At 43.0% G+C, this 144,179-nt stretch overlaps 1 protein-coding gene across 6 annotated transcripts; it reads left to right on the forward strand.

The window, feature by feature from the left end:
- The first annotated feature begins 497 nt into the window (after positions 1–497).
- Positions 498–65,341, forward strand: PAPOLA (poly(A) polymerase alpha). 6 transcript variants are annotated; one of them, XM_024231395.3, is made up of 22 exons: positions 498–915; positions 18,197–18,370; positions 19,146–19,212; positions 23,459–23,540; positions 25,597–25,706; positions 26,125–26,178; positions 29,658–29,769; positions 30,508–30,597; positions 30,688–30,826; positions 32,670–32,742; positions 34,059–34,179; positions 35,153–35,237; positions 40,420–40,473; positions 40,951–41,070; positions 42,326–42,435; positions 45,962–46,083; positions 50,687–50,829; positions 54,113–54,213; positions 54,437–54,675; positions 58,871–58,933; positions 61,056–61,130; positions 63,184–65,341. In XM_024231395.3, exons 1-22 carry the CDS (start codon positions 908–910, stop codon positions 63,277–63,279), a joined length of 2,238 nt encoding a protein of 745 aa, XP_024087163.1. In that variant the 5' UTR covers positions 498–907; the 3' UTR covers positions 63,280–65,341. The 6 variants fall into 6 exon arrangements, with proteins under 6 accessions (XP_024087163.1, XP_054386469.1, XP_054386470.1 ...); XM_054530494.2 differs by having other exon boundaries at positions 54,116–54,213; XM_054530495.2 differs by lacking the exon at positions 58,871–58,933.
- Positions 65,342–144,179: the final 78,838 nt, after the last annotated feature.

Here is a 144,179-nt window from a genome sequence, read left to right on the forward strand (position 1 = left end):
CTACACATTTATTCGTTCAACAAATATTTCAGCGCCTGGGTCAGGCATCAGGAATACACTGGTGGTTAAAACAGACGGAAAGCTCCATCTGGTGGGACGCAGTCTGGAAGGGAAAGGGAGTCCTGGGGACATGTTTTCGTCGGCTCTGGGCTAAACACCTCTCGCCGTATCACACGGGGCCGGCACCGCTGCCCGGCGAAATACTTGTTATTTGCAGTCCAGTACGAAGCGGCGGAGTAACGGGTTCCAACCCCAGGGCAGCGACTCATGCGAGTCGTTCTAAGCGCCGCGCTGTGGGGTACACACGGTGCACGCGTGGGTGCCTCAGCCCCCTGGCAGCGCCTCCAGGGACGCGCTCCGGGAAAGAGCAGCTGCCGCGACCTCAGGCGGCGGGAAAGGTGGGACCTCACAATGCGCCGGAAGCGGCGCCTCGTGGCTTGGGATCTCTCCGGGTTCTTCCTTGCGCCGTCCACGCCGCACTGCCCACGAGAGCGTCCCCGCCCGAGGGACAACTCACCGCCCGGAGCCTCCCTGACCGTTCCCTTCCACCATCTCCACTGCTAAGTGTGAGAAGACCCGGGTGGTAATTGCCGGGCCGCAGGCAGCCTTATGAACTCCCCTTCCCGTGAGGCTTCGCGGCGGACGGCGCTGGTGCGCAGGCGCACGCACGACGTGCGTGGTGGCGTCAGCAGTTCTAGAACGTTGCTGTGGTAGCGCTCGGGCGCCATGTTAGGACGAAGGGGAAGGAGGAGAAGCGCTTAAAGCGGCGGGAGCGGTGCGGGAGAGGGGTTGGACCCAGGGCTGAGGCAGGCCCCCCCCTCCCTCCCGCCTCAGTGGATCATGCCCAGGGCGGCAGCGGCGGCGGTTGCGGGGGGGAAGTGACTGGGCGGTGCCGGCGCCGGAGACGATGCCGTTGTAAGTAATTTGTATTCTGTTTTCTTTCGCTCGCCGGCTGGGCCTCGGGGGGCGTCCGGGAAGGGGAAGAGGTAGGCGGAGAGGGTGGCACGAGAGCCCGACCCTCCCCCCTGGTAGGAGGCAGGCAGGACTGGGGACCTTCCTGTTTCCTCGCCCGCTCGCCGCCGCACTTCCCCCGTGTGCTGGGTTCCCGCGTCCCCCGACCCTTCCTGGCTGGGTCAGCTGCCGTCGGGCCGGGGGCCTTCCCCTTCCGGAAGAGCTAGTGGAACCTCTAACTAGCCCGGCCACTCCAGCTTCTCCGCCCCGTCCACAAAGAAAACCAAAACAACCCCAAAACAAAACATTGCCCGGCGGTGGGGAACCAAGACCTTGCTCCACGCGGGATCAGCACTTGGGGTTCGGGCTCGCTCTTGGCGCCCCTCGGGCCCATTCGATGTTGCTTTTCTGTTCCTGGTCTGCCTCAGCTTGCTCACTCTCTTCCTCCCGTTGCCAGATGCCTGTTTTGTGCGCCCAAGTTAGCCCCTTTCCACTGACCTTGTCTGAATGTAAGAGCACGAGTTAAAAGCCCAGCTTTGAGCGCTGAGTCCGCCTGCCTCCGCCTCCGCCTCCCTAGCATTCACAGTCGGTCGGAGAAGGGGGCACTTCCCAGGGTGCCCTCCTCCAAAACGACTTATGTATTGCTTTCCCTGTTTTGTTTTGATGGGGTAACCGGGTTTCATTCTGTTTCCTTCTTTCTCTATCTCTGGTGATACTTTTTTTTTTTTTCCTGGTTGTAAGGCTTAAAGCTGGTGTCTTTATGCTTTCTAATGCCACTGCGCGTTTTTCTTTTCTTAGAGGGTTTTTAAAAAGTTTTTTTCTCCCCTCCCCCTTTCTGATAATGAGATATAATTTGGCAGCTCATTGCCAGTAGATTACGGAATTTTTTTTTTCCTGCAAATATACAGCATTGTAGAGGCCTAAATAGTGAGACTGCATTTCTTCCATTTTTGAATATTGAAGCGTAAGAGTGCCTCTTTGAGACCAGGGACCGAGTTTTCTTCATCTTAGTAGCCTCAAAACGCAACATGTAATTGACACTCAAAGTTTTGGTTAAATTCAGGATAAAGATTTTTGTGGTTTCTAGACATCGAATGTGGTAACTCAGGTCTTTTTTTTTTTTAAGTAAGGATAATTTCTTTAGCACATAATCACCGATTGTAGTTTTACAATTATATATGTGTGTGAATGTGTTTCTTTACAGGTGAGACTCTAACTTTGGCACAGACCTTAATGACTTCTATCGAAATTTATGTATTTTAAAAGGATTTTCCATGGCTCCCACCCACCCCCTTATGTTATTAAGAAGTCTATCACATTACTTCTGTGATGAAAACGTTTGTTAGACTTAATTAACTGTACATGTCTAAAATCTTGGAATCTGCATGGTTTCTGTTTATTGATTTTTCCCTTTCATAGAATGATAAGAGACCTTAGGATAACTGAGTCTAAGCAAGATTTTTGTGGTGTTTCTCAGTTCAGTAGGAGATAAATGTTTGCAGTGATGTCATGGGATGACTGCGTTATTAACGTTTTGCTGTCTTTGAAAAGGGACTTCTTTTTCTGATAATCATACCAGCATTAAAAATGATAGATGTACACCTTAAAAGGCTTCAGTGAAGAAATAACATTAAGTAATTTGTGTCTTATTTCTAGGAATTAAAAGTACTTTTATACCTACTTTCCCCCAATATTCTTTGAAGAGGGAAGGTATGCGTTTCTATGAAAGACCTTAGGTATTTCAAATTCTTCGCGAGTTAGTTCAAGTGTGTAAAATGGAAGACGGGGCCAGGCGCGGTGGTTCACGCCTGTAATCCCAGCAGTTTGGGAGGCCCAGGCAGGTAAATGGCTTGAGGCCAGGAGTTTGAGATCAGCCTGGGCAACATGGCGAAACTTCATCTCTACAAAAAACACAAGTTAGGTGGGCGTGGTGGCTCATGCCTGTAATCCCAGCTACTTGGGAGGTTGAGGTGGGAGGATTGCTTGAGCCCAGGAGGCTGAGGCTGCAGTGAGCCTTGATCATGCCACTACATTCCAGCCTGGGCGACAGAGTGAGACTCAAAAACTAAGTATACCATAATTACTATAGTAAACAGTAGAGAGACCAAAGAATGCCTAGTTAAAGAAAAATAGGGCTTCTTCCTCATTAAGTTGCTTTGTTTTTCATATACTGCTGTCACACTGTCATAAATTTTGTTTTTTTGATGTGTTGGATTGTGATTTCCCAGCTATATTGTGTTTGACTTTCATTTTTGGTATACCTGTCCTAATGTTAAGTTTGGATGGGTGAGTGGCATTGGGGCATGGACCCTAGGTGAGTTGTCAGAATGAATTTAAATCAAAATTATCGAAATTTAGGATATTACGGAACATTTTGATCAAGTGTCCATATTTTGTCTAAATTTCATATGTAGCTACAAAACATACTTTTGGAAAGATTGTAGTCTGATTTAAGAGCCATGGTGGTGAAGCTTCTGAAAGTTTTGATAGTCTTTGGATCCATTAAACAGAGTTTCTCACCTAGTCATTATTGACATTTATGCCAGATTCATTCCTTGCAGGTGCCTGTCCTGTGTCTTGTAGTTTAACAGCATCCTTAGCTTCCACCTACTGGATTCCAGGAGCTCCACCCTTCCATTTCCCCAGTCATGACAATCAAAAATGTTTCCAGATATTGCCAGATGTGCCCTGGGGTGCAAAATCTGGTCGAGAACCACGGCGTTAACGAAAAGTGTGATGCCCTTATGGAAACTAGATGTATTTCTGCCCTACTCTGTGTTGGTCAGATATTTTTGGCATCAGCTCAGTTCTGAGCATCACACGTATGATAAAAACGTGTAAAGTAGAGTAACCAATATCAGTAGCATTTATGCCACATGCATAGAATGTTGTCGAAGTTACCAAAAAGAGTTACTGCAAGGCTTAGGCGAGACAATAGCAAAAATGTTTGCGGGGGCTGCACAAAAAAGAGGGAATTGTAGTTTTACATCGCCATAACAAGCAGAACTGGTACCTGCTGGTGGATGGTCTGTGCTTCCCAGAACGTGATCTGTGGATGCTTGGGGAGGAGGACCACTGAGATCTTTCAGAGAGTACATAATGTTCAAACTATTTTCATGTTATTGAGATGTTTTGTCTTTCAACATTTGTACTTATGGTGCAAAAGCAGTGGTGGGAAATGCTGTATCCATCATAGGAACAATCAAGGCAGAGAACCGGTATTGTATACAGTCATTTCCTTCCTTCCTTCCTTGCTTCCTTCCTTCCTTCCTTCCTTCCTTGCTTCCTTCCGTTCTTGACGGAGTCTTGCTCTGTCGTCAGGCTGGAATGCAGTGGAGCGATCTCGGCTCACTGCAACCTCCGTCTCCCGGGTTCAAGCGATTCTCCTGCCTCAGCCTTCCAAGTATCTGGGACTACAGGTGTACGCCACCACGCTCAGCTAATTTTTGTATTTTTAGTAGAAACGAGGTTTCACCATGTTGGCCAGGATGGTCTCGATTTCCTGACCTCGTGATCCCCCACCTCGGCCTCCCAAAGTGCTGGGATTACAGGCGTGAGCCACCGCGCCCGGGTGTCATTTTATTTCTTGAAGACTGCATGCACACTCACAGTTTAAAAAGCTTTTGATGAAACAGTAAAAAGAGGTTAATTTTATTAAATCTTGACACTTTGTCTTTTTAATGTACTGTGACCACGGAAAGTACTTGTGAAGCTGTATCCTGGGGAGTAAAATGGTGGTTTTGAGGAGCACTTGTATGTTGATTTGTGAGCTAAACTAGTGTTTTCATGGAGCTCCATTTTTATCTGAAAGAACAAGTGATGAACTGTGGATATTCATATTTGAGTATTTAGGAGACTTACATGAGAAGAAAGCAAGTCTGTCACTTCAAGGTAAACAACTGACTGTATTCCTGGCCAGTGAAAAATTTGAGCTTTCAAGCAAAATATAGAATTTTAGAAAGCTTGCTTTTCCATCATGAGCTTGACACTTTTTCCCAATACTTAAAAGATGTTTCTGCTGACATTGGTGGTAATATTAATGCATATAGTTTTAATGCTGTATAATGTGTGCTTAAAAAAAACAATGTTTTTTAATATTTGGTAGACCTGTATAATTCAGTGAACCCATATTTTCCACATGACCATTTGTGATGTAATAATATCATATGTGCATTCAAGGGTACATTCAGAGTGCGAGGTAAACCAGATTTTAATGCAACAGAGTACCGAGGGTTTATTAATAGGGTTTTAACTTTCATATTGTAACTAATCTTTTCAAAACTGCCACTTGTGGAGTTCTGGTGTAGTATCAAAGAAGACTACTCATAATTAATTGAAAAGACTAAATACTCCTCTTTTCGAATTATAATGTTGCTCCCAGCACTATGGGAGGCCGAGGTGGGAGGATTATTTGAGCTTATAAGTTCAAGACCAGCCTGGGTGACATAGCCATCTCCACAAACAAAAAGAAACAGTTATAATGTTGGTTTGATGCCAGGTTTTCTTCATATGCTTCAACTAGAGCAATTTATTGCAACAGATTGAATGCAGAAGCAGCTATGAGAATCCAGCCGTCTTTGGTTTAGCCAGAAGTAAAGAGATTTGCAGAAATGCAAAAGCATGCCATTCTTACTAAATTTTTTGTTTTGGAAAATAGTTTTTTTAAAGCTATGTTAACATGTAGTGAGTTTCTTGTTATTTAAATGAATAAATACTTTAAAAGTTCTTCAGTTATAATTTCCAATGCAGTGGATATTGGAAAGCATAATGCATGTAAGTAAGAGCTCTTTGGAGTGCTCAATACATTTTAAGAGTTGTAAAGGGGTCCTGAGACCAAAATGTTTGAAAACTTGAGAAATCGTGCTTGAGAACAGCTGCCCCAAGATGAAATAGACTTTTCAGTGGTGGTATGAGCTGCCCATGCAGCACCTCTGGTGTTTTTTTGTTTTTCGTTTTTTTTGAGACAGAGTCTTGCTCTGTTGCCCAGGCTGGAGTGTAGTGGTGCTAGCTCGGCTCACTGCAACCCCCGCATCCCAGGTTCAAGTGATTCTCCTGACTCAGCCTACTGAGTAGCTGGGATTATAGGCCTGTGCCACCACATCCGGCTAATTTTTGTATTTTTAGTAGACAGAGTTTCCCTGTATTGGCCAGGTTGGTCTCGAACTCCTAACCTCAGGTGATCTGCCTGCCTTGGCCTCCCAAAGTGCTGGGATTACAGGCCCACCACGCCCGGCCTCTGGTGGTTTTCTGAACACTGCACTTCACCCAACCCCAACTGTCTGTGATTTAAATAAAATTTTTTTGTTGTTGTCAGTGAAAAACAATTTAGTAGATAACCTTTAGGAAAGATAACAGAACTGTGGGAGATTTTGATTCTCAGATTTTAAAATTTGGAGTTTTTGTAGTGAATTGCTGCTCAGTAAATGTTGATTATGGTTTTGAGATGTGGTGTTTTACCTTAAACATGTTTTCAGTCCATATTTTTTGGTAGAGAAGTTGGAAGGCAAGGTATTGGAATTGAGTAAATTTATGAGCCTACTCAGTTCCTATCCCTGATTGTTTTCCTCACCTTCTTAAGGCAGAAGCCAGTTCTGGCTTGATAACAACTTTAAAAATGTTTTGGCTCATCAGAACATTCTATTCCTGGGTAACTAAGTCAACTTTAGGTTAACATTACAATTAAATTTCATCTTCAATTTTATCTGGGCAAGTTTATAAACCTAGCTTCTTTCAGGTAAAATGAGACCATTTGGCTTCTTAGCTAGTTCTCATTTTAGGAGGGTGTGTGTGTCTCTTTTGTTCTGTATGTTCAGGGTTCTAATTACCTAGCAGCTTTTAAATAATTGGACAATGCCAGTTTATGATTTACAAAGCAGCAACATTATAGGAGGTAATTGGTTCCCCTAAAAGTTGGTTAAAGTTGAGGCTCAAAAGAATACCTGACCAAGGTCATAAAGGTACTAAATTGTAGATTGGGGCTTAAATCAACTCTGGATTCCGTGTTCCATTCTCATTCCAGTACACTATACCATCTCCTGTGGACACTGTAGGGAACCATGTGTGGTTAGCTCAGTTGGAGTCTTTATTTATTTTTGAGACAGGATCTCACTGTTGCCCAGGCTGGAATGCAGTGGTGCGATCATGGGTCACTGCAGGCTTGACCTCCCAGGCTCAAGGGATCCTCCCACCTCAGCCTCCCGAGTATCTCGGACTACAGGCACGCACCACCATACGTGGCCAATTTTTGTGTTTTTTATTGTGACAGGGTTTTGCCACATTGCCCAGGCTGCTCTCAAACTCCTGGGCTCAAGCAGTCCCACCTTGGCCTCCCAAAATGCTGAGATTACAGGTGGCTCATGCCACCATGCCGGGCCAGTTGGAATCTCTGTGTAGTTTCAAGTAGAATTAATTTTCAAGCTCAATTTTTTTGTGTGTGTAACATTTAAATCTCAAAGTATTTACATAATAAAAAATATATACAAAAGTATATAAACAAAAGTAACATATAGTGTACACTTGTAGTATACACAGAATGTAACATACTATAGAACCTGAGATCTTGTGCATTGCTTAATGATTGAATATATTCTGAAAAAATGTGTTAGGTGATTTTATTGTGGGAACAGTATACTTAACACAAACCTAAATGGTATAGCCTGCTATGCACCTAGGCTGTATGATATGGCCTATTGCTCCTAGGCTATAAACCTGTGCAGCATGTTACTGTACTGAATACTGTAGGCAGTTGTAACACATTAGGAAGCATTTGTGTATCTAAATGTATGTAAACACAAAAGGAATAGTAAAAATACGGTATTGTGCTGTTATGGGACTACTGTTCTATGTTTGGTCTGTTATTGACTGAAAAATGCTGTTATGTGGCACACGACTACTTTTAATGGCTTTATTTGTGTATATATTCTTATTTAAAGCCATGCACAGATTTGCCACTTAGACGTTGCTTTGTGGCCAGTACCTTTTGTGGGAGTTGCCTTTTTTTGTTTTTTGTTTTTTAAATCTTTGGAAATTGTATGTAGGCCTTCTGAACTGTATAGCAATCTCATTTGTGGAAACTTAAGGATTTGGGAAAGAAAAAATAAAGGCATTCTGTTAGATTTCTTTCTTCCTTTTTTGGTACAGAATTATTTTTCAAATTTGTATTCCCTCTATATTTTGTCCAGAAATTGGCTTCTTGGATTTTACGGCAGTTTTTATAATTTTGAGGTTGATCAAGAATAGTGTTTCTGTCATTTTGATCATTAGAAACATTTAAATTGCATTTCCTGAAATTACTGTCTGTAATACTGACTTACTATAATTTTGACTATTTTCTGACACATTTTCACACTCTTTTGTACTTTTTCAGGTCCTGTTTCATACTTCATTAAATTTACATTTCTTTAATTTTCAAGTTGTACTTGGCAAGTTGATGTAGGAGTGCACAATTTGGCTTTTTTTTTTTTTTTTTTTAAGTTTCTCCTAGCCATATGAGAGAGAGGGACACACACACACACAAATACATGCGCTTGTGTGCAAAGGGGCAGTTGGAAGTACCCTTAGGAAGTGAGGAAAAATAACTTGTCCATTATAGTAATTGCATAGCAAGTACCCTTTCTGTGCATAAGCAACCTTGAATTTTCAGTTTGGCCTTGGGCTTTATCATACATACTTTATTCCCCTTGAGCATAAACAAACTATTACATCATCTTTGAGCCTCTGCTGCTGCTTTACTAAATATTGGCTGGATGGCCCACCTGCAGTACGTTTTTAAGAATATAGTGGGATCTAAATATTTTTAGTACCACTTACACAGAACACCTTACGGTGGGCCAGTTAACCATCGTTTTAATTTCTTAGCAAATACATTATTTTGGCGATATTCTTGCCTCTAAGCTACTATCATATGCTGTATACCTTGTGAAAAAGGAGACTGTATTATTTTGGCGATATTCTTGCCTCTAAGCTACTATCATATGCTGTATACCTTGTGAAAAAGGAGATTGTATTATTTTGGCTAAGAATTAATATTTAATGCACATTGAGATACTTTAGAGAGATCCCTTGTATCTTTTCTGTTCATGTCCTTTGAATGAGCACATTAAGGTTAAGACCTTTAAACAGCAAATTCTACTGTGGTGAATTGTTACTTTAAATAAGTTACTGTAGTTTATCTGATTGGTTCCAAAGAAGAATATTTAGCAAGTTTGGCTTTCAGTTTTAACTCTATCATGCAAATAATAAAGCGTTTTCTGTTAAGTAGTAGCTATAAATTGGGGCAGTTGACTCTGTTAATATCATGGGCCACAACTTGTTCCAAATGCCTAATATCACTAGGTGGGGATTAATCAGTAGTGCCTGATGAGTTTTGTATAAATTGAGACACAGGCGGGCTGTGGTGGCTCATGCCCGTAATCCCAGCACTTTGGGAAGTCAAGGTGGGAGGATTGCTTGAGCCCAGGCGTTGGACACCAGCCTGGGCAACATAGTGAGATCCTGACTCTATTAAAAAAAATTAAATTGAGATGCAAAGTACTTAAACATTAACTATTTAAGGAAAACACCAATGGAAATATGATGTTCTGTCCTTTTGTGTGTTAGTAGTCATCTGCCTAAATTACGCCTCTCCCTTCCTATCATTTACTGTGTACACTTTAACCTTCTGGCATAGTCATGATTTTATCTTTGTTTCTTTAATGGTTTTTTTCCCAAGCTTCTACTTTGCACTTGTTGTTTAAGGATCTGAATCCCAGACTAAATTTGAGATTGTCATTGAAAACAGAGACTACCTTAAGCATCTTTGTATTTCTGATTTTATTTAGCATTGTCTTTTATGCATATTTAGGAATTTGGTACATTTCAACCTAATAAATACTGTACTTTCTGACAAAAGGTAGATGAGAAAAAAGTGCTTTTAGGAAAATTGAGTTGATGTTTAATAACCTTGGCTGCCCTAGCAGCTTCCTGGAGCAATAAATAAAGCAATATTTGCTTTGGATTTACAATTTGTAGCCACAGAGTATTGCACTAAAAAGCTATTTTAAAAATCTTGGTTTATTTCACAAAATAGTGTTTTAATTAGCATAAACTGAGTTTTTAGCTAATAACCAAAAGCTAATTATTGTTTTAATTTGAGGATTTGTTTGGTGTCCCTTGCTGCCATTTTAGGGGGTTATTTTAGCCTCCTTGCTATAACTATTCTAATTTAATGGCGAACGGTAGAATTAGTTGACTTTTAACTTTTGCAAGATTATTAATATCTACTTTAAATAATTTAACATGTTGAAATAAGTTTATAAAATATAAGGTAAAATTTTACGGTCTCAATTCTGCTTGGTCGTGTTTCTATGAATGTGTTACGGACATAATATACAAATAGTTAAAAAAATGGGTGTCATGGTGTATGCCTGTAATCTGAGCTATGAGGGAGGATCGCCTGAACTCAAGAGTTTAGATCAGCCTGGGCAACAGAACAAGACCCCATCTCTAAAATTAAAAAAAAAAAAAAATCTTTATCTATATGACTACATATTGTAAATGATGTGCAGAGGTGCCTCAGTATAGGGATGATTATTATAGGCTATGAAATCCGCTATCTGGGTTCATATTCTGGTCCAGTAAACTTAGTCAAGGCTTCTTTCTTAGTTTAATAGTAAGAGTTGTTAGAAAAAATTGGGAATAATTTAAAGTGCTTGACTTAATATGTGAGTTATGTTGAAATTTCAGTAGATGGCAGCTATGATCATAATTATATTCTGCCACTTTTTTTTCTCCTGATACACATGCTGCTACACGTACTATCTCATTGCTTTATTTGGGCATAGTTTTCAGTTGTAAGCATGTACTGTAATTAACCAGTTCTTTACTGATGGATATTTAGGTGGTTTCCAGTTTTACTTCATTGCATACTCTGCTCAGTGAACAACCTTGAATACCTCTGTGTGTTAGTTCTATGAGAAAGGTTCAAATTCCAGAACCTATGAGATCAAGAGAGTTAATTTACAAATGAATGAACTAAGTACCAAAGAAGCTCCCTTTTTAGGGGATAGCCCTGGGATAGACACTGCTCATTTCAAGCTTATTTTTGTTATGCCGGAATTCGGGTCCCTATTTTGGTCTGTCTTCCAGTCTTTGCACCCATACTCTAACAGTGGCTGGAAATGTATATATTTTTTATTGTTTGCTTTTTGCTTTTTTTGGGGATGGAGTCTCGCTTGTTGCTCAGGCTGGATTGCAGTGGTGTGATCACAGATCACTACAGCCTCAGCTTCCTGGGCTCAAGAGATCCTCTTGCCTCAGCCTTCTAAGTAGCTGGGACTACAGGTGCATGCCACTACAGCTGGCTAATTTTTAAACTTTTTGTACAGATGGGGTCTTTCTGTGTTGCCCAGGCTGGTCTCAAACTCCTGGGCTCAAGGGATCCTCCTACCTCAGCCTCCCAAAGTGACGGGATTACAGGTCTGAGCCACTGCACCAGGCCTGGGGATTTAGCTTTTTATGTAATATTTTATATTTTAAAAATGTGTGATTAAAGAGGATGTGTCTTCCAACTTCATGGCTTTCAGTTTGAACCTTCTGTCCTAGTATTTCTGTAATAAATAGATCCCTGGAGATAAAGTTGCTAGACAAACTCTTAAAATTGGTATGTGCATTTTTAATTTTGGTAAATATCAGATTGCTTTTTAAAATGATGTAACAAGTTTGCTTTCATCGTGATGAATAAGGGCTCGTTTTTTTTACACCATGGCCAACATTGGAGGTTTTTTGTCTTTCATTCTTACCACATATATTAAATTTTGTTTTTCATTAATCTGGTTGTCTTAATTTGCTTCCCTGATATGCAGTGAAACTTTTTAAAAAATTAATTGAAGAATTCTTTATGTATTCAGACTGTTGCTGTTTTGGCATAAATTGCATGTATTTTCTCCTTTTATCATTTGCTTTAACTTTCCTTATGTGCTATATTGTTATTATATAAAAGTTGGAATATTTTGATATAAGTAAACCTGTTTTTATGGCTTTTGCATTCAGAGCTTGACTAAGGCTCTGAAAATGTTTTTTATTTTCTTTTAGTGCCTTTATGCTTTTTAAATATTTTTGAAATAGCATCTGGGTTTTAGATTTTACTATGGACAGTCAAAGCCATTTGAGTATTTCATAGTTGTCTTCACTGACTTAAAATGCTTATCAGTATATGTCCAAAGATGATCATGCTTTGCCTATTTGAACGTATGATCGTTAAACTCCAGTTAACAAATCATAGGAACTTGCACTATTTGCATTAGATATCTTTTTTTTTGAGACTGAGTCCCCCTCTGTCGCCTAGGCTGGATCTCGGCTCACTGCAAGCTCCACCTCCCAGGTTCACGCCATTCTCCTGCCTCAGCCTCACAAGTAGCTATGACTACAGGCGACTGCCACCACGCCCGGCTAATTTTTTTTTTTTTTTTTTTTGGTGTGTTTAGTAGAGACGGGGTTTCACTGTGTCAGCCAGGATGGTCTCGATCTCCTGACCTCGTGTTCCGCCCGCTTTGGCCTCCCAAAGTGCTGGGATTACAGGCGTGAGCCACTGCGCCCAGCCTATTTGCATTAGATTTCTAACTACTGTACCAAGGTGGTTCTCGATGGTTGAGATTGTATATATTAGTTAAGTTGAATGTCTAACCTTTTGAAACAAATATCCTGCCAAAATAAACAGCCAACAGTCAACAAAAATGCCACTATTCTTTCTAAGTTCCTAAATATTTATCCTAATTAGAGTCATCTTGACAGCCCTGCACGGGGAAAGGAAAGACCTGTTTCTCAGCTTTGGTCTAAAAACTTTCGTATTTGGAAACTGCTCTTTAGTGTTTGTGTTGTAGTTGTAAAATTCCTAGTTTGTTATCCAAAGTAATGAAGAGATACAATAAATTCTAAGGTAAATCCACAGAGATGCAACTTACGAAGAATAATATAACTAGTGGCAGAAATGAAACCAGAGTAATACGACGAGTAGCAGAAGTGAAATCAGGCCTGCTTTCTCCCTTTTTTATCAGATTGTTTTTGAGTTGAGACCAGACTTTGTCGTCTGTCTTGAATGCCGTTACCAGAAGTTACAGTTTTTTAGTACACAGTTATATTTTAGGAAGACATACTTAGTAGTAGTATGCATGGTGGAACCATGTGACAAAGGAGTAGAAGTAAAGGAGTTGGGACCAAGATTGCCAAAAATCAGAACTAGAATAGTTGAAAAGGAATTGTTATATAGAATGTTAAAATTAAAATAATTAAAAGGCATGTGTTCTATGTGAACTTTGCCTTGATGAAAATAATTTAAATATTATAAAGAAAACTCCTCGTATTCTAAGGAGAGAAGAGTTCTGAAAATTCTTTATACATTGCCTTGAACCTGTAAGAAAAGGTGTGTTTGTAGGGGAGGAGTGTTTGGCTGTCTTTTGTGGTTTTGAGAGGGGGCAGAATTCATATATGTACTATTGTATGTATTTATGTGTAACTCTGATCCAGAAAGGATGAAGACTTTTAAGAAGACTTTTAAGAAAAGATGAAGAACTTTTAAGGCTTTAGTCATAATATTAAAAACTGGCAAGATGTTTGCATTAGATGTGGATGAAAAGGAAGAATAAGGATAGATACACAATGGAGCAAAAAATTAGGTTACTAAAAATAGTTCTTAAGGAAATACAGTAATTTTTGTATTTTTATAGAGTAGAGAGCTTGCTAGATGGCTGCCAGTTGCACTCTAAGAATTCAGGCAGTACCCTGAAGGTAAATTAATATTTACCTTCAGGTAAATATTCAGGTAAATAAATATTAATTTTGTTGGTGAGATGAAAATGGACCAGTTGCTCAAGCAAAGCACAGTGTTCTTGATATTAAAAACCGGGAAGACATTTTAAGGAATCACAAATACTGCAGCTATATGTCTGGTTTGTATTTTTCCTTTTTGTGTTACGTAAATTGTAGAAGTTTATTTTTCAAAGTAGAATAGTGTCTGAAGAAAATGAAATACTGGTAAAAATGTTTCTAGAATGGGCAGATGTCTAGTGCGTTCAAGAATGGGAGGAGGAACTTTGCATTCTTGGGATTGGTAGCTGTCTGGTGTATGGTTCCAGGAGAGTGTCAGTGCATATGTAAGGCAGAAGAATCCTTAATCTTTGGAGGTTTATGTTCCAAGTTGCCCAGTATTGGAGTATATAGTTTTGTTTTGTTAGAAGGAGAACAGCAACAAAAAGATTCCTTAAATTGTCTTACCACTCTACTTAATTTCTAATGTTAAATGGAAAATCTTCACTTCCATTTACAGTGTTACAATGTTTAATGTTTCTACTTTGGACGTTTTGGACGTTTGAAATATCTGGGAGCCTGGAATTCTTAGTCTAGCTCCTTAAGCTCATGCTGAGCCATTTTTATTGGAGACACAAGTATCTTGTAAATTTCAGAATATGCATTTGTTTCTTTTTATTTGGTAGGTCTATGTTAACATAGTTTTTCTTTTTCTTTCTTTCTTTCCTTCCCTTTCCTTCCCCTCCCTCCCTCATTCTCTACTTCTCTTTCTTCCTTCCTCCCTCCCTCCCTCCCTCCCTCCTGGGCTCCTCCTATCTCAAACTCCTGGGCTCAAGCCATCCTCCTCCCTCAGCCTCCTGAGTAGCTAGGACTACGGGCATGTGCCACCAAGCCCAGCTAATTTTTATTTTTCATAGAGATGGGTGTCTAGCTGTGTTGCCCAAGCTGGTCTCAAATTCCTGACCTCAAGTGATTTTCCCCTGCTATGCCTCCCTAAGCATTGGGATTATATGCATCAGCCATGGTGCCTGGCCCATATATGTTCTTTCTTGAATTAGATGGAACACATGTAGTTTTATCTTGACACAAAGTAATACTGAGGCTAGATGATGTGCCTACATTTGGAATAAAGTAAATAAAAATTTCCAGCTTGTATCTGATTTATTTCCCCATCAAAATGTTAGTGTAATCAATATTTTTTCAAATTAGGCTGAACAAGTCTTGTGCACATTTAGAAATCAGGGCCTGTATTCTAATGTTCTAGTGAGAAAGTTAAAGTAGACAGGAGCTTTCCAAGCATTGTTTATTGTGACAATGGAAGTCTAAAGATTTGAGTAAGAAAAAATGGAAAGATTTAGGAATCTTACAGTGGATACTCTTTGTTTTTTTAATGATCCAAATTGAACTGGTAATGAATTTAATTCCTTGAGAATGGAAAAGAATGCAGAGAAACATATTACTCACACAAAACAAAAATAGAGGTTTATTGCTTGAAGCTACAAAAGTATAATTTCAGCTTATACTTGACTTAAAAGCTCTCCTTGCTTGAACCAGATCTAGCCTAGACAAAATAAAGTTTTTACATTTTTTCCGGCTTTACTCGTGTTAAAATCATTTATAAAAGCATTCATAATCCCAGGATAATTGTGAAGGACTGTAGTTTATTCAGAAAAACTCATGAAGCAATGAATAACACAAGATAATACAATTACGTTAGGATATGTGGTAAGCATACTTCGTATTGTGCACTTGAAAATTTAAGAGTAGATCTCAAGTTGCGTGCTCTTATGGCAGAAAACCAGAGGGGTACACAGGGAAACTTTTGGAGGTAATGGATGTGTATATTACCTTGATTATGCTAATGGAACTACAAGTGTATGCATATGTCCAAACTCACCAAATTATATACATTAATTACGTTCAGTATTTTTGGTATGTCAATGATATCTCAATAAAACTGGGGGAAAAAAAACCTGTGTGTAATGAACAAGACATTATGAATTCAGTTACATTTCATGTGTATATTTTAACCATAGGAGATGCTACATACAATTGGAAAATAGAACATTTTTATTTCGTCTTCAGCAAATGCTTTTTTTTTTTTTTTTTTTTTTTTTTGAGATGGAGTTTTGCTCTGTTGCCCAGGCTGGAGTGCAGTGGCACGATCTTGGCTCACCGCAACTTCCACTTCCTGGGTTAGGGCAATGCTCCTACCTCAGCCTCCTGAGTAGCTGAGATTACAGCATGCCACCACACCTGGCTAATTTTTGTATTTTTATTAGAAATGGGTTTTTGCCTTGTTGGCTGGGCTGGTCTTTGAACTCCTGGCCTCAAATCATCTGCCCTTCTTGGCCTCCCAAAATTTGCTGGGATTACAAGTGTGAGACACCATGCTTGGGCCAGTCTTCAGCAAATGCTTAATGCTAATGGGGATTAACATTATAGCTTTGAGTAGCTATGCAACTTAGATTAAAGGGGCAGGAGGAAATGATCTAATGTGAATTAATTTCTGCAAGGATAAGTCTGATTCATATTTATTCAGTAAATGTTATTATAAAATCTGAATTAAAATTAAGACGGTATGTAACTAGACCAGGCAACAGTAAATAGATGACACGCAGTCCAGCAGCTAATTAGTAACACACAGTATGGGCTTCCTGGCATTCTTAGATCTTTGTTGATATCACAAGACAAATCACAGAACAGTCTAGTAGTCGCAGTATAGACCAGAACCCAGTGGATTTGTTCAGTAAATGTATCATAAGCCTTATTTGCATAGCATTCTTAGATTTAGCACTTTATTGCTTTTTGCTTTTTTTTTTTTTTTTTTTTTTTTTTTGAGACCGAGTCTCACTGTGTCACCCAGGCTGGAGTGCAGTAGCGCGATCTCGGCTCACTGCAAGCTCCGCCTCCTGGGTTCACGCCGTTCTCCTGCCTCAGCCTCTCCGAGTAGCTGGGACTACAGGCGCCTGCCACCACGCCCAGCTAATTTTTTGTATTTTGAGTAGAGACGGGGTTTCGCCGTGGTCTCCATCTCCTGACCTTGTGATCCGCCGGCCTCGGCCTCCCAAAGTGCTGGGATTACAAGCGTGAGCCACCGCACCTGGCCTTTATTGATTATGTAGATTATCACACTTTAAAGTAGAAATTGTATTTAGAACTTGGTAAAAAAGTAGCTGCGGTTGGGTGTGGTGGCCCATGCCTGTAATCCCAGCGCTTTGGGAGGCCAAAGGGAGCAGATCACTTGAGCTTAGAAGTTCGAGAGCAGCCTGGCCAACATGGTGAAACCCTGTCTCTACTAAAAATATAAAAATTAGCCAGGCATGGTGGCATGCATCTGTAGTCCCAGCTACTCAGGAGGCTGAGGCAGGAGAATCGGTGGAACCTGGAAGGCAGAGGTTGCAGTGAGCTGAGATCGCACCACTATACTCCAGCCTGGGTGACAGAGTGAGACTCCATCTCAAAAAATAAAAAGTAGCTGTGTGTGTGTGTGTGTGTAAAATACGCTTTTTTTTTTTTTTTTTTTTTTTTTTTGGTAGAGACCGGGTTTCAGCATGTTATCCAGGCTGGCCTCAACTCCTGGGCTCAAGCCATTCTCCCACTTCAGCCTCCTGAAGTGCTGGGATTACAGGGGTGAGCCACCACACCTGGCCTATAAACACTTAATTTCTTAAGGAATGGAATTTGGGAGAAATAACTGATCCAGATTTTGGGTCTTTCCTTATCGTGTACTTGGTTTTGTATGTTATTCAACTGTTAGTTTAAAATTATTGTGTTGACTTCTTAAAGTTAATTTAATGAAAAAATATTTATGAAAAAAGATTGAGTCAGATTTATTTCCTAAGCATTTAAAGCATGCTATGCCTTTTTACAAATTTGGAACTTATCTTAAAATGGATAAAATAGCTGTGTGTGTAAAATAAACCTTTTAGACTAGCATCATTATCGAAGTGTAAATCTCTTAAAAAGATCATTAACAAGCTTAGGGTGAATATAGTTCTTTCCCTTCAAATTTTTTAAGTTTATGCTGTTTGCTTCATTATCTATGAACTTCATTCATTGTGAGCCAGATGCCAGGTTTCATTTGGGGAATGTCTTATATTGGTAAAGTAGCATTTTTGTAGTGTGTTTATCAATGTTTAAGAAACAGATTTTGGCTTCCTTTCAAGAGGTGAAATTTCTCAGAAGTTTACTATATTCTGAATAGTGTTTTCTGTAGCAATGTATTTGGTCTGGATTCTAACTTAGGTGTTTAAGTAGTGACAGAGTTAAAATCCTTGGGGCAGGATTTTCTCTTTTTGGTCATTTGCTTTTGGTCACTTTTTGTCATAAAAATTTTGGGGGTATTGCAGGGAACCAATCATGTTTAGAAATGTGTGTTACTAAATTACTTTTTCTGGTCATACTGATTTGTTTCAAATTGTAGAATTCTTTTGGCAGTAATTTTATCCAATTTTATTTATAGTCCAGTTACAACACAGGGATCACAACAAACACAACCGCCACAGAAGCACTATGGCATTACTTCTCCTATCAGCTTAGCAGCCCCCAAGGAGACTGACTGCGTACTTACACAGAAACTAATTGAGACATTGAAACCCTTTGGGGTTTTTGAAGAGGAAGAGGAACTGCAGCGCAGGTAAATAGATATTCTATATTTTTTTAACTTGGAAACTTTTATTAATGTTGACATAAACTAATTTTGAGGCATTCTCTACTTACTTAGAAGGCCAGGGTTATTTGTCCAGATCTATATATCTGTTTTGGAGAAGAGGGATACTTAAGAGAGAAAACTTTTTTTTTTTTGAGACGGAGTCTTCCTCTTGTTACCCAGGCTGAAGTGCAATGGTGCGATCTTGGCTCACCACAGCCTCCGCCTCCTGGGTTCAAGCGATTCTCCTCCCTCAGCATCTCGAGTAGCTGGGATTATAGGCACCCGCCACCATGCCTGGCTAATTTTTTGTATTTTTGGTAGAGATGGGGTTTCACCATGTTGGTCAGGCTGGTCTTGAACTCCTGACCTCCGGTGATCTGCCCGCCTTGGCCTCCAAAGTGTTGGGATTACAGGCGTGAGCCACCGTACCTGGCTGAAAACTTTTATTTTCTACATAGAGTTCTCTTCCCTTAATTTTGATGTTATTTATTTATTTTTTTCTGAAGAATTAGTTTTGATTTTTTAATGCTTTTGGTTATTATAGTACTGAATTGTCTGGAGAAAGAGGAATGCCTTACTCAGTGTAACAGTGCCTATATATATATATAGAGAGAGAGAGCGCGAGCGTGCACTAACTACAATATACTGTGCTTCTGATCGCTTAAAAACTCATAATTTAGGAAGAACGCCTATTTAAAACTTTAAGAAATTTAATCAGTAAGGATCTGGAATACTTGATTGATAATTGTTTTATCAACAGGATTTTAATTTTGGGAAAACTAAATAACCTGGTAAAAGAGTGGATACGAGAAATCAGTGAAAGCAAGGTAAGGCAACTTTTTCGTATATGAAATAATTGGTCGTATATAGCCAACTGAACACAGCAAGTGTCTTATATAACCTGTTCTTATTTGAGTGGATTTGGAGTCTTTAATGTGGAGTCAATTTTAGACTATTGATAACAAATTTTACATTATTTTTCTAGTTAATTTGGAAGCAGGAAAAACTGAACTGAGTTAAGTGATTTTTAAAAATAATGTATAGTACTCTTTGTTTGGAACATTTGAAAACTGAAACTCAGTAATTGTAAACTACTTACACTCTTCACAGAAATAATGGATGTTTCTCTAAAAAGGTGCTTTAAACATATTTGAGAATCTTCTTACCTGTTAAGAAATTCTGCCACAGTTTTTAAAAAAGATTTTCAGGTATTATTCAAACTGAATATTTATTTAGTTTTTTTTTTTTTTTTTTTTTTTTTTGAGACAGGGTCTCGCTCTGTTATTCAAGCGAAGTGTAGTGACACCATTATAGTGCACTGTAACCTGAAATTCCTGAGTTCAAGCAATCCTCCTAGCTTCAGTCTCCCAAGTAGCTAGGACTATAGGCATGTCCCTTCACACCTGGCTAATGGTATATGTGGGGTCTTGCTGTGTTGCCCAGACTGATCTCAAACTCCTGGCCTCAAGCAGTCCTCTCACCTTGGCCTCCCAAAGTGCTAGCGTTCCAGGCATGAGCTGCTGCCTGCCTATTTAGTTTTCTATAATAACATTCTTTGGGTTTCATTTTTTCTTTCTTTATTGAGACAGAGTCTCACTCTGTCACCCAGGCTAGAGTGCAGTGGTGCCGCTGCAACCACCACCTCCCCGGTTCAAGTGATTCTCATGCCTCAGCCTCCTGAGTAGCTGGAATTACAGGTGGGCGCCACCATGCCCAACTATTGTTTTTATTTTTAGTAGAGACAGGGTTTCTCCATGTTGACCACGCTGGTCTTGAGCTCCTGACCTCAAGTGATCCACCTTCCTTGGCCTCCCAAAGTACTTGGGATTACAGGCGTGAGCCACTGCATCTAGCCTCTTTCTTTCTTTTTCTTTTTTTTTTTTGAGACAGTCTCGCTCAGTTGCCCAGGCTGAAGTGCAGTGGCACGATCTTGGCTCGCTGCAACCTGTGCCTCCTGCGGCCAACTGATTCTCCTGCCTCAGCCCCTCAAGTAGCTGGGATTACAGGTATGCGCCACCATACCCAGCTAATTTTGTATTTTAGTAGAGATGGGCTTTTGCCATGTTGACCAGCTGGTCTCAAACTTTTGGTCTCAAGTGATCTGCCCACCTCGGCCTTTCAGAGTGCTGGGATTACAGGCGTGAGGTACTCTTCCTGTCCTCTTTTTTTTTTTTTTTTTTTTTTTTTTTGAGACAGGGTCTCCCTCTTGCCCAGACTGGAGTGCAGTGGCATGATCTTAGCTAACTGTATCCTCTGCCTCCCGGGCTCAGGTGATCCTCCCACCCCAGCCTCCTGAGTAGCTGGGACTATAGGTGGGCACCACCAAGCCTGGCTAATTTTTTGTAGCAATGGCTTTTCACCATGTTGCCTAGGCTAGTCTCGAACTCCTGGGCTTAAGATATCTGCCTGCCTTGGCTTCCCAAAGTGCCAGGATTACAGGGGTGAGCCACTGCCCCAGCCCCTTTGAGTTTCTAACACTTCATTATGAATACTCATACATACAACTCATAAATACATGGCTGGGCTTCTTCTGGTAGAGAAAATGTATTTGTAGAGTTGTGTGTGGAGTTCATTTGACCCATTTAAAAAATAACATAAATAGTGGTAATTTTTCCAGGGTAGTACAAAATCCATGTTTCATCTATAATATAACTGAAAGGTTGAAAAGAGAACCAAGGGTAAAGGAAAAATTTCTTAGAGCAGGGAGAGAGGGTGTCAACTTAAAAGAAAAGTTGTAGTCTTTTGATTTTAATCAAATTTATATTACTGTTTACTTAAAGCAATGTATATGTATGTTTCAAAATAAAATTAAACTTCAGCAAATGTAGTATTCTAAATTGTGGACTTTACGTACCATGTGTTTCTTATTGATTTTAGTTTCTGATAGAAAATAAGATTTTTTTTTGGTTTGTTTGACATCTAATAGTCTTGACTTAAAAATGAAAAAAATTTTGCAAGTGAAAATGTTTTTCCATGATCTGAATTAAGAAATCTTAATTTCTGGGTTACAATCATGATAATAGGTATAAACATACTACTATCTAAAAATGTAGTTTATAATATACTAGTCACCAGCCAGGTATTTAAATAGAAATTAAAATTAATCAAAATTAAACATTCAGATTCTTGACTACACTAGCAACATTTCAAGTGCTCAACAGTGATGAGTAACAGTGACAGAATGTTTACATCCTTGCAGAAAGTACCATTGGAGAGTATTCTTCAAAAGATTGTTATGTCTTAATAGAGAAGTCTGTGGACCAGTGTTTTAAGATAGTTTCTCCTTCACCTCCTTTGTAGGCTACTTCTGCACATGTCTTGCTGGCTAATTTTAAATAACCAGGTCAGCGTTGCCATTGAGGTTTTAAAATATCTAAACATAGGAAGACAAAGGCTTTGCTTAACTTCTAAGAAATACATTACAGCCGGGCACAGTGGCTCACACCTGTAATCCAACACTTTGGGAGGCAGAGGTGGGCTTATCACAAGGTCAGGAGTTCGAGACAAGCCTGACTAACATGGTGAAACCCTGTCTCTACTAAAAATACAAAAATTAGCCGGGCGTGGCAGTGCGCGCCTGTAATCCCAGCTACTCAGGAGGCTGAGGCAGGATAATGGCTTGAACCCAGGAGGCAGAGGTTGCAGTGAGCCGAGATTGCGCCGTTGCACTCCAGCCTGGGTGACAGAGCGAGACTCCGTCTCAGAAAAAAAAAAAAAAAAAAATTACACGCATAACTTGTCTATTTTCTATAGTGATGGTTAAATATGCTCTTAAAAAACAGGAGTCTCTGACTCTTTAGAACTTGTCTTTAGGGTTTTTTTGGAGTATCAAATAACACTTCATTTTATGTCGTTTTTATTTTTTTTGAGAGGAAGGGTGGTGGTCTTTTACATGTTTTGGTACTGAATAGATATTTTATTATACTGAGGAGTTAGGTAAAAGGAAATATTGACTAAACAATAAAATTGTTTTTGTTTGGACAGACCTTGTCATTCTTATGAGCAGGGCCACCGAATACTAAACTGTAAAGCTTGGGACTTTACACTAGTGCCAGGGCCAGGAAGGCAGTTTTTGAATGCTTTCTCCCTCTTCCTGATGACTCTACTCTTTCTGAGTAAGAAAAGTAAAGTTAGTCGTTTCTAAATTACTTCACTAAAGCCTTTTGGAAATCTAAAAAACTAAGCAATTATTTACCAATATTGGCTTTCTCTTCTCTGCTCTGCTGTCCCTTTCCCCTTCCTGTTCCCCTTCCGCTTCCCCTTCCCTTCTTCCCCTCTTCCCCTTCCCCTTCTCTTTTTTTGAGACAGGGTCTGACTCTGTCGCCCAGGCTAGAGTGCAGTGGCGTGATCATGGCTTATGTAGCCTCGACCTGTAGGGCTCAAGCAATCCTCCCACCTTAGCCACCTGATTAGCTGGGACTATATGCACACGCCACCATGCCCAGCTAATTTTTAAAACATTTTTTGTAGAGACGGGGTTTCACATGTTGCCGAAGCTGGTCTCAATCTGGGCTCAAGCAATTGGCCCGTCTCAGCCTCCCAAAGTGTTGGGATTATAGGCGTGAGCCACCATGCGTAGCTACTATTGGCTTTCAAGTCACTTTTGATATGATTAAAAAAAAATACTCTAATATGCTGTGGGATATTTGGTAAAAATTGTTGAATATAATCTTTTTCTTTAAAGCAATCACAATATGTTTTTATTATACTCTAAGTTGGTGATTCATTTTATATACAGCATCTTTGTCATGAATAAAGTCCCTGATTCTAATGTGCTCCTGTGGGATTACGTGATCTTCTCAATCACAGTCTTCTTTATAGCAGTTTCTAGAAATAGGGCAAGAATCTAACAATAAAGAGTAAACTTCTTTAAAAGTTGAAAATTGTTTGAATTTCAAATATAATTGATCTGAGGGGCTGGTATTTTTTGAGAGCTTTTATAGACTTTGAATACCCTTTATATAAATTTACACTGTGATCTTTCTTGGATCCACTCCCCGACCCCAGTATAGTATCATTTGAATAGTTTCCCTTGTGCTCCACTGGCAAAATAACCATTTTTTGTTTCAACAGAATCTTCCACAATCTGTAATTGAAAATGTTGGAGGAAAAATTTTTACATTTGGATCTTACAGATTAGGAGTGCATACAAAAGGTAAGTATTATTTCATTTTTCTTAGATAGGGACCCTTTAGTTCTTAAAAATTATGACATACCCGTCTCAGTTACTTGTGTATCATATAGCTTAGGCTTGCGTGGAAGAGAGAGTGCTTTGAGGAGTCTAAATTTTTCAGTAAGAAAGATGTAAAATAATGCTGACTTCTATATCACCACTGTCCAAAAGTATTATTAAGATTAGATAAAATTAGCTTAGTGTGGTGACTCATATCTGTAATCCTAGAAGTTTGGGAGGCCGAGGCAGGTGGATTGCTTGAGCCCAGGGAGGTCAAGGCTGCAGTGAGCTGTGATTGCATTGCTACACTTCAGCCTGGGTGACAGAACAAGACCCCGTCTCAAGAAAAAAACAAATAAATAAATTAAAAACTCAGAGTTTCAGTAGAGGTAGCCACATTTTATATGTTCAGTAGCCACATATGGCTGGTGGTTACTGCATTGGAAAGTACAGATACAGAGTAGTTTTTCCGTTGGAGAGCTCTTTTGTACAGTGCTGCTATCTACATATATATCATTTTCCCTCACCAGAAGAATATCACTCTGGAAATAGAACAAAAATGAATTTTAGCTTTTAAGAAAAGCATGTGGATGCCCCCCGCTAATACCTTTATAGACAAATTATAAAATATAGCTAAGCAAAAGCAAACCCCAAAAATGTGTATTCATAGCCAATGATAATCAGTTAATAGTTTATACTTGTAGTTATTTCCTCTATGCAAATAAATACACAATAAAAATGTCACCACAGCAAAGAACATTTATTGAGCTTCTTTTCTTTCACCAAGTACTGAGATCTTCATTATCTTATTTAGTTCTTCCAGTACTGTTATTCTCACATAACAAACAGGAGCCTGAGACTAAAAGAGGCAGTAAAGCTTGAACAGTTTTTCTCAGCCTTCTACTGGCAGAGTAGGTACAGCTCAGGCATCCGGAGGCTGTACTGTCTTTGGGTCTTGCTGTGTTGCACAGGCTGGATGCAGTAGCACAGTCTTGGCTTACTGCACCTTCTACCTCCTGGGCTCAAGTGATTTTCAGGCCTCAGCCACCTGAGTAGCTGGGACTACAGGCACACGCCACCATGCCTGGCTAATTATTTTATTTTATTTTGGTAGAGACAGGGTTTTCCCGTGTTGTCCAGCTGGTCTCGAACTCCTGGCCTCAAGCCATCCACTTGCCTCAGCCTCCCAGAGTGCTGGGATTACGGGCATGAGCCACCACACCCAGCTGAGGCTGTATTCTTTAACCATGAACTGTATCTGCCAGATAGTGTTGTCTGTTTTCTAGTATCCTTCCCTCTCTCCATCTCCCATCACTCTGTCCCATTAGTACATTACTTTTGATATATCCTGTGTGCTGTACACCCTTCTTCGTGTTCTTGAATATTCTGTTATAATAAATAGTTTTCAGAGTCATACCTCAGCATCTTGTCTTTTAGGAAAATGACTGTTGACCTGATTCCACATTAATCTCTCCATTTTATGACCCCAATTGATTTTAATTCTCCTTTTTAAAATTCTGCCTGTGTACTCAGTGCTGGCCTCTTATCAAGCACTGAATTAATGACAAATATTTTACCATTGTCTACTTCTTTGGATTCTTCTGCTTGAAGTTTATTTTGTAGGTCCCATTTAGGGGCCTGGTAGAGAACCTATAAGCACCAAACACGTAGTACATAGAGGAAAACTATTTTTTTGTTTAACCAATGAACGTGGCTATGACTAATGACATCAAGATGTTGGGTGTATGTTTGAATAATTCCCTCTCCACCATGAAAGTACTTGCTGAGCCGTCTTTCTTTGGGCTCCCAGTTTACTTGGGCCACTATAAATAGAGGATGCTGCAGGATCAAAATATACCTCATCAATTAAAATCATGTTTGTCCTCCATTGACTGGTAATTTTTAGTAAGGGATGGAACATTTTTAGAAGCTCACCAGTATGTTAAACAGATTCTCAACATCAAATACTACCATGATAGGATGCAAAATAATTTTCTTGTAATATTAATTAGTGGTTGATGGGCTTAATTTTTTTTAGGTGCTGATATTGATGCGTTGTGTGTTGCACCAAGACATGTTGATCGAAGTGACTTTTTCACCTCATTCTATGATAAGTTGAAATTACAGGAAGAAGTAAAAGATTTAAGAGTGCGTAAATGTTCGGGGTGAAATGGGATGAGTTATGAACATTCATTTAGTCAGTTGAGTGAATTTTATGATATAGCCATCATTTATTGAGTTCTTGCAATTTGCCAAACCCTTCTAAGCACTTGGCATATGTGTTTGTGTTTTATTCTTTACAGCAAGCCTAAAATTATAAACTCATTTACAGATTAGGAAATTGAGGCAAACAAAATAAATATGAAATAATCTGGCCACAGTCATACATCTGATGAGTGGGTGAAATCAAATATTTGAACCTTGATTTCTGATCTGATTTGTCTGATTAAACAACCCAGTCTTAAAGCTAGCTATTTTTGTGTCAGGTGTTTTGCTAAAGTACTAAAACTAGTAGAGGCTTAAAATGTAGTTTCAGAGACCCTAAACTTGTTTACTTTCCTTATAGGCTGTTGAAGAGGCATTCGTACCAGTTATTAAACTCTGTTTTGATGGGATAGAGGTAAGGTATAGTTCAAATTGACAGTTCTTGCTATGTGCTGTCACTAAGTTTGATTGATATAGGTTAAAAACTTGGTTTAAAGTTTATAATTAGTGAGTTGGTTGTGATATTAATAACAATTAAGGCTTTTAAATGGAAGTGACTGCCTGTTCTTTGTAGAATACACTATTTTAAGTCTTTTAAAAAATACCAAGTGAAATTTGGAGCTAAAACAGAAGTAATGAAACCTTAAGATTGAAATGCTATTACAAAAAAGTTTTTTTGGTAGCTTTTCATATGCCAGTTTTGTGTGCTTTTAGTCTCATTAAGGCAGTAGCATAATGTGTTTTTGCAAGTAACGCTTTGCTTTGACTTCATTTAAAAATTGGGAGAAAAGTGTGAGTGCTTAAATATTGTCCGATAGGGGAGGGTTTATGGACTCAAATTCTTGAGATGATGTTCATTTCTCCTTGCTGCTTTCGGTGTGCGTAATTAAAGTGATGAGAATAAAGTTGACAGTGAAGCAACTTTAGTAATTCATTATTTTTGCTGTACAGAATGGTACTGGAAAGTCACAGATAATAAAGTGAAGATTGTAACATTTTGGAAACTGTAAGAGAAATAATTTATTGAAGCTGGGCACAGTGATGTGCAGCTATCAGGAAGCTGCTACAGGAGGATCTCTTGAGCCCAGGAGCTTAAATCTAGCCTGGGCAACATAGCGAGACTTAATCTCTTTAAAACATAAAAAAGATAATTCACTGTTGTGCTATTTTGCAAAAAAAATGGCTGCATCTAAGGTTGCTGCATAAGACGCCCAACTCTGTATTTTATGAAAAGTCAAGTGACCTTAATAAGTAGACATAAAATGTTAAATTTGGTAAGGGATTATCAAGTTCATGTAATTTTGATTTACTGTCAGTGTTTTAAGTAAATGTGGAAATAATCTGTAATATAAAGTATAAGTTGATGCTTCATTTTCCTAAAAAGAATATTACTGACAAAGAGGACATTTTTTTGGAAGGAGACCTGACCTAACTTTGTAAACTTTACAGGATCAAGATGGAAAGTTAGATGGCTGCTTAAAGCATTTAATGTGTTAGTTTTCTATTATACATGCTATATTAAAAAATAATATTTTAGGAACATAATATTTTAGGAAATTTAGTAATCATTTTCACATTTCAATATTTTTTGAAGTAATTCCATCCTTTAAAAAATGTGTCAGTATTATTACTGAGTTGCTTTTTCAGTTACCTAGTTTTATGAGCCTATAATCTTTATTTCCGTCCAAACTGGGGGAGACTTTGAAATCTGTTCTTTTTCATTGAACAGTTTATCCTAGACCACAAGTACTTATTTGTGTAACAGTACAATTTTTTTTCTGTAGGTGTGTTTAAATATTTTTAAATGTGCTCCTAAAATACTGCTTTTTAAAAAGTGATCTAATAGCCAGGCACGGTGGCTCATGCCTGTAATCCCAGCACTTTGGGAGGCCGAGGTAGGTGGATCCACGAGGTCGGGAGATCAAGACCGTCCTGGCCAACACGGTGAAACCCCATCTGTACTACAAATAGAAGAAATTAGCCGGGCATGGTGGCGTATGCCTGTAGTCCCAGCTACTTAGGAGACTGAGGCAGGAGAATCACTTGAACCCAGGAAGTGGAGGTTGCAGTGAGCCAAGATCCTGCCACTGCACTCCATCCAGCCTGGGCGACAGAGCAAGACTCTGTCTAAAAAAAAAAAAAAAAAAAGGTGATCTTATAAAAGGCTTGTTTACAGCAACATCCACATTTTTGGAACCATGAAATCATACCCTCAGGGATAACTACCAAAGCTGTGCTGTTTCTTTGCACTCTTACTTTTCCTTTAGAAAAGAAACAATTTTGTCAGCGGAATTCTATGTCTTCAAAATTAGCCTTAACTCTGGTTGTTTTAGGCTGTACTTTCCCCAGTGTTTTTGTTTTACTTAAAACTCAGTTGGAAAAACATACTGTAGTATTATAGACATAAAAGTTCTCAGATATAATGGGATCTCTTTATTGAGAGTTATTTTTGGCTAAATATAAGGATGTTTGCCTTATATTTGAGTACTTTTAAGTTCTCATGTATAATGAGATCTCCCTTTATTGAGAGGTATTTTTGGCTGACTATAAGGCTATTTGCCTAAATTTGGGTACTTTTTAGTATGTAATCAATTTATAATTCATATAGATGAAGAGCTAAACAGTTAACTTTAATTCAGTATATGTATTTAGTAGACTTACTATGTCCAGTAGATGCATTTAACAAACTTAATACATCAAACTTAATAATTGTGATTAAACCGACAACTAGTTATTTGTACATTTCCATTTCTGTTTCAAAAATATTGCCATGTTTTTGTTGTTTTTTTTTCTTTTTTTTTCTGAGACAGGGTCTTACTTTACCCAGGCTAGAGGCAGTGTTGCGATCACAGTTCACTGTAGCCTCAACCTCCTGGGCTCAAGGGATCCTCCTACCTCAGCCCTCCAAGTAGGTGGGACTACAGGCACTTGTCACCATGCCTGGCTAATTTTTAATTTTTTTTGTAGAGATGGGGTCTCACTGTGTTGTCCAGGCTGATCTCGAAGATAGCCTCAAGCAGTCTTCCTGCCTTGGCTCCCAAAGTGCTGGCACTACAGGCGGGAGCCACCACCCCCAGCCTATATTGCCATGTTTTAAAATTATCTAATTAAGATACCTAAGATACGAAATAATATAGTTTGGACTTTTGGAGGGACATTGTCGTGTTCATAGATAATGAAAAGATCCTGGCTTTAAGGAAAATTAGGTTTTTGTTTTGCTGTTTTGAGTCAGGGTTTTACTCCTGTCACCCAGACTGGAGTGCAGTGGCACAGTTTTGACTTACCGCAACCTCCGCCTCCCAGGCTCAAATGATTTTTCTGCCTCAGCCTCCCACAGGTGCATGGGAGGTCCATAGCTGAGACCACAGATGCGTGCCACTATGCCTGGCTAATTTTTTTGTTTTTTTGTTTGTTTGTTTGTTTGTTTGTTTTTTGAGATGGAGTCTCGCTCTGTCACCCAGGCTGGAGTGCAGTGGTGCGATCTCGGCTCACTGCAATTCCACCTTCTGGGTTCACGCCATTCTCCTGCCTCAGCCTCCCCAGTAACTGGGACTACAGGTGCCCGCCACCATGCCCGGCTAATTTTTTTGTATTTTTAATAGAGACGGGGTTCACCGTGTTAGCCAGGACGGTCTCGATCTCCTGACCTCATGATCCACCTGCCCAGGCCTCCCAAAGTGCTGGGATTACAGGCATGAGCCACTGTGCCAGGCCTGTATTTTTTTTATAGAGACGGGGTTTCGCCATGTTGCCCAGGCTGGTCTTGCTCAAGTGTTCCACCTGCCTCAGCCTCCCAGAGTGCTGGGATTTTTTTTTGTTTTTTGTTTTTTTTCCCATAGAAATGCCTTAAAAGTAGTTTGACAGATATGGAATGTTGTTTTGTTTGTGTTTCAGATTGATATTTTGTTTGCAAGATTAGCACTGCAGACAATTCCAGAAGATTTGGATCTACGAGATGACAGTCTGCTTAAAAATTTAGATATAAGATGTATAAGAAGTCTTAACGGTATGAGAAAGCCTACTTCCTTTTGTATACTTCAGATTTGTCAGATATTAGTTATTTTTACACAAGTTTTATATTGAAGCTTTTTATAGCTATATTGTTAACACAGTAGTGAGTTAAATAAAATGAACTTTGCCTAATAAACTACAGAAGAGTATGTAGTAGTTTATTTCACTCTACGGTATTTTATACTGTATTTCTTCTGTCATTAATGGTATACTCAGGACGCTTAAAAAGACCATCTGACTTTTGTACTCTGTTGCTAGTGATTTAGGTTTCATGGCCTAACCCGAATTAATTTTGATCCTGTTATTCTTTTGTAATGCTTTCAGCATTGCTGAGATCAGCATTGCTGTGAGACTACTTTGGTACAATTTTATATTAGCATAGCTTGTTACTGTGCTCTTGAAGAGCAGTTCTTGGAAACTTTAGTGGATTAAGTCTTCCTCAGTATATGTGGGAAGTTTTAATTGTGAATCTGAAGTTCAAAATGAGGCAGGTTACAGTTTACTTTGGTTTCTTTGGTCAGTGCTTATGATAGTAGATAAATGCTTTAGATTTTTTTCCCCCTCTTTATTGAATTAGCTTTACTGGTTCTACCAAATAAAAATTTATGTTTACTTTTAACTTCAATCTCAGAAAATTTGGAAGCATTATCATTACACTTTTGATGATTTAATGTTCTGTTTTTTGTTTTGTTTTGTTTTGTGTGTGTGTTTTTTTTTTACCCCTATTAATTAGGTTGCAGGGTAACCGATGAAATTTTACATCTAGTACCAAACATTGACAACTTCAGGTTAACTCTGAGAGCTATCAAACTATGGGCCAAACGTGAGTTCAGAATTTGTTGGCTAGCTTATTCAAAATGTTCAAACTTTTGTTCAACACTAACTTATCTTTTTGCTTTTCCCTTATCAACAGGCCACAACATCTATTCCAATATATTAGGTTTCCTCGGTGGTGTTTCCTGGGCTATGCTAGTAGCAAGAACTTGCCAGCTTTATCCAAATGCAATAGCATCAACTCTTGTACATAAATTTTTCTTGGTATTTTCTAAATGGTATGTGTTTAGATTATATTAAAATAAAATTGATTGTAGACACTGAAGTTTAGTCTTATTTCTATGACATTTCTCAGCTTGGTTTCAGATTCAAATTTTAGTTCATGGTGTAGTCATGTAGGCAGCCTTGGAGATCACATTGTATATAAAATGGCAAACTGAAACTCTATTTTTTTCCCCTAGTTTGGCCAGGATAGTAAGGCAGATTCTATTTGTACTTCCTTGCATAAACTTACCCTCTGAATAAACTGAATTTTAGCAGCTAAGATCCAATTTATTGATAGGTTGGGAAATCAGTTACTATACTTTTGGATAAAACTTGTACACACCACCTCTTTCACTCTTTGTATTCTCTATCTATCTAGTTTCTTGTGATTGTTTTTTTTTCTTTTTGCTTTCAGCATTTATTTGGCCTAATATTAAAGATATGAATTTTCATAAGAAACTTTTAAAGAATAAATTAACATTAAGTGCTTCGGGACAAAAAAGGAATTTGAGATTAGTCATTAACCCAGATTTTTTTTTTTTTTAAGTTTCTTCATTTCATTTCCACATATGTCAACTATGATTTAAGAAAAAGTAGAATAAAAGATTACTGCCATTTTATATTAATTGCCTTGGCCCAAAAGGTGAGGGTTCTTGGTTTTTAATCAAATTAAGATAAATCGTCCATTCCTGTTCTTATGAACTCCTTCTCCTCCCTCTGCAAAAGAGATGTTCTTTTCTAGTAATTTTATAAAAATTAGAGTTATTTGAGACAATTTAGAACTGTATTCAACTAGAGGAAAAGTAAAAAAAATTTAGAACCATGCCACACTTTTCAGTACACATTCTGGCTGTTTTGGGATTTAGTAGCACTTATAATCAGGTGTGATAAGATTAAAGAATGTCAGAATTTCTTTTTTTTTTTTTTTTTTTTTTGTTTGAGACGGAGTCTCACTCTGTCGTCTGGGCTGGAGTGCAGTGGGGCGATCTCGGCTCACTGCAAGCTCCGCCTCCTGGGTTCATGCTATTCTCCTGCCTCAGTCTCCCAAGTAGCTGGGACTACAAGCGCCTGCCACCACGCCAGGCTAATTTTTGTATTTTTAGTAGAGACGGGGTTTCACCGTGTTAGCCAGGATGGTCTCGATCTCCTGATCTCATGATCCGCCCACCTCGGCCTCCCAAAGTGCTGGGATTACAGGCGTGAGCCACTGCGCCCGGCCGTCAGAATTTCCTTTAATGCTACACATATGTAAGCAAATAATGTTTTTAAGAAGCTAACCTTGATGTTAAGAGTGGCAGGTGTTCTCCAGTTTTTACCTCTTTCATATGGGACCAAAGTAGCTAGTTTATGGAACACATATGAAAATGTGTTTATGCCACCAAGTTTTACTACTACACTTGTCTTACCACTTTTAAGTCATGAATCCTATAATTATTCATACCCCTTTGCCTGTGATCAGAAGTAACTTTTAAAATTACCAATTGACTTTGGATGGGACTAGTATAAAGGCAGGAATTTTGTCTTTCAGTGGAGATTTATTCTGTTCAGGGTTGAAGTGGATACATCATTATCTTGGGATGGTACTTCTTTATTTAAATAGTCCTTTAAAGTTCTTTGAGTGGCAGAGAACGTTTTTGGTTTCAGTCTGAGAAGGCTACCAAATGGTTTAAGTTCATTTCATAGTTGGGAGAAAAAGATTTTGAGTAGTCTAATGTCGTCAGAAAGGAATAAAACGTTGTATGTACCAAGAAGGCAGAATGAAGAAGGATCACATTCACAAATGCTGTATGTTTAACAAAATACGTTTAGATGGTAATATCCAATAGTCTTATCAAGTGCTACAATCTTTTTAAACAGGGAATGGCCAAATCCAGTGCTATTGAAACAGCCTGAAGAATGCAATCTTAATTTGCCTGTATGGGACCCAAGGGTTAGTGTATTATTTTTTCCCCTACCAATTCACACTGTGCAATAACAAGTAAAAATCATCTGCATAAACTCCAGGGAGACTTCCAGCCTTTTACTTATGAGTGGTCATGTCCGTATTACACTTTCTTTTAGATAACCTCAACTATAATTGTCCTCAACTATAATTGATGTGAGAAGCATAATTATGTACCCTGTAAACCACATTTAATTGTACGTAGTTTTTAATACAGATTTTACTAACATTTTAATTTATTCTATATAGAACTACCTTGTAAGTCAAAGTTGTGTGGGCATTTGTGCTTTAAAAAAAATAAAAGGATACTAAAAATCCCTGTATTTTTTATTTTATCTAAGTATTTTGCTAAAGTTGGGTTGTTATAGGAAAGCTGTTACTTAATGTTTACATGTGGCATATAACTTCTAAGCAGTCTCACTTTAATTACCATGATGTAATTGCAAAAAAAATTGGTTTAGATATTTTAGAGATGATAAAAACATGGTTGGGCTAAAGAAGACCTTCCATTCTGTTTCTTGGGAAGTTACAACATTTACCACTTACTCATTTTAAATGTTAACAACATGCACTTTATAAACTGATAAAAGAAATTTAGATTTGAATAAGATTTCCTAAGTTTATGAAATCCCGTTTTTCTAAATTATTACAATATCAAAAATTTTAAATTCTGTTGAATTACATCAAGCTATGCATTTTCAGGTTTTCCGAACCTCAAGGCATTTACTTTAGAGGATGTGAATTTACAGCTTACTTTGTGGAAATGTGCCACTTACTGATATACAGATTTAAAATCAACAGTATATCATTTCATTATCTCCTAACATATCAACATGGATAATGTAGTTTCACCACGTGTTAATAAGCTTGAACTCCTTAATAGTTTAAGGGTATATTAAGAACTTAAGTTTCTATCTTGTTGAAAATTAGCTTACAAAACATATGGTAGCATGACATGTCTCTAAAGGTAATTGTATGTGCATCCCCATTTCTGTTGTTGAATAAAGAAAAACTAAACATCAATAGATTCCCAAGCAGAACTTTTTTGTTGTTGTTCAGCAGGCACACTTTCTAGTAAGGTTGCCAAAATCCAAATTGAAGCAGATCATTAGTTTAGACGAAATCTTTGATTCTATAAAAAATTCCTATAAAAACAATGTCTCTCTACATGGTTTTTCTTTCTCAACTCCAGCTATGAATGAAATAAAAAATATAATCGTTGGTTCAGTTTAACAAGGGGTAAAAAGCCCAAATATCTGTTGCATATGTACTTGAAGAAACTGATTGGCTGTTGTTGTATGTAGGTAAACCCCAGTGATAGGTACCATCTTATGCCTATAATTACACCAGCATACCCACAACAGAACTCCACGTACAATGTGTCCGTTTCAACACGGATGGTCATGGTTGAGGAGTTTAAACAAGGTAAGTGTTTATCCTTATGCTCTGATTTATACACGAAGGATTTACATACCATTGTAGACCCAGTAGTCAGCTGTGCAACTTAAATTGACGAAGGATTCACTGAAGTGGATTTTGGTGTTCATTTATTTATTACAGCATATATTTGAGAACTGACTTCAAAAAATTAATTCCTTTTAGGCAATTTGTTTTTTATAACAAGTTGGAAGATTAACCAACAGTTAAAACCAGTAGGCTGGTTTAGTTCCATACTATTGCCTTGTAAAATTATAAATGCTAACAGTTTGTCTACACTGGTTGAAATGAGAGATGTTTAGCAGGCTGTATACTCCTGGGAAAGAACTTTGAGCAGGAATGGGGCCAAACCACCCAATTACATTCCATTATTTTGGAGGAACCTTTTAACTTTTGAACCCTAGTTGTACTGTTAATTTGAAGGTATAGCTACTACCAAATAGTCTTTGAGAGAAATAACTGGAACAAGATTGGTTTGACTGAAAACAGTAAAGGAAATAGAATCAGCTGTCTGATTACTAGCTTTAAATTTAGACGTTTAAAATTCCTGAATATTTTACACGTTAGTTTCATCTTTAGTCTAAAGAGGCCCATCAAGGGAAGATGCCTCTATCCCTTTAAAAACAACAGGGAAACTTGGTTTTAGAAAGGCAAGAAACAAAGTATATCGGAAAGTTTTCCTTCTCGGGTAACTGGAGTGTTTAAGAAAGAAGGTCGTTCTATGAGCATGGCATTTTAGAATATTTGTACTTTACCAGAAACCTGGTTCTCAAAAAATCTTCCAGCTTTTTTAAAAAAACGTGTATGTATATAAGAGTATGCTCTAAAATCATAAGCTAAAACTATATGTTAAAATTCTGGTTTTAGGATTATAGTGAGTGCATGTAGTATGATTAAGATTATTTAAAATTCTAGATTGTAGACTGAAGTATGCAAACATTTTAATATGTTTTTAATTTAGGTCTTGCTATCACAGATGAAATTTTGCTGAGTAAGGCAGAGTGGTCCAAACTTTTTGAAGCTCCAAACTTCTTTCAAAAGTACAAGTATGTATTTTAAGGCATGTCGGACATGTTGCTCTCTTAAGTAATGGTTTAATGGTAACACAATATGACATTTCTTCTTGCTGGACTAATGTTTTGGAAGAATTTTCTTTCCTGTCACAAGGACATACTGTTTCAGTGAACTCCTTAGTATTTTTTGGTTGAGGTAATGAATGTGAAGCCCCTTTGATTTTTCTGCTCGATCTAACTGAACTCCTGCTACATCTGTAGCAACATAAGTTTTGTAGGCATACATCAGTCATGACAAAAACAGTACATCTGTATACAGTGGCAAGTGGATGCATCCTGAAAATCTATAGTTAATAATTCTCTGCTAAGAAACAGTATTTTCATCTAATTCTGGAAACTCGTTAATCGTTAGGAATCTTTAAAACAAAGACAAAGCTAATAAAATGTCAATATATAGCCAATTAAATGTTTTCAATAGTTACAGCACATTATTGGCCTGCCATTTTCCCCCAATGTTAATAAAGCCCCTTCAAATATTTCTACAACTAGCTTTCATGAATCTAAGTGGGTGTTAATCATTTTAATTAATGGTTTAAATATAATGGTTTAATACCTTAGTACAGGTTAAAAGCGTCATTAATGCTGTTAGTTTTGATGAAAAATGTAAGTTATAATCTTATTTAAAAAAACAGGCAAACCACGGACTTGCACTTTTATTTGCCCTGGGCTGAAAATGTGCCAAAGTCCCACTTAAAATTTTTTTTTAATGCTTGAAACTTTTCTGACCATTTGATCTTGTGTTGGATTGTGTTTTGTAATAATCTAAGCAAAATTGCTTTATGCTCTTCCCCAATTAAAAACAAGAATGATGACCTTCATGATGTCTGTGTGTTTTGTTTCTGTATCTTTTGCATGAAAAAGCAATAACGGAGCCAGTAATTGTGTTCTCGAAGCACTATGTTGTCAGTAAAAATTAAAATAGCATAATCATTAAATACTCTTATTTTACTACGAATCCCCCCATAAATTGTGATTTCTGTTTGACAGATAATTTTTCTTTGTTTTTATTTTAACCAATGTAGAGGAAGTACCTTGGAACATTTAAACTAATAAACATGTATATAGATACTTTTAAAACTATGATATAAAAGAGACACAGTTACATGTAAGGAGAGTAATAAAGGAATTGGTTTTACAGGAAAATATTAGTACCCCTTAATTCCTGGAATCAGTGATGAAACTAGATTCAAACTTCGTTCTATTCACTTTCTTATAGGACTGTGACGGGGCTTCTTTCACTTTAAGAAAGATTAATGTTTACATTGAACAAACCTTAATAATGTCATTTTATTTGAACAAATTCACATTATTAGAACTTTGGTGCTTTTTCTAAAGCTTGCTTAATGTTTCTTGTAAAAGTTTTAAACAATGCTTCAGTCCTTGCTGGATAGTACCTGTAAGTTCTTTGACTGGTTAAAAGATATATTACTAATCTTCACTGAAGTTTTTGTGAAACAATCAAATTTTTTTAGGTTATAAAAAAAGCAGCAACAAATAGAGGAAATTACATCAGGAAAATTTACATTTCAGCTGAGTGTCTTGTGAAAACTTTCGCTAATGACAATGGGCTAGTTTTATCCATACCAAATTCTATTTATATTTTTAATTGTTCTCCAGAAATTTGCCTCTTTAAGATAAAGTGATGACTATCATTAGGCTTTTGGAGGTGTTCACAGATTTGAATTTTTAAAGACATCCTCATATAAAATACCCCAAAGATTGACTGTACAACCAAATGGAAATGTTTAGCCTTCCCATGAGTCAGAGTTGATTCAGTCTTATCTTATTGAGGCATATCATGAAATACTGTCAGTTGATATGTGTAGGATTTTAAATCATGTGAAATATACCTGACATTCTTGGAAGGAGCCAGAACCATGGAGAAAAATCTCATTTGTTTTAAAATGCAAACTAATCATCTTCCAGAAAGACATATCAGTGTTCCTCAAGAAAAAGGGGTAACAATGTTTTGTGAAATTTTTGGAGTTCTAAGAAAACAGTTTTTTAAATGCTGCCTCTGAGATAATTCAAGTTAACATGTAACTAGCAGTAAATCACTAACATTAGGAAATGTGAATACTTACTTCAGGTGTTAGATTTCACTAGGAATAAAGGAAAAGTATTAGGAAAACCAATGTATTCTCTAAGGTGCGAGATGATTTTATAATTTCATGTGTGTATATAGTAACCCTAAATTTGTTAAAAAAGTTAAAAACAGGAAACTAAATCTTGGTCTTGAATTACGTAAACATAGAATTGCAAACGTTTTTGACTAAGATATGCCAGCTTTTTATTGTACATCTGAGTTATGATCTTCCCAGGTGAGATGAAATGGTCTTCAAGAGATTCACTTAGAGAATTTGTTTTGCAAATAGCAGTTAGGTAATAAAGTAACTAAATTAAGTGTTTTTAGGGCACTTTGCATAAATTCTAATTATTTTGGGATACATTTTTATAGTTAAATTTATTTTTAACTATGTTTTTAACTATTTTTATTGGAAACTATATATATTTTTAAATTTGGGGAAAAGGTAATGGCAATTGCATCAAGACTTCAAAGTCTCGCATGGAGGCATTTGCGCATCATAAACATGACAGTTTTAAACATGGCACTTGTAAAATAGGGGACCATGTTTTTTCGTACATCAACAAAATATAGTCTAATTTAGATGTACACTAGGTTTCTGTGGTCTGATTGGGACCTTAAGAATTGAGGACCAATCCTGGTTTTAAAAATTAAAAATAGATATATTTAGATAATGCATTTGGAATTTTGTTTTGTAAATGAATTCCTAATGACTCAAAATATTTGCAGGTTATTTTTTATTAAACTTAACTATTGCATTTTATATATCAACTCAAATTTGTTTAAATGTGGCTGAGTAAAGGACATTTAACCTCAGCATAAATACTTGTTAGAATTACTTAATATTTCTATCTATATGTGAATATGTGCATTTGTGTGTAAGGTATATACAGAGTAGGTACTCTTTCCCTCTTGGATTTCAGTAAGAAGTTATGTTGAACTCTAGGTTTCAAAACTTTGAATTGCCAACAAAACTATGTCCAAATGGACTGTATATTTTCCCTTTATAAGTAAAGAACATTGTATATCATTTAAGGTTTTGTTGAAGACTAAGGTGGTTATTAAGAATTTCCATTTTAATAATGTGTTGTAAGAGTGATTTATAGACTGCGGGAGTTTTGTCCCTGCCCTTAGATGGACCCAGACAGCTTTGTGTTTTTGTGTACATGCCTGATTTCTATACTTCATTGTCTCCTGTTACAAGTCACTGTACTTTCGTGAGAGAGCTCTTTCTGCATGTTCTTTACCTTTTTTTTTTTTTTTTTTTAACCAGTTAGCCATTTTTAATGTTTTAGGGACCTAGAAATCAGGTTACTGAGCTTGTTAGGATCTTGTTTGATTTAAGAGCATTTGGAACTCCGAGTATGGGTTTTTCTATACATAAAATACATTATTTTTTAATGCTTTTATATGACTTTTGTTGATTTATTTGGGCCATCTGTGCTTGCTCATGTATCTGACATATTCCAAATAATGCTGAGCGAATTAAACCTGTAAAGGAAGTATTGGTTTGTAGGGGTTTGGACTGCATATTCACGTATCTCTACATACCTTGTTTTTTATATATCTATCTCTGTTACCTTAAGTTTATAGACTTCAAGTTAACTCCATTGAACTTTACCTCTGCCAGTAAAATGTGTACTATTATCCCATTTTACAGATGATGTACACAAGACTTAGAATTGCCTAGGATTACATAGCTGTGAAGAATTGGAACCATTTTTCTTTTTTTTTTTTGAGACAGTCTCAGCTCTGTTGCCCAGGCTGGAGTGCAGTGGCGCGATCTCGGCTCACTGCGAGCTCCGCCTCCCAGGTTCACGCCATTCTCCTGCCTCAGCCTCCTGAATAGCTGGGACTATAGGCACTTACCACCATGCCCGGCAAAATTTTTTGTATTTTTAGTAGAGACAGAGTTTCACTGTGTTAGCCAGGATGGTCTCATCTCCTGACATTGTGATCCACCTGCTTCGGCCTCGCAAAGTGCTGGGATTACAGGCGTGAGCCACTGCGCCCGGCTGAAACCATTTTTCAAATACATTTTTTAAAAATAGGTTTGGTAGTTTTTCTCTGGGTCTGGGTCAGATTTTTGCTCTTGGTTAGAAACTACACTTATAAAATGTGTTAGAAAGTATTAGGAAGGTTTTAGACTTTTCAAAGAGTAGAATAATTTTAAAATTTTGGTTATACTGCTACTTTTGAAACTAGTGTCAGTACTAGATGATGTCAGTTTGCTTTTTGGGGTAGAGATTCTGGTGTGAAATTTGGCCCCCAGCACTTCTAAAATGGGTACTGTAGAAGAGTATATTGGATTGAACTTTTTTAGTCTTAGGAAACTGAATCATAGTAGTTACATTTCAGTTGTAAATAGTTTGTTTTAAAAAGACTTCAGTATTTATTTGATCATGATGCTGTTTTCTGAAGTGAAAACTTGGCTTTTGTCTAATATGAATGGGATTGAGTTTTGGATAAAAATCAGATTTCTTTGTTGCTGTCATGTTAATGATTTTTTTTTCTTTTTTGATTATAAAAATGTATACTGTTAATTGGGAAGAAAATCACAGGACCTAACTGCAGTATTCAGTTTAATTTTCACTACTATTTAATTTGAATTTAAAAGCATGATGTGTTTGATACTGTTTTTGAAGTTACTGTTGTAGTATGTGTATTTCGTGATAAGTTTTTGTGTCTAAAGCAATGGTGTTTTGATTCCATTGAAACGTTTTTGTTACAAGTAGATTATATTTTAGTGAACAGCTCTTTAATTTTATAGGCAGAGCACTGAATCGGTGTCATTGAGCAAAATTATTAATGCTTATTTACGCTTCTTGAATTAAGCTGCTTTTTGGTAATTATTCATAAAGTCACTGCCTTTTTCAGAAGAATTAAACTCACTAGTAGTTAGAAACGTGGAATTTAGCTTATATGATTTTATGTGCATATTGAGATTGTAGTCCCCCTTGCTAAATTGATGTGGATCTATAACTGTAAGGAAGTTTATTACTTTATGGTTTAATATCCAGCACAAAGCATGTAAATGAAATAAATAGCATGTTGTCTTTATCTTCAAAGGCATTATATTGTACTTCTAGCAAGTGCACCAACAGAAAAACAGCGCCTGGAATGGTGAGTATAAGAATAGACTTTACAGAAAAAGCAAACTTCAAAATGAATCACATAGCCACTGAACACAGTAGGAGATGGGAGGAAGTCCTTAAAACTTCTAGTTTGGTTTGATTTGTTCACAAATGGAGCTTTACTGTGTGTAGTGGAAGTATAGAAATCAGGGGATCCATATGCAACTTATTTTTTTATTTGCTTTATAGAGACCCATGCATCATTTCTTAATTGTGTACTTAAAGTGCACTTATAGCTTGTTTTTCTTAAAATTTTTGTGCGGATAACTTTTGTAACCTTGCTGGTGTGAATGAAATGTTTCTTGGCTCTTTTTTCCCCGTTGTTTGGCAATTTTGGGTAGAACATAAGGCTTCTGGTTTTATCTGTGGGAGTTCAGCCAGTTGAAATGCCCTGGTATGTGCATTTTATTTATTTATTTTTAAGTTAACCAAAACTTCTTGTTAATACTAAGTGACATTTGTTCAGGGTGGGCTTGGTGGAATCAAAAATCCGAATCCTGGTTGGAAGCTTGGAGAAGAATGAATTTATTACACTGGCTCATGTGAATCCCCAGTCATTTCCAGCACCCAAAGAAAATCCCGACAAGTAAGCCCTTTTCTAATTTAATTTCTTCTTCCCATTTCCAATTTTTATTCACAGAAGCTTTTATAGGGATTTTTTATAACTAGTATAACTATTCTGTTGACTGCATATGGCTTATAGACAATTTAGAACTTATAATTTAGTTTTTCCTGATCGGAAACATTGAAGAGAAAGACTGTTTCGTGAGAAAAATCAGCACACATTTTTTTTTTTCTGATAATATTCTTCCAATGATGAGGTGCCTGTTAGCTAGAGTTCACATTCTACAGTTCTCCTTTAATACTGTCTTTACCGTTCCTTCTTAATATTTTCTTCTCCTGTTTTGTACAGTAGTTGTCAGAATAGCTGGTATACCATACATCAGTCTTTGCTTTTTATCTTAATTTTTTGTTATGAACTTATAAAAATCTGATTTATGCTTGATTCTGGACTGTTGAGAAGATAACGTAAGAAAAAGCAGAGTCAGTTTAGCTTTTTAGGGGTCTTTTATTTAAATAGGTTAGTTGCTGATTTGATTGTTTGCTGTTCATGTGAGACTAGACTATACTTTGTTGCATTGGAGAGTTGGAGAGTACTAGTAATGAGCTTATTTTAAAAAATAAAGCAACATTAAAACAAATAAGTGAAAGGATCATTAAATTTGTGTTATACAGTATTCTTATTGATTATGTAGGTATTTTTTATTTTGTAATTATATAAGAGTTTTTTACATTTTGTGGTAATTCTAATCTTTATTATTATAAGACCGTTTGATGTTCCATTCAGTAGATACACTGTTAAATGTTCAAAAGTAGCTAAATCACTAATTACTCCTGTTATTATGCTTCTGTTCTTGTGGCCTTTTAAATTGAATTTTTGAAGTTTAAGAAATATCTATTAAGTTCTAGTTAAATTTCTGTATTTAGAAAAATCCTTTTTTCCCCAGATTTTTCTAAAAAGATTATTCTTTTTCTTTCATTAGTTTAATTTTTCTTTGATTTCAGTGGCTTTGGTTCCTTAGAATCATCATTAAGGGCATTGACTATCAATGTACGGTTAGTAAGAGTATATTTCTCCTGGATCTCTGTTTATGTTGTAATTGGAATATAGAGGATAGGTGTGGGTGAGGACTTTGCATTTTCATGGAGCTTGGGCTTAGAACTTTTAGTTTGCTCATACATTTGTATTACAAGTTTTTCCATGTCTCTGATTGTCAGCCACATTGATAGCTACATTTTCATGAAATCCAGATAAACTATGGTAATGCTCTTCTTTGCAGGGAAGAATTTCGCACGATGTGGGTGATTGGGTTAGTGTTTAAAAAAACAGAAAACTCTGAAAACCTCAGTGTTGATCTCACCTATGATATTCAGTCTTTCACAGATACAGGTATGTCTTTACTTGGATAATCAAAACACTTCAGTTCTTGCATATTTCAAATTGTCTTGATGCATACCATAGTGATATTTACAATAATTGTTGAAGTTACTTGCGAATATTGAACTATCATCAGAATAATGGTTTTGTATTAGTCTAATGCAGAGTGAGTATTCCTTATCCACAATGCTTGGGACCAGAAGTGTTTAGGATTTTTTCAGATTTTGGAATATTTACATTACACTTACCAGTTGAGCTTCAGTAGTCTGGAAATATGAAATTTGAAATACTTCAGTGAGCATTTCCTTTAAGTGTCATGTTGGCACTCACAAATTTTTGCATTTTGTAGCAGTTTCAATTTCAGATTTTTGGATTAGGGATACTCAACCTGTATATACATGATTTTTCTCTATTGTGGCGACCTTAAAGTTAAGTAGAACCATTCCAAACTTGACTTGTGCATAATTTCTTAAGAAATGGGAAACAACTTGAATATATGGTTGTCTAGACTGAATCTGTGTCTAACTGCCTTCATCATCTTGAATCTGAGAAATTGATGAAGCAGAACTTGTGATGACCTGGAGAAATTTTCCAACTATGGGGATTCAAATGTTAATGCATAGGTGGGAAATAGGCTGATTATATGTAGATTTCAGATTGACCTGTACCCTAAGATGAAAGGTAGTTCATTTTAACCAAAGACCAAATGGTGGATGTAGTTGAGAGAATGAGTCTATATGTAGCTGCACGACTTTTAATGGGAATGGCGAATACTACGCACAGGGACAACTGCATTTCTTCTTTAAGGACTAATCCTTTTCTCTCGCAGACACTGTCCTTCTTTCCCCATTTAAAACAAATGTAGTAAGTGGCATTTTTATTCCCTATGAGGAGTTTTCCCTTGAGAACATACAGGCTTAAAATTAAGAAATGTTTTACCTAATTACAGGAGAGGAAAAAATTAGTGCCAGTTTGTTAAAAAGTCAGTATCGTACACTAACTGTGATATAAAGGAGAAATAAAAGGAAAAGGATATGTATTTCAATATGTCAGTGCTCAGATACAGTAACACTAGAAGGTAAGAGTCAAGTGATTGCACTTTATGTAGAATCGCAAGCAGTGTGACATCTATAAATTCTGACTGATACAAGTGTTGTCTGTAGGGATTCACCTATCACCAGCAGCATTAGCATTGGTGACCTGGTAAAAGTGAAAGTTGCAAATAAAAAGTGATCTGATTTGGATATGCTTGGTGGTAGTTGTATTCCTGGAAATTTCAAATTAAAATACTCTATTTTTTGTTTGTTTTTTCTCGTTTTTTATTTTAAATACTCCATTTTTTAAATGTAAAATTGAAGTGAATTCTTGTTTAAATAATTGCTAAGTAGGTTTTTTGTCTTTAGGAATGTAGGAAGGACATGGTATAATTCTGTGTTGGGTAGAACTGTCCACATTGAAAGAAATATAGTGTTTCTAGCCATAATACCTTTTAATCAATACAACAACAAAAATACCTCTACAGATTTTTAGAATGTTGTATGTAGGGTGATACTCCACCTGCTGAACACCACAGAAGTATTTTTTCCTGAAGTAAAAATTCTGATGTTAACTTATTTATGAACTAATAAGTCACGGATACCTACCTGGATTAGGAATTTGTTCTGTACATTGCATTCAAGTTAAGATGTTTATCAAAGATTACACTAATGAACCATCAAGATTTTCAAGGATGTTTTAGGTATTTTGGGAAGGAAATATTTAGTTGTCCTGTATATTGAAACACTTTAATCCAATACTTTATGGGATTTTAAAAGAAAATAGGTTTCACATATTCAGCACACAAATGTGCACTCCCAACCCCTACCAGTTTCTTTTAAAGTTATTTTGGTTGTTCCACCTAGAGACCTTGGAATCAGTCTTTGACTCCTGTTTTTTCCACACTTGATGTTAATCCATTATAAAATCTTTTTGCCTCTTCTTTCAGAATACATTGAGGTTTCTGCTACTTAGTACTGTTCCCACTGCTTTCACCCTAAGTCCTAGCCACTATAGTGCTGTTGGATCACTGTCATTGCCAAAACTTTCTCTTTTGCCCTTGCCCCCTTCAGCTGTTCTTACCTAGTGTCCAGATGATATTTTTAAGCCAGATCATTTCTTGCCTGCTTAAAACCTTTGAGTATTTGTCTCACTCAGAATAAAAGTCCAAGTCCTTACTGTAGTTTGCAAGCCTTTGCCTGATCTGCTCTTTTCATTATGTCTGTGACCTTACCTCCTATTATAAGTTCACAATCCTTTATCTGTAAGTTTTGGAGCCAGAAAGGTAATAAAGTTAATAAGTAATATGCCCAGTGAGGCCTGGAGCAGCATTTGGTACTGAAAGACAGTATCATTTCTGCAGGGAACCATTGTTACTCACATGGAGCAAAAGATAAAGACCAAATAGCCACAGCCACAAATAGTTCAGAACAGGGTTTGTTACTAGATGAATTTTGTTTCCTATCTTAGAAAAACTTGTGTGTTGAGAGTTTTTGGGATTTTGGAGTTGCACATAAGGGATTATGGATTTCTACTTTTCATCTTCTTCATTGGCATTTTTGTTGTTTCTCAAATGTTCCAGGCATTTTCTCCTGGTTAGGGCATTTTGTTCTTGATGTTTGCTCTCTCTGGAATGCTATTTCACCAGGTACTCTCAGCTTACATCCTCATGTTCATTTAAATCTTCAGTCAGATGTCAACTCAGTTTCCAGGCTGAGCTTCCTATCCTACTCCCTACGTGGTTTTTCTCAGTAATACTTATCATCATCTGACATGGACTGTAGTTTATGTTTTATTTTTTTCTGTTTATTCTCCCTACTGTAATATAGACCCTTTGAGGCTACGTTGGTCTTTGTTACTGCTTATCTCCAGTGTCTAGAACAATATGAATCAAGTATAGGTGTTTCATAAATATGTTTTGTATGACCGACTTTTTTACTTTTTGGGGCCCTCTGGATCTAAATAATTTGCATTTATTTAATTGTAGCATTTTCTTTTTGCACCTGTGACCTCTGTTATTTAAATTATTACTATATTAGAAAGTACGTCATTACTTAGTTTTATCTTGCAGATTCTTGTAAAGATACCTTTAGGTATAGTTTAATAAGTTTGACTTATTTTACAGCATGTATTACATACTTGTGTAAAGTTTTAAACAATAGTACTGGTAGCATAAAAGGGTATGGGTGTAAGAAACCCTTTTCCCCTCATTTCTGCCATTTCTTGAAGAGTTACTCTTTAGAGTTACTACTTTAAGAGCTATTTGAAGAGTTACTACACTGGAAGAATTAATACATTTTGTGCTTTTATTCAGCTCATCTTGTGGTAAAAGGAGTTTGCTCAGGCAATGAATTATGTCAGATTAGGAATAGGTCTTGACCGATCTACAGATATGCAGTATTGATGGAAAAAGGATCCCTACTTAGAATAGTTTCTCTGGAGTGAGTTTAACTGCCTTTATTAAAATGTTTCTATTTCTTGTAACAATTTCCTAATTGTATAGTTTATAGGCAAGCAATAAACAGCAAGATGTTTGAGGTGGATATGAAAATTGCTGCAATGCATGTAAAAAGAAAGCAACTCCATCAACTACTACCTAATCATGTGCTTCAGAAAAAGAAAAAGGTAAATTTAGAAAGTACTTACAAAAGCATTACTAACATAATGTTTTATGCATCTGGACTATCATTATTTCAGAATTTAGGCTCAGTTAATAAGTCATATTTGAAATAGATGACAGCTTTTTAAAAATCTGTTTCATGGAGCAGTTTCATTATGTGAAATCTGACTCTAATCAGTTTTCTTGCACACAGTTGCTTTAGATTTTAGAAGGATTAGTGGTGATGCTTCATATCCTTACTTTGTATATACCCATATTCTCTTTTAGGACTTTTTATTCTTATTCACTTAAAAATCCCACACCAGTATTTAATTTTCTTTCCTTTAAAAAGTAAACTAAATTAAATTAGTAAGGAAATATGTGGGTCAAGTAAATTATGTGAGACTTTTAAAAAATGAAAATCGCTTTTTTTGGTGCATGTAAGAAATATAACATGTATATTATTTAAAAACTAAAAGTTGCTGAGTGTAAAGGAGGTCATGAACAGAGGTCACTGAGTTAATACTTTGCATTACATTGTTCTAGTGTTAGTGCTTCCTTTTGAATAACTTAGAGCCATTTTTTCCTTATTTGGACTTCAGTGAGCATATTGGAATTTTAGTGGACAGATACAGATTACATTTTTTCTTTAAGTGATTTCAAAAATAGATGGTTTATTCTTATAATGGAATACTTCACAGTATGCAGTGAAAATAAATCAACTACAACTGCATATACTAATATGTTGAATAAAAAAAGCACATGTATGTATGTATCACTTGATACTTCCATATAAAGTTTACAAGTTTAAAAACTTAAAAAACAATGTATTTAGGAGAGAATATGAAATAAAAGTATATGTTACAGAATGACAACCACTGCATTCAGGAAAATGGCTAGTTGTCTGGGATTGGGGTTGGGAGGAAAGGAATGAAATCAATACACAAAAGACTTTAATTTTATAATATTTTGTTTCTTAAAACAGAATATATTATGATACAAAAGCATTGAAGTTAATTAAAGGCAAGGACTCTGGAGTGGACTGCCTTGTTCAAATTCAGGCTCTACTGTTTCCTACCTGTGAAATTTGAGCAAGTTACATGGCAAACATCTTATTCTTGATTTGTCTCATGTCTAAAATTGTGGCAATATTTTTACCTATTTTATTAGGTATTTCATGAGGATTAAATGAGCCAATACATGAATACATGTAAATGGTGGTTTAGACTAGCTCCTGGCACATAATAAATGCTCATACTGGCTTTTGTTATCACCATCATTGTTATTCACAACTTGGAGATAGGTAGCTAGATGGGAAGGGGTCTAAAATCAGTTTTTAAGGTTTAAACATGATGTTATTTTAATTTTTTTTTTTTTTTTTGAGACGGAGTCTCACTCTGTCGCCCAGGCTGGAGCGCAGCGGCACAATTTCGGCTCACTGCAAGCTCCGCCTCCCGGGTTCACGCCATTCTCCTGCCTCAGCCTCCCGAGTAGCTGGGACTACAGGTGCCTGCCACCACACCCAGCTAATTTTTTGTATTTTTAGTAGAGACGGGGTTTCACCGTGTTAGCCAGGATGGTCTCGATCTCCTGGCCTCGTGATCCACCTGCCTCGGCCTCCCAAAGTGCTGGGATTACAGGCGTGAGCCACAGCACCCGGCCAAAAATTTTATTCTTAACCTAATGGTTTACTAAAAATTCAGTTAACTAAATAAAAATTGACAAAAATGTACCATTCTCAATGTACTATTTATACACAGACTGTTCAGTGCATGTTTCCACATATTTATTGTAAAATTTTCCATCAAGCCATTTTATTTTAAAATTAAAGTATCTCAGCTAGAGATTAGCCTCAGGAAAACAAAACTAAAATATCAAGTTAAACACTTGCTTTCTAATTGTCCTTTAGTGTTGTATTATTAATGAGTTAAATCAATTGTACTTAAATGTAAATTTATCACATACAAAAAATATAAACATTTTGGACCTGGGAATGGTGGCTTATGTTTGTAATCCCAGTGACTTGTGAGGCCGCGGTAGGAGGATCCTTTGAGGCTGGGAGTTGAAGACCATCCTGGGCAACACAGCAAGACTCCGTCTCTAAAAAAAAATATTTAATTAGCTGAGAATGGTGGCATGCGCCTTATAGTCCTAGCTACTTGAGAGGCTGAGGTGGGAAGATCATGTGTGCCCAATAGTTCAAGGCTACAGTGAACTTATGATTGTGCCATTGCACTTCAGTCTGAGTGACAGAACGAGACCCTGTCTCTTACAAAATAATAATTTTTAAAAAAAGTATATAAACGTTTTATGTTTTCAGAAGTGAAAGTAGATTATGTTCTTTAGAACTTGGCTATTTCTTATGAATATTTAATTCATAATCAAATAGCTATTTAATAAACAGCTATTTATAACAGATAATTGGATTTCTCAGAATCATATATTCAGATTACCTTTTTAAACTCTTTCCATGACGATATTTGGAACCATCTTGTGTACATTTTAAGTAAATTTGAATATAAGATGTTTTATTATTTCTTAAGGTATTATTTCTTTAAATACAGTCATCTAGAATATAAAGAGAATCATTAAAGATTGGAAATCTGTTTTTTAGTCCAAAAATTCTATCAGATGAAGTAACTGTAATTTCACAGCAAACCTACTTTTAACACTTTAGTTTATTTATACGCAGACTGTTCAGTGCATGTTACTAGATACATATTTTTAAAAGGTTTTTGATGAAACTTGCTATTTTGTGACCTGCCTTTTTTTGTGTTGACATATCGTGGCCATCTATCCAAATTACATTTTTAGTGGCTGTTTAATATCTCTTTATATAATAGCTACAGTATGATTAAATCTACCCTGTATTTGAGATCATTTAGATTATTTCTAAGTTTGCATTAGTAAAATAGCACTTTCTTGCTTAGTAACAAGTGTCTAGGAGTCAAGATCTATGAACGTTTTGTTTGGACTCTTATAAATAGCTTCCTTTTATTAACTGCTTTTTGCAAAGCACTGTACCAGTCCTTTTTATATTTAATATTCCAGCAACCCATGGGTGTTGTCTTTTAGTAGCAGAAACTGAGGGGTTGAGAACCTTGCCCTGGGTTATGTAGTATGAGCTGTGAATTGGACCTAGGTCTGACTGCAAAGTATGTGTGTGTGTTTCTTTCTGTAGTATGTTCTTTGTTTTATTTATCTTTTATTAAAAATTATGATAGAATATTTATGACTATTTGGCTTTGAGGTCTCTTGCTACCAAACTTGATCTGGATATAGAAGCAAACAAAGCAAAGTAGCTTAATGCTGTTTTGTGTTTAGACCAACCAGTTAAACTTTCCCAATTTATCCCCAACAGTGGCCTGTTAACTCACAGCTGTTTGGCCACTTAGTGAGGCAGGTAGGCAGGTAACTGTAGAACTGAATATAATTTACTTACTGAATAAATCCTCATATCTATTGGAGAGTAAGATTGGTAGCATTGTTGAATAGAAGAGATACTCATTTATAATATTAGGTACTTTTATTTCACAACTGACTTCATAAGCAAATGGCATTACTCTCTCTTCCTCTCCTTTCTACCAAATCTCATCTTCCCCATTTGATCAATTTTCATTCATGTACATAAGTGATATGTCTAGTGCTAAATCGAAGATAAGAATATTTTGTTATTTGGGGAACTAGAAAGCAGAGAATGCAGGCACATGTATAAGGAATGTATTTTTGTCAACAGTATAAATTATTTTCATTAAAATGTTTCTGTAGGTAAGTGAACACAGGCTAAACATTCTGGAAAAAAAAATGAAGCTGAATGTAATATTACAGTAGCACCAAATAGCAAAAATTTAAACTCCGTTACTAGAAAACAACTTTAATTCCATGAAACCATTCATAGTTTTTGGGTTTTCTGCATTATTTGTTTTGGAGTGCTTTGGTTTTTAAGGAGGACCAACATTAAGATTTGTATATTGTGTTTAGTTTTCAGAAAGTTATTTCTGCTTTTCTTTTCACAGGATAATTTACAGTATTAAGTATGCCATTTAAAAAATTCTAAATTGCAATTAGAGCACTAAAGTCTCTTGCTTTTGAGAGAGGCTCTTTTTATTGACAAATAGTAAGGAGTGGCAATAAGTTACACTTTTTGAAATTAAAAAAATTTTATATTTATTGTAGGATAATTAGAAATCTGTATGTAAACAAAATCACTTCTAGTCCCACTTTCCAGAGACATTGTAGTCCCATGTTTATTGTTGAGACATTTTTTTCTTGTGTGTATATTTTTAGAGTTATATTTTTAGAGTTCTCTGATTTGAGATTCTTGTGTTTTTATATTATAGTGTTTTTAATTTGTGTTGTATCTTACAGTCAGTATGTACATTTAATACGGCATTTCTTTCTCCTTTTTTCTCCCACATAAGAACTATATTTAATGTTGAGGCCTTCTTAGAAGAAAGTACTTGACTCCCAAATCGTTGCCTTTTAGAATCAGCATGGCACATCTAACTTTCGTAGATTTAGTGATTTGTGTTTTTCAGTAAAAATCATATATGTTAAGTAAAAGGTTTCCATGTTTCAACATCTGGATGAAATAAAGATATATTTGATAAAATGTTTTATTGTTTGCAGCATTCAACAGAAGGTGTCAAATTGACAGCTCTCAATGACAGCAGCCTCGACTTGTCTATGGACAGTGATAACAGCATGTCTGTGCCTTCACCTACTAGTGCTACGAAGACCAGTCCATTGAACAGTTCTGGCAGCTCTCAGGGGTGAGGAAAAAGAGGGAAACAGAAGTGGAGTGGCTGTTTGCTAAATCAGTCAGATACATTCTCTTTTTGCTGTTAAAGTCATCTATTTAGAGTGTTATTTTCATTCCATCTACTAATTTTTTTTTAAATAGCAATTTAATTCCTAGGTTGGGGATAGCACTTTTTGGTTTTGTCTTGTCATACTTAACATTTTATTTTTGAGACTGATAATGTCTTCAGTCAGATGTGAATGAATGTTAGCACATAACCCCTCCAAATTCGTGTATTTAGATAGCTACTGCTACAGTGCACTGTATAGTGTGCTGATGAGAACAGACAAAAGGAACAAAACCACCTTTCTGTCCTGGAGCTGCTTATACCTTTGTAACAGGGAATGTATCTATGATAGTTAGAGAAGCCTGTTTTAGAAGAGCTAGATATCTATCTAACATTTACAGCAGTTAAAATTTTAAAAATTTATTATTATTTTGAGTAATGGTGTCTGGCTGTGTTGTTTAGGCTGGCTGTGAGTTCCTGGATTTAAGCGATCCTCCTACTTCAACCTCCTGAGTAGCTGAGACTACAGGCACATGTCACTGCCCTGGGTATGAAGCAGTGAAAAATTTTCAGCCAGGTGCAGTGACTCACACCTGTAATCCCAACACTTTAGGAGGCTGAGGTGGTAGGATCACTTGAGGCCAGGAGTTCAAGACCAGCCTGGGCAACATAGTGAGACTCCCATCTCTAGAAAAAAGTAAAAGAATTAGTCAGGTGTGGTGGTGTGCACCTGTAGTCCTGGCCACTCAGGAGGCTGAGGTGGGAGGATTGCTTGAACCTGCAAGGTTGAGACTACAGTGAGCTGTGATCCCACTGCTGCACCCCAGCCTGGGCAACCGGAGTGAGACCCTGTCTTTAAAAAAAAAAAAAAAGAAAAAAGAAAAAAATTTTAAAAGAGTCTCGCTCTGTCACCCAGGCTGGAGTACAATGGTGCGATCTCAGCTCACTGCAACCTCCGCCTCCCAGGTTCAAGCGATTCTCCTGCCTCAGCCTCCTGAGTAGCTGGGATTACCATCACCTGCCATTATGCCCGGCTAATTACTGTATTTTTGTGGAGATGGGGTTTCACCATGTTAGCCAGGCTGGTCTTGAATTCCTGAACTCAGGTGATCTGCCCGCCCTGGCCTCCCAAAGTGCTGGGATTCCAGGCGTGAGCCACCACGCCCGGCCTATATTACAATTTAACCAGTGGCAGAAGTGCAGGTTGGGGAGGATTCCCTGGATGAGTGTGAAATAGAAAATGCTGAGGTGTCATGGATGTGTTTTTTTCCTTTTTTTGGACTTCGTGTGTATGATATGTTTTTAGGCAAATCATGCATAATCCAAAGACTTCAGGCCTGAATATGTCCTGTAAGTGTTATCATTTTAAAAGTTTTTTTTTTTTTAAGTGAAGAAGCTGACACTTTAATAAGAATTTTGGAATTTGTAAAAGTCTTTGTGTCCTTTGAGTTTGTGCACGAATATAAAATGTGTACAACTGTACTAAATAATTTCACAAATTTAGTTTTGAAGTTTAGTTTCTTGAAGTAATACTGAGTAACTTCTGTAAGTAAAACTTCTGGGTTTTTAGAATACGATTGTATATTTGCTCAACAAGCAGTGAGTGCTTATTATGTCCTAGGCACCTTGCTAGCCATTTGAGGCTTTCTCCTGCATCTGTGGTTGTTCTCTGGCCAACTACCCTTTTCTTTTTAGTCATTTAATATTTGTGCCCTTGAGGGCTCTCTCATTATTCTTTTGTCTGTTTATCCCCTCTTGATATTGTCCCTGAGTGGTAACACCTGCTCTGTTGACTACATTTACATTCATGTACCAATGATATCCATAGCTTTAATAAGTTGACTGCTCCGTGGTTCCATGTGGATGTCATGTAGGTACCAAAAATAACAAGTCTTCCAAGTGTTGCCTACCTCCTCATGGTGTCATCATTCACCAGTTTCAGAGTGTGGGTGATAGCTCTGAGAGAGAGAGAGACAGACAGACAGACACACACACACGCACATGCACACGCGCACACACACACACACACACACACACACACACGTAGAGACAGAGAGAGAAACCAAGGGACTTTTCTGCTTTTGTTTTTCTTTTAGGAGATAATAAAACCATGAATTTATTTAAATGCTAATGTGTAGGATTTACTTGAGACAGGAAAGTTGGATGGGAGAGTAAAGGAGTGTGATGATTTGAGTTTCTTGAGATGACAGGAGTTAATGAGATTTAGAACATAGATTGGGCTTTTTTACATAATAAGGAATAATTTCTTTATATAGGAAAGAATAGGGGTTAATTATAGAAATAGGTGTGTCTGTTTAATATTTATACTTAGAATTTGGGGTAATACTTGGCTAGTGGCTTTTGGTTGGTTGTTAAGTAGGAAGGTCATTTGAGATTGGCATGAGAAAGAGAAAATGGGAGAGAAACTTCGGGGGAGTAAAGAGGGTTTAAAATAAGTTATTTTTAAGGTAAAATATTGAAATATCCCCTTGTTACTTAAAGGTCTTTAACTGGGCCACTGGATGGGCTTTTAGGGTTTTATAAAACTCTTATACTTTGTATACAGAAGTTTATTTCTGTTTTCTGTTTCTCAGAACATTTTCTCATTCATAACTTTTTTTTTTTTTTAAATAATATAGGTTTTGTTTTTTTTTTTTTTCTTGTAGAGATGAGGGCTCACTGTATTGTCCAGGCTAGTTTCAAACTTGAGCTCAAGCAATCCTTCCGCCTTGCCTCCCAGAGTGCTAGGATTACAGGCGTGAGCCACCATGCCTGGCCTCTTATTAATAACTTTTTAAAGGATTTTCGTTCGAAAAAATCCTTCAGTTAAGTCTCTTAGCCAAAATCAACTAAGAATAGATCTTTTAGAACCACTCTGGCGATATAGTAGCCAGCCACCATATGTGACAATTTAAATTTAATTAAAATCAAATAGTTTCTCACTAGTCATATTTTAAGTGCAGAGTAGCTATGTTTTAATAGTGGCTACCATATCCAGTAGCACAGATATAGAGCATTCTGTCATCTCAGGAAGTAACATTAGACAGTGCTGCTTTAGAAGGTTTGTGTACTATTTACTGTTGTTATACTTTATCCAATAAAGTCAGTTGCTGAAGTGTATGTATAGGAAGTAAAACCAAAGAATCATCTACTTTACAAAATAACTTCTGTACATGTTATAGATTATTGTTTTTTTTTATTTTTCTAGTTTTAAATTTTGAGACAATTTTTAATTTTTTTTTTTTAGCAGAAACAGTCCTGCTCCAGCTGTAACAGCAGCATCTGTGACCAACATACAGGCTACTGAAGTTTCTGTGCCACAAGTAAATTCCAGTGAAAGCTCAGGGGGTAAGGAGATTGGGTTTGTCAGGTTTGAGAATTCTTACATTGTATTTGGTTTAGCCTTCATTTTGAAAAGCGGGTTTGTTAAGTAGTTGAAATTCAGTTTTTTAAATGCCAGTTTATTTTTTGCATGTAAAGTTATTCATGAAATCAAATTCAGAGAAAAACTTACAACTTGATACTGATTTGGTTATTTTAATTTGTATATACTCATATATTTGCTGCTTAGGTACATCGAGTGAAAGCATTCCTCAAACTGCCACACAACCAGCCATTTCTCCACCACCAAAGCCTACGGTCTCCAGAGTTGTTTCTTCAACACGTCTGGTAAACCCACCACCTAGATCTTCAGGAAATGCAGCAACTTCAGGAAATGCAGCAACAAAAATACCTACTCCTATAGTAGGAGTCAAGAGGACATCCTCACCTCATAAAGAAGAGAGTCCCAAGAAAACCAAAACAGAAGAGGTATATATATAAAAAACATATTAGTTAGCCATGGCAACGACCAACTGCCTATTTTTAAATCCAGTGGAAGAAAACTTTATGAACCAAAATAGAGAAGGATCAAGGAACAAAGCTTTTAGGAAATTTTAGGTGTGTCTGTAGTGCTTTAGTGCTGTAGTTTCTCTTCACCTTTCCTATTCTCAGTAACTACCTCTGCCATAAAGCTATGCCCTCTCATGTAAACTTCTTTAGTGTGTGTAGTTGGCAGGTATTGTCTACAACAGAATTTAACATGGAATTACATGTATTCTTAACTTATTTTTCTCTAATGACTACCTTTTATTTGTACTGATTTTTTGATGGTCCTTTGGACAGTTTTTTGCTTCTGTGATCCAAAAGGAGTTTTGAAGTTTCTCTGCTGTACTTGGTATTATAGGACCATCGAATACCAGAGGTTCTCAGGGACTTCTTACTGAATGATAAGTGCATGCAGCCAGATTAGTTTTTGAACCTTAAATGGTTAGCTCTCTAACCCTTAAAGAAACTTTCTAGCATCATTTGCATTTTTGTTTTTTAACTCCTGGGCACAGGCGATCCTTCTGCCTCCCAGGTAGCTAGACCCACAGGTGCACGTCACCATGCCCAGCTTAATTTTTTGTTTTTTGTTTTGAGACAGGGGCTGTCTCTTTTGCCCAGGTTGGAGTGCAGCGGAGCAATCTCAGCTCACTGCAAACTCTGCCTCCTGGGCTCAAGCAATCCTCCCACCTCAGCCTCCCAAGTAACTGGGACTACAGGTGCGCACCACCATGCCTGCTTAATTTAAAACAAGATTTTTTTGTAAAGGTGAAGTCTTGCTATGTTATCCAGGCTCGTCTCCAGCTCCTGGGCTCAAGCGATCCTCCTGTCTTGGTCTCCCAAAGTGTTGAGTCACAGGAACCACTATGCTTTGCAAGCTGGTATTAACCTTTTATGCTACCTGGTTTACAATTGTTACAGTCTTAGTTTTGGGAAAACCATTAAAACTACATTGATTTGGTATGAGTCTTAAAATAGAGGTAGTCTTGTTACACAATGTTATTTCTCCGTCCAGTCACTTTCATGTTGTTTTCCAATCAATGAGGCATTCGCTATTGCCCCAGAGATGACAGTTTAAAAGCACCAATTTCATTGTGATTTTTTCTTTTTCTTTTTTTTTTTTAAGCTAAGAATGTATTTAGTAATTTACTTACTACAGCAAAATTTCTTTAGAGTAGAAAAAAAAAACCTCTAGATTTCTCATGGATTCTATTATGTTTTGATTAAGAATGGTGAAAAATTATTTTATTATTTAGCTTATTCTCTGAAGACTTTTTTTTTTTTTTTGGAAATAGCTGCTATTAACTAAAAGTAATCTGATGAATTTTGTCACTCTTAAGATGGTAAATGAGAATGAAAAACGGGTATTGTATAGTACTTTAAATCCCCCAGATTACTTACGATGCCTAATACAATGTAAATGCTGTTTAAATTATTGTTATGATGTATTTTTAAATTTGTGTCATTTTTATTGTTGTATTATTTTTTATTTTTGTAAGTATTTTTGATCCATGGTTGGTTGAATTCGCAGATGCGGATTCCACAGATATGGAGGGCCCACTGTAAATCATCATAACTTAGAAGATGTGTTCTGAAAACTCATCTGTGTCTGTGTAATTATCTCTTAGGGCAGTGATTTTCATCGTTGGTTGTACAACAGAATTAGTTTTTGGGGTTTTTTTTTTGTTGTTGTTTTTCAATAAAGATTTTAGGGCTTTCTCCAAACTGAATCAGAAATCTTCTAGAAGTTAGGCCTGGAGATCCTATTAAGAGCCCTGCTGCCACATGATTGGGTTGTGCAGCAGCTTAAGAATATACTCAATTTTTGTGTCAATTACACATTCAGACTACTGATGCTGGTTTGAAGTTGTCAGGGCATTTCAGAATTCAAATTTCTTTTGACATTAGTAAAGTGTATTTAAGCATAATTCTATGCATTTAACATTTGGTTTTCTTTATGTTAAAAATGGCACCCTAAGAGCTCTAAATAAGTTTGTACCAGTGCAGTATTTTGCAATTTTGTTTGCACTTACCTTGGTAGAATAACACTTGTGTTTCTTGTCTGGTTTAGAAAAGCAATAAGAATATAGAATTTTTAAACTTAAGTATGGAAAATTAAAAATACATATAAAAGAGTCATTTTATATACCTGTGTACCCATCACACAGCTTCTATTATAATTAACTCTTAGCCAATCTTTGTAATCTTAATTCTTTCAGCCTTTTTCATTTTCTCTTGCCATTGAATTACTTAATAGCAAAATCCAAACATGTTTCATTAGAATCTTAAAAATCATATCTAAGAATGAAAGCATTAACAGTAAAATTAGCCTACTCACAAAAATTAACAATTTATTAATATCATCAAACATCTAGTCAGTGCTCAAATGGCCCCTGATTGTTTCATTGATTTTTTTAAAAAATAGGCTGTTTGTTTAAATCTGGAAGCAGAAAAAGATCCCTGTGTTGCAATTGTTTGATATCTTTAAGTGTCCTTTAAAATATAGATTCCCTCCTCCATCCCTCCCCCACTTTTCCCTGTAATTTTTTTTTGGGGGGTATATGTTTTCTCAGTCTGGATTTTGCTTATGGTATTTCTGTGGGGTTGATTAATAGAACCATAGCATTTTAAGAAGATAAGGGGTATTAGGTTATTCCATGGGCTAATCTCATTTCCTACCAGAAGAACTTGCTGTTTAGTGGCTTTTCCAGTTACAGATCTAGTTACAGTTAGAAGCAGGGATTAGAACCCAGGCCTAAATCTCATGGTGCTTTAGTCAAAAGAAATTTGCTGTAGTAGAAGTAATCCTGATTTTGAAGCCCTTCTTAATTGGGTCTTTTATTCTCTGCTAATGAGTACTTGGTATTAGAAATTTTAGCAAACCAGAAAGAAATACTGGCCTCACTCAGTAATGCACTAACGTGTATATAGATAGGAGAGTTTTAGATACTCTGAGGTAGTTTAGTTCTGCTTAATGGTCATCATATCCTAAGGTTTTTCAAATAAATATAAATGGTAATGTAAAATAAAAATCGAAAATGTTTGCTCTATTTCCTGGATTATAGCTAAATTAACCCCTCTCTCTCTCTCTCTCTCTATATATATATATATATGTGTATACATATATATATATATATTTAAAACTTTTTGTATGGAAAATTTCAAACATGTCATAAGTATAAGGAACTGTCATGTTTGCATCACCTAGCTTCAACAGTTAACAACTCACAGCCAGCCTTGTTTTATCTGCATACTCACATCACTTCCTTCCCCATTGTTTTGAAGCAAACCCCAGGCATAACAACCAAAAATATTTCTTTGTATATCTAAAAATAAGGACTTCTATAAAATATAAGTACAGTATATTTATCACACAAATATTAATAATCCATAGTTTTACATATCAGTCGGTATTCAGATTTGGCCAATTGTGACACATTACTGTTTTTAAAGTTTGCATATTTGCAGGGTACAAATAAAGTCCTTATTGGAATTGATCGATACTGTATTAAATCTCTTCTAAGCTATAAGCCTGTGGTTTTTCTATGCCTGTTTTAAAAGTCACATTTAAAATTAAATTTTAATTCTGCTGAGAAAATAGTGTCAAAATAGTTCTTAAGACCCAAGCAAGGCATTTCTTGAGTCTTGTATTCTGTAGGATGTTAGTAGGTCATACCAAGAACAAGGATTCTCTGGTTAAGCTTGGGAAAATTAAAGTGGTGTTCTTTCTTGATAGAATTTATTAGAACCTTTTATGTGCCATTCTATGTGAGTCTCCCAGAATGAGGGTGATACTATGCCAAGTTCCTAAAATTGTATGATCAGGAACTCTTTTTTTTTTTTTTTTCTTTTCCTTACAAAATATATTTCTATGAACTCTTAGTGGTTTTGGAAATGTACTTTAGGTGGTGATCTGCAGTAACAGTTTTCCTAATGCTCTTTTTAATTTTATTAGCTACTGAAACCAAATTTAATCTGATAAAAACATTTTAAAAGAGGGACCAGTTATCTATTTGAAGGCTATAGTTGATCTTACAGGTTTAATTATTTTATAGTTTTAAAGTTTATAAAGTAAAGCATTGATTGGCAAATAATCTAAATTTTTCATTTTAGAGAATAAAGCTTTTTTTTTTAAAAACAGGATGAAACAAGTGAAGATGCTAACTGTCTTGCTTTGAGTGGACATGATAAAACAGAAGCAAAGGTATACTAATTTAGCCTTTAGAATACATACACAATTAAGAGTACAGAAGATGTAATAGAAATGTCTCTAAAATATTGTATTTTTGTGCTATAGGTTTTAGATTTTTTTAGTATTGTTTATGGAGAAGTATTTGTTCATTTTTACTGTTAATTATGTAATGCTGAACACTGAAGGGAATATTGTGATGAGTGAAACACATTCTGTGCCTTTAAAGGAGCTTATAATTAAGTAGCAAAGATAAGTCATGAATGTCATTAATTACATTATCAAAGAAAATCAAAGTAATTGAGGGCTGGGGGCCACGGGGCAAGAAAAGTAAGATGTTATTTCTGACTGCAGAAATAGCAGTAAATGTCTTCATTGAAGAAAGAAGTAGCAATTGAAGTGGTCCTCAAAGGATACATAGGATTTTTGACAGTCCGGGCTGAGATCATGATCTGTCTCTTTGGGTTGAGAATTTGTTATGATTACAGAAGCAGTTTTTGGCATAAGGTTTTGGCTAGAACCTGGGGTACATGGGGCTTGAATGAGGTGTAGATGGGATGGAAGAAATTTTTTTTTCCCCAAAATGTAAAAGACTCATTTTTTTCCCCTAGAAATTGGAATATATTGAAGGCTTTTAACTTTCTTTTGTTGTGGAAAAATTGGAAATTCTTCCCCTTCTCCCAAATTATCCAGATTTCTATGATGGATATTTTAACAAAACTCTTAGGTTTTGTGTGTGCCCTCATAATGCCCTTGCTTTATAATTTTGATTCAGTTTGTAAACCAAGAAAAAAATGTTTGTGTCATTATGTAATCTACAAAATTATTAATGGCTTCATAGAATGCTGTCTTAAGGCTATGATTATTTTTATCCAACCAATTTCCTATCCATAGCAATTATTTCCATTTAAAAAAGAAAGTTGTGCTTTCCTGCTGTAATATTGGTTACAGCTAAATACCATATCTGCCATTCGTTCATGTTTATTTACTTAGCATAAATTAATGGAAGAAGAATTATTGAGGAAAATAGTATGCTTAGTCTTAAAGTTTGGTATACATCACCAAGTTGTCCTCCAGGAAGGCTGCATGTCTTCCATTCCTACTTCTTACACCTTATTTACCTTTTTTAATTTCATAAGAGAAAACAATATTTCATTTTTTTGGTATGTTTCATTGAAATTGAAGTTTTTATATTTTTCTTTTCCTTTTTTTTTCCTTTTTTTTGTTTTTTTTGAGATGGAGTCTTGCTCTGTCACCCAGGCTGGAGTGCAGTGGGACGATCTTGGCTCACTGCAACCTCCCTGCCTCCCAGGTTCAAGCAATTCTCCTGCCTCAGCCTCCCGAGTAGCTGGGATTACAGGCACCTGCCACCATGCCTGGCTAATTTTGTATTTTTAGTAGAGATGGGGTTTCACCATGTTGGCCAGGCTGGTCTTGAACTCCTGACATCATGATCTGCCCACCTCGGCCTCCCAAAGTGCTAGGATTACAGGTGTGAGCCACCACGTCTTGCCTGTATTTTTATTTTCATTTATTTGTGTAGATATTATTTTCTTTTGTGTACTGCTTTTAAAAAGTTTAGAGTGATGGTATGACATACTTTACCCTGTGTTTTCTGATGAGTAGAATCAGTGCACTGATTACTGGGGAGGGGTGAAGAGCCCATAAGGAGGGAGAAATCTTTTTCAGACATATTTTCTACTTTTAATTAAAGGTGTGGGGTTATTTTATTTAGTAGTATTGAATAAGTTTTTTTTTTTTTCCTCCCACAAAGCTAAGAACTTTCCTTGGGTTTATCCTCTGTTATTGTCTGGGCAACATTTCATGATGTGCCTATGTGTGTTTTTAATTATTGTTTGCTTAAAATGTCCCAAGTTGGAGCTGGTTGGAAAGTCATGAGCTAGTTTGACCCATGCCTTCTAAGATTTAAGTAGGCAAATAGAAATTTATTAATATCTGAAATAGTGAAATAACCTACAACATCTACAGACTAGATGTTTTTGTAATGTAGTCACATCTTTCTCTTGATCCCTTCTGTCTTCCAGTTTGTCTTCTTTATTAGCCACCAAACCCAGTTATGTTCCTTTATTCTTTTTTAAGTCTCTTTTCCCCCTTCCCCATCCTCTTTGTCTCACAGGAACAACTTGATACAGAGACAAGTACAACTCAATCAGAAACTATTCAGACAGCGGCTTCTCTGTTGGCCTCTCAGGTACTAAGTGCAAAAAGCAAGGAGAATTTTGTAAATGTCCTTAAGATTAGTGTGATATGTTGAATTAAAGTGAGAGTTCATAGAAGACTATTAAAATTAATCTTTCTGAAAGTAATTACTTGCTAGCCTGTAAACGTATTTATTGTAGTTTTAAGGCAGGGCCCTGGATTTGACGGAACCGTTCTCTGGGACTGTTTCGATGTTAACCCATCCCCTTATATTAATATATTATTTGATACTGCAAATCATTTAAATTCTCACTAGTCATTTACACAGCGTTCATATGTAGGTTTTATTTGTAGGTCAAAAGTGAAATTCAAACTAGGAATGAACTAAAAAACATTCTTCGTGGATTTCTTTTGCAAAGGCTAATATATTTTCATTTTAAAAATGTATTTCTGCCTTGTTTTTCCACTACTGATTTCAGTTAGTTATTTAATATAGCCCATAGCTCTTCAGAATTACTTTTTCATTTGTCCTAGCAATTCTACTTGTGACAGACCCTCACATACAGAATACAGTAGGCATCTGGCATCTTTTTTCATTGATTTGTGAACCTTCATTTTGTTGAATAATTTTCTTCTTGAATCCTTTCACATGAATGAACCCTAACGTCTAGCTCAAACTTTGACACAAAGTAGATATATTCTTTAATAGATGATAAAACTGGTTAATCTCTACAAAGTAACTGAGATAACAACTGCTGCTGTACTGATATGATACTATGTACTATGATGATATTTTGCTGCTCCTGTGCAGCTCAGAGTTGTTTTAACGTGATCATTTAAAAATGTGCTTTTGCTAGATGTTAACTTTTATAGACTCTAAAGATACATAAATATTATGTTTAGTTTCTGAAATACCTTTTCCGTAATCTAATAAAACTTCAGGGGGAGTAACTAACATCAGGAAGTATGCTTAATATTGATACGTGGACAAACTTGTTTATCAGTTGTAAACTGTCCTGTGATTGTGATTGCATGTTTTTTAGTTTGCCACATACTCTCGGGAGTTATTTTCATAGTTTTGTCTTACTGAATTTATCCCTATAGTAATTAGTACCCATGGGTATTTGCCTTTTAGATATTTTTAATGAGTGAGTAGAATTTTCTTTCTAATGAAAGGATTCATAGAGCCATAGAGAGAAAAATCACCCAGTTATGTAAGAAGAATGATTATGTTGATTTTAAAAAAATACATTCGTATGTTTGGTAATGTTAGGGACGTACTTATTTCTGGGGAGGTGATAATATTGTGGCTATACCTAACAAAGAGTTCTTATTGTTTTGAGATAAATCTGGAAATATTTATAGATGAAATGATAGGATCTCTAGGATTTGCTTCAGAATAACACAAGGTGAATTGAAAATGGGAGGACAGTGGCTTTGATTTGATAATTGATGAAGCTGGGTAATGAATACATGGGGATCCATTATACAGTGCTCTCTACTTTTGTGTATGTTTGGAATTTTCCATAATAAAACTTTCAAAGATCCATCTCTATTTTTTTAGTGTTAAGGAAAGCTTGTGATTTAATCTAATTAATATGAAAATAATCTACCTAAAATTTAGGATGATTAAATTATTGCTTAGCTGTATAGATTTAATTGTATAATTTACAGTGTCAGAAAATAATAAATTTACTGCTGCTTCTGTGTATAAAAGGAGCTTTAAGTATTCTCCCACTTGGGGGTGCTCCAATACTAGTTAATATTACAGCTATTAGTGTTGTAATAAGTGAATACAGTTTAGCAGTAACTTAAGCATTATATGATAGGTGATTCTTAGAGGAACAATTTAAAAAACTATCTGAAATTACTTAGGAGTTTTTAAAATATACCTATTTGAAAATTCCTTTGTTGAACACATTATTTGTTGAACAAATAATGTGATAGTCATATTTACATTCCATTTTGACAACATTAGAGAGTTTTTAAATTTGTAGTACTTTTCTTCTTATAACGTTTCTTAGGAAGTAAAGCAATGGAAAATACATCTCATTGTTAAATTATGGTGCTTTGAACAATGTTGTGTTCTTTGCTTTCATTCTCAGAAAACATCCAGTACAGACCTTTCTGATATCCCTGCTCTCCCTGCAAATCCTATTCCTGTTATCAAGAATTCAATAAAACTGAGATTGAATCGGTAAAAACAACCTCAGGGGTCCATAAACAATATCTGCCAACTCAACCTGTTGTCTTCAAATGCTAAAAAAGGAGAATGGAGGGTACAAGACTAGACATGACTGAAATGGATTTGGGTTTTTTGGTGACCTCCCTTACTGGGCTAATCAGCACTTGATCGGAAGTCCAGGTTAGTATGTGAAGCCAGGAGTACTATTATTATTGTGTTAGCAACAGTTGCGTTAACTATTTCAAAAATTACTGCCTTTAAAAAAAACAACCTCAAGCTATATTTGTATTCATAATTGACATCTGGATTGGGTTTATGTTTGATGCATTGTTTGGAAAATTTGCAATACAAACTGGCATAAGAATTACTTATTCTGATGATGCACTTTTATGTATTTTTCATTAGAAAGTAGAACTAATTTTAGATTTTCAGCTTGATGGATTTTCAGTTTTTCCTGAAGAATTTTCTTTACCATTAGTCTTCAATTTGGATACCGTTGTGCAGTGGTGTACTGTTATACTTCAGAGAAAGGGTAAGAGTACATCTAGTTCAGTTCCTATGAGGTAGCTGTAACCCTTAAAAATGAAACGTCAACTCTAGGGTACATTTGACATTGAAAGAATAGTTAGGAAATAACTTGGTTTTGATAGGGTCATGATTAAGAAATGATATATTGGTTTTATTTATGGAATTGTTTTATAGTGCATACAAATCAGTGATCAGCCAGCAAATATTTTTCTTTGAGCTTATGAAAGCTCTGTATTCTTTTGCCTTCAATCTGTTGTCTTCAAAACAAACAAACAAAAAAAGCTTCTTGCGCCTTTCCCTCCCCTCTTTTCTTCCTTTTTCTTTTTGCTTGTATGCACAAGGTAGGATTTACTTCGTAAGAAACAAAATGCCAGTATTTTCTTAAGCCATGATGTGAAACCAATGACCCTGTGACCACATGGCACAGAACACTAAATTTTGGTCCCATGGCTGAAACTTGAGGGTGACTAAAAGTAATGCCTGTGAAACATGATATCTATCTGGGGTGGCCATTTGATCTCTAAAAGGAATTTTGTACACTCCACAGAACTCCTATCTATAGTAAAATTGATTTTCAGTTTTAAACGTGGGCAAAAGCATTTTCTCCAAGATTTTAAAACTAATTCTTATTTTTAAATGGTTTACCAAAATTTGTCAGTACATTTTACGTGTAGAAGCATTTTAAAAATCATTTCTAGCAAGCACTTGACATCTAGTCCGCTCTCTACTCCTTTATTTTGTTTTATCAAAAGATTAAGAGCTCCTTTCTTTGAATAAAATAATTTCTCATAATTAAGCAGTAGAAGATCTATCTTTACAAAGTATGAGGGATGCCAGATGTTGATAAACTTACTCTCTCTTAATCTGGACAGTCAACTTAACAGATTTTTCTGATGAGCATGTTTTATGAATCCTCCATTGTGCTCCATTCTATCACATGTGCATTTTTCATGTTAAACTGCAATTACTTAATCTCTTCCCCTGTCCTTCTAAATTAATTTTCTGAAGTTGGAGTGTAGTCTTTTCCCCCTTAGGCTATGCATTAATCGAAGCTTTCTTTTCACCATGACTTTATAATGTCTAGTAAACAATATTTCTACTTCCCACATCTTTGCTTTACACAGTCACCTTGCCCTTCCTTCCACCACCGAAGAAAAAAGATGGTCATACTAACAGGTGAAGTGTACAAGGTGTCTGTGTGTTTTGTGTAGCTTCAGAGTTAGATTGAAATTACCAGGCACAGATTTAGTCTTGTCATTTTGTTTACACATTGGGGAAAACAATTCAGTTTATTAAACGTTTCATGTAACTGCACCCAAGTTTTGCCAAGCTGGAAACTTGGACCTTTTCTGTGTAGTGACTTTTTAATTATAGTTTTCATAACCTGGAGATCAGACTGTTGCTTTCGCATGATGTATGTAGTGTCTCATGACTGGAGTTTTGCTTTGTTTTATAGTATCTGTACTCCTTGTATTTTTCAAGAGCTATTTTGTAAACAGATGATGTATTTCTCCATTGAAAACACAATAAAAAAAAACAGCACAATCTCACAGTTGCCTGATTTCTTTTGACTACTACTTTTTTCCAGTAATTTAATTGGTTCTGTCATAAGTTTATAGTATGATTCTAAGTGAGGATTTGCAAAAGAATTTGATTACATTAGAAAAGATTTGTTTCTGGTTAACTTCAGCCATTGGCAGCAGCCTTGTTATTTATAGCTCAGATAATAATTAGGTGTTTGTTTTTCATATAATTGATTTTTAGGGAGGAAAACATAATATAGTTACTATTAATTCAATTTTAGCTGTTCCATCCTCTGAAGTGTGCTGTGTCTGTAGACACCATACGTTATCTGTATATTTATTCTATGCCTGTAGACAGTGTACTGTCCTTTTCAAAGCATTTAGCACTTTACTGTCAGCAGGTGGCACTGTTGTTTTTCAGTGAATTTAGAATTACAGACCACAACCAACCAGGATTCTATGTTTCTTATTTTACTAAATGCAAATCAGATATTGCTTTTCTTAACCCCCCAGATGCTCAGCATTGAATACTTAACTCATGGTGCAGGAGTGAGCTGCTCTGTGTATTTTGTGATGGTCAGCTCTTGGGTATGGTTATCTTGTGTTTTGAGTGGAGGGATGGACCTCTGTGTCAAAGCCATTATTCTGAAGGACATGTAGTTGTTCATATATCATTTCTAAAATTCTATTTTAAAATTCTAATATAACCTTCCCTATATATAAAAATGGGAATGTGGCTGCACTGTGGGATAACTTTTTAGTAAAAGCAAAATTTAACTTCTGAGACTGTTCAGTAAAAGGGAAAATATTGTAGGAATTACCCTTATCTCCCTTGTTAACACTAAAAGAATTGAACTGGCTGTACTTCCTCTACTTTGATAGTCATGTGGATGCAATTTGTATATCACAGTTTCTGAGTTTTATCATCCACGTGGCCTCTTGGCATTTTCATTCATCTTGCTGAATTAGTAAAATTATAATGGAAAGTTGTGTTTTGTGGCTGTGGGTATATTCTAGAATAAAGTTTTTATTTTTCTAATTAACATTTTTTTTTTTTCCATCACACAGAAAAATGTTTTAGAGCTCTGCATAGTATTAATTCTGGCTGCATTCAAGGTGGCAATAAATGATCAGCAGCTCCAAGTCGTAATGGATATATGAACAGATAAATCATTAATATATACAAACTTGTAGATTGAGTCCTGGAAATACTATTAGTGCACTTAAATGCACTTAAATTATAAAACTATTTACCTGAAGCAGCACTGAGCAATCCTTTGGATATACTTTTACCTGTTTTTATTCTAATAAAAATGACTAGTACAAGGAAAATTAGTTGGTTTTTAGCCTGAATTGTATGTTTTGATTTGATTTTTATTTCTCCACATTATTTTGCTTGTTAGCTTTTCTTCAAACCAGTATCACAAATGGATGCTGTCTTCACTCAGACCTGAATTTGGTAAATGAAATATTATGTTCTGTAATAAATATGACCTTCAGTCATATAGAAACCAGTGGTCTGTTTAATATCTATTTCTCATAGAATGAATTCATTCTTCTTTTTTCTTATCAATTTGAAAATTCTTGTTACATTTTACATAGCTTTTATTGGCACCAAATAAGGAAGATGGTCTCAATGTTTTTGAGCCATGTATTTCAGAAGTGATTGTACTTCATTCTAGATGTGATTTTATATACTTGGGAAATCATTTCAACTTCTTTTCTTCTTTGGAGACATGCTTTTGTCTCAATATTCTGGGAACATCATTACAGCTGATCAAACCACACAAGTATTCTGTTGAAAGGGATGGAATTTTAAGTGCGTTTTTTTCTTTCTTCCCTTCCCAATTCACAGGCCTTTCCTTAAAAGGGTAGGATTAAGACTAGGCTTAAGTTCACATTTCAGAAACTTTACATTTGTGTGAAAGGTTGTGATTTTAGTTATTGTGCTTTTTTCTGCAATTATCTTTTAATATTTTTTCTATTTTAATCCAGCTAAGAGTCACACCTACAAAGGGCACAGTTTTTGTTGACTTTATAGGGTTTATCTGCTGTTTAAAATGTTAACTTTCAAAGTATTCATACTTTAATGTAAATAAGAGTGCAGTCACCTTTTCCTCTGGTCTGGGTATCTTTAAATTCCACCAGTAAGGTGGGAAATGTGTCTATTCAAGTAAAGAACAAGAAGAGTGAGCGAGAGAGACAGAGTGAGAGTGTGTGTGTGTGTGTGTGTGTGTGTGTGTGTATCAAAGGATTATATTTTTTGCTTTGATACTAATAAGGTACAGAATAATGCTTTGTGCCACCAGCTTAGAGTTTTTGTTTGATATATGTTATTTTAATTTTTTAATGGTGAGAATGGATTTATGCTCAGCCCTCCACACTCCCTCTCACTGGGTTGCAGAATTGACTAGGGAAAGCCCAAGGGTGTGCTGGTTTTGTTTTTCATTTTGGAATAAATAGAGTATGGATGCCAGAGAGCTGATTCACCCAGGGCTTGAACTTGGCACTGCCCACTTGGTCTAAGCAGCAGCGTTCCCTTTTCACCTGAGCACAGGTGTCAGAGCATTAAGACATACTACAGCAAAATGCCAAATTTTGCAACAGTGTAAATTCAGTTATGTATTATCAGTCTTAAAATTACGGAGTCTTCCTCAGTAGTCATCGAATAATACTCTTTTTGTCAGTTTGTTTTTCAAACAAGTCAACAGGTTTGTTATGGTAGGTTTTAGTCTTGGGCTGGTTTTAATGTTACTAGTAGTTAAATGATAAAGTCTCATCTCTTTTAATTACTACACATCACAATATTTGAAACGATGTAGATGGTATCCTCATTTTTCACATAACCTGGATGGTTTTTATTAGTGATATGATTATGACCTGATTTTTAAAAAATTATCTTTAAGTCTCTTAAAGTCTCTTAAAAATACTTCACAAGCCTTTTAGAAGTATTTCCTTTAATTAATTTGTAGGATGTTATTTTTTGATCCGACAGATTTCATGCTGAAAATATATATTTTGAATAATTCAAACATTTCAGTTCTATTTTTTTTTTTTTTTTTTCAGCTTATTGGAGACATTTATGTCAGTCTTGTGTGTTTTCTAATAATGTCATGTAGTCCTAAAATAGTTAAAACTTTTTTTTTTTGGTATAATACTGTTTTTGCCCAAAGACTTCTGGAAGTGCAAAATAACAAAGTTATTTCTGGGGAGTAAGGTGATCTCTGTCTCACTACCGTGCCCCTCTCAATCCCCGTACATACACACATATGTGAGTATTGGGGTTCTTTTCAGTTTTAGGCATCAGAAATTAAGTGTGTGTGTGTGTGTGTGTGTGTGTGTGTGTATATATATATATGTAAAAACGTAAGATGTCCCAACTTGGTGCTCTTCCTTGTGGATGCCGTCTCTCTCTTGGCACAGCACCCTCCTTAGAAACTTTCACACTGTGTGATGCCTGGTGCTATGTGATTTCCAGAAATCTGGCATGAGAATTGGTCCTTGTTTGCGTTTTCTGACTGCAGTGGAGCTGTTAATAAAGAGATTGATGATAAAGTTGTCGAAAAGAGACAGTTGGGCAGAACTGCTCCCCATGAGTGACAGAGGGCATGATCTGCCTTCACAGCCAAGAAAGTCGCCCCCAGCAGAGAACCGACCGTGCCTGGACACTGTGCCAAGACTGTTAGGGGAGCTTTACTGCACTATTAGGCTACTACCTCTCTCTCTGTCACTTTGGCTTACTTCACATTACCATTTTTATCCTTAAGTTCTTGAGATGCTCAGGACAAATTTCTTTGCATATATGACACACACTTTCCAACTGTAAAATAATTGTTTTTGAAAATTATTTAAAGCACTCAGTTCATCCTAATTTGGCTTTTATAGTAAAATAGTACAAGTTTTAAAAGTATTACTACAGTTTTCATACAAAGCCTGCCTCAAGAATAAGCATTGGCTTCAATAAGCATTGGTTATGGGATATTAAACATTTTAGCCATACTTATTGTAACTGTATTTTTCATCTATCACTGTTAGTAAACTTAGGCTACTGGCTTCCAATTTAGCTGTTCATGTTTTGTGTGGTCTCCTTGATAACCCGTAAGATTTTTTTGGCTCTCTTTAATGCGACTTTAAAGGTACAGATTTTTCCTGTAATTTTTAAGCTGTGTTAGGTTACATGTTTTTCACTTAGGTTTTCTTAAATATGAGACTATTTTAGTAGACTTCTCTTTTGAGGAAACCGATACCATTGTGGCCTTTGTCATGTTGAATGACCCAAATGTGAACACTTTGGTTTCTTAACAATGAAAATTCTCGTAAAGCTAGTTTTCCAAGCATGGTCTTTGTCATCTGCCTAAATTGTTGAATAACTTTTTTTTTCCCCTTGAAAATAACCAGTCTTCTTTAAAAATTTACATTTAAAATGTTTAAATTTTAAAATCTCAAAGTAGAAGGCACCTAATGAGCCTTCTCGTTCATTTTGTCTGTGACGGCCTCTGCTCAACAATTTCCATGGAGAGAGGAGTCTGTATTTCATGTTGCCATCTCTAGGCAGCAGTTGAAGTTTTAGCTTGGCTCAAGGTGATTTTCTTAATCCCCATAGTCTCCTTAGAAGCCAGTTATGACCCGTCTCTACTTCATTTAACAGGGGACCCCAAAACATTTCTCAGGAGTCACTAGCTGGTTTTCTTATCCCAAGTCAAATGTAGGGATGTGTTTTATAGCTAGAGTATGTTAGCACATCACTCATTCCCTGTTATTTGAGTAGTGGTAGTCTAACACCACTCATTCTCTAGGAACCACACACCTGAAGAGGGGAGTAAGGTTAAGCTCGTGTCCTCAGATATATCATAATCAGGATAAATCCCCCAAGTGAAGTAGTACTTGCGGGTATAGTGGAGCAACTTGTACATTAGGGCGATACCAGGTTTTCTCAGTAAGCTTTTGCGAGGTTTATGGTGAGCATGAGCTATTGCTAAGCTAGAAATCCACTGATAGGAAGATAAAAGCAGTAATTTGCAATAGGTGTAGAAACTATCAAGTGACATCAAAGATGATGTAATTTCTCTCTACTTCTGACCATCTCGTAAAGTGTATTCTTGCTATTCTGTATTATTTGCTCTACTGACTCAATTTTGATGTGGGAAGAGGTAAGATGGAATGTCTTACAGGACTCTGGTTTAGTGAACTGAACTGTAGCATGTTGAGAGCATGTTTTCTGAGGCCAGATTTGTTCTCAGAGACCTCCAAAGAAAGGGTTTCCTCTGCCAGACTTACCAGGGTTGGCTTTTGAAAGGAAAGTTCTAGTCGTGGACTCTAAATCATAATCTGTAGAAGATAGACTTGGGATGGGTAGAAGAAAGGTGAGCTGCAAGGACTCCTGGTGTTTTCTTAGCTCCCCCTTGGCCTTGTAGCACTTTTTTTTTTTTTTTTTTTTTTTTTGAGACAGAGTCTTGCTGTGTCGTCCCGGGCTGGAGTACAGTGGCACAATCTTGGCTCATTACAGCCTCTGCCTCCTGAGTTCAAGTGATTCTCGTGCTTCAGCCTCCCAAGTAGCAGGGATTACAGGTACGCACCACCACACTTGGCTGATTTTTGTGTTTTTAGATGAGATGGGGTTTCTCCATGTTGGCCAGTCTGGTCTTGAACTCCTCTCCTGGCCTCAAGCGATCTGCCTGCTTCGGCCTCCCAAAGTGTTGGAATTACAGGTGTGAGCCACTGCACCTGGCCCATCGCAGTACTTTTATGAAGAGCTTTGAATTTGGCTTTTAACCAAATAGGCTGTAGGAAAACACGAAAATCTTCATTTTCAGAAAGGTTTGAAGTAGAATTTTCACATGTTAGAAACAGAATTTTTAAAGAAGGGTAGTATAACTGGGATGTGGGGAAACAAGTATTGAACAGTAAGGTGAGGCCAGAAGCCTAGAGAAAATAATTAGTAATATGGCTAGTAAGTGGCTAAACCACATAAATTAGCATGACTCCATTAATTCTGAATTCTTTGGAAATTCTTGTTTGTAATCTTATTTTGATCACCACTCAGGATCATAATATCCAAAGCACTGGAGCTTCCATGAAGGAAGGATTAGAAGTTGAAGCACCTTAGAGGCTCTGACTTGAGTGGTGTTTTACTTGAAACCTGCCATATTGGTTTAACATGGGGGGAGAATACAGGGAGTTTGAAGCATGCCCGGATGTTGGGGCCAACTAGAAGATTGGCCTCGTGGAATATAAGAGGTCTATGTAGGCCTTTTGTTGAGTGGAAGGGAAATGGCATTGGCATTGTGATAAAGATGCATGGAAAATAAGAGGTCTGTGTGGGCATTTTGTTGAGTGGAAAGGGGATGGCATTGGCATTGTGGTACGGATGCCTAATTTCTGGTTGTAAGAATTAAATCCCATAGGATACATCATTTGCTGGGTTTGGCACATGCTGGAAATATTCAGCAAAGTTGCCCATCAGGCAGTTCATCTTGACTGCCATTTTATCATATCAGCTGAATTAAAATATTTAGTACACAACTTTTCTGTGTGTAGCAGAAAGAGTGCCTGTTTTCAAGGCAGAGCTGCATTCAGGTCTTAGCTTCAGCACTTATTAGCTTTGAGCTCATGCAGTTACAGCATTTTTTTTGAAGCTCGTATTCCTTTTCAGCGGAGATGAGCAATGTCCTTTTAAGGTGATTGTGAGGATAAAAGGTAAGTAAGTGAAGAGCCTCATACTGCAGCTGTTATTACTGTGTCCTGATGCTCTCTGAGCATTCACCCTTCAGCGCTCATTGGCTTAAATGTTCTAACTAACAATTCTTCCTTACTTGGGATAGCCAAGGTGATCTGTGGCTATTTGAACTTTGGTCCAGGTTAGAATTGAGGAAATCTAACACTGGAAAGAGGTTGAATGCTTGAGATTCCATTAAAGTTTATGTCACGTCATCCCGGTTGTGGATTTTGTTTGTAAACAACGTATTTCAGCCTAACACTGTCACCAACTAGTTTCTTGAACTTTTGCATATCTAGTTGGAGTGAGCCTAAGTACCCATGGAAGGTTCCCAGGTAAGAGCGGGAGGAAGGAAAAGAAAAGATAATTGATGAGCAAATAAGAAAATAAGATGTCAGACAAGATGAAGGCAGTAAAAGAGGAGGGAAAGATAAAACAGTTCAGGGGATACAACTGAATTGGAGAGAGAAATTCCATTGTTTTACATCCTGGCTGAATTATACAACCAATCTAGGACTTGGATATTGTTTAATTTTTTATGATGTACAAATTGAAAATTGCCAAACCTTGGCCTTTCAGTTGAATTGTACTCCCAAGTTGCATGAAGTCTTGAGCCTTATGCTTCTGAAGCCACCACCAGTGTGCTGCAATGTTTGATTAATGTCTGAAGGGAGCCTCGTCCAGTGGTTGGAAGAAAAAGCCCTGGCCTTCAGGAAGGACAAATCTGATCCTTCTCCAGGGCCTGGTGACCCTGGGTAAGCTATTTAACACCTTCCCCCAGTTTCTGAGGAAAATGTTAAGTTTTTCTTTAGATCTTTCTTATTGAAGCTTTATGTGGATTAGCAAGCAGATAAGGACATGTTTAAGCAATCAGACTTTTTTTTTTTTCAGTACTTAGGTTAAACCTAGTTTGAATTAGTCAGAGGGCAGTCACAAAGGCAGACTGCAAAGGAACATCTGGCAAACCACCCCTGCTAATTCTCAAAGCTGTCTTCCTGCTATGAAATTTGGGCAGGACCAGAGTAGGGAGAAAAAAGTGGAGTCAGGCAAAGCCCTGTTTAAAAAAAAAAAAATTAATGTGAGTTTGGGGCAGACTGACCTTTTCATTAAAAAACGTTCTCTCCCTTAGTGCCAAGACAAATGCAGTGCGCAGCTTCTGAGGAGACAGTGAGCATGCCTGCCTGCTTCTGGCAAGGGTTCAAGTGCAGTGAGTGGGTCTGGGAAAAATTCCTGACAGTAGCTGCCTTTTATTGAGTATATCTACTAGGTGTTAAGCGGTAGGGCCAATTGTTACAGCAACCTATAAGATTTGACATATTCATTGGTGTCACCATTTACAGATGAGGAAACAGTTTTATTTTGGCAGAGTGTCTTGCCCAGGGTCACACAGTAAATTGGATTTGAGCCTGGTTCTGTTTGACTCTAAAACTTAATCCTGAAATATGACCCTGTGTTTTCCTACTCAACAACGTTGCTTTAGTATCTCTTTGGATATTATCGTTGAGAAGGCAAGGGTAATTAGCTCTATTTTGCATATGCCTCTAGTTTCAGAACAGCTAAAATACATTTCTGCTCTTTGGATGCCCTTAAAGCTGGCCTGCTGGAGGTGAGGAGGGGGAGAGATTTGCAAAGAGCGATAGTGAACAGCTGGGCTCTGATGAGACTGGTGTACTCTATTTACTAGTACTGGAAGGTTTGGGTTCTGACTAGTTTGAAGTGAACTGACCTGTTCACACGCAAGTCACTTAATAGCTTTTACTAAAATTTGGATGTTTAAGTAATTTTACATATCGGTTGGGATGGTTTCTCCTTGAGAAGTTTCGCATCTTAGAATGTTTTTCTTTTTAAGCCAATTAAAACAGAAGACCTCCTAAAAGAAAAGCTAAAAATCCTTAAAAGTGCTCAAGACTAAAGTGAATGAAACCTCAACAGAGATGCCTTAGAGGTTATTGAGGAGGTGCTTTACCTATCATATCTGAAGGCATTAATTACACTTGACAAAGTTTTATTAAAAACAAAAAAGGCAGAGGCACTTTTAGAGGAACTGGATGAAAACAATACTTAATGCTTTAAAAAAAGAAAAATTGGCATCTAAAAATGAATTTTTTTGTGGGGAGGGCTTCATTATGTTGTATATAAAATGTGAATGTGGTAAATGTCTAAAATGTGAATTGCGGGTGAATATGTCACTGGGCAAATTTATTATTAGGTGAATTGGTTTTAGGCAAATTTGATGTTATCTTGAATTTGTTAATGTTGATTTTTTCTAATTATAGTCATAATACATATTCATTGTAATACTTAAAAAATACAGAAAAGCATAAAGAAGAAACTTCACCCATAATCCTTTAAAAAAAAAAAAGCATACTTAAGGTCATACTAGGTAAGTAATTTTATATCAAGCATTTTCCCTGGAGGTTGTCATGGCTGTTGAATAGGTAAAGCAGAGAGCCCAAGCATATCATGTGTGTGTCTCCACAAGCTGGGGACCTACGCTTTGGATTGAGGCCTGAGGAGAAATGTGGGGGAGCCTGGACCTAGGAGGGGGTATGGAGAGGGAACCAGGCTGTATAGTGGAGAAAGACTCCCTGGTTTGCCAGGTGAGGGTTGAATCAGGGAGGCTCACAACAATGACCGGCTTTAGCTTTAGATGAATACCCCTATCAGAAAGTTAGAAAAAAACCAAACTCTTGTAGTTTAATGGGCATGGTTTTGCCTCCTGTGAGGATTCGTTCATTCAACAGATGTTCGTTGATCCCCTACCACGTACCAGGTGCTGTTACAGTGAGAAGCAAGCAAGGAGAGGGAACTGGGGTTCACTGAGTGTCCACAGTGTTCTAGGCACTTTGGCGCACTCTGAGTGGTGGGCGTCACACTCAGCTGCTATGACAGCTGCCTGGGGGTAGTTACAGAGCAGTGAGACCTGTAATAAGTTGAACTTGTCTGGTTCTAAAGCCCAAGCTGTTTCCATTTTGAGGCACATTTAACAGTTAAGGAGAGGCCCTAGTCATACATGGGGAACAAAACTGATAATAGCCCCTGTCCTTATGAAAGCTTATAGTTTATAGGAGATACAGATGCCTGACAACACAAATGAACTGTAAGTTACTAGTGGGCTCTGAACGGAAATAAGAGTGCTTCTGGAAGGTTAGGAGCACCCTTTCAAACTGGACAAGCTTTGACCTGAAGAATAAGGTGGTGCCAGTGAGGGAGCAGCATTTTTCTGAAGCAGGAAGGAGCTTGGCAACTGCAGAGGAACAGGAAGGTGCTGGAGTTTTAGAGCTCAGTTGGGCTGAGAGAGATGTAAACACCCAGATGTATCACAGTGATACAATAAGAGGTCCAGAAGTGCTGAGGGAGCATGCAGCTTCCTGGTGGCCTTGGGGAGGATGTGGGAGAGCAGGTCCCATTTGATGGGTAATTTGGTTGTGATCAAGAAACAGAGCGGAGGAGACAGCATGCTAAGCGGAGTGAAGGACTTGCACCAGGGCACGGGGTAGGAGAGCATGTCAAGGTCAGAGAACAAAGCAGCCAGCAAAGCTAGTGTGTGACTGGGTGGGGTGGGTGGGGAGCAGTAGGTTAGATGTTACTGCCCTATTGAGAAAGATCTTGAGGCTCAAAGCAGCTCAACATGATTAAGTTGTGGTCCAGGTTCTTAGTAGTGGTAGAAGCTAAGTAAAGGAGAATAAGGAGCACACAGACACAAAGACTCTGGGCTTCGGTCACTCGTGCTTGTATCTGGTCTCATATCCCCATATTGGAGACTTGTACCGTTGCATACTTGCTCTCGTACCTCCCTTCCTTCCAGATCCCGCTTCATGCTGGATAAAAGAAATGTTTACATCCCAAATAGGATGGAGTGGACAGTGCCAGATTTCACACTATCCAGAAGGCTGCACAATTTACAACTTAAAAATTGTTTATTTCTGGCATTTTCCATTTAATATTTTCAGACTGTGGTTGGCCGCAGGTAACTGAAACCACGGAAAGTGGAACCATGGATAAAGGGGATTACTGTACTACAAATTCCAAGGTCCTGATAGAGAAGTCTCTTCCTTAGGGAGCTAGACCGCTTGCCTTAAAGTGCATTTAGCTTGCAAGGCAGGTGCAAGAGAACGATATGTCACAAGCTAGCAGAAGCTGTGGGCAGTGTGGGCAGTGTGCCCTTTACATTCTGACACACGTGGGGGCCCACATCTCTGCAGAGTCGCAGAGTCCTCCCCTTGAAAGCCTTTTAGTCCCTGACATCTATCGTTGTGGGGGCTCAGCTTGGCTGAGCTGAATATTTATGAGTCATTGTTTAATTAAGCCTTTCATACCTGCATTGATAAGTGCAGTCACCCCTTGCCCCATTAGTTCCCACCACCACCTTGCAGCCCACAGCCAGCTTCCAGCCCAGGCGCTGCTCCTCGTTCTGTTCCTGGCATGCTGTTGACTGCCCTCCAGTGTCTACCACCCACTGGAGAGAAATCAAGGCCGGGATTCCCTTCAGTGCCCCCAATATGTGGAGGCAGAGAGAGACATTTGCACTGACCATTGGTAGATGCTATAGTTTGACCAAAGGGCCCCTATCCCTAGGTGTTTGGCAACTTGTAGCCCAAGTGGAAGACGGGAGAAAACAACTCAACAGGCATCTGGGGAGGTGCCTGTTCTGATGCTGCCTGTCTGTCTGGTGGTTCTAATGACAGCCTTCAAGAAGGATGAAGGGGAGGGTACAACAGTGAACAACAAACATCTCAGTCAGGAGAGGAATTTCAAGAGGGGGTGGGCCTGGGTGGGAAGAGGAGAAATGAGGACAAAGCTTTGGAAACTTCGCTAGGAAGATGTAATGGGAATGCGGCCCGAGGTGAGGCTCACACACCTGGCCCCTGCGTCGTCAAGAAACACCGCACGGGAGGGGAGGGTGCTTCTTCCCCACCCCTGGACAACTTGCCTAGCACCTTGGTTTCTGAACTGAAGCCACTTGAGTCCACTTGCAGCAGCACTTGGGGCCCCAGCCTGTCCCTCTCGCTGAGAATCTGGGAGTCTGGGCACCTGGGGGTGTGGGCAGTCCTCCTGGGGTTGGAGTGCTTTCCTATGGCAGCCTGGCCTAGCATGTCCAGTGACGCACTGCTCCACATGCTGCCCTCTTCTTCCTGGCTATGCTCTGGGTTAGGCGCCAGAGGGAGCGGGCATCTCTTCCCTGGAACCTGGAGCAGCAGGTAGGAAGGGAGGATGTGAACCTTGTACAGCAAGCTTGTTTATTCATTCAGCAAGACCTCCTGAGCCCCAAGTGTCTGGCTTGAGTTCTGGGTGTGTCAATGAGTTAGCCGAAGCCTGTCCCCTCTCCCACTTGCCACGACGTGCTCTTCCGTGTGCGTGGAAGTTCTTGCCCCAGCACCTCACTGCTCACCCCCTGTTGTACTCAGCTAGGTTTCACTCATCCCACAGGATATACCTTAGATATCATCATCTCTGAGAAGTCTTCTGATCCCTCAGGCTGGGTTAGATCTCCACTCCCAAAGCACTCTGTAGCTAAATCTCTTAGCACTTACCATATTGTGGTATTGCCCTAGGTGGGAGCAGCTCTTGCAAAGCTGAGGCCGTGTCTTGATGCATGTCTATAGCCACAGTGCATGATGTGTAATAGCTGCTTGTCAGTGTCTGTGGAAGCTCAGTGAATGAAGGACTTGACCAAGTTCTTCCCGAGGAGCTCCCAGTGTACCAGCGGAATATGAGCTTGTGTGTATTAAGACTTCATGGTCTAAAGATTGTGCTAAATGCCTTACGTGGACTATCTCGCTGAATCCTCCCAACAATCCTTTGAAGCACACATTACAGTTCCCATTTTCCAGATGTTGAAACTGAGGCACAGAGAAATACTTGTCCAAGGACCCATGGTGCCAATTGCAATGATGGGAATGTTTAAGGGTGATGGGACAGAGAAGAGGGGCACCTGACTGTGTGCTACGCACTGTTGGGTACTATGCACACCTCTCATCTAGTACTCAAAACAGCCCTGCAGGACTGCTTTTGTTACCTGGAACCTAAGAATTCAGAGGAAGTCAGTGACTTGTCCAAGGCCACCAGCTGGGAAGCAGTGGAGCCAAGATTCAAACCCTTTGACTGTTCTTAGGCAGACAGACCCCAAAGAGAGGACTCTCGGGTATCATAGCTTGAACGCTAAGGGGGCCCCTCGAGGCAGGAGCTGTGTCTGCCTGTGCTCTCTCCCACTTTACTGGAAAAGGGCTCTGGCATGAGAATTCTGTTTTATTTTTGAGACAGGGTCTTGCTTTGGCACCCAGGCTGGAGTGTAGTGGTGCAATCATGGCTCACTGCAGCCTTGACCTCCCGGGCTCAAGTGATCCTCCTACCTCAGCCTCCAGAGTAGCTGGAACCACGGTGCACGGCACCACAGGCCCAGCTAATTTTAAATTTTTTCTTTTGTAGAGACAGGGTCTCTCTTTGTTTCCCAAGCTGGTCTCAAACTTCTGGGACCAAGTGATCCTTCTGCCTTGGCCTCCCAGTGTTGGGGTTATAGGCGTGAGACACCACACCTGGCCTGACCTGACAATCCTGACTGTCATTTGCTGAATAAACCATGATAGGGAGCCCAGCTAATTGGGATGCACTAGTAACTGGACAGTCCTCTCAGATCTCAGGGGCCACTGTGAAAGCCCTTTTCCTGGATTAAGACTCATGGCTGGTTACCCTAACTCTTCCAGTCTCCCACCTCTCTGGTTATGGCAGGTTTTGCAGAATAAAGCGACTGAGGCTTAACAAGTTTGTGAGTGTGGCCAAAGCCAGTGTAGCATAGGACTGGACCAGTGCTGGTGAAGGAAATTAAGCTGTAACTTATGGGATTTCAAGAAACCAATCTTGGTCTGTAAGTCGTTTTTATAAAAATGAATATGCGATCAGTGCCCTAATTCTCATTTCTTTAAACGGATGCCAAGAGCATTCAAGGGAGAGCAATGCCAAATTTACATTCAGCTTTAACAGTTTGTCCTTCCGAGGAGCACAGGCTGACTTTAGAGTAATTCCTGTGATCATCACAAATGGAGTTGGCATTAAAAAGGGTGAAGGGAAGACTCAGGAAGGAGGACAGACACTCCGTGCTACACGCGAAAGCTTGTTTATCTGGAAGCCTGGCTTGCAGTTCCTGCATCCCTCTGGAACCCAGCCCTGAATCTCTGAACCGAGCAGTAAGTAGAAAAGGCTTCTAGGCTCTGGGAAGAAATGTCACACAGCCCATGCACCAAGGTCACGCCCTGTCCTCTAGGTGCACAGCAAAGGTGTCTCCTGTGTCATAGCTGTCTCCTGTGTCATTTGTGGTTAACACTCGACTTATGTGCCTGTTTTCACAGCTCACAGCAGATTATCCTAGAGGCCTGTAACTTCAGCTAGCTTCAAGTATACCAGGTATGACACTAAATGTCGTCACATACCTGATCGTTTTTACTCCTCACAGAAAACTGTATTTCACAGATGAGGGAACTAGTTCCCTTAAGAGGTGTCTAGCTTGTAGGTTGCGTGTGTCTAGTATAGATAACTGCTGTGCTGACGATTTGCTAATTGCTGTGGGCGGATGGGCACAGGAGAGCTTTTTGGCCTCAGTTGACGTTTTAAGAGATGCACACTTAGAATCACTGGAGCTGTGTCCAGCTAGAGAAACTGTATCCATCACTACAGACTGGTGAGGTTTTGCACATTTCTCCCAGAAAACCCGAAGGAAGGGGTTTTGGAGAGAGGAGCCAGGAGTGGGGCTCAGAGCAGAGCCGAAAGGAAAGCACAGGGTGGGGTGTGGCTCTGAGCTCCTCCAGCCGCCCCGGGGACCTCTGAGATAATACCAGCTGCACCCAGTTCCCCAGCCCACACCTGGCAGGTAGCATGTTCACTTCATGACCTTCTTGAACGCGCGGTGCCCCATTCTTTTGAGTTCTTATTACATATCGAAGGCAAGGACCATGGCTTCTCTTTTTCTCCACACGGTGCTCACATGGTCTTGATAGGACTGACCTTCTAGGATCTCCTTGATCTTTCTTTACCTATATAAACAAAAATTAAATTTAAACACAGCTGTATTCTCATATGAACAAAAAACTACCATTAGGTGTTTGTCTCACAGCAAATTATTTCTCCTCTCGAGGCCTTAGTTTTTTCATCAATAAAATGAGACCATTAGACCGAGGAGGAACTTCTGGCTCCAAAACCCTTTGGGTTCTAAGTCTCCTCTTTGAGAATGTTCTCCACTCCCCCAAACTGATTTGACATAATTTGGTCTCTCCTCCCATTCCAATAGCCTCTTTCCTGCCTAGTCCTTGCCTACCAGCCACGCCCCCTCTGGCATGCCCCACCCACCTTTCTTTCTTTGCTGCTCTGGAAGAGAAGGATCCTGGCTTCTCAGAGCCCTGGTGAATACAGATACTGCCTCGTTTGCATATTAACACTGGTGCCAGTCTGAGCCCAGCTGTGTGCAACGTAAGGTGAAATACAGATTCCCCCAACCTGGCCACAGTGTCACCACGCAGCTAATGGAAAAGCCTTCAGAGTGGGCCCATGTTGCATATGCATAAGCTTTCCTTTGGCTGTGGATGGGCATTGGGTGCTCTTACTCCGATTTCAACTGGGTCTCTGTGCTGCTTTGGGTTTCCTTCAAGATTAACAGGCCATCTGGGCTAAACGGCTATTTGAAGTGACTTGGCCAGGCCCTGGGCTGGCCTCTTGGGAACTCTGGGACTTCAGTGTTGAACCCGAGCCCCACTTCCTGTCCACCCACTCAGCATGGCAGCAGCAGCTTTTATGTATCAGCAGCAACCTAGAACTAGGCCAAGAATCCCCTTCACCTCCTGCAGGAGGAAGGTCAGGCTCCTTACATGGTGTCGGAGGTCCTGCTTCCCCTGCCCCTGGGCCCTCTGTTAAACCCATCATCCCGTGTCCAGACTTACCGCAGCTCCTGAGCAGGCCTGGCGTTCTCCTGCCCGCTAAGCCTTCGCACCTGCTGTTTCTTCTGCCCTTTGGGCATTCCTGGGAGTGGGGGGTGCAGAGAGGAGGATCTAGGGCTCCCTTCTGTGTTCCTGCAGCCCAGTGTGTCTGCCTCTGACACACACCTGCACTTGGAACTCACATTTGTCCCTGCTGGACCCTGGGTCCTCCCTGGGACTCTGGCCTCGCACCTGCACACAGTGGATGCCACCAAGCGAGGAAGGCTCGGGGCCAATGCGCTTTTAACCCCTTTACCGAGAACCTGAGTTCTAAGAACTTGCTGAATCTTGCTACATACAGATGCGGCACCTTTAATGGAAATGGCTAAACAGAGAGAGGTTTTGCTGGTGAAGGTTTTTGTTGCTATTGCTGCTCCTGCCACTGAAGGCTTTCTCAGGAGGAAGCCCCTCAAACCACCCCCTCACCCTGGGAAATAGAAAGGAAGGTGGGCTGCCTGTCTGTGTGGCCAGCTCAGTCACTGGGGGGCGGTGAGCACAGTGGCCGGATGCCACTGCAGCCTCCCCACCTTCTCCTCCCTGCCCTCTATCTGCCCCTGCCAGGTCTTCCAGGCACCCACTCTCTCCTTCCACTCCTCGATCGGGGTAGCTGGAAGAGCAGAGGGGCTAGATTGAGTTTATATAGCTTTCCCTGTATATATTTAGAGATAAGAAGTTCATTTAGGGATCAGGGGCTGCTTCTTGTCTATGCATCATTAAGCACACCACATCTGCTACTGAGCTAGCAATCAGCAGAATATTGAGAAAAGTTATAAAGAAATCTTTGCATCGGTTCATTTTCATTCTCAACTCCCTGTGTCCTGGCTCTCAGATTTCTGTGAGCGAGTGCAGGGGAGGAAATGGAGCCGCGGCTGTTGGGGCCATGCCTTGGGAGCTGGGGCTGGATTCAGATAATTCATCTTGGACCTGCTGTCTTTTCTCGGTGTGTGTGCCTGTGTGCGTGTGTGTGCGCAAGCATGTGAGTGTGTGTTGGGGGAGGGTGGGTGGTGGTGTTGAGGAGATGGTCTATGGAAAGCTGTGCATGCATTGTCCCATGGTGGCCACGCCAGGAAGGGCATGTCGCCTGATCAAGTCCTGAGCACGTCACCATGGCAGTCCTGAGCACGTCACCATGGCAGTCCTGAGCACGTCACCATGGCAGTCCTGAGCACTGTCCTGCAGGTGGGCTGAGGCTGGAGACCAGACTTAGGTGCCATCTCCCTAGATGACCTTGACCAAGCCACCTCCCCTCTGTGGTCCTCAGTCTTCCGGGCTGTAAAGTGAGGGCACTGGGCCAGGTGGTCGTGCCTTGCTGAGAGGAGCAGGGGGAAGGTGAGATAGTGCCGCACAGAGCTGGCTCTCAGTGAAACCTGTTTGGATGCTGCCACTGTGGCGACTGCTGTTCTCTGGTCCCCACTGCCTCCCCACCCAGCAAGTTCCCATGGCCTTGGCTTTCTTAGGTTGGTGGCTGAGTGGGGAGAGCCGCAGGCACAGATGCTGGGTTCTGGAGTCTCGGGGCTAGAAACTGTTGCCTTGTGGCCTCCTCCCAGAACAGCAGGTGGGTCTGCCCTCTCTCTAGCTCCTACACCAGGCCCAGAGAACTCAGTCTCCTCAGCCTCTCCCTGGGGACCCCTGGCAAGGGCATTGGTGGCCAGGTGGCCCAAGGTCCCTCAGCCCCCTCCCAGGGCAGTTGTCCCGCAGAGTGACATGTGGCAGGCTAAACTGCAGGTGTCACTGTTAGCCCTGAAATAGGGGCTTGGTTGGGCCGGCCCCTGGGCAGCCGCAAAGGAATCTTCCTGGCTTAGCGGCTTGGCCGGCTGAGGGAGCCCTCAGCCCTCAGCCCTCAGGCTGGGGTGCAGCACTCCCTGCTCCTATGCTATGCCTCCCTGGCTGTGTGGACACTGCCCACCCTTAGCTAAAGCAAAGACGATACTAACTGACCACAGCCTGGCCCCAAGAAAGCACCATTTTCACAAGGCACGCAAATGGCTCTCTGAACACCTGTAATTAGAAGGAATGCTCAAAACCCGGACATTTGTGGGATCAGCCTTTAACCTCGGCCAACCGTCAGGAAGGAGGGGTGCCGGGAGGCTGAGTGCGGCCACGTCCATGCAGTCAGTGTGGCCAGCCTGGGGGGCCTGTGAGGGCTGAGGGAGGGTGGGGACCCCTGGATAGAAGAGGCCAAGAGCTTTGTGCTTTATTGAGGAAGCTGCAGAGGAGGAGAGACCCAAATAAACATGAGGTGTTCACGCTCTGTTCCTTGTACCTCAAATGGTGGCACTCTTGCCCTCTAGACATTGCTAATGACTTAGAGGTTCAGGAGTCACAGGCAAAAAAGGCCCCCTTTTTAAAGTGTTTTTAAAAATGACCGGTGGGGTGCTGTTTTTCCAGGAAATTTAACTGCATAAACCACAGCCACTGACCCGGAAATGCCTGCCACCACCAAATTGCCCCCGGGAACTTGGGGCACAGTGTCCGAGCCCTGGGCCAGGCAGGTTCCTATAGCTGCCAAGTGGATTACACACCCTGGCTTTGCTTTAGTGGGCTTGTTGGGCCTCAACATACTCTCCCCATGTTGTTTTACTCTCCTTTTTAAAAATTCTGTATTTCATTCTGGACCAAGAAAGCCCTTGGACTTGAGAGAAAACTAGTATCTGCTCGAAGCAGGTTTGGAGGGGTCTCCATCTCTCTGGGAGCTGCAGTTCCCGCCCCAGGCCCAGCGGCTGCAGGAGAGGGGGCTGCTGGGCTTTCTGGGCTTCCGTATCTTAATTTCTGTTTAAAGAGAACGTAGAAAGAAGGGTGTGTGTATGTGTGTGTGTGTGTGTTTGTGTCTGTGTGTTTGTGTGTGTATCTGTGTGTGTGTGTTTGTGTCTGTGTGTGTTTGTGTCTATGTGTGTTTGTGTGTGTGTTTGTGTGTGTCTGTGTGTGTGTTTGTGTCTGTGCGTGTGTGTCTGTGTGTTTGTGTGTGTGTTTGTGTGTCTGTGTTTGTGTGTGTTTGTGTGTGTGTTTGTGTGTGTGTTTGTGTGTGTTTGTGTGTGTGTTTGTGTCTGTGTGTGTTTGTGTGTGTGTTTGTGTCTGTGCTTGTGTGTTTGTGTGTGTTTGTGTGTGTGTTTGTGTGTGTTTGTGTGTTTGTGTGTGTGTGTGTCTGTGTGTGTGTTTTTGTGTGTGTGTGTGTGTTGGTGGGGAGAGAGGGCATAGAATATTTTCAGGTCTTAAAAAGAAGAAAAAAAATAAATTTTTGAATAAGAATGGTCCATGTACTGTGACCGCAGGGCAAATGCAAATGTCTGTTTTCAAACACAGACTCGTGAATTCTTATTAGGAGTTCGTGACTGCGCCTCCAAGCAGGACATTACATATTCATCAGTGTGAGCAACCAGGCTGCCCACTTCAGGTGTGGCCTTCGCAACACCCGTGTCCCTTTAATCGGGGGAAGAAGGAGAAGAAGAAGAAAACCATGACCAGCCACACTTGGTCTGTTTTCTTCAGTTGCTAAAGTGTTAAGGGAATAGGAGATAAAAAGATGCATGCAGAAAAAGAAGCAGCCACAGCGATACTCCACAAAGATCTTTTTAGTGTCAACTTAAATGTACACAAATAGCGGATGATGATCTCTTTTATTGGACTAACATTTATCCAGTAATATCCACACACTTTTAAAACCATTGAGGCCTCCTCTTCAGGTGTTCATTTGAATAGAAATAGCTGAATGAGTGTTTTTATAATTGATCCCCTGAGAACTGAATGTCTAGTGCTGCATAACCAACATTTTCCCATTGCTGGTTTTTTTTTCCCCCAAATTGCCACTCTGCAAAATTAGGATTTTGTACAGTTTTGATAAGAGAATTAACCTCCCACGTGCCAAACTCCCTGAGTATGAGGGACTCCCAAGGAATCGGATTGTGCGAGGTCAGCTTTGACACCAGATATTTTACAGGGGCTTTGCTGCTGCTCGGTCTGAGAGAGAGAACCGTAGAGATCTGGTGGGAGGTAGACTTGATAGAGGCAGAGGGAGAGGAGGAGGCTGTCGCACACCCTGAAAGGTTCCTGGACCCCAGAATCTTGCGCTTCTGACTTTTCCTTCTGCACTTGCCAGAAACACCCGGACGCTCACTCTGGCTCAATGTGGCATCTGTGGGTGCTTGGAGCCCTGGACCTTGATGGAAACGTGAAAGATTTTCCTTTCCTCTCCCTCGAAGTGTTTCCCCCAGGGCTGCCAAGTGTGTCCTCGGAGTCTTCACTCTAGTTCTCAGGTTACAATCATAATATATGCTCATTGTAGAAAACTTGAAAAATGTGCAGAAGTATAAGGTCGACAATAAATATTACCCCAAATTCCACCACCCAAACACTGTGGTGTTTCCTTCCAGTCTTATTTTATGTGTGTGCATATTAAAAAAAAAATATATATATATATATATGATCATACTGCATACATAGAGTTTTGTAACCTGTGTTTTTTTCTTTCATTTAATAGTAATATACAAAGCATCTCCCGTGTCTTTAAGCATCATCTGTCAGCATCAATTTAGTGGCTGCGCACACAGCTATCAAATGGCTGTAGTTGAATGAACTTAATTACCCTCTATTGATGGACAGTCAGGTGGGGAGCTTTCTTTTTTGACTGTGTAAAAAGGAAACGTCAGTCTCTGGCCATTTTGTGGGAGGCTTATTTAAACCAGGATAAGAAAGTTATTTAGGAAGCAGTTTTCCCTTCATGGCCTAGAAGCAGTTTTTTGCAGCAGAAACTGACCAATGTGTCTTCAATAAGACCAAGCCACAGGGCTCAGGGCCAGTGGGAAGTTGGAGCAGCCGGTCTGGCTCCCCTGTCACTCCTAGTTCACGTTGATCCCAGTTCTGACTCCTGGTGTCAAGGAGGCTGCTTTCAGCTCCAGACAACAGAAATGCTGCTTAACCCGCTGCAAAAGCGAGTACGGGGACTGCATTACCTGATGGGCTTTCCTGAGGTGACACTACCACCACGAGAGGCCCTGGCTCCTTGGCTCCCTGGCCACCCTCAGCTCCTCTGCATGGCTGCAGCCTGGCTACCCGCCCCAGTCCCGCGTGCCACCCAGACTCAAGGCAGTCCAAAGGTGGAAATTGGACTCTTTCTTCAAATGGGATTTTTTTTAATTTTAATTTTTAATGAGCAAGCAAAATATTGTCCAGAAGCCCAGGCCTTTCCTTCCTCCAACTCCCCGCCCCTGTCGTGGACTAGAATGGGGACACACGCCATGCCCACGCATAAGGCAGGCACTCCCTGGCAAGGAGAGTGAAATCCATGCCCTCCTGACACTACACTTCGGGTGCCTGGGATGTGCCCTCCTGCCCTTCTGAGCTTGGAATCCTGAAGCCCCAGCATCCCACCTTCTCTAGGCTCTTCTTGGCAGTGGGTATTGACCCCTCTAACTGCTGGCTCACCCAGACCCCGAGGCAGCCCACGTTAGGGACCAGAATGTTAACTGTCCCAGCCCTATCAGCTGGTGGAGGGACCTGGGGCTGTGATCCAATGTGAGACTTGAGCCAGCCTCAGTGGTGGTCTTCCAGATCCCACTGAGTGTCCCCAGAGCTTTGGTGACAGCCCTGCTTGGCTGGGTCCTGATAGCAACCTCTGTGCTCTGCTCCCCTGCCATGTTGCCTGCCCTCTCAGTTCTACCCCTGCTACTTCTGAAAATGGCATGTTAATTTTCCCATGGAGAACCCCCCGTCTATAGGCAGCTCATTTGGATAGAGCCCCCACCATGCCCCTAGTGCCATAGGTGGCCCAGAATGCTGCATGGCCAATCACAGCACCACATGCCTACACCAATCTGATTGGTTGCTGTGGGATGGGCATGTGATCCAAAACTAGTCCAATAAGAGTTGCCCTCAGGCTGTCTCCTGGGATTCATGGGATCTTAAGATGAGCTGGTGGGCGCCATCTTACCACCACAGGGGAGCGTCTGCCTGAGAACCAAGCCAACACAGAGGAAAGCAGAGTTAGAAGACAGAGAGCCCAGGTCCTGAGGATGTCAGTTGAACCACTGGATCCAGCCATACCTGAAGCAGTTTACCTCTGAAATGATCATTTTTGGAAGCCAACAATTTTCCTTTGCACATGGACAGTTTGAGTTGGGTTTTTGTTGCAACTCAAAAGAGACCTGACTGACACACCTATTCAATAGGCTACTCTTCCAAAACCAGAATCCCTTTGTCATGCCTATAACCACCAACACTGTCCACATACTCCAGCCATTGTGCCCGTTATGCCAGGTTGGATCCACCCCCCAGTGCTGTCCTTCTATTTCTGATGTCAAGGCAGGTCAGGCCCCAATGACCCTGAATTTGCCACTTTCTTTGGGTGCCAAAGGCTGAACAGCTGGCCACCCCTCCTGCAGCCAATTCCTGCAGTCCACAGAGCTTCTGTGCAGAGCTGTTTCCTGAATCCCCAGTGAATGGATCTGGTGACCTCTTTTGAGAAGTCAGGCAGAAACAGGAACGGTCTTTTCCCCTCCCTCTCTGCATTGACACCTCCATTTTGCCCAGGTGTTCACAACTCCAGAGGTAGTTTCCTGATAATTCAGCTGAAAATTTCCCCGGCTCAGTTCTGTTTCCCTGAGTTGCCCCCCTGGGCTTCTCTCTAACAACTCGGCTCCTTCCTGAGGTGGTGGATGGAGCGCATCTCTGCCCACGTCACTGTTCAGCCAAGGTCGGCACATTTCCTGTGTTCATTCTTCTTCATAAATCACATCTCCAGCCTGCTAATCGCCGTGGACGCATTTCGAGGGATGCTTTGCAATTTTCACTGGCTCTGGTGTTGAGAGGTCCCCTGGCTGCTTCTAGGCAAGCCAAGGGCTTTCCCTCTAGAAAGCCGTGTGTCCCACATCCAAGTGCATACGTGGGTTGAGGGGGAAGGAAGTGGATGAAGCAGGCCTGGAGGAAGATGCTGAGGGCCCGGGACCTGCCCTGGGGAGGCAGCTACTTCTCAGGCCAGCCAGCTGTCTCCATGTGGGAACCAGGCCCAGCATTTGCAGAGGTTATAATTTCTCAAGGGAAGCTGCAAATCTGTGCTTTTATGTGTAATTTCTCACTTAAAAAAATGCCAGCAACAAAATAAAAATTGAAACGCCGTGGAGACCAAAATGGTCTCTCACACCACCAGATTGTGACTTCTGTGCTGGTAGATTAATAAAGTGACAGGGTGTTAGGCCACTTAGAGCAGGGTGGCCTAGTGAACAAACACAAGGCTGGCAACAAGAACCCAGAGGCCTGGATCTGGTCCTAGCCTGGACACTGCGTGATCTTGGGCAAATAAAGTACTGAGTCTCTAAAAATTCCTGTTGTCCACAGTCACCTTCTTAACCCTTACAAGAATCTCATAAGGTGGAGCTCATTATTCCTATCTTGCAGAAGTGAAAACCCAGCTCAGAAGGCAGCTGCAAGAGGGCTGTTGGGTCCCACAGGCCAGCTTACAGCTCTGTTTCTGGGGTGTTGGGGAGACTACTGTCTGGGTGAGCAAGAGCTGGATCTGTCTTCAGCAGCTTGAGCCGGTTGCAGAGTCCAGCATTCTTCAGGGTCACAGGTGGCTTTTCCTCCTCTGGATCTGATATTTTCTCTCTGCTTTCCCTGCCCTCCCCTCTGTATGCTCAGCATATTTTATTTCTGTAGCTCCATATTCTTGCCATGTCGCTGGTTCTGGGTGATGTTTCAAACACGGTTGGCACTGGGTTAGAAATGTCATTATCTAACTCAGAAAAGCTCCAAGAGGAATGTTGTGTATATGCATCTTCTCCCCATGAGCTTGACTCTGCCTTGTGATGAGAACTATGAGGGCGTAGTCTTTGTTGCTTTCCAATATTCGATGCTCTTTCCTTCACCTAAGACGCTGCTTTCTGAAAAGAGAGAGATTCCAGAGCTCAGCCATTTAGATCCGTGAGTTCTCGGCACTGGTTCTTCTTCCATTTTTGTTTTGATAATAGTGCTTAATAGTGATAACAGTAATACACTGGAGTGGCCGCTTGCTTGTCCAAGGCCGCAGGCTCTGAGGAGATCACCACAATTTGTAAGAAGCTTTGAGCTTTTATAATGTTGCATAGAACAGAAAAGGGCAAGCTGTTTGTATGCTCCCATTTTACAGATGGGAAAACAGAGGTCATGCCTGGTTAAATAACTTGCTCAGTAAACCCACCTAGCCAAGTAATAAATAAAACTCATTTGGCCCAAATGTTTGATCTTAAGGTCTACAGTAGTGGCCTTCCCCTCCCCCCGCTTAACCTCGCCCCCACTTGCCTTCGTTGGGGCATATTCATTAATTTGGGTTCAGAAGCAGAACTGACATTCTCCTAGACATTGTCATCTGGTGCTTGCTCTTTGTTCTGCCTCTCCATGGTCTGTTCTTCGGGAGATGTCCTCCAACTACTGAAATATGAAACCAGGAGTGGGCCAGGGGAGGGGAGACGCGTGTCTTGTGCTAGGGCTGGATCTGACTCGCTGTGAGACTTTGGGAGTTTTTCCTCACTCTGGGCTTTGGTTCTGTCTTCTCCGAAGGGCGTGGGGGAGAGGAGAAGGGCTAGCTCAGGCTCCAGGAGGCAAATTGGTCACATATAGGCAATTGGTTCACAGTTACATTTGAATTGGTTGCCAACCTTTAGAAACCAGGAAATGCCAGGTCAAGAGCTAGCTCACCACCTTTCTTGAAAAAGAATGTGTGGCCCCTTCACACCATTAGGCTGGAGGGAACATTTCCACTTGCCACCGTCCCTACCTGCCACTCCTCTCAGTGACACTGCCTGCCTGGCCCTGCAGGCCCTGGGTGTGGGACTCCTGGCTCAGTGGCTTTCAAGGACCCAGCATCCAGTCCCAGGGGTCTCATTCCCTCTGAGGTGGGCACCCCTATGGTCCTCATTTTCAGATGAGGAAACAGAGTCACTTGCAGTTTGAGTGACTTGCCCAAGGTCACACAGCTGTTCAGCAGCAGAGACAAGACTCCCCCTAGGCTTGTGGACTGTGAGGTCGGTTCTCAGTTGCTGGAAAACAGATCTTGGGATTGAGTTCTTCCAGCAACATGGGTGTGCTTCAGCTTAAGAAGTTTTAAGAAAAGTTGATTTATTTTTATTGTTATTATGGAAACTTTAAACATGTGTTAAGGGTAGACAGACTCATGTGATGAACTCATGTGCTCATCACCCATTTCCAACCATTTTTATGGCCAGTTTTGCTTAATCTGTGCACCCCCACCCAATTATTTAAAAACAAATGGGCACCAGACATCGTATCCTTTCATTTAGGAAGATCGCAGTGTGTCTCTCTAAAGGGAGAGGGTTCTTTTTCAAAGTATAACTGCAATATTACTGTATTGTCACACTCTCCCCAATAATAGAAAATCCTTAATTATGAAGGGCAATTTCAGTGTGAACTTACACCACTGATATGTCTAGAAAGGATGTCCATCATGCTTACTTTCAGAACGAGCCAGCAGCACCCCAGCTTTGGAATCTGAAGACTTGGGTTTCAGTCTTGGCTTCTTTATTATTTTATTTTATTTTATTTATTTTATTATTTTATTTATTTTTTGGAGACCGAGTCTCACTATGTCTCCCAGGCTGGAGTGCAGTGGCGCGATCCCAGGTCACTGCAACCTCTGCTTCCCGGGTTCAAGCAATTCTTCTGCCTCAGCCTCCCGAGTAGCTGGGATTACAGGCGCCCGCCGCCACCACGCCCCGCTAATTTTGTATATTTAGTAGAGACGGGGTTTCACCATGTTGTCCAGGCTGATCTCGAGCTCCCTACCTCTGGTGATCCACCCGCCTTGGCCCTCCCAAAGTGCTGGGATTACAGTCGTGAGCCACTGCGCCTGGCCAGCTTCCTTACTTTCTAGCTGTGGGACCTCAGCCTGGCCACTAAATCTCTGAACCTCAGTTTCCTTAAATGGAAAATGGGAAGAATCCTAAAATTTATCTATCTCAAAAGGCTCATGTGACAGTCAAATGAGAAGGCGTACATGCAAAGTATCCTGTCAAATTACAAAAAGTTAGTAGTGATTTTAGTGGAGGAAAAGCAAGATAAGCACTGGGTAGTGGAGAAATACTTTTGGGTCTCGTCTTGCTGAGACTAGGTAGGAAATAGAATAAGAATAGCCCTTCCTGGGCGCCCACAGGAATGCTCAGCGCTGCCGTACAGAGAGTCTGCATCCGTGCCTGCCACCGGCCTAAGTTATACCCGGAGCTACCACGACTTATGAGATGGGCAACTCTAGGACCCTCATTTTCCAGACGAGAAAACGGAGGTACCTGCAGGTTCAGTGACTTGCCCAAGGTCACGCACCTGGTCAGCGGCAGAGACAGGACTCCCCCCGCCCGGGCCCGCGGATTGCCGGGTCGGTTCTCAGTCACCGCACAGGTGCCCTGGAGCGTGCGGCCACCCCCTGCTCTCCGCCCCGCGCCCGCCCTCGGCTCAGTGCCCCGCCCCTCCTGGAGCACGGCCTGCGCATGCGCGCGCCCCAGGCCCCAGCCCGGCTCCTGCTCCGGCTCCTGCGGGGATGGATGCTTCAGGCAGTAAGCGAGTAAGCGAGCCCTGGAGACCGGGGCCCTGGGTGTGCGGTCGGCTCAGTGCCCCGCGGTGAGATAGGCATGGTTATCAACCCACGCCAAGGCGGCTGTGTACCTGGCATAGAAAACACTGCTGTTGAATGTTGTTCCCATAGTCATTCTCCAGCGTCCACTGATGAGAGGTGCCACCATGGACACCCGGCCTTGCTCCGTCGAAGCTTTGGTCCATTAGGACCCAAGTCAGGCCCCAGCGGGCCTCCCTGCCATTTCTGGACGGCCTCGCGTCCTCCCAGAGCCTGACCTTCCAAGTCGCGGAAGCGTAGACACCCGGCTCTTCCCGCGTGCTCCATCGGGCTCCCCTGGACACGGAGGGTGGAACAGAAAGAGCAGAGGGACCGATGGGAGCCATGGGGAGTCCGCCTAGCTCCAGAGGTAAAGGCAAGAATGGCTTCATTATCCCCCTTCATCCTTCAGGCCAGCCTCGGACCCAGCAGCATCCTGCCCAGGGGGCACCCCCACCTCCCTGGATGCCAACCAGAGCTGCAGAATATTCACGAGCCAGAGGAGGGCCTGGACGCCAGAGAAGGGACCCCCTTTCGTAGTGCACTCTGTGTCTGTGTGGATCTGACTTCCTGTCTAGTGACCACTATTTTTATCCTCCCAGTTCCTAGGACACCTTACCTGGATCCGCCTTTGTAGCCTCCTCCTGGCTCTGGGGGCTGTCCTGTGGGGTCAGAGTAGCTGAAAGACAGCCCCTCCATGTGAGGAAGCCCCCAACTGGGGAAAACCCCCTCGTGGACTCATTCCTGTCCCTGCATGTGGCCTTCACCTGACTGTCTGCATTGAGGCGTCCTCTGCCAAGGGCAATTTCAAAGTGGCAGGTCTTGGGAGATGGGGCGCTGTATTTGGGAGTAGGGGCGGGGAAGGGTTGAGGTGCCCTAGAAAAACTGGTGGAAGACATTTGTAATGCTCTTGTGAGGCTGGGAGCAGATGCGGCCAAGAGGGGCAGAACAGAGCAGGGGTGAGGAGAATGAGGCACTGGCCTGGGCGCAGAATTGAAGAGGCACCAAAAATCTCAGTCATCAAGAGAAATCGTATTTTAATGCCATATTTTAAAACTCAAAATTAACAAAAGAAATCCATGATGAACAAACTATCAACATTTCAAATAAAGACAGGATCTGTTTCACGGATGTCTCCTTTTGCCTCGGGGTCCAATACGGATCGGCATAGTTGATTCTGTCTTTATTTAAAATTTTTGGCCGGGCGCGGTGGCTCAAGCCTGTAATCCCAGCACTTTGGGAGGCCGAGGAGGGTGGATCATGAGGTCAGGAGATCGAGACCATCCTGGCTAACACGGTGAAACCCCGTCTGTACTAAAAGTACAAAAAAATTAGCCGGACGTCGTGGCGGGCGCCTGTAGTCCCAGCTACTCGGAGAGGCTGAGGCAGGAGAATGGCGTGAACCCGGGAGGCGGAGCTTGCAGTGAGCCGAGATGGCGCCACTGCACTCCAGCCTGGGCGATAGAGAGAGACTCCGTCTCAAAAAATAAAATAAAATAAAATAAATAAAATTTTGATTTTTGTTCATCGTGGATTTTTTTCCCCATTACTTTTTGCATTAACATTATTCATCTTGAATTCTGGCTGCTCTTAAATTCTGCACCCAAGGCAAGTGGGCTTCACTCTAGTCCCATTCCGGGAGGATGGTGGATTCGTGAGCATTCGGGAGACAACCACAGGACCCTTAAGCTGCGTCATTGCTGCAGTGGGATCCCCTGTAGCCCCAGACTTCAGTAAAATCCCATACACGAAGGTCTTACATGAGTGTTTTCTTGTGAAAATTAAAGGAAAGTGCTGCTTTCAACGTCTGCCACATTTGCAAGAAGAGCAAAGGTGGCCCGTTTGAGACCACCCTTGAACTAAACCATCCAGTGAGCCCGTGAGGTAGGGACAGAAGTGGCCATGACCTTCCTCAAGCAGGGACTGTGGTGGAGCCCACCTTATCCAGCACAAGGTGGGCTGCTGACTTCTGGTGACAGTGACGCCAACTTCCCAGCTGTCCAAGGTTCAAATCTTGGTCTTAATCCTCCCTGGCCTTCTCTCATCAATGGCCAGAGCCACCCTAGCTAACAAGACGCCCAGGGACTCCGGGGTGGGAGAAGTCCAGCTTCTTCTTAGCTGAGGACATTTGAGTCTACTCACAGCCCCCAAAGGAATACTCATTTCTGTAGCTGGAGGGCCCAGCCTCTGTCTATCTTTGCTTTTCCGGAAGCTGACAAGTACCTGCCAGAGAAACTGCCCCTCTTCCCTCCCATGCTTGGAGCAGGCATTGCTGACAGATCACAGCTGCTGGGCCCAGAGGTCCCTTCGCACCCAGGACTTCAGGAAGTTGCTGCTGACCTATGGGAGATGGTGCAGAAAGATGAAATTTGTTATCCTTGGCTGTATCAACTCTCTCTCCTCTCCTTGGTGGTGATAGTTTTGTTCTTAAAAGCCCCTTGAGAGAGAATTTGTGGATGAAGAACCTGTAAGATCACAAGTGAGACTTAATTTATTGATGTTAATAGATTTATACACATTCACTAAGAATCAAAACTAAAACTAAAACATCAATCTGACTAAAGAGACCACCACAGACATTTCATACGCTGTACATCAGTAACAAAGGGTACCAAATAGTTAATATCCATGTACTAGTCACATGAGAAATGTTTTAGGGTCATTGGCCAGTGTAGTCAGTACAGTGGTCCCGTGGTATTTGTGGGGGATTGGTTCCAGGAACCTCTCGGACACCAACTCCGTGGATGATCAGACAATATAAAACGTGGGTCAGGTGCGGTGGCTCATACCTGTAATCCCAGCATTTTGGGAGAATCACTTGAGGCCAGAAGTTCAAGACCAGCCTGTGCAACATAGCAAGACTCCACCTCTACAAAAAAAAAAAAAAAAAAAAAAAAAAAAATTAGCCCAGTGCAGTGATGTGCACCTGTAGTCCCAGCTTCTCATGAGGTTGAGGTGAAAATATCACTTGGGCCCAGGAGTTTGAGGCTGCAGTGAGCTGTGACTGTGCCACTGCACTCCAGCCTGAGTGACAAAGCAAGTCCCTGTCTCTTAAAAAATAAAATAAAATAATAACATTTGAATGTAACCTACACACATCTCCCATATACTTTAAATCATCTGTAGATTGCTTATAATACCTAATACACAGTAAATGCTATGTAAATAGTTGTTATTCTGTATAGTTTTTTAAAATGTGTGTTTCTTATTGTTGTATTTTTTTGTTTGTTTGTTGTTGTTGTTTTTGGAGACAAGGAGACAAGGTCTCACTCTGTCACCCAGGCTGGAGTGCAGTGGCACCATCTCAGCTCACTGCAGCCTTGACATCGTGGGCCCAAGTGATCCTTCTACTTCAACCTCCCAAGTAGCTGGGAATACAGGCGCTTGCCATCATGCCTGATTAATTTTTGTATTTTTGTAGAGACAGGGTTTCACCATGTTGCCCAGGCTGGTCTTGAACTCCTGGGCTCAAGTAATCCTCCTGCCTCAGCCTCCCAAAGTGCTGAAATTACAGATGTGAGCTACCATGCCCGGCCATTATTGTTGTATTTTTATTTTTTTTCAAACATTTTTGACTTGCGGTTGGTTGAATCTGTGCATGTGGGAACCATAGATACTGAGGACTGTAGTTTCACCAAAATGCTTCCGGTCACTGTGCCCTCCACCAGCTCCCGCACACATCTGAGCGCATGATGTGTCGTGGGAAGAGTGTGGCCTCCAGGGCCCACCAACCTAAGCTTCAATTCCAACTCCACTCCTGCGGACCAGTTACTTCCTTGAGGTCCATTCTTCTCATTTGCAAAATGGGAGAACAACTTTTCCTCAGGTTGCTGGGAAGATTAAACAAGATCGTGATTCAGAATGCTTAGCATGTATGCACATGATGCACTTAAAGAATGCCGGCCACCCTTTCTGTTCCCCTTCCCACACTCACTCCCTCGCTACCTTCTCTGTGTGGGTCCTCCGTCCGAAAGTCAATATATTTCTGATTTAAGGCTTGGCCTCTCTGAGTCCTACCTTGGTGACTCTTGATTTGAATGTAGATATCCCACATCTCAATGTAGATGAAAAGGTGGAGCTGAAAATTTATACCAGAGTCAGATCTAGGTTTTAGGGGTCCTGGAACCTATACAATTTGGGGCACCTTTTTATAGAACTGTAAATTATAAATTCAGCTCAGGGTCTTGGAAGGTACCTGGGCAAGTGAGGGGGCCTGGAGCTTGAGTTTCACTCGCTTCTCGGCAAATCCCCTTTGATCCAGCCACGTTAGAATTTCACATGCAATAGGCCGGGCACCGTGGCTCATGCCTGTAATCCCAGCACTTTGGGAGGCTGAGGTGGGCAGCTCACTTGAGGTCAGGAGTTTGAGACCAGCCTGGCCAACATAGTGAAACCCCGTCTCTGCTAAAATTATAAAAATTAGTCTGGCATGGTGGCAGATGCCTGTAATCCCAGCTACTTGGGAGCCTGAGGCAGGAGAGTGGCTTGAACCTGGGAGGCAGAGGTTGCAGTAAGCCAAGATCACGCCACTGCACTCCAGCCTGGGTGATAGAGCAAGACTGTGTCTTAAAAAAAAAAAAAAAAAAAAAAAAAAAAAAATTCCACACAAGTTAGCTGGGGCTTAGGGACCTTTCTGTTTTTGTGCCTCAGAGCCTAGACGCAATGCCTTCCTCCACGAAGACCTCCTTGGTGGTTTTCTGGAAGCCCCAAGAGCAGAGCCCGGGGAGGGGAGACCCATAGGGAGGGCAATGCCCTGACCCCCTCTCCCACGCCCAAGTGCATCAGTCCAGGACGAGAGTGCGGAAAGCCCTGTACTTTGCCAAGGCTGCTCTTGAAACCCAGCCGATATCCTGTCAGAAGGCTCCCCTCCATGTCCTCTGCTGTGGGAATGAGATGGCACCCTGGCCCCTCCCCTGGAGCCAGAAGGCAATGGAGCAGGGGTCCATGGAGCCTGCCAGGCCCACCCGAGCATGTTCAGCTCAGAGACGCAGCTCCCACCTCCAGGCCTGGGCCCCAACCCATCTCTGCCTTCTTCTCTTTCTGGTCCTCCTCCCCTCTTCTCCTTCCTCCTCTCTTCCCCCTCCTCCATCTTCCCCCTCCTCCTCTCTCCCCCTCCTCTCCCTTTCTCCTGTCCCTCTAGGTTCCTTCCCCCTCCTCTTCCTCCTTCTCCGTCTTCCTCCTCCTCTCCTCTTCCCCCTCCTCTCCTCTCCCCCTCCTCTCCCTTTCTCCTGTCCTTCTAGGTTCCTTCCCCCTCCTATCCCCCCTTCTTCCTCCTCCTCCTCACTCCTCCTTCCTCCCTCTTCCTCCTCCTCCTCCCTTCCTCCCCTCTTCTCCCCTTCTCCTGCCCCTCTAGGTTTCTTCCTCCTCCTCCCCTCCTTCTCTACCTCCTCCCCTTCCCTCTCTCCAGCCTCCCCAGGGTAGACGGGCTCTGGAGACCTCTTCTCTCTCTAGAGGTGTCTGCTAGAGTCTACAGGACCCGCCACCCCCACCCCCTCATGCTAACACAGGCCCAGCTGAGGCATTCTGGTTATGACGGAGCTGTCCAGTTGCTTGGAAAGGGCTGACAGCAGACACAGCCCTGGTCAGGCAGAGCAAGTCCCCGGCCAGCTGGTGAGGGGATGGGCCCGAGCCAGGTAATTATTGCCTGGTGCAGAGGTCGAAAGCCGCAGAGCGGCTGATGTACTAATGAAACACAAATGGGACATCTGTGTTCAGGAGTTCAGCAAACCATGGAAAACCCAACTTTGCCAAGAGTTTATGTACTACTGAGATCAGGGACACTCCCTGCAGCTAAGGGAGCAGTGCGCACACCAGAAGCTGTTTCCCCTGCTGCTCCACTTTCCCCTGCTGCTCCGCACATCGTTTATCTAGGGGCGTGGCAACTTTTTCTTCCCTGGGAAATTGTTGGAGCTGGAGGTGTGTTCACCTGTGGAGCGCCCTTTCCTGGTAGCTTGGAAAGCCCTGATGCCAGGCCCTTGGATGCGCTCCTGGGGAGGGATGGTGGCGAGGGTGGGTTTGCCTCCCCACAGGTCTGGGTCCACTTGGTCCAAGCTTACCACTTGGTCTGAGCAGATCGGGGCCTTTGCCTTCCCCAGCAGCACCAACACAGGGCATGTGGACTCCTCTGAAGCCAGAGCCAAGAGGGACCCAGGAAGGGGCCGAGTCCACACATTTACTAAGCAGATTGTCAGAAAGAGGAGTGAGGGGGTGCCCAGAAACTGGGATTCTCTCAGACCTGCATGCATGGCCAGCGCAACCTCTGCAAGTCACATGCCTGCTGCATTTTACAGGTCACACCTGTAAAATGAGGGCGTGGCTTAGGGCCATGTGTTCATTAGGACTTAAGCAGCAGAAACCCATTCTGTCTTATCTGACAAAAACAAAAAAAGAGTCTCCTGGCAGTGAGGGTGTTTTGTGGACTAGAGGAGGCACTGGCCCAGGAAGAATAGGCAGCCGTGGGGACTGGGGCAGCAGGAGGCGGTGGCCGTCTTCTGGGGGCCCTGCCCTTACAGCACTCAACTTCAGTGCCAACTGCCCTGTGTCTTGGTACTGCCAGGTGTCAATTCCCAAATTCTGGTGGGCAGACTCTTTGGCCCATCCACTTGGGTGTCTTTCCAGTGCATGGGTATGGGATACTGAGGATCTGGACTGCACAGGGTGCTACTTCTGGAAGAGGGGAAATCGCAGAGAGCCAGCCAGCCACGATGTGAATACTGCGGCATCGTGACGTGCAACTACAAATGGGTGTGCCTATCTCATTGGGGTCCAAAGCCAGGACAGCCAAGGCCCTAGCCTGGCTCTGCACTCCTGAATCTGTGCCTCACTCACAGCCCGCACTTACCCTGGTGTCATGCTTGAGCTGGGGACCAATGCTTTAGGAAGCACACTGCAACTGCGGTCCACATTTGCCCTCAGGAGGCTGCTGCTTCTGTAACCACGATGGCTAACGCATTCTGGGGACCCAGCCCTAGCACCTTCCAGATTGTTTGCTAGGTGCCAATTACGGGACTGGGGTCTTAGCCGACAGTTGCTGTGGCTCATGGCAGTGGCATCAGGACCCACCTACCCGTCCCCCCGCTCTGCCAACTAATGGTGGCCAAGTAGGGATGGGGGTTGGCTTTCCTGAGGTTAAGGCTGAGGCTGAGTCTGGGCTGTGTGGCCCTCCCCAGGCAGTGGGGTGTGAGAGTCAAGCCATGCTGAAACTGCCCCATGAGCTGAGGCTGTACTTCCAGCAGGGCCTGTGTAAGTGCTGGTCTTAGAGGGGCCAGAATGTGGTCCATAGTCAGGAACATGAGGCAGAGAGATGGATCTTGAGAGATCCAACTCTTTGTTGAGAGATGGATCAGAGCAGAAGGAGATCAGGAGTGAGGGGATGGGTTGGCAGGACAGGTGACTCACCCTCCTGGGGCCAGTGACCTCCCTCCTCCACTCCTTTCCCAGTTGGTTGTAATCCCTTGGCTGGCGGAGAGAGGATTCATGCGATCATCTTAGGCATTTTCCAAGAAAGGAATTTTGCCAGGCCATGTGTTTGACTGGAGGCCTGGGGTCACGGGCAATGAGGCCACCAAAGTCTGCTTCCACCTGAGAGGTTCGGAACCAGTGGCTCTTGGGTGTGAAGCACCAAGGACAAGACTGTGGATTTTTCCTGATCAAGGTTTTACCAATGCTATTCCTATTTTCTCAGCATCATTAGGAAACGCTAAGTAAGAATGCTTTGCAAGTAGATGAGAAAACTCACCTGCAAAGCTATTTCATAAGCAGGTGTGGCAGATACTCTTGTTGCTCACTCCAAATTCACTCCCTCACTTCCCTGCTGGCAGAGTCTGATTTGCTCAGGCTCCTCCCTCTTCTACCTGGCCGGGCTTCAGGTAAGTTGTGTTTGGTCTGTGGTTCCCATTCCCCCGACATTGAAGGTGGTTTGAGGTTGGCCACCTCAGGGTCTTTTGTGTCTGAGGTCATGAAAACCCTCAGTGTTTAAACCTCTTTTTTTTTTTTTTTTTCCATAGGTTATTGAGATATAGGTGGTGTTTGGTTACATGAGTAAGTTCTTTAGTGGTGATTTGTGAGATTTTGGTGCACCCATCACCTGAGCAGTATACACTGCACCCTATTTGCAGTCTTTTGTCTCTCACCCCCTTCCATCTTTCCCCCCAAGTCCCCAAAGTCCATTGTATCATTCTTATGCCTTTGCGTCCTTATAACTTAGCTCCCACATATCAGTAAGAATATACAATGTTTGGTTTTCCATTCCTGAGTGACTTCACTTAGAATAATAGTCTCCAATCTCACCCAGGTCACCACAAATGCTGTTACGTCAGTCCTTTTTATGGCTGAGTAGTATTCCATCATATATATATATATCACAGTTTCTTTATCCACTGATTGATTGATGAGCATTTGGGTTGGTTCCACGATTTTGCAATTGTGGATTGTGCTGCTATAAACATGCGTGTGCAAGTATCTTTTTCACATAATGACTCCTTTTCCTCTGGGTAGATATCCAGTACTGGGATTGCTGGATCAAATGGTAGCTCTACTTTTAGTTCTTTAAGGAATCTCCACACTGTTTTCCGTGGTGGCTGTACTAGTTTACATTCTCACCAGCAGTGTAGAAGTGTTTCCTGGTCACTGCATCCATGCCAACATCTACTGTTTTTTGGATTTTATGATTCATTCTTGCAGGAGTAAGGTGATATCATATTGTGGTTTTGATTTGCATTTCCCTGATCATTAGTGATGTTAAGCATTTTTTCATGTTTCTTGGCCATTTGTATATCTTCTTTTGAGAATTGTCTATTCACGTCCTTAGCCCACTTTTTGATGAGATGTTTAAACCTCTTTGAGTTGGTGTGTCTGTTACTGGCAGCCCAAAGCACTCCAGTTGACCCCACGTATGAAGGGTAACTTTCTGGTTTTGTGGGAGATTCATGCTGTCTGAATGGAACACTGCGTGGGTTACAAACAGGTTCCATGGACGCTGTCACCTTTGATCCCATGGCAGCCCGTAAGGGAGGGAAGTGTGGCATTGGGTCCCTGTCTCAGATGAGGGCAACTAAGGCTAAGGACAGAGAGCAACGTGGTGATAGGGCCACAACTTCAACACAGGAGTGGGGAATGGAGGGCCACAGGGGACAGCCCCAGGTTTTCCTATTACCTGATAGCTGAGAGTAAAAGTGAAGCCACTTGGAAGCTGGAGAAAAACACCCCAGGCTTTGTGCAGCACCAGCGTGTGCAGCACGGCCCAGCACTGATGCAGGGAGGTAGATATGACTCTCTTTCATAATAACAACCACAGCATTTATTAACTGTGTGCTCTGGGCCAAACCCTGTGCATGTTCTCATTTAATTCCTGCAGAGTTCCTAGAAGGCTGTCCTTATATTGATCACATTCTTAGATGAGGAAACTGCGGTCGAGAAAAGTAAGTGGAGGCTTCTGAGCTGGGACTCAGTTCTGTCAGATGTTGCATCATGGTGCTAAATGGAAACTATGGCCTCTCCATCCAGGAGGCAAATGCACAAAGCTCATGCATGGCATGGAGCTCTTGCCCCATCCTGGGGTGAAGCACAGCCAATGCATTTTTAGTGGAGCAGACACCTTCTTTAGGTGGCACCCTGAGCCCTGGGCAGTGAACAGCTTATGGGTGGGAAATTGCTTCAAAGGCTCCAGCACCCCAAGACCTGGCATAGTGCCTGGGACTCAGGAGGTTCTCCCCTGGTATTTGTTGAATGAATGAACAAGTGTCTGTGTTTGTGGCTGAACTATCCAGAGCAGTTGTTCAGAAAGTGAACAGCCACCGTGGGCCAAACATCCACCATGGGCCCTTGGGTAGGGGACTTTCATATGGCAGATGTAGAAACAGCCCAGGGAAGGTCTAAGATCATGCTGTATGTTGGGGAAGGGTCAGGACTAGAGTTTGGGCCTCCTGACATGCAGTCCAGGCCAGGCCAGGGGACCTCCATGTTTTATTTGTAGGAAAGACCACATGGTCAGGAGCTACGTGGGGAGGGGAAGGAGGAGGTGGGTATGCGTGTCTGGGGAGGGGAGAGGGAAAGGATGCAGAAGACTGAGTGAGGACTGCATCTGAGAGGGGCACCGCCAGGAGCTGCTGTCCTTCTCTGGGCAAGAGGTCCTTCGGCTACTGTGCTCTGCCTTGCCACTTCTCTGGGCCAACTTGACAGAGAGGCCATATTGGATGGGGAGTTGCTGTCGGCATCTGGCCTCTCTGGCCGGTGTACTGAGTATGTCAGGGAAGGGAACATTTTTTGGACTTCTAATCCCAGGCTGCTGAAACTTAGGGGTCCAGAGGTTGCATCTGGAGCAAAGAGATGTCCCAACAGCCTTGCCCTGAGGTTGAGAGAGGGTGGGCTGGGATAGGGGTCCATGGGGTTTCCCTGCCCCAGAAGTCCCCCGGCACCCATTCGAGCAGGCAGGACCGATGTGAGAGGCTCCATGGGGCTTGACTTTGTACTGCCGGCAATGAACTTTGCTCAAAAATGCTCTGTAGGCAGAAAGAGGAGTAGCAAAAAGGCTTTCATGTGCTATTTCAGGATTGCTGGCCCTGAACATTTATCACTTACTGATGCATATAATTTGCCTGATGACTCAGTTTCATATATTTTAGTTTCCAAAGATAAACAGTTTTGCATATTTCCTGCAAATGGGGGTTATATTTAATAATCTCTGGGTAGGAGGGTTGCATGCTGGGGACAGGGAGTTAGAGGAAGGCAGAGGACTTGGGTCGGGGCAGCTTGGGCACAGCGATCTGGAGGCTTGGCCCATGCTTAGAATCTGGGCAGGAGGTGGCTTCAGTCTGCAAGACTTATGGGAAGAGGTGCCGAAGGCTGGAACAAAGATGAGGTTGCCTTTAGAGGGGGTTGAATTGAATGAATACAGGCTTTGGTGCCTGTTTTTGAGGTCCAACTAGACTGGGCATCAGGGTGGAGCATGGGGGTTTTCAGCCAAAGCCAGTCGGGCTCACCTTTGACCACACGTTCCAGACCTGGCCCTGGGCGGCCTTCTTATCAGTCCTGCTCACAAATAGGTCAGCCTGAGAGCAGAGCTGTGTTGCGTCCATCCTTCCCCCTGAGACACTCGGAACCTTGCATAGCACACTAGGTGGTGGTGTGGAAGCCCTAGGGGATAATACTGTCCACATCACGACCAAGGTGGGCTCCAGTCCCAGTTCTGTTACTGATTCGGGTGCTATATTGGACAGAGAGTTTAATCTTTTTGAATCTTGACAGTAACATTGACCTTACAGGGTTTCTCAAAGATTGGGATGATATAGTACATATAAAAACACGTAGTACAATGCCGGGCTCATAGTAGATGCAAAACATGTGCTTCTCTTCCAAAATGTGTGTTAAGATACTCAGGGTCATTAAAAATTGGTGCTATAGGTTTCTATCCTGAAGGTGCAACTGTCTAGTTGAGAAGGCAGAACACACCCTCAGGGAAGTCAGTCTGTGATAGCCAAAGAGTGGATCTGTTTCAATTGTGGTATTGAATCAGACTCTGAGTAGTAAGTGTCAGAAACCCAATGCAAATGGCTTGAGCAGATTCTTATAATCAAATAGGCCAGGGGTAGCTGGCTTCCACCACATCTGGCTGCAGGACCCCAAGTGACATTCTTGGGGTCTGGTCTTGTTCTTGCTGTCTCTGGGAGGGCTCTGTTGCCTGTGGTGCCAAGACCACTGCTTGAAGCTTCAGGCTCACAGCCACCTTCTCAGAAGCAACAACGGAAATGAATGCTTCTCTTTCCCTTCAGCCCAGATGAAAGGCTTAGCAATGAATCTCATTGACTCAATTGGCCTGGCTTGGGTCACATGCCCGTCCTTGAACCAAGAACTATGGCAAAGGGGTCACCAGGTGAAGTGGGTGTAGATGGTATTCTTGCTCTCAACCCTTCAGTCTCCTTTTCTGTAAGAAGACCATACATCTCCTCCCATACCTCATGCCTTGCAGTGCCTCCTGTGGGAGGAGTCTACCTCCCCTCTCCACTAACCTTGAACGTGGCATGTGACTTGCTCTGGCTCACGGCGTGTGAGCAGATGTGATATGCACCATGTCTGAGCGGAAGCTTTAATATTACAGATTTCCACCAGCTCTCTTCCTCTTTTCCTTCTCCCTCTAGAAGGGGCTGTCCGAAATAGAGACTGCTCCTTCAGCCTGGACCCAACTGCGAAGAAGCCACATGGAACAGAGCTGCAGCTAACCTGAAGTCTGTGTGAACTGAGTGCAAGAGACAAATGTTTGCCACTGGAAATCACTGAGATCTGGGGATCATTTGTTACTGCAGCCTGTAGCAGAAGCTGACTGATACACAGAGGGAATTGGGTGCTGGGTGGGTGGAAACAATATATATGCGCCAGAGAGGCCGACTCCAAAAGCTGTGTGAATTCAGAGACAAACACCCCATGGCTTAAGGCTTGAAACAAGAGGCAGGAGGTTGGGGGATATTGGTTTTTGGTGAACTTCCTGGGCTTGCTGAGGCAGAGCAACACCTATTTCTCTGGGCCATTACTACAAAGGTCAGATTGCGAGTCTTGTCCTAGATTCAGCCTTCTTTGAGAGTTTTCCTTAAGACACAGTTTGATCAGATTACTTTCTTGTTTAGAATCCCTCAGTAGGTCCCCACTGCCCCAGAATGAAGTCTAGACCCCCAAGCATGTCCCGCATGGCCTTGCTGACATGTCTGAGTCTGGGCATTGTACCTAGTGAGCCACAAAGTGTGCAGGTCCTGGTGCCCACCCCATCTCCACTGCTGCCCGGGGGGCAAATCCACATCACCCCTTAGCTGGACTAGGGCTAGTGCCTCCTAACTGGAAGGATTCCACTCAGCTCTCTTCTAATCCACCCTCCACCCAGCCACTTCTCAAATGTAAACCCAGTCTTGTTGCCATCCTACCGTCACGTATACAATAAAATCCAAACTCCTTCTGGAGTGGGTGGGGCGGCTTGTATTTTCCAAAACTGACCACATTTGTATTCTCTTCTTACAATGTGATGCTAACACTCCTCCCATGGAGGGGGCTCCGCGTCCCCTCCCCTCATTGTGGTTGGGCTCGTGACTGTGGTGAAAAAGACACTCCTGAGGCGAGATCATGAGAGGTGACATGACTTCCTCCTGGCTCTCTTGGGACACGCACTCCTGGAACCCAGCCCCCTGCCAGGAGAAATCTCGAGCAGGCTGTGTGGAAAGGAAGGCAGGTCTCTGACCACAGCTGAAGCCAGCATGAGAGTGCGCTGCCTGGGAAGTGACCTCTCCAGCCCCTGACCAGCCGCCCCAGCTGACTGTGTGGAGCTGTTGGTGAAGGAGACTGATAGATAAAGATGCCTTCAGGAAGGAGAGAGAAGGGGAGGGAGAGGGCTGGGGTAGAGGAGCACCATTTCCCATGCTCTTACCGTATGCATGGCCACCTGAGCATAGGATGCCTTTCTTATGAGAGAAACTGAGGCTTCAAGAAGCCAGCTCTTTTATTTGTGGCCACGCTGATGGCAAGTTGACACCTATGGGTGAAGTCCAGCTCCTCTAGGAGTCCCACCCCCTCTTTCTGCCCATTTAGATCCTTCTCTTCCTCTGCAGGCCCTGGACCCAGTGAACCTCTCAGCTGCCTTGTCAGTGAGGAAGTGTTTTGGCCAGCCCCTCTGCTCTAGTGACTTAGTAGACGGTTTCTTTTTGGGTGTTTATTCTAGAAGAATGGCGCCATGGGAGAGGGCACTGTGGTGGGCAGGGACGTGTGGGACTCCTAGTCAGGGTGGGGTCAGCCATCTCCCAACTCTGCCCTGCAGTCAGATTCCCATGTGGATGTAGTCTCCTTGGGAATGGGTTCTGGTTCCCCGGCTGGAGCCAGTAGTGTAAGGTGGAGGCAGATCTTAAGGTCCAAGTGTTTCCATAGCGGTGAGACCAATGAGGAGGACAGACAGCTCTGGGAATCCAGCAGAAAACAAGAACTGTCACTGCCTATGCGGAGCTGGTCTTGTCCAGGAGACACACAGACACTATAGTGTGATTAGTGGATGCTCAGGGGCTGAGATCAGGGACCCCAACCCTCTGTGGGCATCCAGGAAGGCTTCTCAGAGGAAGAGGCAGCTGTGTGAATCAGACTCAATGGCCTTGGGCATGGTAGTCAAGATTAGTCCACCTCTCTGAGCCTCAGCAACATCTGAACTGGTTTCAAAGTCTGGGTAGAAGGCAGCCACATCGAAGGAGGTGAGAAAGGTTCTGGGCAGAGAAACTGCAGGAGCAAAGTCTGGAGGTGAAATAGTGCAGCTGCTCGGGGGTATATGGGTGGTCATGTCCCAAGGGTGTGTGGGCAGGAGATGGGGCTGGCACTGGGTCTTTCCCACCCAGGTTTGGACAAGGTGTGAGTGTCAGCCAGGGACTTGATGACTGTGTCACTTGTTTACATCTGCATACCTGAAAGATGAGGCACAGTTGGTCTGCAGTGATTGTCTATTAATTGTGATGGGACCCACTGGTCACTCTCATTCCAGCCCATGTCAAAAAGAATGGGGACCTGATATGGTTTGGCTGTGTCCTCACCCAAATCTCATCTTGAATTGTAGCTCCCATAATCCCCACATGTCATGGGAGGGACCTGGTGGGAGGTAATCAAATCATGGGGGCAGGTTTTTCCTGTGCTGTTCTCATAATAGTGAATGAGTCTCACTAGATCTGGTGGTTTTGTAAAGGGCAGTTCCCCTGCACACGCTCTTGCCTGCAGCCATGTAAGACATGCCTTCTCTCTTCCATCGCCTTCCACCATGATTGTGAGGCCTCCCCAGCCATGTGGAACTGTGAGTCCATTAAACCTCTTTTTCTTTATAAATTACCCAGTCTTGGGTATTTCTTCATAGCAGTATGAAAATGGACTAATACAGGACTTATCAAGGGCACATTTGGATTCTGCTAGAAAGATGTGCACTTGTCCCTGTGACTTCTTTTCCACCTGGCAGATTGCTCAAGGCAGGTGGAAAGTTTTATATTCCTTAGTGGAGCCTGGCAGAAATCGAGTCAATAGCCCCAAATCAGGGCAGTGCTGTCTCTTCAATTCTTGCTTTGGTTGTCCTGGAGATGCTGGGGACTGAGGGGTGGGCTCCAGGCTGACCTGCCAAGGCTGTGGTGCTCCGAGCCTGGGAATGGTGAGGTCTGGGTAGGACACTTGGCCACTGGGCAGTGGAGAGTTGGAATGAGCAGTTGTGTGTTCCTAGACTGACCCTGTCTTAGTCTGTGTGGCTGCAATAACAGAACATCATAGACTGGGGAGCTTATAATAAACTCAGACATTTATTTATCATGGTTCTGGAGGCTGGGAGGCCCAAGATCAAGGAGTCAGCAAGTTCTGCTTTGGATGAGGGCCCACTTGCTGATTCATAGAAGGCCCCCTCCTGCTGTGTCCTCATATGGTGAAACGAGGGCTGGAGACCTTTCTGGGGCCTCTTTTATAAAGGCACTAATCCCATGGATAAGGGCCCCATCCTCATGACCTAATCACTCCCCAAAGGTGGGAGTCATACCATCACCTTGGGGGTTAGGATTCGACACTGAATTTTGGTGGTGGATGGTGGGTATACACATTCAGACCATTTCAGGCCTTTCCTGCCCTCCTGTGTCCATCGCCTCGTGGGTAAATCATCCCGTGCTCTAGCTCAGTGTGGCTGGGGGAAGCTTAGAGCCCAGAACGTGGAGTGGGGCTGGGCTGGGGCTGGAGCTGGGCTTTGCTGCTCAGCAGTTTGGCCTCCTGGGGGAGACGCCTCTACTTCTGAGCCTCAGTGTCCTCACTGTGGACATGGAGGTGGGCATGTGTGCCCTGTGGAGCTGCTGGGAGAGCTGAGGAGAGGATGACAGGCCTGCAGCGGTCCCAGCAAGCATGAGGGCCTCTCCCCACCATTGTCATCTTCTTCCTCATGGTCTTATCATGACCATAATCACCACAGTTCTCTGCCTTTGTTCTCTTTCAAAAATCTTTCTCACATCAAGACAGCTGTCAGAAGAGCTGGGCCTCTCCTCTCCCTTCCTGAGTCCCCCGCCACCCCTGAGGTATAGAGTTTGGGAGGCTTAGAGCAGGTCTGGCCCAGCCCTCTGCTTTGGGGCCTGGTGAGGCCTGATTCATTGCTGTACGTCCAGTGCTAGTGAGAGCCTGGCACAGAGAAGGCGTTTGCTTGAGCCTTGCTGGATGAAAGCCTGAACTGAAGTCTTCTTGAGAGGTGGGAGCTGTGACCACGCTCCTCAGCTGCATGAAAGACCCCCAGCAAGTCGTCCTGGTTGGCAGCTCCCAGTCATTCGTGTGGCACTCCTTCTGTTTGGTCTTCTGTGGACCTGGAGCAAAATGACCCATCTCATCTAAATCCAGACTCTTCCTCACTTTTCAGCCCCTGCCCAACTGGCTGCCCCCATCTCTAGCCTCCCATAGGCTCAGTCCCACTCAGGCCCTGAGCTTCTGAAAGTCTGTCCTGGGAGGACTCTGGAAACTCCCTCCCCCTGCCAAGTGAGCCCCCAAAGCCCCTGATGCCCATGAATTTGCATCCCCATGGGAAATGGAGGCCCTGCTGGCAGCCTCCCTCCCCAGCCCACCCCAGCCCTCACTCCCGAGCTCCCAGCATGCTGCCCATTGTGCGGTCATGGGCTTTTGATAATGACATCTTTATATACTTTTTTCTTCTGACTATAAAATTAATATGGGTCCATGGTGGAAAATTTGGAAAACACACAAAATGACAAAGAAGAAAATTTTGTGGCTGAATTTTGGCAGCTGAATTTGTGCTGTGAATGTATCTCTTTGCCTTGCCTGGTTCTGTTTTTGAGATTTCCTCAACTTTGCCTTCTTAGCCATCTATTGAGTTTAAATTTTTTTAGTCATACTTTTAACTTGTTAATCCCTTTCTTACTCTCTGGTTGTTCCTTTTGTTGTTTTTTCACTAGCATCCATTTTTGTTTAACAAATGCAGTACCTTCTATTATTTCTGTTGCTGTTTCCTTCCATGTTTTTTTCTTCAGTCTTCTACTTTTCTGTGAAAGGCTTTTCTCCAATCTGGTGATCGCATCTGGCGATCCTTGGCTGCCCTAAAGCTATTTAAGAGTGAGGCACTAAAAAGCCCAGCAGAAACGCTGGGTCTGAGGGCTGGGCTTGTGGACTGATGTTTCTCATTATGGGATGGTTTGGTGGCAATCTGGTCATTCTCTTGTGGGGAGGGTCCCCCAAATATCTGTATCTGTAGATCTTTTCTCTTGGACTAGTTCCTCAAAGGACACTCTCCAAATCTGTAGAAGTGGGAGCGTGTGTGGAGGAGATTGTGAGATATAAACCTGGCTGCCAAGATTCTGAACCAAGTGAGGAAAGGGACCTGAGGCTTCCCCCATGTTCACACTTCCAGCTTTCTCTTAACGCCTCTATTTTCAGCAGGGTCTTCACTGGGCCTGGGGTTGTTGAATATACAATCTAGTTCATTTTCATCACAAAATAAGCTTTTTCTAGTCTTCTACTGGGGTGGAAGGGGTAATTTCATAGGTGCCCTGGGTTGGGGTCAGGGGGGAAACCTGGTGTTAAGATGATCAACTAATCCTGGTTTGCCTGGGACTGTCCTAGTTTTAGTACCCAAAGTCCTGTATCCTCTCAATCCTCCCAAAGTCCCAGGCAAACTGAGACAGTTGGTCGTGCTATTTGGTGATCCTGCTGCTTCTTTCGCCAACTTTCCACCAATCCTCCTGTCTTCAGCCCCACCCCAGTCTCCAGCCTTCAGATGTCTTTGATTCTTTTAGCTCCTCAGCTTTTCTGGAGTGATATGGGGGGTGGGAGACAGGCTTGCTTCTCATTGCCCACCCTCCTCCCCACCCCTTGAAATCAATTAAGTTTTAGCTCTCTGGTCTGCTGAGTCAATTACCACTGATCTATCAACTGTCTATCTTCCAGAATTTTGTCGACATCTCCCATCTCCTGGTTCATCTTTCCTGTGTTCTTTGTCCTTGTGGGTTGATAGCTCTTTTGTTCTGTTACCACCCCTTGGGTGGGCTTCCTAAACCCAGAGTGAAGGCATATGTCTTATCTGTCCGGCTTAACTGCAAGTCTTTCTGTGTTTCCATTTGTGCTGCTATCAGCCAGACTTGCTGCTCCTTCCTCCAAGCCCTACTCCCCAGTGCTGAGTATTGTATAACACTAAGCCTCTTCTAAAACTATCATTCCATGGCTGTTGAATTTTAGCTCTATATTTAAATGGACCAAATCCCTGCCCCCTGTGCTTTCACCATACTTCTTTCTTTCATGGGTCATTATGGGAACTGGATGAATTTGATGAGAGTCATTTTTTCATGGGTGCTATATTCCTGGGCTTTTTCATGTTTGAGAACATCTCCTGTTACCATTATATTCCAATAGCATCTTTTTGGGTTATAATCTCCTGGTCACACTTTGTCACTCTAGAACCCTGCAGCTATTACTCTGGAGCTGCCTGGCTTTGAATGTGGCTGCAGAGGTCTTTAGCCAGTTAGCTTTTTCTCTTTGTGATTGATTTGCTTTTTTCTGTCTTGACCTCCAGAGAACTCATTTTTATCCTTGATGTCCTATAGTTTAACCAGGCAATGTTTCAGTGTTCATGGCTCTCCATTAAGATTTTCTGGAACACTGTATGTGTACATTTTTGATCTTTTGAAAAAGTTATACATTTAAGAGAAATAGTCTTGTATCAGTTCTTTACATCTTCTGTTCAATTTGTTGGGTTCTTTACTTCAGGGACCCAAGTTTATTTATTTATTTATTTATTTATTTATTTATTTGATGGAGTCTTGCTCTGTCACCCAGGCTGGAGTGCAGTGGTGCAATCTTGGCTCACTGCAAGCTCCACCTCTTGGGTTCACACCATTCTCCTGCCTCAGCCTCCCAAGTAGCTGGGACTACAGGCGCCCGCCACCACACCTGGCTAATTTTTTTGTATTTTTAGCAGAGATGGGGTTTCACTGTGTTAGCTAGGATGGTCTCGATCTCCTGACCTTGTGATCTGCCCGCATCAGCCTCCCAAAGTTCTGGGATTACAGGCATGAGCCACCGCGCCCGGCCCCCGAATTTCTTACATTGTACCATCCTTACCAGTTCTCTATATGTCATATTTTTTTTTTTTTTTTTTTTTTGGAGACGGAATCTTACTCTGTTGCCCAGGCTGGAGTGCAGTGGCATGATCTTGGCTCACTGCAAACTCCATCTACCGGCTTCAAGCGATTCTCCTGCCTCAGCCTACCAAGTGGCTGGGACTACAGTCATGCCACCACACCCGGCTAAGTTTTGCATTTTTAACAGAGATGGGATTTTGCCATGTTGGCCAGGCTCGAACCTCCCGACCTCAAGTGATCTGCCCACCTCAGCCTCCCAAAGTGCTGGGATTACAGGCATGAGCCACTGCGCCTGGCCTCTCTGTGTTATCTTATCTCTACTTACTTTAATTTCTTTATTTCATCTGCATTCACCAGTTTTCTCAAGCTTTTCCACTATGTCAATAACTTTACTTTTAAGAATGTCTCCTGTTCCTGGTTCGGAAGGTCGTTGTTGCTCTTGTAGCACTGTTTTGTCTTCCATCTGCACCCTTAGGTCTGAGCAATGTCCTTTTCCATCTTTTCCTGTTGTTTTAGTAACTTGACTTTGTGCATCTGTTTTGTTGAGTTACCATTCTCATTCGTTGTTCAATAAAGAGGAATTCTCTCTCTTCCTTGAGCTTTCTGTTAGGTCTGGATTGTTTCTCCGTGTCTCCCTCCCTCTCTCTCCTTTCATTCCTGAGGACTGCCTGCATTCGTGGTTATTTTCAAGTTGCCCCATTGGAATGGACTTGGGTACAGGCCTGTGGGCATGTGGGTGGCCATGGCTTAGGGGAGACGGTTCAGCGAGGGAGCAAGGGGTCTTCGTCAGGCTCAGGGGCTCCTCGGCTTTGTCTGAGAGAATGTTAAATGCCTTCTACCAGAGTTTGTGTCCTTGGTTCATGGTGGGCTTCAGATGGCTCCCCGGTCTGGTGTAGCCCTGAGATCTCCCTTCTGCCAGTATGTGGGCCTGCTGAGTTTCAGGTGGGCTCGGGGATCCGGGCAGGAGAGAGTGACATGTGGTCTTGGCGGATGAGGGTCTAAAGGGAGACTTGGCAGGGATGGGAAGAGGGGGCCCCAGGAGCAGGCAGTTGGATGCTGGGGCCCCAGGGTGATGTGCAGCTGATAGGAAGCAGTGACCATCATCCGATCTGATGTTAAATATTTTTAATAGATGCCAGGCACAGTGGCTTATACCTGTAATCCTAGCACTTTGGGAGGCTGAGTTGGGTGGATCACCTGAGGTCAGGAGTTCGAGATCAGCCTGGCCAATATGGTGAAGCCTCATCCCTACTAAAAATACAAAAATAAGCCAGGTGTGGTGGCGGGTGCCTGTAATCCCAGCTACTTGGGAGGCTGAGGCAGGAGAATTGCTTGAACCCAGGAGGTGGACGTTGCAGTGAGCCGAGATGGCACTATTGCACTCCAGCATGGACAACAGAGCAAAAACTTCATCATATATACATATAAATTTTTAAAAATATACTCCTGCTTGGGCCCTATCACTGAGAAGTCAAGGTGGCCATGGGTGGCCAGCAGCCTGGCATGTGCAGGATCAGAGAGGAGAGTTCTCACACAGGTCCAGGAGCTGTGGGGAAGCAGAGGACAGAGCACAGCCCATGGGCCCCTGATGTGCTGGGCAGGCAGGCTGAGTTCCAAGACCAGCCCCCTGCAGGGTGCGTGGCTCCACTCCCTCCTGGTGCTCTTGGACCTCAGGCGCCACCATCCGCCCTATGAGGACACTTCAGGCCTCTGCAAACCTGGGGAGGACCACAGGGTCATTAGTGGGTTGGGGGGAAAGGACCAGTCTGGGGACAGAGGGGATGGTCACCCCAGGGATCCCCCTGCTACAGATATCAGCTGCTCAGATTGAAGGGGCTTGGGGCAGACCTTGGACTTAGATGCTTTTCTCACTGGGAACCTATTCCAGACCCTCAAAGGGAATGGGATGCCTCCCATCAATGCTCCCCACGGTCCCGTTTTTATCTTGTAGCACTATTGCCCTGGGCTGGAACTGCCTCATCCATGAGCTTCCTGAATGCAGGCGCCAAACCTCATTCACCCAGTGCCTGGCACACAGTAGGTGCTCATTAAATGACTTCATTGACAATAGGCAGGTCTTCTCATCTTTCTTCACTGGCACCTCTCCACATCCCCCACACACCGAAGCCCATATACACAGGGGCACACCTTTAGCGAGTAAGCAATTTTAAGGCTAATGGGATTCATTCATAATTGCATAGTTAAGGAAAATTTATGTTTGGTGGAATTAGCTGGGCTCCCTGAGGGCGGCATACACCAAAGAGAGACTCTCTGTTTCAAAGTCCCGTCTCCCTGTTTAAAATAGTTCGTCATTCTTTTGTGGCAATGGTTAAGAGCTCCTAGAGGCACGTGGATGCTTATTTACTGATCCACAGATGACGGATGGTATATCCTTGCTTTGTTTGGAAGGGAAAACTTGAACAGCTTGTCTGCACCTCTCCACTCGGACATTAAATCAACATGGCTCTATTAGTGGCCTTGGGATGCCAGCTGAGCTGTCTCTGAGCCTGTCACCGTGATGTCTTCATCTGTAACCAGAGCAGACGTGAGCTCCTGGCAGCTTCAGGAGCTGACAACAAATCCAATTAGCTCCTCTCCATGGCGCCGCAGTGCCACTGTGAAACGGCCTGATGGGGAGGGTGGCTGCAGAGCCCCGCACAGTGGGACACTCGCAGGAAGCAGAGAGAGAGAGGGAGGAAGGGGAGGAGAGACAAAGGGACCAAGCTTAATTGTTGGAGTGACTTTCAGCACGATTGGAGAGATACTCGTGCCAGACCAGCCTGAAACAGGCCAGACCCTTGGGCTCTCGGATGGCTGGCGAGGCCGCCAGGAGCCCAGCTGATAGTCTGTCCCTACCTTGAAACCTTGCTTGACTTTGATGGTGACTCTCTTGAGGAGGCAGTTAAATATCATTTTCCTTTCCTCCTTTGCCACCTTCCAGCTTCTTTCCCTGTTTCTCAGCTCTGTGCACAGTCCAGAAACAAACTGGAACTCTGGGTGCTGGTGGGAGGGGAAAGTTTGGTATTCCTCTTGATCAAGGGTGGTGCCCAAAGACCAGAGCAGACGGGGGCAGACGGACCTTGGCATGCGAGCTAAGAGTGTCTTAGAAGTGAGGTGGGCGTGAGGGCGGGAGTGTGGTGACAGTGGCGGGGTGAGTGGCATGGGGGTGCAGAAGGGCAGCAGACTAAAATCTCACAGCTTCCAGCATCCAGTGGGAGTGGAGGAGGAGGAAGCCGCCCGGATGCTGAGGCGTGGCTGTTTGCTCTGTGTTTAGATCCTGGGGATGTTGGTGGAGAAAGAGAACATCTTCTGAAGAAAGCCCAAACTCAAATCAGCTCAAAGAGTCTGATAGTTCACTGAACTTTCCAAGTTCCCGAGAGGAACACAGTATTAATGGTTTCTTGGGTCATTTATTTCCTAAGAACAATTCCCCTGCCAGCCATGGGGCATTTCCAGCCATCCACCAGCCCCAGATACCCTTCTGGAGTCAGGCGTTCTCTGTGCTCCAAGAATAGCCAAGGAATGGATGAGAAGAGGGAGGTGAGAACTGGGACAGTCCCCTTGAGATCTCTGGGATGAGGATGTGAGGGTTTGGAGGAGAGGGGCAAGAAAAGGCGGAAGGAGAGGAAGAAGTAACTGAGCCTCTAAACGCGGTCTATGAATGCCGCCTCTGAATGCTGACAACTGGCCTGCAGGCTTCTACTCTACTGCGCCCTTGGTGAAGGGCTGGAGCGATGGGGGCGGTGCTCTGGAAAGAGGGGGTGCGAGTCAGGAGGCTTTGACCCTGATCATTGACTAGTGGGGGGCCATACCCATCCTCTCTGAGCCTCCAGTTCGCTCATTTTTAGAACAGAAAGAGGCGCAGTCCTTGCAAGGCTTCTGGGAGGGTGACGCAGTGACAGCACCTGGCAGGTCCTCACATCCATTACTTCCCTCCCTCTTTCCCTCCAAGGGGTTTCTGGACACATTTTTGCCTCGTATCTTCCTGGTTCTTTGGGGAGCATTAAGGTGGGGAAACAGCTCCCTGCCTGCAGAGGCCAGGCCTCGCTCGCCTCAAGAATGCCTCTGGAGTTTCACCGCATGAAACGCGCCAATGTCACATTCCAGGGAAGGGCTCGGTGCACAGACTTCTCCCGGAGAGCGGGAATTTGCAAGCGTTGCCTGCTGGAGCCAGCAGGACTGTAGTCAATGGCTAATGGCTGTCAGTGCAGGGGTCTCTGCTGCCAGCTCACCGGTGGGGCTGTCGCTTTCTGCCACAACCTGGTGCTGTCTACCTGTAGGGGCTGGCAGCAGCAGGGCCCTTGGGGTGAACCACAGAGCGGGGAGAGGCAGGGAGGAGGGGAAAGAACCAGGAAGTAGCTTTGTGATCCTTCTTTCAGTAGCAGGTTGTTGCAAAATGTACATTATCATAATCCAACTCATTCCAGATTAATTGGGCAGGATATAGAGGCATCTGGCTGCCGCATAGAGCAAGCAAAGATTCGGCTTGTGCTGGATCACTGGACGGCTTTTGGAACCAGCCCCAGCGCTGCCAGGCACAATTATTTTCAGCAATGTCTTTCTGCCATTGAAACTTAGGACTGTGGACTTTGGCATGCGAGCTAAGTGCCGATTTGCAAGCTCACAAATTGACACAATTCTTGATGCAAGATGTTGTACCAGGGCTGGAATGGCAGCGAGAGGGACCCCTGCCCCAGGCCATGTGGTGGTGGGGCATGCCGGGGTAGTGCTGTGTGGGAGGGTGTGTGTAAGGGGGTGGGGGGCGCGAGCAGAAAGAGGATGGGGTAGCCTGGGACCAGCTCACAAAGGGTCTTTCAGGCCAACTGGAGGTTTTGTTTGGACTTTAGCCTGTGACAATGAGGGGGACTTCACTCATCTCTGCCATTGGTCCCTCCAAAAAGCCTTTCATGGCCCCCTAAGACTGTCAAACGGCCCCACATGCTTCCTGTATGCTGCTTAATGTCTACTATGATTTGTAATCTTCAAGGCAACTCATTCTTTATTTGCTGTTACTGTGTGACTTGGAGTTACTTGAGAGAAGAACCATGTTTTGTCATCAGTTCCCTCATACCCAGAACTGTGAAGGCATGTTAGGCACTCAGCCATGTTCATGGAATTGGCCACCATCAATGGGAGAAATATGACCAGGGTGGGGAGGGGCTGAGGACGGGGAACCTGGATCAGCAAAACCTCCTGGGATCAAATGTCCACGGTCCAGGTAAGAGATAAGGAGGCTTGGGTTTTGAGTAGAAGATGCGGAAACGAGGTGACAAAAGAAAAAGATAATAAGGAAGTTGAATTCATAGGATTTGGTCATTCTTTCAATGTGAGGCAAAAGAAGGAAGGTGTCCAGGAAGATTCTGGATTTCCATTTTGGAGGTAGATGGTGGGAATACAGCCAGGGGAGGGGCGGGCATCTGGGAGTGAGGAGTTCAGGTCTGGGTGGACTGAGACCACTGGGGTGATTGTGGGACATCCTGGTAGAGAATTTCCACTGGATCCAGGGCTCAGGACCCCCAAAGAGGAGCGTGGGTTGAAGTTCTGTGGGTCATCAGCTGTGGATGAGCCCTGGACGAGCCCAGGGAGAGGCTGAGAGTTGAGAACAGATGAGGGTGGAGGATGGAAGGCAGCATTTCAGGCGTGGGAGGAAGAGCCTGCAGGGAACCCCGGAGGTGAAACTGGAGAGCTGTGGGAAGGGCAGGTGCGTGCAGTAGGGGATCAGGGAGCAGGGGATGCAGTGACTGAAGAGCAGCCTTTGGGTGTGATCACAAGGGGGTCCCTGGTGGCCTGGGCATGAGCCTGTGGGTGGAGTCAGGGTGTGGTGCAGCCAGATGACAGTGGGCTGGAGACCATAGGGGACCTCTTGGTTACCAACATGCTGCCACTTAGAACCACTGATCCGAATCATGTCTGGAGGTGTGACTGCAGAAGGAGGGCTCCAGGACCTACCTGGGAAGAGGAGAGCAGGGCTGGGAGTAGCTTTTCCTGGGACCCCTGCTTCCCTCAGGGCTGGAGAGAAGAGCTGGGACCCAATTCTGGTTCTTTTACCTGCTTCCTGGAGTCCTTGGTGGTGCCATGAAAACCTTTCTAAGCCTCAATTTCCTTCAAGCTGGGAATTCAGCAGTGATCAGTGAGATAATGTACACAGTGCAACAGTCAGCGCTCCATGGACGGGGTCTCTTACTGATCCTTAGAACAGCCAGTGGGCTGGGTGCTAGCATTCCTTCTACTTTCCAGATGGGAAACCTGAGGCTCAAGAGGTTAAATAACTGGTCCACAGTCGCACAGCCAGGAAGAAGCTGGATTTGATTCTAGGCAGACTGACTCCAGAGCTCAGCACTGAACTGTGTGAAAGAACCCATCCAGGGTCTTGGCCCTGCAGCTGTTAATAGATGAATATTAAATCAGCAAATGTGCAAGAAGGAAGATAATCAGATAATGTCACTCTAGGGAGAAGTGGAGTGTTGCATGAACCACAGAGTTTAAACAGAAACCCTTGTCCCTCTGGGCTTTGGCAGGACCCTTTGGTCCTGCAATAGAATCATACAGTGCGCTGTGCTCTGAGGGTACCTTCTGAGTGTGACCATAGCTTCAGGCCTCCTACCTATTTTCTGAGACATATGAGGGCTGAGCTAAAGCCACTGGGCATTTTGCAGGGAGTGGCCAGTGTTTCCTCACCTTTCTGTCTCCCTTCAGTTCCCTTTCCCTTCTTCCAGCGCTTAAGTACTGCCCTCCTCCTTCCTCCTGTCTATAGGGTAGCACGGGGGGACAACCCTAGAAGAGTGGCCTGGAGGGAGGGAGGGACCCACAGGCCCACCCTCCATCACGTGGTTGCGTGCTGAGAGCCACAGGAGGTGGGTGTATGTGCCAGCTGCCGGGGGCACAGAAGAGGGTCTCAGCTCAGCCTGGGAAAGCTGATAGGTCACGGGAGGCTCTCCAGAGGAGGTGACACTTGGACTCGGTCTCATGCCCAAGGTGGGGGCACATCCCCCAGTTTGCTCAAGGTGAGTGAGGACACGGAGGGGCAGGTGAGTGGGGGGTGTTTAGAGTGGGGAGAGCAGTTAGAGCAGGAGGGGTTGACCCTAGGCCTTGCCTCTTTAGACCTCTATCCTGTTTGTCCAATCAAACCCCTACCTCTGCAGCCCAGAGCAAGGGTCACATTCATGACCCCTGGAAAGCCCTCTATGGACTGCTGTCTGTTCAGAGATTGCTGACCACATTTTCCCACTCCCACCTGTGTCTGGTCCAATGGAGATGCAGAAAGACAGTGGGGAAAGGAGGATCCAGAACCCCAGGCTTCCAGGCTGGGTGCGGGGGCTCATGCTTGTAATCTCAGCACTTTGGGAGGCCGAGGCGGTGGACAACTTGAGCTCAGGAGTTCCAGACCAGCCTGAGCAACATGGTGAAACCCCATCTCTGCTAAAAATACAAGAAATTTAGCCGGGTGTGGTGGCACGCACCTGTGGGCCCAGCTACTTGGAGGGCTGAGGTGGGAGAATTACTTGAGCCTGGGAGGCAGGGGTGGAGGCAGCAGTGAGCTGAGATTGTGCCATTGCACTCCAACCTGGGTGACGAGGGAGCCCCGACTCATAAAATAAAAAACAAAACAAAACAAAGACAACAACAACAACAAATAGAAGAACTCTGGGCTTCAGATTAGGAGGCAGAGCCTGATCATTGTGGTGGCTCCTGGCAAGAAAGGCTCAGAGTCAAGAACCCAGAGAAGGTCAGCAGGAGGCCACAAAGGAGGGGCTGATGCAGGGCAGCGGGGGTTTGCTCTCTCCACACTTCTTTCAATCTGCTATGAGTGGGGACCCTAAGGCCTGTGGGTATTAACTTTGCCCAGGAAGGAAAGATAAAGGAAGCCATAAGACCTTAGCAGATCGGATCATTTAACAGGGGAGTGGAAACTTAAAGAGGAATTTCTTGCTGGATGGGAGCACTCCATATGTAAGCTCCATGTTGGGGTCACTGGTGTATCCTCAAAACTAAGGCACCAGACACATGAAAGGTACTCCATAAATATTCGTTGAAGGAGTAAATGAATGAATTTTGCCATAGCCACCTCTATAGATAAAAGCAGCAGCTGCTTTGTCCACAAAGTCAAAACCATGGCCAACACCAACTTTATCCAGATAATGAATTGACAACTTCATGAGCTTCTGACAAAGGGAATACATTGAAAGAATAAACAGAAATAAGCAACAATTTCTTTTTGACACAGTCTCAGTCTATTGCCCAGTCTGGAGTGCAGTGGCATGATTTCGGGTCACTGCAACCTCCTTCTCCCCAGTTCAAGTGATCTTCCTGCCTCAGCCTCCCAAGTAGCTGGGATTGCAGGCATGTACCACCATGTCTGGCTAAGTTTTATTTTTATTTTTGTATTTTTAGTAGAGACAGGGTTTCACCATGTTGGCCAGGCTGGTCTTGAACTCCTGGCCTCAAGTGATCCACCCTACCTTAGCCTCCCAAAGTGCTGGGATTACAGACATGAGCCACTGTGCCCAGCCATAAGCAACACTTTTTTAAAAGCAAAGCACTGAGTATGAATTGTCTGTATGTGTTGGCTCTCCCACAGGAAGATGGCTTCTACCGCAACATGTGTTGCTAACCCTCCTTCAACTTTCTACAAATCTCCCTCGGCCAGTTATCCCTCTTTATCTTCTTCGTTCATGGCTCCCTCTCAAGTTTATCTTCTTATTTTGAAATTATTCTGTATGCGCAGATCTCAAGAGCACAAACTGGACCAATCTATTTACTCATCTTTCTCCTCCGTTAGAGATGACATGCCCTCATTAGTCTAGTCCGGCCTCCCTCCATGCCCATTCCACTTCTCCCTATTGTACAGAATCTCATCTCATTAATGCTGAACACGTCAATTACCTCCTAGCCTTTTACATGCGTATGTATATGAAAATAATATACAGTATTGTCTTTGTATTTGAATTTTTTTCCTTAAAATTATATCATACTATACATTTAATTCTTCTTCCTTTTTTTTTTTTTTTTTTTTGAGACAGAGTCTTCCTCTGTCACCCAGGCTGGAGTGCAGTGGCGCAATCTTGGCTCACTGCAACCTCTACCTGCTGGGTTCACGCGATTCTCCTGTCTCAACCTCCCAAGTAGCTGGGATTACAGGAGTGCACCACCATGCCTGGCTAATTTTTCATACATTTCATTCTACAACTTGTTTTTCCCAGTCAGCATAATCTTTGATTCATCCGAGTTGTAAATAGAGATCTAGTTCCTTTGTCAATTGCTGTATAGTTTTCCAGTGCATGAACATGCCATTTTTCATCTATATATTCTCCCAGTGGTGGGCATTTTTGTTTTCGATTTTGCCATAACACAGGAGGCTGTAATGAACATTCTTGTTCTTGTCAGTTTGTATAAGAGTCTCTGGGTCTAGGCTACACATTTAGAAATAGAATTGCTGAATTGTGGGTTGTGTGTGTGGTAGATGGTAAAACATGGCCACAATATTTTCAGCTCCTCTTGTTAAGAGGTGGCATCTGTTTCCTCACCTTTTGCATCTCAGCCGGCTTTGTGACTTGCTTTGACCGACAGAATGTGGCAGACGTGATGCTGTGCAACTTTGGGGCCTAGGTGTCAAGAGACCTTGCAGCTTCCATCTTTGTCCTTTGGGAAATTGACTCCACCTACAGATAAGAGGAGCCTCATCAACTAGCGTGACCTTAGGCAAGCCACCAGCTTGGCTCACCCCAAGCCACCAGCAACTTGATTCCTCCCCTGTTGGCTCTCACCCAGGCTCTCTTTGGGACCAAAGTTTCCTTCCTGAGAGAGCAGCTGTCAGCCTCGACAGCATCTTTCTGGACTAACCATCCAGCAGAGAGAAAGGTGAAAAGAGGACAAAAGAGGGGAGCACAGTTTTTACAACCTGTGATTTTTTTCCCACCTGCCCACCTCCTTGGGATGTTCTGGGTAAGGAAAGGTCTCCTGGGAGAGGAGAGGAGAGGGGAGGGGAGGGGAGGGGAGGAGAGGGGAGTGGAGGGGAGGGGAGGGGAGGGGAGAAGAGAGGAGAGGAGAGGAGGTCTTAGGAAGAAGAAATGGGGCTCTGTTCTACCTATTTCTAGGTCTTTCTTCTCTGGGGGGTTCTTTAGCCCTCTCTGCAAAGGAGTCCTTGATGCCTGAGGGTGCTCCCTGGGAAGGCTGGGGAGAGGATGAAACCAACTCCCCATGGGTGCTGCGCCTCCAGGCCTGGGGTCAGCCAGGCATGTGGCTATGTACATCCTGGGGAAGAGATTAGGGCATCTCAGAGATGATGCACCTTGGAAGTTCAATTTCTAACCTTTCTACAGCTCCTCAAAACTGTCTTAGGTCCAGGATAATGTGAAATTCAGCCCCTCTGGGCCATAAGCATCTAGTCTGTGCTTCCGCAGAAGCCCCTGAAATACGCCAATTTGTGTCTACCACGCATTTATCCAAGTCTACTAGAGACGAGGCTCAGGCCCCCACCTCAGCCCCCTAATCTGCCAAGGTTGTCAGGGGTGTCCCTCAAAACAACCCATCAGCCTTAGTCACATCATCTGCAGCAGGTGATTGTGTCTTCACTGTGCCAACAAGATGGTCCAAGCACATTATCCATGGCCGGAAGCACCAAAATATCAGGCCAACTTGCAAATATGGCACTTAGCACTCTCTCCTGTTGAAAAGTTAGATGCGGCTATCAGTCTCTTGCTTTTTGAGATTGATTTGGATAAATTAAATGATAACACGTGGACAGAGTCTCTCGCCTGTCTACGCTGTCTTCATCTTCTACCCAGTTCTAGCTGAAATGCACTCATCTGGGCCTCTGTCCAAATCTAGGTCTTTCAGTTTCTATCTGAAATGGTGAACCTGCAGTCTCCCTGAGGGTCAGTCGAGGTATGAGCCTGCTTCCTCTCAACCTGGCTTTCTCCAACTGCAAGTCCAATCAGAAGGGCGATGCCAAGTCCCCGCCATCATCCCTGGGTTCCACCTCAGAACTGTTTCTGGGCCTTTGGGCCTCTTTGCAGCACCGTGCCAGCCTCACACTGACTAATACCCAGATCCTACATCCAAGAGAGCCCACGACCGGGGCAGCTGACCGTCTCTGATGGCCGCTGGTCTCAGGTTCCTCAAGTCAAAGCTGTTCTCTCAGAGCCCCATAGTGACCTGCTTTTGGGTGGCAGTCTAGATCTTTGGCCACAGAGAAGACATTTTTCCAGCTGGTGTATCTGAGAGGGGCTGAGTGTGTTGAGAGGAGATGGTGTGGTCAAGTTCTGTGTAGCCAGCTTCTACGCAACACCCCGGGGTTGCTCCTCTGTGAGCCATGAATGCACTTGCGGGGGATACTTCAACAATAGATTGATCTGGGCTCTCTGCTCCCCCTTTGGAGAGATTCTGTTCCCTAGTGGAAAACCCACCATTCTTGAAAAGTGGCCCCCAGAATACCTGTACCTCCTGGGGCAAGTAGGACTCTGTAGGTTGTAATCCCTGAGTTTCCAAGTTTGGTCCAGGTCTTCCCCACTACTGGTGTCACACACCCCATCGCCTTTTCCAACCTGCCCCTTCTTCTTTGTCTTCTATTTTCCCCACCCAGGGACCCCGGATGGAGGCAGGGTTACCATTGCTCCTTGGCAACAGAGCGCAGTGACATCAGGCCGCCGGGCAAACCTAAATGCAGCTCCTCTACTGCTGCAACTCCGCGTGGCTGCGGGGCCAGTTCCTCTCCAGCCCCCACAGGGATCACAGGCTGGCCCAGCCTGGCGAAGCCCCTCCTGGCTCTCTGCCCTCTGCGCCAGTGGCGGATGCACTTGTGCTCCTGCCTGCCGGGGTTGCTGCTTCCCTCCACTGCCTCTTGTACCACATTCTTGGAAGCTGGAAAGATCTGAGAGCTCTCCTGAGGCCCAGCGAGAACGACACGACACTTCTTCCCCTTCAGGAGTCTCTTTCTCCTTTCTGGCATAGGTTCCATCCCCGGCCTTTGCGGCACCTCGACAGCACCCCAGTGGCCCTCACAGTCACTCTCTTTCAGGCGGTCAGCCCTGGCTCCATCTCCCTGAGGTCCCGGCCCTCCATGGCTGGCTCGGGAACCGTCTGCTTCTTGCTGTTCTTCTGCCGCCTAAACCCAAGACTTCCCTTGCTTCTCTCTCCCACAGTTTCTGTCTGGGCCGCAAAACGTTTTAGCTGACTCCATGTTTTCTTGCGTTCCTAGTGGGTGTCCCCTTCTCCCCACCAAGTCAGGAGAGCCTTGAGTGGTGGTCTTCTGTCCGGAGCATAGCCTGACCCGGTCTCCCTCCTCTCTCACCGCCGCTCCGTGTTGACTGTGAGGAGCAGGCTTTGACTTCTAAGCCTCCTGCCGGCGTTCCTGTCAAAGTCAGCCGGCTCTCCAGCAAGGCTGCCTCCTCCACACAGGGCTCTGGCTGGAGGCAGAGTCAAGGATCCACTCTCTCCCTCCCAGACACGTTTTCAATCTTCAAGCCTAGGGTCTGGAGCAGGCAAGATGTCCAACAAGCGCCTGTGGGGCCAGTGCAGAAATGGACAAAGGAGGCCCACCAAAATGACTCCAGATCGGCCCAGAAGGGGTGTAGGGTGTTCTGGCTCCTGCTCAGGCACAGGCGAGGGCGCAGCAGGTGGGGACAGACAGAGTGGCCGGGGATCCGTCTGGGAGGGGCTGGGCTGCCTCGAGGGTGGAGGGCCCGACGGCCTTCTTACAGGTGCTCTGGGCAGGCCTCGACACGGGCCACGGACGCCTGGAGGCTGAGCGGGCTCCAGCCATCGGAGCTGGATTCCACCCCGAGCCCGGACAGAATAAATAAAGGGGCTCTCTTGCCAGAGCTTTCTTCCCAGTTACGGTTTTTGGCCCTGCCCCTGGTGCTGGCACAGCCGCCATCTGGCTCTCTCTGCCGTGGCCCAGCCCCCGCAGGCCCGCAGGCTCACAGGCCTTCCTGGAGGGGCTGTTCGTCTGTGAAGATCCAGGGTCTGGGGAAGCAGCTTGTGGGACGCCAGGCTGGAATTTCTGAAATTCTGGGAGTGTCTCCCTAGCCGGGTCCCTGGCTGGCCTCTGCCAACTCCTGCGAGACTTAGGCCTCGGTTTCCTTTTGAGAGCCGTGGACAGCGCAGGCAGGTGCCCATCTGAGATCTCATCCCCGGGAGAGCAGAAAATCAGAGCTGTCTTTGGGGGACGCTGAATGCTGCCGCGGGGGTCCAGTGTGCTGGAGCATGCGCAGAATCCCGCGGCACGGCCGACAGCTTTGATGGACGGGGCCTCTCCTCCTCCCCTCACACACATTCCCCAATTTTATTTTGAAGGAAATAATAACAACGCAATTAGCTATTCCTTTGTACGGGTCCAGTAAAGGAATAATTTAAAGGGACCAGCATGCTGGAATCGCCCTTCTCCTCCTCGCTGGGAGGCAGGGGTAGGAGCGAGCTTGGGAAGGAGGACAGCCTCGTTGCCCGTGGACTTGGGGCTCACCGTGGCGCCCCTGGTCGAAGGCTGCCCGCACTCTCTGGGGACTCTCTGCCCCGGTGTGACCAAAAGGGGTTAAAACACACACTCTAAAGGAGTTAAAATAAAAACTGACAGACAAGCTAACACATCAAACACGACACTTCAAAGAGAAGAAGAGCCACAAGGATGGAGCAGTGGAGCGTTCCAGTCCCCAAATGCTGGGAAACAAAGGCTGCTTCTCCGTGCCCAGGGCTCGCGCCGCCATCCGCATCCTCGCCCAGAGCGCTGGGGATGAGTCTTCGGGGACGACGTGACCAGTTACTGCACTCTCCGTGCCCAAGCACTCGGAGGGGCTAATTAGTGCTTTTAATATGCAAATCAGAGCCTGAGCAGATTAAATCTAGAAAAAAAAACAGCTGGTGAATATGTTATTTTAATTATTACTCCAAAGAAAATATGGGCCTGGCTTAAGAGGATAGCAGGAGGGTGTATGAAGTTCTTATAGAAGGACTGTTGGTTAGTGGGAGAAGCCCAGCTCGGAAGGGACTCTGGGGAACTGATGTGGAGTGAGGATGCTGGGAGGGACCAGAACCCTCATCCTGGCCAGGCAGCCCCGGCTGTGCACTCTCAGCCAATTGCTTTTTCCCCTGGGGCCTCTCAGCCTCATCATTGCCGGCATTGGGGGCTTGGATAAGATGATCCCATTCATTCATTCATTCATTCATTCATTCACTCACTCATCTAGCAGATATTTATTGGTGGCCTACCATGTGCCAGGCACTGTGCCAGGTGTCAGGCACGTTCTGGTGAACAATAGCAGCTTGGTCCCTGTCTCATGAGGCTTACATTTTAGTGGAGAAGGTGTGGCAACAAGTATCACACAAACAAATCAGACAACTGCAGATTGACGGAGGCACTGAGAAGGGAGCAAGCAAGGGGCTGGGAGGGAGCACTGTGAGCAGCACTCTCGTTCTCCCATGTGTTTGGCCAGGGTGACAAGGAATGCGTCCCTGGAGAGGTCGTTTACACCGAGACCTGGAGGGTGACGTGGAGCCAGGGGAAGGGTGGGGACAATCCCGGTCCCTTCGGGCAGCACTGAACAAACCCATGGCACTCTCCTCTGACACTGATCCAGTCTCATGGAACCTAGTCGTATTGGGGGAAATGGAGGAGCAGGGAGGGATGGGACATCCTCAAAGTAAACAGAAAATGAGTCCAACTGAGCTGATCCTAACTCTGTTTCTCTTTTGAAGTAAGAGAAAGGAAGGAAAAGCTCATTAGGGGAAGACTGTTTTCCCCACAATCCTCCCTGTCCCATGGGCTCCAGTGTCTCAAGACCCTTATCTGGGTAAACATATTTGTCAGGAGGTGGGGGACAGCCACACAGGAGCTCCCGTGAGTGTGCATGTGTGCGCGTGATGTGTGTGCTCGCGTGCACATATGCACTCAGCTGGCGTCCTTGGCTAGAAACCTAACTTCCAGCTCCGGCATCCTTGGAAACACACAGCCATTCTGACAGGTTCTTACCCTTCCGGTGGGACAGAAGGCAAAGGAAGCTCCCCATCTCCCGTGGCTGCCATCAGGGCGAGGTTCGCTGGATGTGCCGATGGGCTTGCCGTTCTGATTCCCCGGGCCTGGTGCCTGACTTTCTGAACGGGTTTTACTTTTATGGGAAGTGACAAAGCAAAACTCAGAGATCGAGGCGTGTCGTATCTCCAGACATATACAGAGGGACCTGAGTTCCACTTTCTTGGGTACAGGAACAGAATATGGAAAAACAAATGAAAAATTCATTCTTTTCCACCAACTTTGCCTGGAGGCAGCAGGGGAAAAATTCTTTGCACAGGATGGAGACTAAAGAAAGGGAGGGTGTGATAAATAAGACTAAAGCAATCAGAGAGACAGAGAAAAATAAAAGAGAGGGAAAGAAACAGAAACAAGACAGAGAATGAGAGGCAGAGAGGTGGTTCCAGAGAGGAGGTGAGGCAGACAGGGGAGCAAGAGGAGATGAGAGGAAGCAGAGAGGAAGGAGGAGAGGAGACACGAGATGCAGAGAGGAGAGAGGAGAGGAGACATGAGAGGCAGAGAGGATAAAGGAGAAAGCCAGAAAGAGGGGAGAGGAGGGGAAAGCAGAGAGAGAGAAGGGAGGAAAGGAGAAGGGACTAAGGAGAAGAGAGAGGGGAGAGGAGATGAGACAGGCAGTGAGGTGGGCACGGGCCAGGCACCCTGGGTGCAGATGGGCAGCTCCCCAGCCCCCTACTCCCGCCAACACACCTCCCCCAGCGAGACAGGCTGTCTGCAGGCACCTGCAGGCAACCACAAGGACAAAATGACGCCTCCTTTCCAAGAGAACAAGTTTGCAGCACATATGTGTGCCCCCTGGGCTCTCCACGCTGCCTGGCGAGACCTGGCAGGAAGAAGTGGGTGAAGGACCCATTGTACCCATGCAGGGCTGGGACAGGACGGTCCAGGGCCCTAGTGAAGTGCAGTGGGTTCATGCTGACCCTGGGTAAATGGATGTCCCTGTGCACAACCTTTGCATGCACTCGTAGAGCCCCTGTTTTAAAGGTAAGTGAACCAAAGCTCAGAGAGTTGGGGTCACCTGGCCAAGGCTGCCAGGTCACGGATGATAGAACAGGAGGGGCCCAGCAAGTTAACCATTATTCTGTACTTGCTTAAGGGGACAGGTGCTTCTTACCTTTCCTTTCACCTCTCAGTTCTTTTGAGCAGTTCAGAGATGTTGACTGAGCACCTCCTCTATGCCAGGCACTGTGCAGGCTCTGGAGGTGGAACAACGCCACATCTCTTTCTGTCAGCAAGCTCCCAGTTAGACAAAGACACAGCCCGGAGCCATGAGGGCAGGGACAGGGTGGTCAGTGGGTACTAGAGAGAGCACAGAGACTACTAGTCATGGTTGCTACAAGCTGTGAATTGTTGACTATGGGCCAGGCCTCATGCAGAGTACCCTGTTGTCCTTCAGTGGGTCTTGGTGACAGTGTGGTGAGGTGGCTGTTACCCTCGCTCTGCCCAACGTCCCACACACCAAGGTCAGAAGGTTGAAGTAGAAATGGAGGAGGATGTTGCCAGTGGGGGTTTGTGGGAGATGATGCAGGAGCTGTGTTTTGGAAAATGGCAGAGAATTGGCCAGGGGAAGAAAGGTGGAAAGGACATACAAGGCAGAAGGACCCATACAAGTCAAGGCTGGAGGTCAGACTGTGCAGAGAATGTGTGGGCAAAAAGAAGACACTGGTTTTAGCAAGTGTTCGAGTGTAAGTCTGGGAGTGGTGGGAGTTGAGGGTGATTGAGCTAACAGAGGACAGGTCACGGAGAAGGGGAGTCACTGAAGAGTTTTAGGAAGAGGGCAAAATGATTAGAGTTCTGGAAAGTTCCCTGTGGCTGCAGGGTAGAGCCAATGATCTCTACCCCTTAGATCTATAGATCTAAGAGAGACCAGTCAGGACTCTGTCCCAAGGATCCAGGTTAGAGACATCTAGGTCTACTGCAGGACGGCACATCCTAAGGACAGTGTGAGGGGCCCGATTTAAAAACCCTCCTGGGAGAAGATTCAATTGGACTTGCCGAGTGTTTGGAAGTGGGAGTAGGACTTCCAGGGTGACACCCAGGTCTTGGCCATGAGCCGGTGGCTGCAGGTGCCATTCACTGAGATGGAAAGACACTGCAGAAACATGCAGCATATCATCCTCTGAACGTGGTGACTTGGAAGCGCTTTTGGGAAATGGCAGGCAGCTGGATACAATCTGACACTCAGGGAAGAGGTCTGGGTGAGGCATGAACTTGACATGCAGGGAAGAGGTCTTGAACTTGACAGCCATCTATACAGGGTGGTGGTTGTTGTCATGAGAGGGAGTCAGGACTTCTCTTGAGGAGGACAGGAAGAGTAAGAGAAGCACGGGCTGAAACCAGAGAACATCCGTGTCTGAGCTGTAGGAGGAGGAAATAGGGTCTGCACAGAAAGCAGTGAGGACCAGTGAGGGGCATCAGGAAGGAGCATCGTATGGATATGTGGAGGAGGGCTGGAGGACAGAAAGAGTGGCCAACAGTGTCACGTGCTGCAAAGTGGCCCCCGGGAGATGGGCTGGGGAGTCACCTCTGGGTTTGACAGCTGGGGGATAACTGGAGACCAGGCAGGGGCAAGAGGAGCTCTGGGGAAGAGGTGCGGCAGCTACTGCTCAGTGGTTGAGGAATGAGCAGATGCATGGCGGGCATGCCCAGCCCTTTCAAGGTGCTTGTTAGAGAAGGAGAGAGAATGGGATTAGGAAGTGGCTTCTGGTCAAAGGGCTTCACAGAGAGGAGAGGTTCAGCTCTAGGCTGTGGAGAGAATGCACCTGCAGGGCTAGGAGTGAGGAAGAACAATGGGGATCAGGAGCAGGGAACGGGCTGCTCTTGAATAGGAGTGAGGAGCTCATCCCCTGGGACTGGATGCAAGGCAGTGAGGATGGGGTAGGTGCAGGCGTTTGTGGAGGGAGTGGGTCAGGGAGCTGGGGGTGTCACATTTGAGTGCCTCATCTCCCCTCTTCCTGCCCCATAAAGTGGGAGACAAGCTTCTTCACTGAGAACAAAAGGATTGCATGTTGGGTAGATGCTTGAGGATGTGGAGGTTTGGCTGAGGGGAATGGGAAGAGAGCCTCTGAGACAAGTAAAAGGATAGGATGGTGTCAACCGATAGGGAACAAATTAGCCTGAAACTTAGAGGCTTAAAACAGCAAACAGTTATCATCACACATAGTTCCTGAGGACCAGGAATCTGGGAGTGGCTTTGCTGAGTGGTTCTGGCTCAAGACCTGTCATGAGATTTCAGTCAAGATGTTGGTTGGGGCTGCACTCATCTGAAGGCCTGAGTGGGGCTGGAGGATCTGGCATGAGCTGATTTCCTCACAGGGCCACTTCTGCTCTTTGCCTAGTTGGCCTCTCCATGGCCCTGCTTGAGTGTCCTCTCCATGGCAGCTGGCTTCCCCTGGCACAAGTGACCTGAGGGAGAGGAGGAGGTCTCGGTGCCTTTTCAGGCCTCATTTTGGAAATCATATGCCATGATTCTATTATTATTATTATTATTATTTTGAGACAGAGTCTTGCTCTGTTGCCGAGGCTGGAGTGCAGTGGTGCAATCTCGGCTCACTACAACCTCCACCTCCCAGGTTCAAGTGATTCTCCTGCCTCAGCCTCCTAAGTAGCTGGGATTACAGGTGCCCACCACCATGCCCAGCTAACTTTTTTGTATTTTTAGTAGAGACAGGGTTTCACCATGTTGGCCAGGCTGGTTTCGAATTCCTGACCTCAAGTGATATACCTGCCTCTGCCTCCCAAAGTGCTAGGATTACAGGTATGAGCCACCTCACCTGGCCAATTCTATTTATTAGAAGCAGGTTACTAAGTCTGGTGTACACTCAAGAGGTGGGGGCATTAGGCTTCATAGTTTGAGGGGAGAAGGTGTGGACATATTTTAAAGCCTCCACACAGGTCCACTGTGAATGGAGACTCATGTGGACAGCAATCTGCACAGCTAGCATCCGGGGAGCAACAGACAGGCCAGGAGAGACAGAGCCCAGGGCCTTGGGTCTGCAGTGTGAGGATGGATGTAGCCCAGGTGGGCATAGTGGGCTGCAGGCTGGGTTGGGAAGGATAAGAGAGGCTGAGGGAGGGGTGCTGAGGACTGGCAGAGAACGACGGCTCAGGGTTTGGAAGGCTCTGAGAGGTCGGAGAGCAGATGGGGAAAACCAAAGTGGGCATTTCCTAGGCCCTCATGCCTCAGCGCTTGTCACCTAGAAAATCAAGTCTGAGGCAAAAACTTGGACGCTCACACTTTATTGGGCAGAGAAGGCCCAGGGAAGCAGAGGGAAGGAAGAGGGACAGAAAATAGAAGGGAGTATGTTACTCAGCTTCAACCAAGAACAATCAGCTGCTTGTCCTGGTAGAATGTCTTCTGCCCTGTCCACTGCAACTTTGGGCAGTTTGTCCTGGGAAAGGGAGAGAGAAGACTACCCACTGAAGCCTCTTTCCCAATGGTGACATCTTGCCCCGTGAGCCATCACCTTTCTGCTCTTACATGGAGTGCTACCTGGCTCTGCTGGCGGCTGCTGAGGAAGCCATATGTCCAGAGAGCAGCCGCGGCAACCACCACGTGAACCCGATGCCGTGGACTCAGGCCCCTGTGGGCGAGCCATGCAGGTGTGTAGCACCTCCGAGTGCACCCCGCAGCAGGTGAGAGGTGAGGTGCTGTTGGGGTGGCTCCTGGGGACCTGAAAGACTAGGTAGGGCCACAGCAGGAGGCCTGGTGGGAGTACCTTGGCAGCATGACCCTGCTATGCGAACCGCAAGGAAGATCCAAATCTCCCCTCCGTGGCCCTCAAGCAGGTGGTTGGTGCCGAGCGATCTTCCTGGAGGGCCAGCAGTAACACGGAGTAGCACATCAGGCCAGGGAGGTCCAGGGATTCTCATCAGATGGACCCAGCAGACCTCACTGTGCACCAGGCACTGGGGCAGGGGCGGGGACACAGAGATGAGTCAGACCTGGTTCCCCGCCCCATATTCAAGGAGCTCACAGGGCAGTGGGAGAGACAGACAGACAGACAGACCAGGCAGGCAGAGGGACAGTTACTGTACAGTGTTTTGAAGAGAAGGAGAGGCCTCATCCTGGGCTAAGAGCAATGAGGAGGACTTGCGGCAAAGTGAAAGAGGGAAGAGACTACTCAGTGGCTTTGGCAGATGGAAATATCTAGGGAGCTTTTAGCTAGAAACACAGACAATTATAATGATATAAAATGATGATAATAATAATTATTATCTAATGATGACATCAAGACAACATAGAAAATGCACACTCTACACTGTACAAAGCACTTCCCTTATCTCCTTCGAGCATCTCAGCGTCGAGGAAACCGAGGTGAAGAGGGGAGAGGTGACCTGCCCAGAGTCCCACAGTTAATCAGTCGCAGGGCTGGGACCACATCTGAAGTTTTGCATTAGGTTGGAGGATGACAATGACAATCTCTTATATTTCCACAGCTTTTTATAATTTAGGGAGCACTTTCACGTTATGTGATTTTTATCTTCATAGTGATCCCATGATGCATATATGCATTAATATTCTCATTTTATTTTTGAGACAAGGTCTTGCTCTGTCACCAAGGCTGTGGTGCAGTGGCGAAATCATAGCTCACTGTAACCTTGAACTCCTGGGCTCAGGCAATCCTCCTGCCTCAGGTCTTCTGAATAGCTGAAACTATAGGCGTGAACCACTGTATTCTATACAATAGCCTCATTTTATAGAAGAAACCAAACATCATGGAAGTGGTGTATACACTGGTAAATGGCAGAGAGTGGGCTCAAACCCAAACCCCAGGGCTGCCCAGTGCTGTCAGGAGTTTAGGGTCAGAAGTCATTCACTGGCCATGCTTTGGTTTTGCTGTGGCATGTTAAAGTTAGTTATGATTAAGACCGTCCTTCCTTTCTTTTTCCTTCCTCCCTCCCTCCCTCCCATCCTTCCATCCTTCTTTCCTTTCTTTCTTCTTTCTTTCTTTCTCTTCTTTCTTTCCTTTCTTTCTCTCTTTCTTTCTTTCTTTCCTTCCTTCTTTCCTTTTTTCCTTCCTTCCTTGATAAAGACCTTCATTCCTTCCTTCTTCTTTCTTTCTTTCCTTCCTTCCTTTCTTCTTTCCTTTTTTCCTTCCTTCTTTCTCCTTCCCTTCTCTTCCTTCCTTCCCTCTCTCTTAATCTTTCTCTCTCTCCTTCCTTCCTTCCTTCTCTCTTAATCTTTCCTTCCTTCCTTCCTTCCTTCCTTCCTTCCTTCCTTCCTTCCTTCTTTTCTTTCAATGAGGTCTCTCTCTGTCACCCAGGCTGGAGTACAGTGTCATGATTATAGCTCACTGCAGCCTTGATCTCCTGGGCTCAAGCAATCTTCCTGCCTCAGCCTTCTAAGTACCTGGAACTACAGGCCACCTACTAGACATCAAGCCAGGCTATTTTTTTTATTTTTTATTTTTTAGTAGAGACAAGGTCTCACTATGTTGCCCAGGCTGGTCTCGAACTCCTGAGCTCAAGCGATCCTCCTGCCTCAGCCTCTCAAAGTGTTAGGATTATAGGCATGAGCCACTGCACCTGGCCTAAGACTTGTTTTTCTAGTTTAATAAAATTTCAGAAGACAAGAAGAACCCTACCTCCATCCTCCATCCCCCATAGGCAGATATATCTATTCTTTGTGTTCTTAGATCAGGGGTTGGCAAACTAAGGCCTATGCGGCTAAATCTGGCCTGTGGCATATTTTTGTAAGCAAAGTCTTATTGGTGCACAGCCATGCTCATTTGTTTATATGTTGTCTGCGTCTGTTTTCGTGCTACAATAGCAGGGTTGAGTAGTTGTGACCAAGACAGGTGAGCCCACAGAGCCCAAAATTTTACTATCTGGCCTTTTATAGAAAAACTTTGCCAACTCTATCTTTGAGCCTATTACAGGGCCTGGCTCAATATATGTTAGGTAAATGAGTGAATGAGTTTCAGGTAAGAGTAGGAAACCCTGAATAATCCAATTTGTTGTGTTGATAGTGGATATTCTCTTGGCTTCATGTTGGTCGAAAGGGGAGATGAGGAAGAGGTGAATTGAGTTGAGAGTTGTGCTTGCCTCAGTGAGGAACTACTCTGAGCTCTTCAGAAATCCAGGCTTGCTGCCACATGCTACCTTGGTCCTATGGGAAGCTGGATGCCTAATGATGAGCCAAGAAGGCATTTGGAGCAGGCACTGATGTATACAGGTAATGCACACACACACATGCACACACACACATGCCTGCCAGGGTGTTGGATCCACCCACCTTTTCAGTAAGGGAAGGAAACATGGGAAGAGGGGCTGTGGTTGGTGAACCTCCATCTGCATCTCCACGGGGTTTGCCCTCCAGGGCTGATTGGCATTCACTCCCATGCACAGCTGCCGCATTCATTAGGCACCTGGTGGGCTGCAGTCAAGGGCACTGAGACCGTGGAGGGACCTCAGAGGTACTGCAGTCTGACCTCCTGCTCTCAGGCTGGTCAGAGTCACCACCAGCGGCTGGCAGTGCTCCAGAGGTAGGTCAGGCTTCACCTGGCCCCAGGGCTTCTGTGCTGGTCACAAGTCTGCCTCTCCTCAAATCACTGTCAGCTGGAACCTTTGAGTCAGCTCAGTGTGGGGAGATTTGAATGTCATGGATGGAATCTGAGAATCCTTTCTTCCTTGAGTTGGCTGGGACCTTTCTGCTTGCCTAGCATAACATTTCTTGTAGGCCCGGTGGAAGTTTGGATATTCCCAGGGATAGGGGTCTCATGACCTCTCAAAGAAGCCCATCCCACTGCTACAGCTCCTCCTTTGGTTGACCTAGAATTCCCTTCAGGTGGTATCTGCCGTTGCTTAAACTCCTAGCAGCTGGGCCCACCAAGCAGGTGTCCTCGTTTTGCATCAGAGCTGCAGCAGCAGATCGAGAATCAGTGGACTCAGAGTCGGGCTGCCTGAGCGTCTCCTGGTCTCCCTGTGGACCCAGGATGTGACCTTGAGTGAGTAACTGAGCCTTCTGAGACCCAGGTTCTTCACCGGAAATGGAAATAATGTAGTGTCTGACTCAGAGTGGTGTTAAAAGGATCAAATGAGAGAAGGTAGGAGAAATGCCTGGTACAAAGGCACTAAAAACAACCATAGCCATATTGTTGTAAATTACCAGGCAATGTGACCTAGAAAACTATGCCAGGGGAATGAGTGGATGTGGGCATGGAGATTGATAAAGCTCAGAACCTTGGACAAAAGTGTGGGTTCTGAAATGGAAGGGGAATTAAGTGTAATTATAAAACAATGCTTGATGCCTGGTATGGTGGCTCATGCCTGTAATCCCAGCACTTTGGGAGGCCAAGGCGGGCGGATCACCTGAGGTCAGGAGTTCAAGACCAGCCTGACCAACATGGCAAAACCCCATCTCTACTAAAAATACAAAAATTAGACAGGTGAGGTGGCAGGTGCCTGTAATCCCAGCTACTTGGGAGGCTGAGGCAGGAGAATTGCTTGAACCCAGGAGGCAGAGTTTGCAGTGAGCTGAGATTGCACCATTGTACTCCAGCCTAGGCAACAAGAGTGAAACTCCATCTCAAAAAAAACAAAACAAAAAAACAATGCTTGGGCATATAAACAGTGTGCTTAAATACATTTATTTATATAGAAACCAAAAGCAATGGAAGGGCGAGGAAGAAGACTGGGCACAGGGAGAAGCTGAGCTATGGGCAGGCCCAAGGACAGCCTCAGTAGAGCCCATGGTGAGCTTTGGAACTAGCATGGCCATCACTGTTGTCCTGAGCTGGGTGACATGGCCAGGCTTTGGTGCTCCCACATCGATCAGTCATTGCATGTGGGCTGCACCGGAAGGAATGTGCCCTTGGGTTAGGGGACTTAACTGCAGCAGATATGGTCCCTGCAGGAGCTGAGAGCTGAAATCTGTCTGCTTACAGGACTCCCAGAAGTTGGGGCAAAAGTCCCATCAAAGGGGATCTGGGTGGAGCATCCCAGTGTCCACCGTAATCCTCCCTTTGGACCTCCAGGACCTACTTCTTCCTATATGTTCTGAGCATCACTCCTCCACGTCCTGGGTGGATCTCTCTTCCTGGGAGAAACTTAGAAGGGGAAGGTTGAGGAGACTATTGCTTCTGAGGCTGCAGCTGGCCTCAGGGCCATGAGTTGATAGCCCTCCATCTCATCTCCCTCCTCCAGTAGCCACTTTGGGTTCTCCTCACCCTCAGCTATTGCCTTTGCTGCTCTTATCTGGTTGCGTGGCCCAGATCCTCATCCTTGGAGGGTCTGATTCCTAGCCACCATGCCCTTCCTCAGCCCATCACAGTTGGGCAGGGAAATATCAAGAGATGCCAAACGTTTTCCTCCCTGCCTTCACTGTGTACAGCCAACCTGCTTTTCTTGTTGATTGGGGTCAGTCAGCTCCACCAGGATGCTGACTCTACTCTTACTTGCCAATTCCTCGGTCTTGGGATTCTGAAGCATCAGGTAGCACTTGTAGCTTATCATTTAATGGGATTCTTGCTGAGCCCTTGATGGAATTGTTCTTCTCGGGAACCAGGACCTCTTAACACACAGAGCTCAAATTGTGGGTGCAGAAAGCACAAATTCCCCAAGTGAGTCACTGAAAGTGAAGGGTCTCTGTATTAGTCTACTAGGGCCACCATTACAAAGAACCATAGTCTGGGTGACAATTAAATTTATGGAACTTTATTTCCTCACAGTTCTGGAGGCTAGAAGTCCAAGATGAAGGTGTTGGCAGGGTTGATTTCTTCTAAGACTTCTCTCCTTGGCTTGTAGATGGCCACTTTTTTCCCCATGTCTCCTCTGTGTGTGTCTGTGTCCTGATATCTTCTTATGAGGATACCAGTCATATTGGGCTAAGGCCCACCCCATGACCTCATTTGATTTTCATTATGTCTTTAAAGGCTCTGTCTCCAATTACAGTCACATTTTGAAGTAATTGGAGTTAGGACTTCAACATATGAATTTTGTGGGGGACACAACTGAGCCCATAAGAGACTCTTGCTTCTATTCTCTTAGTTCTGAGCTTGCCCATGTATTCTTTCTGTTGGGGACATAGCAGCATATATAGGTCTTTGATTTAAACTGCATATTGCATCCTGGAGGATGACACCTCATCTTTGCAATCTGTGGCCTCAGTTGTACCTTTAATGGCAATTCCAACACTATCATGCCCACGCTTCTGGATATAGATATGACCCCTGGGTTACCTGATCATGGACTACTCCCTGCACCTTCTTTGCCATAAAGCAGGTTCTCTCATCTCATGAAGGTCATGTGAGATCTTGTGCCAGGGGATTAAATGCTCTACATGCTCTTGGATAGTGGTGTTGGCTGAGGCTCTGCAGGCAGGAAAGGCAAAAGCATATCTGGAATATTTGTCTGGCTTTTTCAGGGTGGAAGGGGTCCAATGTAGTCCATTTGCTACCAAGTGCCACGTGGTGCCATATTAGGGGCTCAACGTTAGTCCCTGCTTCTGTCAGGTTGGATGTCTGGAGGTGGCAGTAGCTGGACTAGCCTTGGTGAGTGGGAGCTCATGCTGTTGGGGCCATGCAGAGCCTCTACTTTGCTCAGGTGCCCTCATGCCAGCACTTGGGTGGCCGATGGCAGGGCTGGCTGGTGCCAGCTGGCCAAGTCATTTTGTTGTTTAGTGCTTCTGTGCTGGATGTGTTCTAGTGAGCTGCGTGAGAATAGGGTCTTCACCCTTGATGCCCACTTCCAGGCGTCCATCCATGTCTCCCTCCCAGACCTCCTTGTCCCAGATCATCGGCTTTTCCTCCCTACAAGCTGCTGACCAGCTTGCCTAGATAACTGCCACTGACCGTGAGGCTACCTATATTCCAACCTTAGGTCACAAAAGTGGACTTCAGCTTGTCCCCACATTCTAAGCCCCGTGCTGCCACTGTGACCCTGTTTTCAGTACAACACCTGTGGCCCTCTGGCTTCTGAAGGCATCATCTCCCTTGTGATCAGTGAACTTTGTCCTGCAATGGTGTCTTCTCTGCCATCGGCCTTGGCCTGCAGAGGGGATAGTGGTGGTGGCTGAGGCCTTGCAGACAGGAAAGGCAAAACCTCTGCAGACAGGAGTCCCCAGTGAAGTTTGAGAGCTTTTTTGGAGGTTCTAGCAGGGGAGTGCAGCTATTCGTATATCTGTGACCGAAGACTGGTCCTCCTCTATTGGGGAAGCTTTGGCACAGCTTCAGGAGGTCACACATGGAGTGGTGATGGGGAAGGGGACACCTGACTTGTCAGCAAGATCAGCTGAATCAACCCGGGTGATCACTGGGGTGACAGATGTCACAGCCAGATCGCCTTTACATCCCCCAGTGAACTTTGTAATGATGCTGGCACCACTCTCACCAGCCTATTTATTATGGCGTTAGTAAATGACACATTTTCCATGGAACATGTTCATCTGGTGTATCTTCTGACCTTACACAGCATATCCACCCCAACATACCCACATCTCTGAGCCTTTCAGTCTTCTGTGGAGCTGTCTGCCGTGGCAATCCTGGCATGTCAGCCTCATTGAATGTGGGCCTGATTTGATCCATCCTTCCCGCAGACATCCTTGTAGAGTTTGCACCATCACTGTGTGTCCTCATTCGGAGGTGAAATCCTGGGAGCATACTCATATTGATGGAGTCTCCCTTTTCCAGTCTTTTTTTTTTTTCTGAGATGGAGTTTCACTCTGTTGCCAGGCTGGAGTGCAGTGGTACATCTCAGCTCACTGCAACCTCTGCCTCCTGGTTCAAGTGATTCTCCTGCCTCAGCCTCTGGAGTAGCTGGGACTACAGGTGCCCGCCACCACAGCCGGCTAATTTTTTGTATTTTCAGTAGAGATGGGGTTTCACCATGTTAACCAGGCTGGTCTTGAACTCCTGACCTACTGATCTGCCCGCCTCGGCCTCCCAAAGTGCTGGGATTACAAGCGTGAGCCACCACGCCTGGCATTCCCTTTTCCAGTCTTATACTTAGATCCCCTTGGTCAGGCACCCTCAGACTCCAGTGCCATGAATACACTTTGGCAGGCTCCTGCTGGTCATGCTTACTGGGTCCTGGAGGTCCTCTGGTGTACACATTCCCAACTGTGTTATGTTGAGATTTAATCCTAATCCTAGGCCTAGCAGTCTAAAGGGGAAATAGGAATCGATTCTGAGGCACATGCTGACTTGTAGGGGAGGGTCTCTGCATTGTCTCCAATCAACAGGGAGAGCTAGTTTTTTTGTTGTTTTTGTTTTTGTTTTTGAGATGGAGTCTCGCTCTGTCGCCAGGCTGGAGTGCAGTGGTGCGATCTCGGCTCACTGCGAGCTCCACCTCCTAGGTTCAAATGATTCTCCTGGGGGAGAGCTAGTTTTTAATAGGGAAGGGTGCGCCACCAAGGGGGCAGGGAGTCTGATGATTCAAGAATTTGGGGGTATGAACGTAAACACTGTCATCGTGTATCAGGGCCCTGGCCTTGGTGTGGCAGGCTGGCCGCGTTTGGCCGTGTCACCCTCTTTGGAGCTCGGCCGCTCTGGCTGAGGATGCGCAGCACAGAAGTTCCGCCATCTGAACTAGGCTTTATCAGAATCACTGTGGCTGGGTGCCAAGAATTGGGCAAAAGTAGAAGCCAGGCTACTGTATAAACCAAATGAGTGGCTGCCACCCCAGCCCAGGTGATCTCTGGACTCAGGTAGATATCTAGGATCTGTCTCCTGCCCTTTTGCCTTGCTCTCCTGCTCCAGCCAGCTGTGCGTGATCAGCTGCCTACCCTCACCAGCCCTAGGAGGGCCCCACCTAGGGATGCACTGTCCCCGTCTAGGACATGGCACGCTGACACCAACAGCTGCTCTTCTGTTTGCTCAGGCTCTGCTCAGCTGGTTCCACTTCTGCTGCGACTGCCTGTCTGCCCCACCCCTGTGGTCCTGTGCCGGTGACCTTGGTCCTGGCCAAGTCCAAATACAGACTGGCTGCTCTGAGGCAGAAGGTATAGAAAACCTTCATTCAAGCACATGGGGAGGAATGAAGCTACCCACCCACCCGCCTTTCAGAGGGGATTGACATTCTAGAATCTGAATATAATCAAGGCAGCAGCTCTTTTGAGAGACCCTCGGGCTCCAGGAGGAGAAGGAAAGAACCTAAAATCTTCTCAGGTTTGGAATGGGGTCTCAAAGGCTCTGAGGGCCAGCTTGCATCTTGAACAGGAACAATGGAATTTTCTACTTACGGACTCTCTGCCTGTCTTCAAGGGACATCCTGCTTTGGGAGGTGGGCCTACTGAAATGGGCAATTGGTAAAGTAAGCCATGGCCCAGCTCTCAGGAGAGATCAGAGGTCCTGGAATGGAAGGTGCATGGGCCCTACCCATGGGCCCGGAGTCATGGCTGTACCCCAGAGTTGTAATAAATCCACTGGATGAGTACTGGTGACTGCTGAACAATGCAAAAGCACCAAGGAATAAACAGTGTTTTGGAGCAGGGGTTGCTCAGAGGATGTGGGTGTGAATGTCTTGTGATATTCAAGGCAGTGCCCAAATCTTGCCATCTTAACCTTTCCGTCTTCAGCTTTACAGTTCCCATTCTGAAACTGCCTTGACTCTAACCTTTCAGTAAAGAAACCATGCGTTTATCTGGTGTGTAGATCTTGTGGAAGTTGAAGGTCAGAGTGACAAGGGTGGAGGTGGGTCCTATTATTAATACATTCAGTCCTCTCCTAGGGCAATGATTTTTCTGTTTTAAATTTTACTGTTTATTTATTTGTTTGTTTATTGAGGTGGAGTCATGCTCATCGCCCGGGCTGGAGTGCAGTCAGTGGTATGATCTTGGCTCACTGCAACCTCCACCTCCCAGGTTCAAATGATTCTGCTGCCTCAGCCTTCCGAGTAGCTGGGATTACAGGCACATGCCACCACGCCCAACTAATTTTTGTACTTTTAGTAGAGATGGGGTTTTACCACGTTGGCCTCCTGACCTCAAGTGATCCGCCCGCCTCGGCCTCCCAAAGTGCTGGGATTACAGGCATGAGCCACCACACCCGGCCTGAGTTTTTTTTTTATTTTTAAACAGCGTTTTCCAAGTAAACTATAAATACTAAAATGTACTTATTTTAAGTCTACAATTCAATGTTTACTAAATTTATAGAGTTGTACGATCATCACCACAGTCCAGTTTTAGAAACTTCCATCCTCCTCATATGTTTCCTTCTGCCAATATGCCGTCAGTTCCTGCTCCCCCCAGCACCTGACAACCACTGATCTGCTGTTTCTATGAATTTGCCTTTTCTAGACATATCATATAAATGGAATCATACAATATGTGGTTTTTTGTGGCTGGCTTCTTTCTCTTAGTATGATGTTTTCGAGGTTCATCTAAGTTGTAGCATGTTTGACTAGTTCATGCCTTTCTATTGCTGAATGTAATTTCATTGTAAGGATGCAGCCCATTTTGTTCAACCATTCATTAACTGATGGGCATTTGACTTGTTTCAAGTTTTTTGGTTACTATGAACATGTTGCTGTGAGCATTGATTTACATACATGTCTTTGCGTGGAGAAATGTTTTCATTTCTCTTGAATGGATACCTAGCCATGGAGTTGCTGAATTGTAGAGTAAGTTTATGTTTAACTTTTCAAGAAACTGCCACACTGTTTTTCAAAATGACTATCATTTTACATTCTCACCAGCACTGTGTGAGGGTTCTAGTTTCCACATCCTTACCATACGTGTTATTGTCTTTTTGATTACAGCTAATTCTAGTGGCTATATAATGGTATCTCACAGTGGTTTAAAAAAATTTTTATTGATACATAATATTTGTACATTTTTATGGAGAAACATGATATTTTGTTACATGCATGGAATGTAATGATTGAGTCAGGGTATTTTGGGTGCCTATTACCTTGAGTATTTTTCATTTCTATGTGTTGAGAACAGTTCAAGTCCTCTCTTCCAGCTATTTTGAAATATACAGTATGTTGTTAACTTCAGTTACCCTATTCTGCTATTGAACATTGGAAGTTAAACTGCATATTTGTTCCCATTCACCAACTCTCCTCTCTTCATCCCCCACCCCACTTCTCAGTCTCCAGTAACTATCATTCTACTCTCTTCCTCCACAAGATCAACTTTTTTTTTTTTTTTTTGAGATGGAGTCTCGCTCTGTCGCCCAGGTTGGAGTGCAGTGGCGCCATCTCAGCTTAGTGCAAACTCCGTCTCCTGGATTCAAGCAATTGTCCTGCCTCAGCCTCCCAAGTAGTTGGGATTACAGGTGCACACCACCAGGCCTGGCTGATTTTTGTGTTTTTAGTAGAGATGGGGGCTTCACCATGTTGGCCAAGCTGGTCTTAAACTCCTGACCTCAGGTGATCCGCCCGCCTTGGCCTCCCAAAGTGTTGGGATTACAGGTGTGAGCCACCATGCCCAGCCAAGATCAACTTTTAAAGGTCCCACATAAGAGTAAGAACATGCGATATTTGTCTTTCTGTGTCTGACTTATTAACATAAGGACCTCTAGTTCCATCACTGTTGCTGCAAATGACAGGATTTCATTCTTTTCTTTGGCCAAGTAGTATTCCTTTGCATATATGTACCACATTTTCTTTATCGCCTCATCTGCTGATGGACACTTAGGAATCCATATGTTTGCTGTTGTGAATAGTGTAGCAATGAACATGGGGCGCAGGTATCTCTTTGATACACTGTTTTCTTTTGCTTTGGGTAAATACCCAGTAGTAGGATTGCTGGATCATATAGTAGTTCTGTTTTTGTATTTTGAGAAACCTCAATACTGTTTTCCATAATGGCTGTGCAAATATACATTCCCACCAACAGTGTATAAGAGTTTCGTTTTCTCCACATCTTCACCAGCATCTATTATTTATTTAATAATAGTCATTCTACCTAGGTCAAGATGATATCTCATTGTGGTTTTGATTTGCATTTCCCTGAAGTTTAGTGTTGCTGAGCATTCTTTTCATATACCTGATGGCTATTTGTATGTCTTCTTTTGAGAAATGTCTATCTGTGTCTTTTGCACATTAAAAAAGTTTGTTTGTTTGTTTTAGAGACAGGGTCTCACTCTCTCGCCCAGGCTGGAGTGTAGTGGCATGACTATAGTCCATGGGAACTTTGAACTCCTGGGCTCAAGCAATCTTCTCACTTTAGCTTCCCAAGTTTCTAGGACCAGAGGTGTGAACATCATGCCTGGCTAATTTTTTTTTTTTTTTTTTCGTAGAGACTGGGTCTTGCTAGGTTGCCCAAGCTGGTCTCAAACTCCTGACCTCAAGCAATCCTCCTGCCTTGGCATCCCAAAGCACTGGGATTACAGGTAAGAGCCTCCACATCCAATTATTTGTCCACTTTTCAATGGAGTTATTTGATTTTTCTTGTTATTGAGTTGTCTGAGTTCCTTGTATATTCTGGATATTAGTCCTTTGTCCAATGAATATTTTGCAAATGTTTTCTCCCATTTGATAGATTGTTTTTTTTTCACTCTGTTGATTGTTTTCTTTGCTGCCCAGAAGCTTTTTAGTTTAGTAGAGTTCCATTTGTCTATTTTTGTTTTTGTTGCCTGTGCTTTTGAGGCCTTAGCCATGAAATCTTTGTCTAGACCAATATCCTGTAATGTTTCCCCTATTTTCTTAGTAGTTTTTTTTTAATTAATTAATTTATTTTGAGATGGAGTTTCACTCTGTCGCCCAGGCTGTAGTGCAGTGGTGTGATCTCGGCTCACTGCAACCACTGCCTCCTGGGTTCAAGCGGTTCTCCTGCCTCAGCCTCCTGAGTAGCTGGGACTACAGGCGTGTGCCACCACATCTGGCTATTTTTTTGTACTTTTAGTAGAGACAGGTTTCACCATGTTAGCCAGGATGGTCTTGATCTCCTGATCTCATGATCTGCCCGTCTTGGCCTCCCAAAGTGCTGGGATTACAGGCGTGAGCCACTACGCCCAGCCTTCTTAGTAGTTTTATAGTTTTGGGTCTTATATTTAGGTCTTTAATCCATATTGAGTTGACTTTTGTATATGGTGAGAGAGAGGGGTCTAATTCCATTCTTCTGCATATGGATATCCAGCTTCCCCAGCACTGTTTATTGAGGAGGATACCCTTTCCCCAATGTATGTTCTTATTGCGTTTGTCAAAAATCAATTGGCTGTAAATATGTGAATTTATTTCTGGGTTCTTTATTCTGTTTCCATTAGTCTATGTGTCTCTTTGTATACCAATAACATGCTGTTTTGTTTACCATAGTCTTGTAATATATTTTGAAGCTAGGTAGTGTAGTACCTCCAGCTTTGTTTTTTTTTTTGCTTGGGGTTGCTTTGGCTATTCAGGCTCCTTTTTGGTTCCATATGAATTATAGCACTTTTTTTTTTTTTCTAATTCCATGAAGTATGATGTTGGTTTTTTTTTTTTTTTTTTTTGAAATAGAGTCTCACTCTGTCATCCTGGCTGGAGTGCAGTGGTGTGATCTCGGCTCACTGCAACCACCACCTCCTGGATTCAAGCTATTCTCCTGCCTCAGCCTCCTGAGTAGCTGGGATTACAGGCACTTGCCACCACGCCATGCTAATTTTTTGCATGTTTAGTAGAGATGGGGTTTCACCATATTGGCCAGGCAGATCTTGAACTCCTGGTCTCAAGTGATCTGCCTGCCTCGACCTCCCAAAGGGCTGGGATTATAGGCATGAGCCACTGTTCCTGGCCTGATGCTGGTATTTTGATAGAGATTACACTGAATCTGCAAATTACTTTGGGTAGTATGGTCATTTTAACAACATTAATTCTTGTGATCCATGAGCATGGAATGCCTTTTCATTCGTTTGTGTACTCTTCAATTTCTTTCATCAGTTTTTTGTAGTTTTCCTGTGGAGGTCTCTCAACTCCTTTGTTAAATTTATTTCTGGGTATTTTATTTTTTGTCTATTGTAAATTACATTGCTTTCTTGATTTCTTTTTTAATATTTCATGATTGATGGATGGAAATGCTACTGAATTTTGAATGTTGATTTTGTATCCCACAACTTTACTGTATTTATTTATCAGATCTAGGAGTTTTTTGGTGGAATCTTTAAGTTTTTCTAAATATAAAATCATGTCATCTGCAAAAAGGAAAATTTTGACTTCCTCTTTTCCAATTCAGATGCCTTTTATTTCTTTCTCTTGCCTGATTGCTCTGGCTAGGGCTTCCAGGCATGGAAGACATTCCTTTCATGTTGAATAGGGATGGTGAAAGTGGGCATATTTGTCTTTTTCCAGTTCTTAGAGAAAAGGCTTTTTAGCATTTTTCCATGTAGTATGATGTCAGCTGCGGGTTTGTCATATAAGGCCTTTATTATGTTGAGTTATGTTCCTTCTCTGCCAAGTTTGTTGAGAGTTTTTATCATGAAAAGATGTTGAATTTTACCAAATGCTTTTTCTGCATCTATTGAGATAAACGTATGTTTTTTGTTCTTCATTCTGTTGATATCATGTATCATGTTTATTGATTAATTTGCATATGTGAACCTATCCTTGCATCCCTGGGACAAA

Source organism: Pongo abelii, chromosome 15, assembly GCF_028885655.2.
Source record: "Pongo abelii isolate AG06213 chromosome 15, NHGRI_mPonAbe1-v2.0_pri, whole genome shotgun sequence".
In the NCBI taxonomy this organism is placed as follows: Eukaryota; Metazoa; Chordata; class Mammalia; order Primates; family Hominidae; genus Pongo; species Pongo abelii.

Bases quoted from the DNA above. Each gene is read 5' to 3' on its own strand.
- PAPOLA (XM_024231395.3), top strand. The intron at 18,371-19,145 runs GTAAATAGATAT...TTTTATCAACAG, and splicing joins GAAGAGGAACTGCAGCGCAG to GATTTTAATTTTGGGAAAAC. The intron at 34,180-35,152 runs GTAAGTGTTTAT...TTTTTAATTTAG, and splicing joins GGTTGAGGAGTTTAAACAAG to GTCTTGCTATCACAGATGAA.